The 106,374-nt window shown below is 38.2% G+C and overlaps 1 long non-coding RNA gene across 1 annotated transcript; it reads left to right on the top strand.

Annotated features, from left to right (window-relative positions):
* Positions 1 to 42,289: 42,289 nt before the first annotated feature.
* LOC121396425 lies at positions 42,290 to 102,940 on the top strand. Its single transcript, XR_005963036.1, has 3 exons — positions 42,290 to 42,621; positions 76,788 to 76,874; positions 102,057 to 102,940. It is a non-coding gene; the product is annotated as an uncharacterized LOC121396425 (long non-coding RNA).
* Positions 102,941 to 106,374: the final 3,434 nt, after the last annotated feature.

Below are 106,374 nucleotides of genomic sequence, written 5' to 3'. Positions count from 1 at the left end.
GTCTAGTTTCAAAGCAGCAGGTTCTTCTGGTTTGCAAAAGAAATATTAATGCAATCCAAAGTAATTAAATGTATCATAAAGGAGGGATAAAATATTTGTTTTCTGGTGTGGGTCCAGATTCCAATTTCTGACAAACATTTCCAATTACATAAATTGTCAGATTCCTGTCTTTCGCTCCCAAAAGAGCAATGCTGTATAGGAAAGGATAAAGAGTTTTTATTCAGGTTCAATGACAAAAAGACATAGAAATAAACTAAAGTATTTGATTTGCTGCAGCAGACAGGAGAATTCATATGCGACATTACGCGTCAATGGGAAACCTGAGCTTCACCTGTTGAATTTGATTTACCTACAAATAAAAAAAAAATCAATATCGGTAATAATCCAGGATAATTTAGTAGAGCATTGTTAAAAATGATCGTTCATGTATAAATTGAAATAAGAAACTACAAAGTCTGGGCCTTTTCGTTTATTCCAGCAGCTGCAAGGGTGCAAGTAGCTGGAAAGTTTTGCAGAGGATCATGGGAACTTGAGTCCATCCAGGGGAAAACTAAAGCTACTCTATAAATGATTTATGTTAATGAATTATTTTACTCTCCTTAGGATGGGGTAATGCCATACAGCACACAGATAGATACATTTAGCAGCTCAGCAACCTAACAAATTCCACCCTCTTTAATTTGTGCTTTAGTGAACTTTAGTGAGCTGGGGTAGAACTTGCAAATACTGGAGATGGTCAACTTTCCCATAGGAAACTGATAGCTTGTAGCTTGTAATAAAGTTGGGCTTGAATGTGGTGCATGTAGTGATGGGCAAATAAATTCATCAGACACGAATTTGCGCCGACAATTCGCAGGCGAAAAATCAGCCGCATCAAAATTATTTGGACGCCCATTCACTTTAATGCATTTGAACCAAATAATCACGCGTATATAAATTGTAGCTTAGGGTAAAATTATTTTGACGCCCATTGACTACAATGAGTTTCGCCAATTTTTCAGCACAGATTCCCCCATCCTTAGGTGCATGTACAGTCGGCGATATTGTATCCCACTCACTGCAAAATTGTAAAAATTATCAATTGTTCATCAATCCAAATTCTAATGAGAGTGATATTCGGAGACAATTTGCAACTGGGTTTCATTTTATTATTACTTGTTTTTTGAGTTTTTTTTTGCATTTTAGCTTTTTATTCAGCAGCTCTCTTGTATGCAATTTCAGCAATCTGGTTCCTAGGGTCCAAAGCAACCATGCATTGATTTGAACAAGAGACTGGAATATGAATAGGAGAGGGCCTGGATAGAAAGATAAGAAATAGAAAGTAGAAATAACAATAAAATTGTAGCCCCAAATAGAGTTTTTTGGTTGCAGGGGTCAGTGACCCCTTTTTGAAAGCTAGAAAGAGTCAGAAGGAGGAGGCAAATCATTCAAAAGCTATAAAAAAATAGAAAAAATAAATAAATGGCAATTGAAAAGTTGCTCAGAGTTAGTTAATTCATAAGATTTTTAACAGTAAACATAAAAGTGAACCACCCCATAGTGTTAATGTCATTTGAGGTAGAAATGACCTCCAAAAGTGTGTTTATCACATCATTTACCATTTCCAAGAATTGCTAAGATGAAACACCCAGAAAACGCCCAGTGTCAGATCAATATTGCCTGTGCATTTACTTTTTTCTTTGATGGGCATATCATTGAATCAGCATTTAATCCACATATATGATGTGACATGTGAATGAGTCATTTGTATAGAGATGTATGCTTACGTGTGTTTAGATGTTTTTTTTTATGAATTACATAACCAATTTATTATTTTATTTTAATATTAATTTATGAATCTGTTTAGCACCCTGAGGGTGAGCACACCCTCAGATAAAGGAAGTTACAGTTCATCACTGCAATTACAATAGAATTATTATTACTAAGCCTGTACTGTACATTTTGTCACTTTAGGGACACTCTTATCAATAAAAAAGATACAAAGTGCCTGTTTTTACTTAAGCAATCTTTTTTCCCCACTATCAAAAAAAATCACCAGTACACTGAAAAGAAGAAACATACTACATATTTCCTCCAACTACAGATTCTGAGGTCTTGCAATAAGGCACCAAGATATAATTTTTTTAAAAAAAATATAAAGCATTTTATTTATGTTTTAAATTCTGGTACCCTCAGTGAATTGCAGGTACCTGTCATTTTAAACTCCATTTGCTAAAAATACTTATTAGCAGAGAAAATAAGGACCAATAAAAACTGGTTGTTTTTAAAGGTTAACATGCTGCTTTAAAAATGATGAAATATTGCTCTTAAGTGAATCTGGGCCAATTACTTTTTCGGCCTTTATTAAATTTAATTATATCTTGGTCCCTGTTTAATACAACCCATTTTTTTTCTGTATTACATCAGGTCCCGCCCGGTAGTGCTTTTGGTGAATGATTCTATCTGACTCCTTCTGCTCTTTAATATCTATTGATGCCAGAGAGAAAATGTGTTTTTAGCAAAAACCCTTACTTACTCTATGAATTGTCTTATTTCACTGCTGGTTTAGAGTTCTCAGATGTTACAGCATCCTCAAAATGTCACTGTTTTTATATCGTTAGTAGGAATCTCACCTTCCATACAAGATTACTCCTTGATATTTGTACATATGTGTTTATATACTTATTTGTATAGTGTGACATGTCTATGCTGCACTGTATATTAAAACATGCATTAATAGAACAGACAGGGACTAATACTAAAACATTATATAAGTAAATTCAAAAATACAATTATACACAAGATTAAGGCAGATTTAAATGAAAAGAGGAAGTTTCTGACCTGTAGAGTTTACAATCTAATATAACAATATTTTATTTTAATTATTTCTGTACAGATATGGGACCTGTTATCCAGATTGCTCGGGACCTGGGGTTTTCCGGATAATTTTGTAATTTGGATCTTCATACCTTAAGTCTACTATAAGATCATGTAAACATTTAAATAAATCCAATAGGCTGGTTTTGCTTGCAATAAGGAATTAATTATATCTTAGTTTGGATCAAGTACAAGGTACTGTTTTATTATAACAGAGAAAAAAGAAATCATTTAAAAAAAATATTATTTGATTATATTGGAGTCTATGTGAGACAACCTTTCCGTAATGCAGAGCTTTCTGGATAATGGGTTTCCATTTTATTTTTAAGAAACAAGAGGTTAAAGGTAATGTTTTTATCTTCTCTTACACTGGTTTACCAACATGATTTTTTTTTAATTTTAGGGAAGCTAGATGTTTTTGCCAAAAACTTCAATGAAATGAACATAAAAAAGAGAGAAATGAGGAAGTAGGTCACTGCCCCATAGAGCTTTAATCTAAAATTACATTATTTTCAAAATGAAGTATTTTACTAGAATATATGAACATCACATTATATTTCAAAATGTATTATTATTTTATTTTGCAGTCTTTATTTTTTTTTACTTCTATATACAGAAGATATGCAGAAATGCTGTGCAATTACGTCTATAATTGGCATATCTAGTATACTTGTTCTGCATTGTCTGACAATAATACAGAAACACAGAAATTGGCATTGACAATAAACAATTACGACACCTGCTAATGGTGTGGGGTTTTTTTGTATGGATTTCAAGGGCTCTATCATAAATCTTCATTATAATACAGGAGCTGTGATTTCAGTTCAGGAGCTGTAAAGGGCATGACTGTTAGGGCTAATTACAACTCATTTAGCATGTTATACTGCTTCTCAACACTTCTCATTAACAATATTTTCTATATCATGTTTTTGTTTTTCATGTCACACATTTGATCTGTCAGTCAAGTTGTTTGGACTTTGGGAAGAGAAGAAAATGAGAACTATTGTTTGGTTTAACAACTTTAATGAAGAGGGTGAATGAACCGCCATCTGGCACTAGAACTTAATCCTGTGCTTTCTGTGGGGTCTTCCTACTTTTGTAACATCTTATCCTCAGGGGAAAACATGTGTTTAAATGTGTAAATAATCTGTTCACTGGTTCTTTACAGGACTTTCAATTAACATGTTCAAAATATAGATGTACAGGTAGCTCTTGCCAGTTGTTCTTACCATAATTAAACACTAAACCCCCAATAATAAATATGTTCTCTGTTTTAGAATAAATATAGCCACATTTCCTTAAAGTAAGGAGTAATATATCAAAATCACAGTGAGATTCATGTAATTCCCATAATTTTATTAAAAGAATACAATAAACTCCACTTCACAGCAAATACAGTGATTTTAAGTTTTCACACATTTTTTCCCACCAACTTTTTAATGCATTTCAATGGGTGCATTTCTCTGATTTTAAGTAATGTTTTAACAGATTTTACATCAATATTTTGTCCTGATGTACCCAAAACTTTTTGTGAAGCTTTAATTGTGAAATAAAGAGGTTTAAAATAGCAACCAGATATATATTTTGCTATGGTTCTGCCTGTAAATGGTCAATACCAATAAGTCTGTCCCTTATAAAGTCCTGAACAATCACGTATTGCTTTAGGTTGTGTATGTGACTGACAGAGAGGTCTTGCACATGCCCCCATAGTGTAACATTAACACTGCAATGCTTAACCCTTGTTATTAACACAGTAAATATTGATCTCAAAGTAAAACTGACTCCTGTGCTTAAATCCTTTCAGTACTTGAAGAAAAAGTTCAGTGGCGTAACTAGATATTACTGGGCCCCACAGCAAATAATTTTTCAGGCCCCCAACATTTTTAGCAGTTGACTTGTTTTACCAATATTTATTGAAACTGTATATGAATTAGGGCCTCGTGGGGCCCCTATAACTCCTGGGCCCCCCTGCAGGCGCAGGGTCTGCTTCCTCTATAGTTACACCCCTGAAAAAGTTACTTTAACACATTTCCCTGATTTTACATTTTCCCGGATTTGACATAATGTTTTCCTGGTCCCCTGAAAAATGTAAAATGGGGGTTCTACTGTATTATACTTTGTTATGTACCACAGATTGAGCAGGCATTGTCATGCCCAGTCATGGTGTTCAGAATATTTCTATAATAAATGAATGTTTTAAAGCTCATATTTGTATATAAATAAATTCTGTAAAGGGGTTTGAATCCTAATAGAATCTTTATGGACTAAATGTTGCTTAAAAGGTATATAGGGGCAAATTTACTAAAGGGCGAAGTGACTATTGCTGGCGAAAATTCGCCAGCGTGACGTCTTTTCGGTACTTCGCAGATTTACTAACGGGCTCAGGCATAACATCGCTAGTGAAGGAGACTGACTCTGGCACTTGCTCTCACTCAATCACCAGGCGAATTGCGCTCTGGCGAATGGACGTAACTGGTTGCACTCAACTCCACTCTGTAGTCCTTGCCTCTTCTGCTAAATAGTGTGCAAGTGCTCCTATTGACACTAGGGACCCTTGGATGCACCATGAAAGTAGCAGTAAATCCTGGGATCAATAGGCACAGGAACAACATGCCCAAACAAAAAAATAAAAAAACACTTATTAGACTGACCCCTCATTCTTATAGTAAATGTCAAAAAGGACTTAAAAGGTTGTGTGTGCATTTATCCATACTGAGCTCCTTAAACTGCAACACCATTTAAAAAAGAAAAAGAAATATGTAGAGCACACTTTGTCAAAAAGTAAAATCACTGCTTATTGATTCATTAAAAGAACAAGTGGCTGCTGTGCAATAACAACTAACAGGAAGCCAATAAAGGGGTGTTCCCTCAGTGTGTTAAGTTTTATTTCACAGCAGCCACTTGTGCTTTTAATGAATGAATAGTGATTTTACTTTTTGACAAGGTGTGCTCTACATAATTCTTTTTCTTTTTGAACAGGAGCAACATGCACCCAATTTGTGAACATGTGGACAGGTGATACACCAGGCACAAATTCAAAATATACAACTCCCCATGTGCCACATTTAAGCTGGAATTCTGCGAAAATCATGCAAATTGGCATCTGAATATTGTACTTTGCATACTTTGCTTAAAGGAGAAGGAAAGGCTAAAATTAAGTAAGCTTTATCAGAAAGGCCTATATAAATACACCAGTAAACCCTCAAAGTAATGCTGCTCTGAGTCCTCTTTCAAAAGAAACACAGCATGTTTTTCCTTCTATTGTGTACACATGGGTTTCTGTATCAGACTTCCTGTTTTCAGCTTAAACCTCTAGGGCAGGGCTTGAGCATGCTCAGTTTGCTCCTCTCCCCCTCCCTCCCCCCTCCCTGCTGGAATCTGATCTGATCCAGAGCTATCAGTGAGCAGGGAGAGACACATTCAGGAAGTGATGTCACACCAAGGTAAAATGGCAGCTGCTATCCTAAACAAACAGAGAGAGCTTCTAGAGCTGTTTACTCAGGTATGGTAAAGCATTCTGCAGAATAAATATAGTTTTATAGCTTGCACTGTTGTGGCTAATCTATTGACAATAAACTGCTTCAGTTGCTTTCCTTCTCCTTTAAAAAGAGTTTTGTGTATGCAAAGAAGAAGTTTAATTTTAACAGCAAATAGATGGTGGGCCATGTTCATAAGCAGTGATTCTTGTAACACTCAACAAACCAGAATCCACATTTTGAAACAATTGTTTTTTACCTTTTAAACTTTCGGTCCCAAAATGCATTGCAGTTACCTGACTTTTAAATTCCAGTGTTAATACAGTATATGTGTTAATAGTTAATAGTTTTCCATATTAAAAGATTGACATTGTCTTAAAAATCATTCAGACATAACATTGTGAGAGGGGGGACGGGGTAGTTTAATTATCACGGCATTGGTCAAGGTGCCCCAGTAGACATTAGCCTTCGTCCAAACCATGTTTTTCTATTCATCCAACCAGGAGGAGTTGTGAAGGAGGATTAAACCTTTTATTGTGTATTTTATTTAACTTATGTTTAATATGAAGGTGAGTCAATCACATTGGGGTTCTCATCAAAGGAATGTCATGATATTATGCCTATCAAACACTCCTTGTACCATTTTCCAGGCTAATGAAAGCAGTAGAAGTTCTCCTATGCCTAAAAGGAATCCCTTGCCTGGTGTATCAGAGGTCTTCGCAAATTTATGATTTCAGATACAGTTGGAAAGATCTGTTCTCAAATTCTGTAAGAGTTACTACTGTTGGTAAGCAGGCCTGGATTTGTGGAAAGGCCACCAAGGCCTGGGCCTAGGGTGGAAGCATTTTAGGGCGTGGCATACTGCCCAACCACACCCACATGGTTCAAAAACACTGGGGATGTCCTGGAATTACAATAATTTTTTTAATTTCCAGTGCACCAATCCCTATTAAGAGGAGGGACAGGGGTGACGAATGGCAGCGGGCCTAGGGGCAAATGCTATGTAAATCCAGCCCTGTTGGTAAGGTTTATTCTGACAACAATTCAACAACAATTCAGGGGCAATGTGCCAATAAGGTGAGTTGAGAAAGTCACCTCAGGCAGCAATGCCCCACAAGTTAACAGGGCAGCAAATGCTAAAAAGGTGAGAAGGTGAAAAGTGAGCGCAGGTGGCAGAGGGTACTTGGCCGCAGGAAAGCCTCCTCAGGGTGGCATTCCGCCCCAGGCAGAAAAAAGCCAACTTTCAAATCAGAAATTTGGCTCTTCTTTGCAGAGAAAGCAACTTTCACATGGATGCCCCTCTGGCACTGAAAAAGGTGGGGTGGGGGGTGGCAGCAGGAAAGGGAGACAGAGGGGTCAGAATTGCCTTTGATTCGATATAATATTAATATTTATTATTTAATATTCCATATAGGTAGATTTCAAGCAATTTCTGTTCATATCACATTCAAAGAAAATGAAATCTGGAATTTGTTTCCCTAAGAAAATTATTATTATCATAAGTTGCTTAGTAGCTCGGTCTCGGTTTTCACTCGAAGCTCTCGGGTTCTGCACATGCCCACATTTCCTTCTAACGTTACACATACAAAGAGAAAAGTTTTGGTCGGAAGCTCTGAGGCAAAACAAGACTTAAAGGAGAAGGATAGGCTAAAATTAAGTAAGCTTTATTAGAAAGGTCTATATAAATACATCAGTAAACCGTCACAGTAATGCTGCTCTGAGTCCTCTGTCAAAAGAAACACAGCATTTCTTTCCTATTATTGTGTACACATGGGCTTCTGTATCAGACTTCCTGTTTTAAGCTTAAACCTCCAGGGCAGGGCTTGAGCATGCTCAGTTTGCTCCTCTCCCCCTCCCTCCTCCCCTCCCTGCTGTAATCTGAGCCCAGAGCTATGAGGGAGCAGGGAGAGACTAAGGCAGGAAGTGATGTCACACCAAGCCAATATGGCAGTTGCTATCCTAAACAAACAGAGAGCGCTTCTAGAGCTGTTTACTCAAGTATGGTAAAGCATTCTGCAGAATAAATATAGTGTTATAGCTTGCACTATTGTGGCTAATCTATTGGCAATACACTGCTTCAGTAGCTTTCCTTCTCCTTTAACAGATTGGTTAATCATCAAACACCCCAAACCTATTTCACAGCTGACACAGACACCAGATATAATCATTACAACTGACATAAACATATTAGGTTTGGGCAGTAAAATGGTTGTGGTTATAGAAGAAAAACTAGCTTTGTTTTCAAACAATTATCCATAGTCCCATAATTAATACAAAAGGTCATTGAAATTGCTGACACTACACTGACTTCTCAGCAGGTTGGAACATGGATAGATTTAATATTAATATGTCAGGATAATGTGGATAAATTTGCTTTCAGTAATCTTTTGGCCTATTATTTGAAGGAATTTTCAATTACTTAAATGATATGAAACAAATATATCAACACTTCACATATAATTACTGCAACTTTTTCTTTTTCTGGCTTGATTGCCATATCTTGACATTGCTTGACATTTTCTGGGGGAAACACATGTATAATTACTGGAGATTTACAGGTAACTGCCACTCCCTGGTATTAAAATGTCATATTGTCAAGAAACTGCAATTTAAACATATTTCGTATTAATTTTGTCAAAAAATCTCATTCAGTACTGATTTTATGTGCTAAAAACTGGAGAATTTTTATAGGCATACAGCAAAAGACCACTTGTAGCCTAGGGCTTTCAGCTCCAAGTGCCCTTCTCTTTTTGTACTGATTACTGTGGTAAATATGCCCTTTACATGTAAGTATTTTACAACGCATCACACAGGAGTTTTGTTGGTGTCAGAGCCTTCTACTCTGTGGCACTGGGCTGTTTTGCAACAGAATAATACCTTTTTAGGTAAAACCACTAAAAAAAAGAAAATGTGTAAATTGCAAAAGTGCTCAGAGAAACTATCTGAGTAAGTTTATATCATCAAAATTGTGCTGTTGACATGCAATGGAATAATGTAGCTCTGGGCTATCAGTCAAAGAAAATACAATCTTAAACATGAACTCCAAATTGTTTATTTAATTTGATAGATTGAACCTTTGCCTTTTCTGTAGGGATGTTGAAGAGCTGCCCTAAGCGCTCATACTGTGTTCACAACTACTCTGGAAAATTCAGCATTCATCAATTCCAGTGCAAGCTATTTCCCATCAGATTCCCCTAAAAAAGGGGGTTATTTGCATATTCAATTCTTTTATCCCTTTGGTTCCAGAACTGTGTGAAATGTTACGCTCAGTAAAAGTTTCATCGTAATTTATGGGAGTAATTAATTTAGTCAGACTAAGGGCCAGGAATAAATGGAAGATATATTTTAGCCCTATTTGAAATATCTTGTGATTCCATTAGGGCTCTAGAATACTCTGATATTATGTAAATTATATTTTCACAGGCTTACTTAATTCTACATAGTAGAATACTACAATACTTATACTAAAACAAATTCTACATACTTTGCTGTTATACTTTCTGCCTTTTTACAACACCTTCAACCTTCAACAACAGCAAAATTACTAGTACACATAATTAAGTACACAAAAATGAATGAACATTATGCTGTAATGTCTGCTCTCCTGGCTAATAGAAACATAAGGAATCCACTGGAGAGCTCAGCAATGCAATAAGTCTTAAGGTTTATTTGAGATGCAAATTGCACCAGAGGAAGGACACTGTTTGAGGATCAGAAATTCTTATACTTGATGCAATTCAGTGAGACATTGAAATGCATCTCCTGGCTAATTCCTTTCTCAAACTCAAGAGTAAATGGCAAGATCCATTTTTACTGTATTTGTTTCAATTCAGCCCTAGTTTGTACAAACAGTTCAAAACCAATATAGCAGAAAACAACATCCAGCTTTGAGATCTAATATCTGAAATAATAATCAAATCCTAATTTTTTTTTAAAAAACAGTAGAATTATTATCTCATCAACTTGCATTCATTGCTTGTTTGAATAGGGCCCCATGTGACATATCCTTCCTGAATACTGGCTTTCTGGATAGTAGATTCCATACCTGTACCTGACTGCAGTTTAGTAGTTTATTTTTTAGTAGAAAAAAAACTCATAAACCTCACAAATTTGATGTTTGATAAAGAAGCCCATAAATATATCTAAATTTTTTTTGTTTTTAAGAAATATATGAAAACCACAATTTTTTTGAGATTTGTGTAAAAAAAGAAATTAGAATGTTAGTAAATACTCCCATATGTATGGCAAACATGTATGGATTAGCACATCCTGCATTTCTTTAATGCAGTGTTAATATAGATCATATAAATTAATTAAATTAACTATTCAAATACTGTATAAATTCCAGCAATGTGTACCCTGTATAAAATTGAGAATTTCAAATCTGAATTTTTGCAACAATTCAAGAATTTTTGCACAAAACCTCCCAAATTGAAATTATATTTTTAAAAACTTGAATGTCTGGTATTAAGCCAAGGTAAAAAAAAAATCATCATCAAAAAGCTGGCGATTTCCTGTAGAAGTCAATGGGAGTTGTCCTATGCAAAATTCAAAACATTTTTTTAATTAAAGTTTTTGAGTTTTAATTTAAGATTTTAAACTCACAAATTTGAGTTTTTTAAACCTATTAACTCAAAAAATTGAGGTGTTTGTGTTTATTTCACAATTGCATTTAATCGATTTTTTTACATTTAAATTTTTTTATAAATAAGCAAACATTCAAGTTTTTTTAAATTGTGAGTTTATTCGAGGTAGAAAAAAACTCAAACATTCAAATTTTAAAAAACCTCACAATTCAAATTTTACTAAATAGGCCTCTAATAGTCATGAACAACCAAACATACAGCTGGGGCTATGTTAGTTGATTACATTAATTTCAAGATGATATGGAAGGGTAAACTTAATGTATCTAAACTATATTTCTCATCTAAAAGGTTAAACACTTTTTCATTGCAAAAGTTTTTTACTTTTAAGAACTTTTCTTAGAATCCCAATGAATGATTGTACATGTAATTTAAATGCAGCCTGCTATTGTGCATTGTCTTGAAGAAGTAAATAAAGATACAAATTCATCACAAGTTGAGCACTGTCTTTGACTTTTGATCTTGACTCTCCTACATCATCAACACAGTCACACTCTGTAATCTCTGCAGCTGTTTTATTAAATATACATCAGTGTTGAAATACCCATGATATATGTGATTTACTTAATACCCTTTTTACAATGAGCACAGGGAATTTTCAGATACTTTAAGCCAACTTGTTGGGAGTTGTTTCAATGTCAGAATGCTGTCATGTAACAGCAGATTTCTAAGAATTAATTCTAAGTAAAGTTGGGTCATTTCAGGATGTTGAACACTTCTAATTAAAATAGTGCACTCCAAGTACCCTACTCTATTAAATAAGTAAAGTATGAGTCATGATCAACGCATGACTTAGAAATTTCCTGGGCCTGTGGATTTTGCCTGTATGGTAATGGTGATGATATATACCAGAGGAGAAAACAACCCATTATACTAAGACAAGAAATTGAAGCTTATTTGTTTGTTCAGTGGGCACAGCCAGACCTAAAGATATAGTTACTGTAGACTGTTTTCTGTTGCAGGATTCCCCTCCTTTTTAATAAACCACTTACATTTTTTTCATAAGTGCTGTCCTGTGACCATAACTTTTTCAGCAGCGAAATATTTTTCTAAAAAGTCTGATTTAAAAAATAGAGGGTCGCTGATACAGTATCTGCACTTTTATCTGGTAGTTTGAGTTATCCCCCAATTTTTCAGTTTTTAAGAGATTTTTTTAAAGAGCTTTTTAAACAACTCTTTTACAGAATTGTATTTAATTTTCTTTCAGTTTTACTGCGCCAACTCTGTTTTTACTTTACTTTTTCCTTTTTTCAATTGCTTTCCAGTTTTTAGGTTTTTTTTTACCCTTTTTCCAAAATTGAAGTTTAAAGTTTAAACTAGTTGTTCACCTACCAAACACTTTTTTTCAGTTCGGTTGTTTTCAGGTTGATCGCCTGAAATAAAGACTTTTTTTCAATGGCTTTCCATCTTTTATTTTTAAGCTTTTTTCCAAATTTGAAGTTTAAAATGTAATGTTCCTTTCTCTGGTATTTCAGTGTGGCAGCTTCGTGATCAAGGTGCAGATTCTGAACTGTTACATTTCTCAGCCCCTGCCTTTAATGAAATTCTATATCATTTAGAACAGAGTCAGTGACCTCCATCCCAGAGCTGCTTTAGAAAGACATACAGTAGAAGCTTAATAAGGGTTTCAATTTTATTCATTTTTGCTTATTGTTGCACCATGTTATGTAGTGTATAGTTATGTGACTACATAAGAAATATTACAGTTTGGGAAAGGAATCCACATTGAGCTTAATATTTTTATTTGCAGCCTGATGAAGAAGGGTGCATCCTGTTTCCAATGCTCAGTTTATGTAATATCTAGTGGCATACAAACAACATATCTAGTATGATTTAGCATTTTATTTCCGGGTCTCTTTATAGCCTCTCTTCAGATGTTATAAACAGACACATTACCAAGTGTTAAAACTTTCAGTCAGTTACTTGTTTAAAAGCAGCAGTAGGGACAAGGATGTTGGGGATGTAAAAAATCTAATAAACAAGATCAGGGCTTCTCAAATACAAACTTCCAAGCAATTCTGATGGTAGCAGATTTGAAAGGGTTCCACAAACATTGAGCATATTCAAGCACATTGAACATATTCATGGAGTTTTGTAGTATATAAAATGGTAGCAATGATTGTCAGCTATCTTGGTCCTTCAAATAATAATGACTTTTGCAGCTGTGTAAAAACAGGCAGTTTGTGCCAGGTCTCCAGCATTAAAACATTAATAAAACCCAAGAAGATTGTTTTCCGTCCAATAAGGATTAATTAATGATATGTTAGTTGGGATCAAGTACCAGGTACTGTTTTATTATTAGAGAGAAAAGGAAAATAATTTTTAAAATTGAAAATGATTTGATTAAAATTGAGTGTATAGGTGATGGCTTTCCTGTAATTTGGAGCTTTCTGGATACGATCCCATACCTGTACCCAGGGCCGCCATCAGAAATCGCAGGGCATATTGGTGGCTAGGACCCCACATGGGGAAAAAAAATTGGTGGCCAGGGCCCTCCCACGTTATAAGAAAATTGGTGGCCAGGGCCCCCCTTAAACGTCCATGTAAAAAAACTTGCACCCCCATAAGTTTAAAAAAAATTTGGTGCCCAGGGCCCCACCACACAACAGGGACCACAAAGGGTCACCTTTAGGGGGGCCCTGCCATGTTACACATACTTCATTAGTGTGGCCCACCTGCTGTCAGTGAGCTGCCAACTACAGAAGGGAGGAGGAGAGCACAGGTGGCTGCATCTTCTTCCAGTGACATTTTCTTTTTGGTCACAGAATTTCAAGTCCTGGTAAAGCTGCATGGTGATTGGATGAGCTGGAGGAGAAGTTCAAACCTCAGCTATCCAATCCCTGAGCAGCTCAACTGGGACTTAAACTCAGGGACCAATAAGGGGAAGTAATGGACAGAAGATACCTCCCCTTGTGCTCCCGCCCTGCCTTCCCGAAGTCAGCAGCTCTCAGAAAGCAGGGGGGCCTGGCTAATCAAGAAAGTGCGACGTGGCCGGGCCCCCCTTACCCTCGGGGCCCCCTAAAACTCTCCCCCCTGTCCCCCCCCTGATGGCTGCCCTGCCTGTACCCACTGTATCTGAATAAATGCCCTAGTTTTACAAGGGACAATAATTCAATACAAATGTCTCATTCAGATTATTTGCTTCAATAAACAAAAGTACATACAGTATGTTGATTCAGTGGCTATCTATTACTAACAATAGGCAATTTTGGCTGAACCCAATAACACATAGCTTCCAGTCAGTAATTTGCTTTCAGAATTTTACCACCAGGACACTTATCAAAGTTAACTGCTGATTGGTTGTTTGGTTGTTTCTATAGCTACCACCTCATTGATTCAGCCAAACCACAATATCTGCTGCAGAAACAGCAAACACCTTTCTTTGGTTGCCTTGTACACTTGCTTTGCGCTATTCCATAGATATGAGTGGTAGGCTGAAATTTCAAAAATAAATCTGTTTATATAGTGCATTTGGACAGATGGGGTGGATTGTAGCACTCGGGAAAAAATTTCTACCACAGGTAGTCCAGAAATACCCTTTGATACAAAAGAACCAAGATTGCTGCAGTTTACGTACAGCAATCCAGTACAAAAGTTACAGTTGGGTGTTCCCAAATTTATTGCTGTGCTCAGGAAGTGTAGTATCAAACATTGTGGGATAAAATATGCCCTTTTTCAAGTTGGGGCATATAATTCTTCTGAAATGCTTCATCCTGTTCTGTGTTCTAAACACCTCAATAAAATTAGGAACACCCTACCTCAACTTCACAGGTATTACTGACTTTTCTTTTGACTTGATATATACTGTATTGGCAGGAGGGATTGCATGGCAGCATGGACCTAAGCATTCTCTAGTGATCATCACTTGATAGTCCATTGTCTGCCAAAGTGAGCACATTTCCCATTCAAATGAATGCTGCATGAAGTTAGGGTTCTGATCACCATGGTTCTACATTAGAGTACAAAACAGGCCAAATGTAAGAATCTATAAGATAGCTGCATGCACAGTTGTAAAGCTCATAAAAAACTGTTTTTAAATTTAAAAATGATTTTCATAGTTGTTAGTCAACCAACAATACACAGACTGCTCCAGTCTGTGATGATTATCAAAATAAGTCTACAGTGTGAAGGTCACTAGGCAGACAATCGCTTTTATTTTACAAGAAAAACAAAACAATTTCTTGTTTCACACACAGGTTTACTTAGTTAGATTATCAGTATTAACCCAGAACTGATTCAGGTTAGTTCAGTTCCTTTTACTATTTCACAAGGCAATTTATTGCCAGAAATTACTTCCTTCATAAGGAACTTAAGGACACCAAAAGTATATTATACTTGAAACATATTGAGTCAGTGCCATGAGGCAAAGCATGTTATAGGACATGAAAGGATATTCATACTGGGCCAAAGTTCTTATAACAGGGAATGCTTCTACAGGTGCAAGCTCAGTGACCTTAGAACAAGCTCATACTGTAATTTGGCCTCCCTGTGCAATGAAGACTTGCCAATGATTTTGTCATTTGGCAGAATCTTGATCCCTAAGAGAGAATACAAATTATCTGATGGTACAAACAGTGTAAATCCACCCGATTATGAGAATATTTTATATTTGAGAATATAAGGACATTTGCACCTTTATATTACCAAGGAACATATCAAATGCAGTTAATGGCTTAAAGTCCAACATGAGCATAATATCACATAGACAAATGCAAGAGATCCTCTGCACTCAACCCCTTGTCAATATATTAAGGACATTGAAATATTTTGTGCCTTAAGCTACTAAAAATGCCTTGCCCTTTAAACAAAACAGGGATTGTTTGTCCATATATTGCAATATATTTAAGCTGGTCAACTATGTCAAAGTAATCCCTGATATGGCCAGTCCTACACTCAACTTTCATCTGATTCATTAAGAATTCAATTGCTTCATTATACATTTTGCAAAGGGACTAAGTTTTAACCTTGCTTGTTATAGTTTATATAGGAGCTCCTTGTTTTAGCTCCCATTCCTTCCAGCTATAGTCAGGTGATCTAGGTGGCTAATAAAAGGGCAACCAAGTTTGGGAGTTTTACTTTGAAAGTAAGTAGGTTGCAGGAAAAACCTTGTCCCTTTGTAAAATGTATAATGAAGCAATATAATTCTTAATGAATCAGATAAAATTGGCCAGATATGGGATGACTTTGATGTAGTTGGCCAGCTTAAATATATTGCAATATATGGCCAAACAATCCCTTTGTTGTTTAAAGGGGAAGGCATTTTTAGTAGCTTAAGGCACAACATGTTTCAATGTCCTTAATATATTGATAATGGGTTGAGTGCAGAGGACTCTTGTATTTGTCTATGTGAATTGTGTGGTCACAAACTCATTGCACCCCCGCTTAATGTTTTTAAAATTTAGTGGTGAGCTCAACTTTCCCTTGTTTGTTATAAGCATAATATCATGATAGTGGAGTATGGCCAACAAAACAGGGATGTAAATACTGGCACTCTCCTTAGCAAGGATAACTCCTTAGTTTATTTCACCTGTATACAGAGATACAGCAGCACTATAACAGTGTAGGTAATCACTCACACTATGCACATTTAACATCGTTCAATATAGTGGGCCATATTAGGTTTTAATCAGTAAACCATGTAACTAGAACAAATCTTAAATTAAGATCAAAGCCCAATTTCACAAGTGTACCTTTGCTGAGATAACAATTTTACAATAAATGCTTGGTGGAAATTACCAGCTCAATCAATAAAGTCAGATGTTACCCTTCTGTATATTCTGTCTGCAGCATTGCATTGGTTAACTCATGCCAGAGAAGTGTGGGAATTGAGTACTTGGCTGGTGTGTACCTTATGACATCACTTCTGGCAAAGAAGGTGGATATTATACTATGTCTCTTGACTTTGAACTTTTGAGAGAAGAAGGGCAATGCTCATCTCATCTCAGTGGAGCAGTACTTTACTACTGTATATTTACTGGAATCCTGCCAATTTAGTTTCCATATTCTGACTAGTTCTGATTTTCCCCTTTCTTTGTGCAGTTCCGGAACTCAATGTTAGCAGCTATTTAAGCGGTTTCCTGTTACACACTTAACGCATACACATTTCATGAACTTCTTACATGTATAAATCAGTTGTTGCCATGTTTATATGCCAAGTAATTCATGAATTTATGAAACTTAGTCAGTGTGACCTATTCAAAGTTTAATGTTATCAGGATGAGACAGATTGTGCTGGACACACAGGGCTGCATCTTATTAACAAGTGAAAAAGGAAGTAATTTACTTTATTTCTACTGGGGGAGAGGAACATGTCCTATCAAGCCTGTATTTTGAGAACTTCTCTGGGAATCCTCTAGTCATGGCAAACGCCTTTCATACGTGTATGAAGGGCGTTTGCCATGAGGTTGTTAGGGCTGGCATCTTTATTTAGTTCCTGAAGCACTAAAAGGTTCAGGTATGTGGGAGTAAGGTCAGTGCAGAGAGGGTGGGGCAAATCGTAGGCATAAACAAGAAGTTCTTAAAAAGTATACAAAAATTAAAGGCTCCACAAAACCTATTGATTACTTTGCTCAATCATTTGCAGGACATCTCTCCCATAAACTTTCATAGCTGTATCGAGATAAAATATCAATTACCCCAAAGATCTATGCAGCTTTAAATTCTGTCATTATAGAGAGCAAAAAAAACACAAGAAATAAAATACATTGAAAAAAAATCAAAATGTTGAACAAGCAAAGCCTAAAAGCTTGTCATGTCTAGAACAGAACAATTATCTGTTTTTTTTGCATGTAATACTCATATAAAATGTTGCTTGATATCAAACTACCCAATATGGGTAACTTAATAACACTGAAATAATAGTACTTCTTCTACTTCTTCTTCTACTACTGAGCAAATTCTTGAAACTTTTACAGTGCAGGCTCAATAAACATTTCATTCTCTGAGTCTAAGCCAATGACAAATTCAGAATCTAAGAGTCAAGTGTTATAATGAATGAGATTAGATTTAAGGTATGAAATGGATGAATTCCAGATTACAGCTGGGTAGCTGTGGGGGGCAGCCAATCAAAAAAAGGATAAAAGGCACAGGTTACACAGCTGATAACAGATAAGCACTGTAGTATACATGTGATTCTACATATCTGTTATCTACTATTTGTCTTGTGCTTGAATGGCTGCCCCCATGGCTACACAGCAGCTGGTTTACGTTAACTATAATAGTCTTTCTGAGGCAAACAGCCCAGTTATACCATTGCAGGGCAACACTACATTATTTATTCATTAAAATTTGAATCCTAAAACTACTTATGTATTCATTTTTAGAAACAGTGACTAGAGTGTGTTGGTCTTAATTCCTGCACAATTATTTAACACAAGTGTGATGAGGTGGGGTTACAGTATGTGTCAAAAGCATGTTTAGGGTGGATAAATAGGAAATGTTTTCAACTGTGTTCAGGACATTATTATAGTAGTAGACAGGAGAACAATTTAAACAATCACAGCAAAGCTCAAGCATTGATCAGATTCAACTGTGATCAAATTTTAGCCACTGTGAATGGAGATTTTCTTTTTCAACATGTTCTCTGTTTTTGCACAAATGATGCTCACACCTATTCTATCCTTTTAATCACAGTAAAATAAACAAAGATCAGCTCTTAATTGTATCTCAAACAATATGAAAATGAATGTTAGATTATACTAGTACAAACCAGTTCTTGGGAAAGGACTTAGATATGCCGTAGCGAACAAGCTTAGCATCAGGTTTGTATTTAATTATCAGAAAATAAAATTCCTTTTTTATAAGGCTCTGCCATAAATTATCTTGTGAAATGATGTCAAAGGCATGAAATTAAAATTATACTGGATTAGGATTGTTATCATTATTTGAACAGGCTTTAGAACACTTGCTGTGCATGGAGCTTCACAGAGATATACTTATAGCAGGAAGAAAAAATTGTGTGTACACACAAATGATAGGTGTATGAAGAAACTGTATATATATATATATATATATATATATATATATATATATATATATATATATATATATATATATATATATATATATACAGTATATACTAGTACCATGTATACCTAGTACTTACAAGTAGCCAAACCTGCTACATTCATTATTATGCAGGCCAATAAATTCTATTCTATTGAGTTTTTATTTGATAAGCAAAGGGATCATTTTTTCTCGCTGAATTGCATCTTCCCCATAGTGTGCAAAAGTGTATAAAGTGCAAAAAAAAGCCGCTGTCTGGTATTTCTTGCACTTTGCACAATGCCTGTTTGTGGTTGTGATTTGCCGCAGCATAGAAACATTTTCATTTTAGGTTAAACTATCATTTAAAATTACTGGCTATTCTATACTAAAAGTTAACTTAAAGGTACCATAACAACGAAAAAAAAAGTGTTTAAAGGAATGACAATATAATGTAGTATTGCCCGGTACTGGTAAAACTGGTGTATTTTCTTCAGAAACACAACTATAGATTATATAAACAAGCTGCTATGTAGCCATGGGGCAGCCATTCAAAGCTACATACATAAGCTCTACATACATAAGTTCTATAGTATACAATGGGATTCTTCAGAACTTATCCATTATCTATAGTGATGGGCGAATAAATTCACCAAACACAAAATTGCGGCGAATTTCCACAAGCAGATTAATTCGCAGCAGGCGGCAATTCGCCATCGGAAAATCCACTGTGCCAATTTTGAAGCGCAAATAAAAATTGTCACGCGTCAAAATTATTCGGACACCCATTGACTTTAATGCATTTGGAACAAATAGTCGCGCATATACAAATTGACGTTCAATGCGTTTCGCACAGATTCGCCCATCACTAGTTATCTACAATGTATCCTGCGCTTAAATGGCTGCCCCCATGGCTACACAGCAATTCGTTTGTATAAACTATAGATGTGTGTCTGAAGCAAGCACACCAGTTTTACCAGTACATTATATTGTCATTCCTTTTAAACACTTTTTGTTTTGGTCTTACTGTTCCTTCAAAGGTGAACTAACTCTTTAAAAAAAATTGATGGACTATATGGACCCACCCACCCAGAAAAGGAGTGTTGAGTAAATGCTAATAGTAGAGTTAAATTTGGCAGAATCAAGTTTATCATGTTGGCTTTCATTTTTCTAACTTAATTAGAACCCATAAATGCTACCTGTCAATTATCGTTACTGGTTATTGGGCCTGGGCAAATGTTTATTGTTTAATAGAGTTTTCCATCTAATTAAAAGACTAGACTTGAAACATACTACAGTATTAGATTTTTTTTTTTTTAGGTTTGATTTACACAAATAGATTTGGAGGGCCGTTTTAACATATAAGGGCTATGATTGGGCATTGGTGTGGACTTGCAGCCAACAGGAGGCTCTGTTTGGCAGTATACCAGTTTTTTATGCAACTAAAGCTTGCCTTTAAGCCAGGAATTCAAAAAGAAACATCATCTTGGAGGCCACTGGGTGCAACATCCAAAGCAACATGTTGCTCACAAGCTACTGGTTGGGGATCATGGCTCTATAGTATGAAAAACCCCAGATCTTGTTTCACCAATGGCTTTACTTGTGCTTAATTATAACATTACAGTACTACAGTATTTAGTAGTTGCATAGATATTCTTTTAGGACTTTTTAACATTTTGTTCATATTAGCAAGGCTTTAAGTACATTTTCCTCATATCTTCGACATGAATGTTTTGCTATAGGTTTGAATAATCCAACACATTTACCTATGGGATCATGTCCCTTTTCCCATTACTGTGTGGTTGGGGGTAAAAAGGGTAAGACGAGATTTCGCACATACATTATGGACTAAATGCTATTGACTGCATGTAATAAAAATGGGAATGGAAAAATATTCACAATGCAAACATTTTTTCCTTTGAAAATGCAAATGAATGCTTCACCCATCAGTGGAAAAAGACACCAAAGCACAGAATACTAAAAAAAATGTTTTTACAAATAACTTTAAAAGCCCTAAAAAGTTTTAATTAGTGTATATTGGAATGTTGGTTAGAATTATGTTTCCTTGTGATAGGGGTTGACTCAGAAAGGGTGGTTCAATTCTTAGAGCAGTTAAATTGCTGAATTGCTTGTTGGTTTATATGGCCCATTCAGTTATGTCAGATATTTAAAGTTGGCTGCCCATTTATTTGTTCACAAGATTACATTTTGTTCTATTGGCATAGGTTAGGCTTTTAATAGGAAAAAAATGTCTATATTCAGTATAGGACTACACAAGGCATAGCATTAGGATTGAAAAAGTGTAAGGGATTGTAGTGTGCTCATCCTAACACAAACAAAACTAGCAAAACAGACCCTACATGGAAAAAATGAATTTGACCATGCTTGTAGCACAAGTAAATAAAAAGAAAATCATGCATTCCAGTGCAAATAACCTGCAGGTTTGTGTATGCCCATCACCAAGGAAACTCTTCCAAAACAACTCTATTTGTAAAGGAAAACACACTTTTCTGAATTCCAACTCACTTCACGTATCACCTACAACTGAAAGTGTAGCTCTGCATAGTTTAAGTGAGCCTGCAATCAGGGGATTAGCCTCAGGTCTACAGGCCAGAAGTTAAATGTTGTACTGTGCCGCATACTGTATAAATATATAACGGTATTACCTGTGTACCCAAAAGACAAAATGTTCTTATCTACCCTCAAACTATCTAAGATAAATTATCTAATTACTAGTGGTCACATTTTTTTTAAGGTAATGCCTGCAGATAAACACTGGCTGAGAATCATCACCTACTCCATCACCTACCTGCTCCCAGGGCCGCCATTAGAAATCAAGGGGCCCCGTACAACAACATTTTTGGGGCCCCCAAGCCCCACCCCTGATCCCGCCCACTCCACACAACAGTTTAAAGACCACACAGACATCAGCACTAAAAAAGGTAACCCCCCGCACACACAAGTTATAAAAAGCTATTGATGGTCAGGACCCCCTTATAAGTTAAAAAAAACTGTGGTGCCATGGCCCCCCTTACAAGATAAAAAAAAGAATATTTTTTTAAAAAAACATTGGTGTCAGGCCCCCCCTTACAAGTTAAAAAAACCCATTGGTGCTTACAAGTTAAAAAAAATGGGGCCCCAAAGAATATTTTTTTAAAAAAACATTGGCGCCAGGGCCTCCCTTACAAGTTAAAAAAAAAAAAACATTGGTGACAGGGGCCTATAGAATATTAAAATAATACATTGGTGGCCAGGGGATTAAAAAAAATAAAAAAACACAAATTGGTGTTCAGTAGAACTGAACTCATGGCTTCAGGACTTCAACTTCGCCTCCTTTCGTGACTTTGGGTCTTTTCGCTGCTTCAGGACTTCAATTGCGGCTGTTTCGTGACTTCAGGTTTTTCCACTGCTTCAGGACTTCAATATCAGCTGTTTTCGTGACTTCAGGTCTTTTCACTGCTTCAGGACTTCAATTTCGGCTAATTTCGTGGCTTCGGGTCTTTTTTCGCCGCTTCCGCAATTCTGCTATTCATGACTTCGGAAATGGTCGCACGGATTCAGCACTGTCAAAGGGGCACTTGTACCCCCTGTCCCCCCCTGATGGCGGCCCTGCCTGCTCCTAACAGCTTTCTCATGTGCCTGCACCTGATGCCACTGCATTAGCCTGGGTGCAGGCACACTGAGGAGATGGCTTTTTTGCAAATGTCACTGTGTCTCACCTTGCTACAAAGTATAAGATGCATTGGCACTCCTGCATCCCCTAGAGCCGCTTTAAATTAAATTAAATGAGCTGAGGCAAGCTTAAAATTTTATCAGCCAATTAAATTAATTTAGTCATAGCAAGTATTTATAGGTTATGCTCTTATCACCTTACCTAGGTTTTTGTACTATTTTCCACACATTCTCAGATGGACCAAAGCCCAAAATCTAACTAGCGGGTCCCAACAAAATATCTTCTACCACAATGTATGCAATTTTGGGAAATGCAGGGCAGACTGCAGAGCATGTTCTTCATTCTGTAACAAACAACAAACAAAATCTCTGCCAGCAAGTGATATTAATGATACAATATTGGCATCCTATAGGTTTTACATATATCAGTTACGGTTATGGTTCCAGGCTTTCCTGGTATCTAGGCATGCACATTGAGTTACAGTGTGGCTTATCTCACTTTCTTTTAGGGCATTGGCAGAAAGGATGTTTTGTCACCCATGGGAAATCTTCAGGTGACAAAATGGGGTTTTGCAGCTTAAGGGGCAAAGTCCCTAAAGTACGAAGTGCCTAATGCTAGCGCAAATTCGCCAGCGTCACGTCATTTTGTTACTTTGCCGATTTACTAATGGGTGCTGGCGCAAATTAGCTAGCGAAGTGGACCTACTCTAGTGCTACTTTGCACCCTCATGCCAGGTGAAGTTGTGCTATGGCGATGGGACGTAACTACGCTAAATAACTAACTTGCGCATTTTACTGAACGTTACCTCTTGCGCCAGACTTGCCTTCGCCTTCCTCAGACCAGGCGAAGTGCAATAGAGTAGATAGGGATTGCTTCAAAAAAAGTTGAAAACGCTGGCGTCTTTTCCTTTTTTAAGGGTGATAGGCTGAAAAAGATCATAATTTTTTTTGGGGGTACCCTCCTTCCCCCCTACATTTCCTAACATATGGCACCTAAACTATACAGTGGGCACATGTGTAGGGCAATATATCACTTCTATTTTATTTTATGAAGCTTTCCCAGGCTTGTGTAGTGTAATGTATATGTCCATTGTACTTTAACTTGGCGCCATATGCAAATTAGGCATCGCTAGCGTAACTTCGCTTTCCTTGACTAATTAACGCTAGTGCAACTTCGCTAGCGATCGCCTCCCTGAGCACAACTTTAGATTTTAGTGAATTAGCGGCGCACGGCGAAGTGTGGTGAAGACTGCGCTAGCGCAACTCCGCAGGTTAGTGAATTTGCCCCTAAGAGTCTTTGAGTAATCTGGATCTCCATACTTTGACTATACTAAAACATTAAATAAACTCAATAACAATGTTTAGTCATCAATAAGAATGAATTACATCTTAGTTATTATCAAGTACTAGGTACTATTTTGGTATTACAGCGAAAATGGAAAAAAATTTAAAATGGAATTAATTGATTAAAATGGAGTCTATAGGACCTTCCTGTAATTCGGAGCTTTCTGGATAATGGATTTCCAGGTAACTATACCATTCCTGTATCTGTTATCTTTCTTTTCCATTTATAATATTGCACTCCGGCATCATTATGACAGCATTAGTAGGTAAAATATTAGTAAGGTGGCAACCCTATTACTAAATGAGTACGAGTACTAGTACTAGCAACAGCTAGTACTAAACAAACATGTAGATTAGCTAAAGTTCAGAAACAAGTGGAGAGTGCAAGAAAACATTTATACACTGTAGTGTTCCAGATATAAAAAAACAACATCATATTTATATATGTGAATATTGGGTTATGCATTTAACTCTTTCAGTAGGTAAATTCATTACCCATTCTTATTTTTTACATAATAATTTTTCCAGCTGAAAGTATGGAAAAGTATTGGTAAAGTAAGTATAATAAAGGACCCTTCCTAAGTCGATTGTTCTTGCCTCCATTTACAGTAAATGACTTTGTGCTACAGAATGCAGGTTTCCCTCGAGATCTGTGTATGAACTTGATTGTATTTATGTATATTAATCATAGCACCTCTAAGAATTCTTTATGACTGCTAACCTAGTTTGTCAAGCATTTCTTCATAGCTCAATGGTTCCAACCCTTAATTAGTATAAGTATCATTCTCTGAACTCTTTCAAGTTTGATAATAACTTTGAACCCATAATAAGGGTGAGGACTAATCCAAGATTTATAGTGAAGTAAAGGTTTATTCATCCTGGCTTGGAACTTCCATCAGCGGGAGGAACAGGGACACAGGGGCTAGCAAGTTATGGGAAGTCACTTATATCTAAACATAGAAGTATTAAGCAATTGTGCAATCATTTTCTGCAAAATTGGAACCGCAAATATTTCTATACTAAGGACCTCAGCTTTCACTTTACTGTTATTTTTTCGAGCACAGACATTTTTATCACATACCCCATATTTGTTTTGAGTTAAGTTTTAAAGGAGAACTAAAGCTTAACTAAAGAAGTAGGGTAGAAATTTGTACATTATGTTTGGGCTTCTGTACCAGCTCAAGGCAACCACAGTCCTTTAGCAGGGAAGATCTGTGGCTCCAAAGATTCCCCAGTAGCTCCCCATCTTCTTTTCTGCTGAAAAGGGTTTAGTTCTCCTTTAAGAGCCCTACTAGTCATACTAAAACCAACTGGTTATTAAAAGACAGTCACGCTATATTTGATTAAGGTCATATTTTAAAACAATGGAAATTGCAGGGCAAATTGCAGATCATATTTTTCTTTCACTAAGCAAATTACATCATGCCCAGAATGTTGCATTAATAATGACTTTGGTATCCTATAGGTTTTGCACAAGAAAGTTGCTGTCAGGTCGAGCCACAGGTAAGTGGCTGGCAGGTAGGAACTTATGTGTAGTGATGGGTGAATGTATTCGTCAGGCGCGGATTCTCAGCAAATTTCGCCATTGGCAAAAAAATTTGCAGCAAAAATTCACTGGATGGAATTTGCCAGCGACGATAAACTGACGCCCATTGACTTTAATTGACTTCAAAATTGACGCCGGCGCCCAAAATTGCAGTTTTGCTAATTTTTCGCCAGTTTTGTGAATTTCGTCGGAAATTCGCGAAATTCCTGGCGAAGCGAAAAGGGACAAATTCACCCATCACTACCTCTGTGCTGTGTAACGTGAGTAATATAAATCTGGAACGGTAACTGACATGTTGTAAGAATGAAGATTTATTTAAAGAAGAATACGGCAGCAATTAATTCAGACTCGGGAAAATACACCAGTCCTTTAATAGGCCAATGGTCCAAGGCAGACGGCTGACAAGGAAAGTATGATAATTGGCAGAGGATCTGGACAGGTGACTGACAAGGAGCGTCCAATAACTTGCAGAGGGTCTGGGCAAGAGACTGACATGGAGAGTCCAAAAGTCAGGACGGGGTCAATACCAGAAAATTCAACAACCAATAAGAAATAGAGTGGAGGAACACAGGCACAGAACAGGAACAGGGAACCAGGAGGGACTCAGGAACAATGGCAGGAACAAAGGAACAGAATACCGCTAGATAGGCTCTGAGGCTTCAATGATCAAGCAACCAGGAGTTGCTTCCAATGGGCATATAAAGCCCCTGAATTGAATAATTAGCAACACTTGATGTAAATGAGTTGGGCAGAGGAAGAGACCAGCAGTAAGGGAGCAACCCATGACCATCAGGATAGCTGACCCGCATCCCTACTGATAACCCCCAGTGACTGAGTAGGTTAATGCAGATATAGTTCATCCAGCAGACCAGGGTTCAAGAGCAAGTAAGTCCTAACAGTTGCAGTTATGCTTTGCAGGCTTCCCTGGCATCTATGCATGCAGATAGGATGGTTACTGATTTAAAGTGTGACAAGTCAGATCGGATTGTATAAGTATCAAATTCATTTGCATAGAACTTGCACAAATGCATAAAAACTATTCTCCTAGCAGACCTGTAGTTCACTAAACAGGCTTTCTTGCATAATGGGTTCCTACCACACCCAAAGAACATCATGTCAAATCAAATAAAAACATTAATTTAAAATTATTAAATATGGGAAACAGCCCACACAACATGTAAATGTAATGCCAGGTCGCTATGTAAATACAGTGGTGCTGCTGGCCCACCAGCTCAGATAGTAATATGTTGATGCTTAAAAAAATCATGGGAAATATAAACTGCTTTTCACACAATGGAGACTGCTCTGCATGCCGCTCAAATGTAACTGGAATGGACTGGGTGGGAGGGCAATTAAAACACAATGAAGAATTAAAGAGTAAATAAAAAGTAAATTTCTTGCAAAAATATACAAATGATTGTAAATTAAAATAAATGTTCTCCTATATGTATTCAAAGTGAGAGATGGCTTTCTGGTAAAATAACATTTGTTACATGTTTACTAAAAAAAAGAAAAAGCAGTAAAACCCACACTACCTTACTAAAATTAATTGAGATCTAAGTATATATATTTTTTTAATTGTTTGATGCCATGAACTCACTTTAAAATTATAACTACAGCACTAGCACCTTATTTAATTCATATAAGAACCATGAACTTTTAGATTATTCATCAATTGTGTGTAAATACATTTTATTGAGGTCACATAACCTGATTTATAGCACTCGAGCACTTTAATCATTTTAATTATTTATTTATAACACAATCGATTGAAATACCATTAATTGTATGTTAGTGCTAAATTGATTGAGAACTAAGCATATGATTATAATAGCACTAAGCACTTATATAATTAGATCTCAATTAATTTTGAGTGTGGGGTTTTACTGCTTTTTCTTTTTTTTAGTATCCCTATTCTGGTTGATATACCTCTACACAGCCTGAAATTGGGTAATACAAGAGAGTGAACATTAATTACAAGTGAACTATATTTTTGTTTGTGATTTGTTACATGTTTGTAAATAGCTATTGCCACAGTTTCAATATATACGCAAAGCCATATCCATGACTCAATATTCTGGGGTACTCTTTCCCCAAATCACTTTATTTGTGGGGGCCCTGGATCTGGTGGCTGCTGTCAATCCACAGGGCCTACTGAGCACTTGTAGTTGGGTTGTTGCCTTTTTTTCTCTATAGGAACACACAGTACATAAATCACCCATGATATCTAACCCTAGGGATGGCACTGATGAAACATTACAGTCATGTCAATATGCCTTTAAAAACATTTTTAAGCAAACAAAAGTAGAAAAATAAATAGTCGAATTATTGGCTCAACATGGAAGCAGCATATGACAAATAATGACAGGAGGAATAAAACAGCTCAGTGGTTTGCTAATAGTTTTTTTTAGACAAACAGGTAGAACCACATAGCTAAGGTAAGTTAGAAAATTGGTTTATTTTATTTACTTACAGGGGAGGGTGGTGCAATTGTGTGTCATTTAACATACAAGTTCATGAACCTTTTTCTAGTGGAGCGCTTAGACATTCCAAGAGTAAACACAAAAATTTGCAGTTTATATTGGGGGTTTATTGTTGCTGGTTAATCACAGTATGTTGTTTTTTCTTCCCTAAAATTCTTTTTGAAGTTTAACAATGTTCCTTTTGTTTTTAAAATTGTGTAGTATGTTTCCATTAGTAGTGAGACATTTTTTTATTGCTGTTGACTTAAGGGCTACGGCGCCCATAGCGAGAATGCCAAGGATCTTTACTAGTTGCTTTAAAACTGATGAACTGATGGAAGAGGGAAGCTTAATAAGAAGTCCCCTGCCCCAAAAATGCTGCTGTGTGTATTTTGTGTATTTTGGTTTGTGTTTGGGGTTCAGGGAATCTTTATGGAGATTCTGTTAAGAACCAGATACTCAAACATACCATAAGTTCCAATATAAATCACTGTATACCTCAAAACCAGATGTTTTGAGGGGGTTAAAAACAGAACAATACCATAGTATAGTATTCTATTTTAAGATTACCACCGAAAACATGTTCAAATAATCACTTAGATCAGTGCACCCTAATTATCATCTTTATAATAATTAGAGAATTTCAAGAAATGTGAATGGTGAAAAGTGACTTAACCACATCAAAACATATCATCATCATTATCATCATCATTTATTTATATAGCACTGTCAAGATACGCAGTGCTTTACTGCAGTTATAGCAAACAGGGAATAAATGGTGGATAACAGACAAGGATTACAGAGTACAATAGGGTTTACAAACTAAAAGGTTAGGGTACAATTGAGACATTAGGATTGTATAAACACTGTCATTTTTGAAGAAAGGAGAAAGTCTGACAGCTTGTGGCAGAGAGTTCCAGAGAAAAGCAGAAGCCCGAGAGAAGTCTTGTAGACGAGAATGGGCAGAAGTGACCAGAGGAGAAGTGAGGCGAAGATCAGAAGCAGAGCGTAGGTTTTGTGAAGGAGTGTATTTGGAGATTAGAGATGAAATATAGGGAGGGGTTTCATTATTAAGGGCCTTGAATGTGAGTGTAAGTAATTTGAATTTGATTCTAGAAGAGATTGGGAGCCAGTGAAGGGACATGCATATGGGAGCAGCTGATGTTAAGTGGCGAGCTAGATGAATGAGTCTAGTGGCCGCGTTTAGAACAGATTGGAGTTGTGAAAGGTGACTTGTTGGAATACCTGTGAGGAGTAAGTTGCAGTAATCAAGGCGGGAGATGATGAGAGATTGAATCAGTGTTTTAGTTGATTCTGAACTGAGATAGGGTCGTATTCAAGCAATGTTGCGCAGTTGAATACGGCAAGATTTTGCAAGTGTTTGAATGTGTGGTGAAAAAGACAGATGAGAGTCTAAAATGACTCCTAGGCAGCGTGCCTGTGTGGTGGAATGAAAGGTGGTGTTGTTTACGGTGAGTGAGGGACAGGGGAAGATCTTGGAGGAAATATAATGAGTTCTGTTTTAGAAAGGTTCAGTTTCAGGTGGCGATGTGACATCCAGGAGGAGACAGCAGAGAGACAGTCTGTGACTTGGGAAAAGACAGAATTAGAAAGATCAGGAGTAGACAAGTAGAGTTGGGTGTCATCAGCATAAAGGTGATAATGAAGTCCAAATGACTGAATAAGTTTTCCTAGTGAAGTTGTATAGAGCGAGAACAGCAGGGGGCCAAGAACAGAGCCTTGAGGAACTCCAACAGAGAGTGGGAAAGTAGTAGAAGTAGAGTTAGAGAAGGAAACTTTAAAGGAACGGTCAGACAGATAAGATGTAAACCATGAAAGAGCAGTGTCCCGAATGCCGGATGAGTGTAGAATGTCAAGGAGGAGTGTGTGGTCAACTGTGTCAAAGGCTGCAGAGTGATCTAGAAGGATTAGAATGGAATAATGACCTTTAGACTTTGCCAATAGAAGATCATTGGTTACTTTGGTGAGTGCAGTTTCAGTCGAGTGTGATGGGCGGAAGCCAGATTTCAAGGGGTCGAGGAGGGAGTTGTGAGTGAGATGCTGGATCAGGCGTTTGTAAACCAGCCTTTCTAGTAATTTGGATGCGAATGGAAGAAGGGAGACCGGTCGATAGTTAGTGGGAGAGCTGGGATCAAGGGAAGGTTTTTTGAGGATAGGAGTGATTAGTGCTTGTTTGTATAATGATGGAAAGGTACCAGTAGAGAGTGAAAGATTGAATAGGTGGGTAAGTGCAGGAGAGAGTGTATCAGAGATTGGGTGGAGAAGGCGAGAGGGTATGGGGTCAAGGGAGCAGGTGGTGGGTTTTGAGCTGGCTAGAAGTTTGCTAACTTCATCTAGAGTTGCAGGGGTGAAGGAGTGCAAAGTAGATGTGAGTGGACTGCACGTTGGTCTGAGATTGTTGTTGGACGGTATGCTCAGCCTAATGAGATCGATTTTTTCATTAAAGAAATGAGCAAGGTCTTGGGTGGTAACATTAATAGGTGAAGGAGGTGAAGGGGGGCATAGGAGTGAGTTAAATGTGGCAAACAGCTGCTGTGGCTTGGAGGACATAGTAGATATTAGATAAGAGAAGTATTGTTCTTTGACTAATGATAGAGCTCGGTTATAGCAGGAGAGCAGGAATTTGAAGTGGATGAAGTCAGGATCAGTTCGTGACTTTCTCCACCGTCGCTCAGCAGATCTACTACATCTTCTGAGGTACCGTGTTACACTAGTGTGCCAGGGTTGGGGTTTAGCTGGCTATTGAGTGAAAGAGATGAGAGGAATTAGGGTATAGTTAGTACCCACACAAAGGGGATTATTTATTAAAGTTTGAATACTAAAAATCCGAAAACATTGTGTTTTTTACTATAAAATCTGAATTTTTAGTGTAAAAAACCCCAAGAATGATGATGAGGACATTGCTTCTGTGCGTGGAAAACATTCCTACTCTGCATCTTGTCACTTCCTACTGTATGAAAGGTCAAAATTTGCCAAAATTGATGTTCTCACAAAAAAAGCAGGAAGATAATGATCCAGTCCTGGAAAATATAATTTTATATTCTAATTAGGTCTCTGGGAATAGAGTAATAATAATAATAATAATAATAATAGAGTAGTAGAGTAATATTTAGTTATTGTCTCTATCACTGCATCATGTCAACCCCTGTAGAATTGTCCCATTAAGTATTCAAATGAAACTCAGAAGTCTTAAAAGACCCATTAAATCCTCTATATTTTATGCAATGTAGTAAGGTTTTGAGGTATGCATGACAATACGAAGGGTTTACATTTCAAAGATCTCTTTATTATATGTTGTGCATGGCATATTTATTTGTAACCTTTTGCTTCAAAATTACTAAAATCCTTTCAAATCCAACTATTTTTATTTTTGCTTAACAAGCAGTTATTTGTGTTTAACTAATTATTTTTAACTATTATTGTTGATTATTTATGATTGTTGTGCCTTGTTTTGAAGGCAAAAGGATACAAAAATGTCAAACTGTAATAAGTTAATTGATTAAGGGCCTTCAACTTGGGCCAATCTACTAGAGATGTACACAAGTCATTATTATAGCTATACCTTTGCAAATGATTCACATAATTACACATAATAGGGGTCATTTATGACCAGGCCCCCGCCGCGCGTGTGTGCCACGCCCTGCACTGAGCACTAGATAAAAATATCCAGCAGTGCTCAGTGATGAGCACAGCATCAGGAAGAGCAGCTAGCTCTGTCCCTACTGCCGTAAAAGAACAGTTCAGTGGATAACTAAATAATTAGTTAACCAAAAATGTAATGTATAAAGTCTGGAGTTACTGGATGTCTAACATAATAGCCAGAACACTACTTCCTGCTTTTCAGCTCTCTTAGTTTCCACTGACTGTTTACCAGGCAGTCAGTGACTTGAAGGGAGACCACATGGGTCATATCTGTTGCTTTTGAATCTGAGCTGAATGCTGAGGATCAATTGCAAACTCACTGAACAGATATGTACCATGTGGCCCCCCCTTCAAGTCGCTGACTAACTCAGAGTTAGAGAGCTGAAAAGCAGGAAGTTATGTTAGACATCCAGTCACTCCAACCTCCAGTCTTTATTTTTACACTGAACTGTTCCTTTAAGGCAGGAGGTAGGTTCCAATGCGAGCTGCACCTACATGCTGGCATGCCAATGTGCCTCTGCAGCTCTCTGCATAGGCGGGACAACCCAGCCCTGCCTCACTGATTGGCGGTGTGGGAACCTCGCGCCACGCATGCGCAAGCAGGCACGGACGACCCAGTGCCACAGAAGATAACCACCAAGCAGTGAGGGGATAAGGACTGGGATGGGGGTAAGCAGCAGAAGAGATATGTGCCTGGCTCCTCCCTTGCCACTGTGCCCTAGACATGTGCCTAGTTCCAGCCCTGGGTCTTTGCACTCTGAAATGGAGCACAGAGACCTGTTGCTATTTGTAAATGCTGAAAAAGGCCAATTGTGGCCTTTGTTTTGGTGCTTAGAATGCTGTGTTTCTGTTAGTAAATGACAGATTGGACAGAATGGCTTAGTTCATGCTGTCTATCTATTCAGATAGACTGAGCAGTGTGAAGAGACCGGGTGAAATAAACTGCAAAATGGTCTTTAAGTCTTTAAAGTGGAAAAATGATTACACTGACAAAACATTTAATTATAATAATTATAATTCTGAACAGCACCTGTTCCTCTTCTGTGAATAGGAAGCAAACTGTGGCAATAGATAGCATTTTCATCATCTCTAATTAGTAGTTACACTTTTCCTTTCCATAACTATTTTTTTAATCTTTTTTTGATTTTGTGAGTTTATCCTTTTTGAATTTCCTTTTGAGACTTGATAAGGTAATGCTGAAACTCAGACAGAAAGTTCCAAACCAACCAACCCCATGAAAACCCCATGAAAAATTGAGCTGTTCAGTTCAAACTGGACAGGTGCCATTGCTACCCATGAATACAACTCCACCTTCACCTGAACAGGTCCGGACTGAGAATTAAAATAGGCCCTGGCATTTCAGGTACACAGAGGCCCAATCAGCCCACACAGAGGCCCAAAAGCCCCCACCAGCCCACTAAATACTGACTTTCTATGGGACCTTATAGCAGCCCCTTTGGAATTTGCCAGAACCCACAGATTGCCAGTCCGGCCCTGGACTGGAGTCCACAGGATGAGAAAGGATGTGAAAGAGCAGAAGAAGAGATAAGAAAATAAATGGGAGGGCAGAATTTCTCGCGTTTCGATTTGCCAATATATGCAAATTTCCCACGAAATTCACATAATGGCAAAAAATTCTTGAAACATGAATTTTGACACCGGCGACAATTCTGATGCCGGCGACAATTCTGATGCCAGCAACAATTCTGACGCACATTAAAGGTAATGGGCATCTATTAATTGTCGCCGGCGTCAGAATTGTCACTTGTGTCAAAAAAAATTGAGGCTGGCGAATTTTCGCTGCAATTTCGCACATTTTTATTCGCTGGCGGTGAAACGTGGAAATTCTCCGCAAATTCGCGCCTTGGAAATAAATTCGCCCATCACTAGTAACTAGTAATGGACAAGGAGGGGCAACAAAAAAAAGATGGTGTTAGCTAAAAAGGGAGAGGACAAAAGCTTTTGAGAAGTGGGAAGGTGATCTATATAAGAAAGGAACATTTTAAATGCAGAGAAGGATAAAACGGAAAAAGAGAAGAGCAATTTAATAAAAGAAGTTGGAGATGGAAACATACTGTATGCTAAATAGCAATAGAGACATAGAAAAAAAGGAAGTTGAATAGAGCATGTAATGACTCCATAGGAATATGCATGGATGGAGGAAAGTAAATGGCGAAGGTGGGACAGAAGAGCATTGTTGCAGATATGAAGGTGAATGATTGGTCTAGTAACTAGCAGTTGAAAGTATCTCACACCTTAACCCATGAATCCACTATCCCCTGTTAAAATTAAACCATCAGTTGAATATTTGGCATGTAATGAATATTCATTTTTACAAATTTCCATGGCAGTTTGCCTACATTGTTTTAGATGCCAAAAAAAACATGAATGCATTCATTGGGGAGGATAAGTATAGGAGACAGCTTACATGAACAACTTACTTTAACAACAACCAAGTGGAGGCTTTTTTATTTTGTTAAAGCCAATCTGCTTATTTTTTTATAACCTGTTTTCTCTTGCCATGAGTACTGTAATGCATTTTGGAAATCATCATAAAAACATCATTACCTAATTGCTTTATGCATGTATCTAAAATGACCAGAAGCATCAAGGCCAATAATGCTGTTAAAACACTTGCAAAAGGTTATAGATTTAAATCCTTGGGGCCCAACATCCATTGAGAATGACAATTTTTGAAAAAATGCCTAGGGATAATGTCAATTTCATTGACAAGTTAATGCACATCAGTAATTTTCTTAGCAAACTGTTTAAAAGATGAGGAGGCGAACAAACCTCTTAACTACAGAACATTTGTGCACTGACAGTCTTGTAAACTATTTCCCATCAAACATATGTTATGTTCAAACTGTGAGACAAACCTGTGTGTTTGTTCACCTTCAAACACTTTTTTCAATTCAGTTGGTTTCAGATAGATCACAAGAAATAAAGACTTTTTTTCAATGACTTTCTATTTGCAATTTGTGACTATTTTTCTATTATTGAAGTGTAAAGTTAAAAGTTTCACCTTTTAAAGCAGCTTGGGGGGGGGTCGCTGACTCTTTAACTCTTTTAAATAGATACATTTAGTTGATGCCTTTGTTATCTTTGTCCCTGCTGAGCAGAATCTCTGGGTTTCATTACAGGCAGCTGTTAGAATTGATACAATAGTTGCTAATACTCCACAGATATTGTTGAGAGATGTATCAACCAATTGTATCAAGTACATTTGTAACTGTTCAGATGCTCCTGGATTACTAAACTGCCAGACTGAGACACTAGAAAAAGGAACATTCAACATTAAACTTAAATTTTGGGAAAACGATAAAAAAACCAAAAAAAAAACCATGAAAAGCATTTGAAAAAAAGTCTTTGTTTATGATGAACAATCTGAAAACAATCAACAGAAAAAAATGTTTGGAAGGTGAACAACACTTTTAATAAAACCTTCCCTGGACCCAGAGATCTTGGCAAACTACAGGTTGATCTTAAACATTACCTTTCTATCAAATGTAGTACAAAAGTAGACTGTTAAAATAGTTTGGAAGGCAGACTTAAACAACAAGATCTACTGTATGGCACATTGCAGTCTGGGTTTAGAATGAAATGCAGTACAGAATCCACATTTGTTTGCATAGTAAATGCATAGTAAAAATCCAGGGCTCAGGTTCGGTAATTGGCCAGGATTCTGCAATTTTCAGCAGGATTCGGCCTGGCTGGCTGAACCAAATCCAAATCCTTAAAAATCCCTCCCCCTCACTGATTTGCAAATGCAAATTATTGTTCGGATTTGGTTCAGTATTCGGCTGAATCTTGCACAAAGGATTTGGGGGTTCGGCCAAAACCAAAATAGACTATAATATCTGAATAGAATGTTTATACATGTACTGTGGTCAAAACAGTACAGTGTTCGATGGAGTAAAATCCTTTTGAAGGTCACAAAAGGACAATAGCTGGAGTAAACACATCATCTTTATTCTAATACCTTATGTGGTTCCACAGGACTCAGTTCAATTTTACAACTAAATGTTGCCAGTTTCACACTTAGAAATGTAGTCTAACTTTAGCTACCTTTCCTATACAGATAATACTCAACTCTATCTTTGCTTTAAACTGGGCAGTAGGAATCTACTGTCCACAATCAATAGGTGCTTAGTTGATCTGCAAGTGGGAGATGAACTATCTGAAACTGAATGCAAACAAAACAGATGTATAGTTCTTATAATAGGGGAGGCTAATAACAAGATGGCAGGGAGTACAGTCAGTGCATTTAAAATGTTATGGTTGCCTTACACATGCCAATATAAGTTGGAAGGTTATTGGGTAATGTATGGAGCCCTCCAATGGGCGCCCTAGGGCCCACAATCAGATCAACCCAATATCACCCACCTCAAGGCGGGCATATCGGGGAGTGATCCACTCGTTTGGAGACCTCAACAAATGAGCAGATGGTCATTAACATGCTGAGAAAACAGTGCAAAAAGTGAGGTAAAATAAACAGTGAATTTACAAAGATATCTACAGTATTTTCTTTTATTCTGTATTAGCGTACACTAGTTAAAAAAAATATTTGAAGGAGCACAGTGCATGCTGATCCCTACCTCCCCCTCATCCATTCCTTGCCCTGGAGTCTCTGTCCCCCTGCATCCCCCTCCCCCACCCATAGGTCAGAGAGAGAAAGGCTGTGGTTGTTTTTTTCAGCTATAGGCAGGGTCGGACTGGGGGACTTAGGGCCCACCGGGGCTACTGAACCAGGGCCCTGCTCCCGCTCCGGCGTGCTGCATCGCGTATCTGCATACGCTTGCAGTGCCGGGTACCTACGCGTGCGCACATGTGCGTGGCGCCACGTTTGTGTGCATGTACAAAATTTTTAGTTCTCTGTGACCCCCGACAAAGTGGGGTCACGCCGTGCCACTGAGAAGTGGATCTGGGCCGATGGGGCCCACCGGGTTTTTTCCCTGTGTCCCGCCGGCCCAGTCCGACACTGGCTATAGGTCTTGGCCCTTCTGTTCCCTGGGCCCCCTGAAGCTCCCCACGACTCCCCAGGGTCTGCTTCCTCTATATTTACACCACTGCTTTTATGCCACCCAATCATTGTGTTTTATGAGGTTATTTATACCCAGTGGCGATCCTAGAGGGGGGCGGGCCCTGGTGCGTGACGCGCAGCCGGGCCCCGTCCCCCTCAGTACAGCCGCATATGCCGGCATTCTCAGCGGCGAACGGACTGCCGGGGGTCCCTGAGGGGGTGGGGGCCCTGGCCCGCTCACACCCCCTGCTCCCTCGGTAGTTCCGCCACTGTTTATACCGTTATAGTTATGACATAACCCATTAAAGTCAATGGGAAAAATGTAGGTGATAAGTAAATCCCCTTGGTAAAAACTGGCAATTTTTTTCACTGAATCGCTAAAGTGTCAGTCATGGAAATTTGTGTTCAGTATTCACAGTTTATGGCCTCTACATGCACAAAATGCACAGTGCATTTTAATGAAAGTATTCAGTATAGGGACTGGTTTTATTAGCAAGATTATAATTAAGACAGAAATAACAGAAAGGTAAAAAGAAAGCCAGTAAGCAGTGTGGTTATGGATGCCAAGTACATGTAGACTTGTCATAAGAAGGAAATGGTCTACTGTAAAAATGCAGATTTTTGTAAAAATTTGGTTTTGGCAACCTGAAAATCATCTGTAACTTAGGTAAAAAACCAGATTGCAAAGACTCTAACAGATTATAGGTGTGACGAAAGTTTCCAACACAAGAAAACACTATACTTTCCAGCCTCTGATATCCATGTTGACTATCTCAAACGTCAGTTACGATATGGTTTTACCTATAGTAGCATGTTTGGATGGATTTTAGCTTCAGGGTGGGGACTGAGGCTATACAGTAGATGAGCAGTAAAGACTGCACCCTCTAGGGAGGATCTGTGGCTTAAGATTTGCAGTTTATAGTAAAATGACATGGTGATTCAAACAATTTTCGACAGTCTAATGTTTAATGAAGCTTATAACTTTATTACCAGAGCAATGAATGCACTGCAGGTGAAAGTAAATGCTTTCCCAAGTAATTTTATCAGTAAAGCAGACAACATACTAATAAATAAATATAATAATCACAAACCTACATGAAATACACAAAACTGATTTAATATTGCAGAAATACAGTGCAAAATGTCTTAGAATTGTTCTTTTAAAATAGTTTTCAACTTGTGCCTTTCTTCAAAGTTCAATAACAGAATGAAGTGCTGCTGCCATCTCTTGGTAAATTGTTAAAACTACACTGGTGTTTATTTGTTCTGAGTGGCATTTTAACATTTGGTAATGTTTGATGAAATGTCCTTTGCTTACCTTTAAATTAATGTTTAGCATGACATAGACATTCTGAGACAATTTTCAATAAATTTTTCTTTTTTTTTGTGATTTTTCAGTTATTGAGATTTTTGCTCAGCAGCTTGATTTCAGCAGCTACCTGGTACCTTAGCAAACAGGCAGTGGTTTGGATGAGTGACTAGAATATGGACAGCAGAGGGCCTGTACAGAAAGATAAGGAATAAAAAGTAAGAATAATTATAAACTAAGCTCACAGAACAATAGTATTTTGGCTGCTGGGGTCAAAGCTGGAATGATTTAAAGTTCTGTCTTGCATAAAAAAGGGCATTAACTCAAGGGATGAAAACATAATTATGCCTCTTTATAGGTCCCTGGTAAGGCCTCATCTGGAGTATGCAGTGCAGTTTTGGACTTCAGTCCTTAAGAGGAGAGAGGGCAGAGACGTGCAACTAAATTGGGTTGGGGTTGGCCTTTAAGAATGGCTTGGATGATTTCTTGGATAAACATAATATCAAAGGCTATTATGATACTAAACTCTATAGTTAGTATAGATATGAGTATATACAATTTATGTGAAAGTAGGGAGGGGTGTGTGCATGGATGCTGGGTTTCATTTGGAGGGGTTGAACTTGATGGGCTTTGTCTTTTTTCAACCCGATTTAACTATGTAACTATGTAACTATGTAACTCTGTAACTATGATGTAGAAGAGGAAGGCAAATCAAATTATAATTAAAAATTTAGTAAAGTTGACCTGGCATTGTCAAACAGGTTGAAAGAGAGCTGCAGAAAATTTGTGAAGCAGTGAAGAATGCTTTAAAGGGGTTATTTACCTCCCAACACCTTCCACTATATGTTCAGAGAGTTCATTGTAACTGTAACTAAATTGATACATTTAGTTGATACATTTCTTATCTTTGTCCCTAAACAGCCGAATCCCTGAGTTTCATTAAGAGCAGCTGTTACAATAGTTACTAATTTTCCACAGATGCCAATCTATCAACTAATGTTGCAAATTTTAAAAGTTCAGAATCTGCACCTGGATTACTCAACTGCCACACTGAAAAGGGAACATTAAAGGGATTGTTCATCTTTAAATTAGCGTTTAATATGATGTATTGAGTGATATTATTTGCACTGGGTTTTACTTTTTATTTGTGGTTTTTGAGTTATTTAGCTTTGTATGCAGTAGTTCAAATTACCATAGCAACCACAAATTGACTTGAATAGGAGACTGGAATGTGAATTGGAGAGGGCCTAAATAGAAAGATGAGTAATAGCAATAACAATATGTTTGTTTTTTAGATGGGGTCCCTGACCTCCATTTGAAAGTTGGAAAGAGTCAGAAGGAGAAGGCAAATAATTAAAAAAACTATAAAAAAGAGAAAAAAAATGAAAGTCAATTGAAAAGTTGCTTAGAATTAGCCATTTTATAACATATTAAAAGTTACCAATTTAATCTTTAAATTCACAAAAACTATTTTGGAAAATCTAAAAAAAAAAATCTTTATTTCTGCTGGACAATCTGAAAACAACTAAACTGACAAATGTGTTTTGCTGGTGAACAGCCCTTTTAAACAGATAAGAAGTACAAAGAGGGAGGGCCAGAACAGGCAGTTAAAAGGACAAGGCAAGCCCCCCAAACATGACTTCACCTGTTTGTTGTTCCCCTTTTGCTATCTGAAACAAAAAGCTTTTTTGCATTAATTTTTACTTTTTTTTTTTACTTAATTTTTACTTTGTTGAAAAGTTGAATATGAAAACTTGTGAGCGATTCCTCAGTCACAGCTGCAATATCCTAAGCAATGGCGTCACACAAATAATTCAGTACATGTACAAACTTTACCTGCAGCCACCAGAGAGCGATTGGAACAATAGAGACTTCTCTTTGATGTGCTTGTGCAATTCTGGGATTGAGTTTTAGTGTGTAGGCTCACAGTCTTTGTCTTAGTGAAGAGTGTGCAATGGTGGGGAAGTGTTGCTGATTTTTTTAAGAGAATGACTATGCTTCTGGAGAATGGTGTCTTATTAAGAAGAACTTTGAGCACTTTTGGCTTCAGTAAAAGTGGGCTTCTCTTGTAAAACCCTATCTTTATTAGGGTTGTCATGTCCTTAAAATGTTTTTTTTTGCATCAAGACTGAGGACCAAGGCTTGTGAGCTTTGTTTATTTTCAATTTCAAGTCAATCTATTACCTGGCTTGCATATTTGCCACCTGACAACCCTTTATGAAGCCGACTTGGTGTTTATCATGTTGGATAGAAGCAAGTGGCTTGGCAAGAATTAGTATTCTGAATTCACCAGTGCAATTGGCCTGTATTTTGTATGTATGTGTGTATTCTTAAGCATTAAGAATGTATTAAGAGTCAGAATGTGGTATTGGGGTGCCTTTGAGTTATTAATTAAAAATAATAAAATGAGTAGAGAGTATTGGAGAATAGACTGAAATGAAAAACACTTCAAACTAACTAATGGTGCCTTCTGTATGCCCCCTGGCCCCAGGGTTCTCTCAGTTCAATACACAGATAGGGCAACATCCACGAAAATGCAACTGTATAATGGTTACACTCAGTTAAAATATCCTTCGAGCCACTTGCAATCCTGATTTTTTCACACCAGGGGTGCCAACCATCCCAACAAGGCTGGTCCTCTTACCCCAGTGAGGATAAATATCCTACTCACTGGGATTAATAAATAGTTCAATCATATTTTATTGATTAAATTGTTGACAGAACAGAAGGTGGGAACTAGAAATACTCAGTCAAGTACTGTAACTATGAGACAGATGATGAAGAGGTAGAGGAAAAAGAGATTAGAGACTCTGAGCTATATATAAAAGCATAATCTGTACAAATTTGAAAACCAAAAGCATGTATATTAGTAGCAAAACATTTCTATTGCACAATGGGATTATTGATACAGAATAGTGTATAATTGAAGTTCTTTAAGGATGGATTCTACATCTAGGTTTGCAGTTAAGAGAAAGTATCATTATCCTAGAAAAGAGAGTAATAACCTGCTGTATATCAAGCAATTTGGAATTAGATGTAGAAAAGGTTATTTCTGTATGAAGAATCTTTTCGAGCCTTTGTAATCCTTTCTTGGCCCAAAATAAAGTTTTTAGGTGTTGGGAAGTTACAGTTACATTATGACCCACTCTCTCAGCTTGGCCCTTGTGATGTTGTATGGCGGAATAGAGCTGTGTTGTGGAACTACACCTCGCATGCTGCACAGGGCTCGTACCAATATGATATCCAGTACCCTGAGACTGCTGTCACTTTGCACCATGTCATAAACAAAAACTAAGATTTTAGATGTTACATATACTCTATGTCTGTAGTTAATTTGGCCAGATCAGTAGCACTTCCATTGTATTTTAGCATTTAGCCATGGAGTGTTCCCACAACCTTTCCTTTTTGCATTTTGTATTGTAGCAGATCTATTCTGTTCCGAAGTTTAGCAGCTGTGCTGCAGGCCAGGCTTCCATGTGATTGTAGCACCCCCACACCCGTCCCTTTAAATGGTGGCCCCATGCCTTTGGAAATGGATGTTGGTCTGGGCAGTCTCTCTCTCTCTTTCTCTTAAAAGCTGGGGGAGGATTAATCTCATGGAACCAATACGGTGGTCTAGGTTATCGCTCTCCTTTGAAAGCTAATGGCAGGGGAGGACTAAAGGTGGCCATACACGGGCCGATAAAAGCTGCCGACAGACCGTGTCGGCAGCTTATTGGCCCGTGTATGGGGGCCCCCGACGGGCTTCCCCGATCGAGATCTGGCCGAAAGTCAGTCAGAAAGTCGGCCAGATCTCGATCGGATGGGATTAAAAATCCCGTCGGATCGCGGCCGCATCTGTTCGTTGATGCGGTCCCGCGATCCGACCGCCCGTTTGGTGAACGCTAGGATCCGATCATTGGGCCCTAGGGCCCACGATCGGATCAGCCCGATATTGCCCACCTCAAGGTGGGCATATCGGAGGGAGATCCGCTCGTTTGGCGACATCGCCAAACGAGCGGATCTATCCGTATATGGCCACCTTAAGCCCTATGATTTCAGTTAATGCTTTTATGCTGGGAGACTTTAGCATTTGAGTATTATGACCAGAGGTAAATAGTTATGGACCGCCATATGGGTTTTACCTTGACGTGGTATGGTGGCTTATCAATTTTATGATCATAATGTTGTAACTAAAAAACCCCTGTCTTTGTAAATACATGCATCTGCATAGGTTATTTATGTGACAGGGGACCAGGGAATTTGCATTGATCAATCTCTCTTCTTTTTCTCTATAGATGATACATATGAAAGCTGCAGCAAAACAGTTTGCTACTGATTAGGGAACGTGGATTTTTACTGTGGAAGGGAAGAAGGAAGTACTAGTTAATTGCTGCCTCTGTGACTCATTGAAATGAATAGCTCTGGCACAGGCTCCAAGCATGTACCTGTGGGCAGCTCTGCTCGTTGCTAAGCAACGACCCCAGAATCTCCAGCAGGCTCGCTTTGTTATATAGTGCCTGGATGATTGGCAGGGACACGGCTAGGTTTCAGCAATGTGAAACTGTCGCGCCACTGCAGGATCGTCTGGAGGGAAGGTGTGATTTTTGTGTCCCTATACAGCTGCAGTTTTCTGTGCTTCAATCATCTTCAAGGTGGCTGTAGGTAAGAGAATAGCCTGCTTCTCCTATTATTAGCCCTGGGTTATCTCTCCGCCTTCTCTTTTCACTTCTGACATGTACCACAGTGCTGCTGCCCTGAGACTAGTTCAATCTGAGCTTTAGATCTATCTATCTGTTGTCTAGCTAGCTGTCTAGCTCTCTATCTATATCATTTCTATATAAATCCAGCTGTAAAGCATTCCTATTAGTCCCACTGTAAAAAAAACATCTGCAGAAAAAGCTAGTTTATCGAACTGGTGTTTTCTTGTGAATGTTAATAATTGTATGACTATAATAGCAAACTGTAAAATGGTCTCGGCTGTAGAGCTGGTTACATACAACTCTGGTATGATTTCAGTAATGACTACTGTTATCAGCAGCCATCTGTCCTCAACCTGCATCATCCAAACCCCACAATTCCCTGCACACATGATTTCAATAAGGAAAGGAACATCACAGTGCAATGCATTGTGGGTTATGTAGTTCCTTCATGCTGTCTGTAAGCTGTGGAGAAGTTGTTACAATTTGTCCCTCCTTCCCTGCCAGGATTTCAAATGATGCAGAAAGAGAAAAACTGTTAACCAGCTGGATTGCAGCATAGAAAATGGCATTTATTTATACTTTAAATGTGATGGGTATATATGGGGTTTCTGTGTTATGTGGGCCTCTTTATCAAATTTTGGTTTGGAAGACAGAGATCGACCAGGCAGCTGTTATCTTGTGTTAGGGAGCTGCTATCTGGTTACCTTCCCATTGTTCTTTTGTTTGGCTGCTGGGGGGAAAAAGGGATGGGGGTGATATGACTCTAACTTGCAGTACAGCAGTAAAGAGTGATTGAAGTTTATCAGAGCACAAGTCACATGACTTGGGGCAGCTGGGAAATTGCCAATGTCTAGCCCCATGTCAGATTTCAAAATTGAATAACAAATAAAGTATGCATATCCTAGATTACATAGCTCTGGTACTTTACATCTGTCCGTGGTCAGTCTATAAATCAGAGACGCTATCCTCCTCAATCAATTCAAAAATAAAGTGTTGAAAAATGTCTAATAATAGTAGTAAAGTGAATTGGTATTGAAAGTGATATACTGCATGTGTAAATGTCTATATCTCTGCACTTCTGGTTCTGTCTTCCAAATGTAAGAGTATTTCAAAGAGTGAAACTAATGCTTACCCCAATCTGCCACTCTTGATTCATATGTATGGGATATTTGAGGGCATATTTTATTAGTCGGCAAAAGTAAAAGTTCACCTTTTGATAAATCTGCTTTTAAAACCATATAAATAAATGAAGAGTGGTGGAATTTCTCTCTGGCTGACTCTGGCTAGCTTTGGGTTTCACTCTTTGCTCCAATGTAACAGAAGCCACCTGACTTGGAGAAGAACTGGCTTCTGCTATATTGTTTCAGAAGTCAGAACCAGAGAGAATTGAGATGGACAAATACTGTTTTCAAATGCAATTGCATTAATAACCATTATAAATGTAAGAAGCACATATATGAAAGTTTTTTGAGAATTACATTTTCTTTGTTTATACAAAATGCTGTTTTTGGGTGGATAGCTACTTTTTGGATGGTCTATTCATACAGTATAGCATGAATATGTGATCTATGTGAGTTAAATAGCAAGCGTAGCAGTTTCAAGTGTTAACCCTTAAAAATGTGCTTTGCATGCGGATTAACTTTGCATGCTGATTCTCCCTTAATTTATAAAACCCCAAATGCTGTAGTGCAGTTATAAATTAGAAGTTAGCTCTGCAGTAAGTTGAATTTATAAGTATTTGGTTTTAAAGAACCTACATTTTATCTCAATGGATACACTAACTAATCTCAACAGTTGCCTGGTGCAAACCGCCCCCCCCCCCCCGACCCACTTGCGCTGCACCTCTTGTGCCTGCACCGTGCTGCAGCAGACCCTGAGGTCTGGGCCCACCTTTTGCCCAGACCCCCCCCACAGGGTCTGCTGTATAGGTAGTTATGCTAGTGAATTCCGCCTGCAAAAGTTAAATCTACAAGCTAGCCACCATAAAGTAAAAGTTTGCATGTCAGAAAAGAGACTGTTTGATATTTATAATATCAGAAATACTACAAGCATTGCCCTCTTATGGGTAACATTGAGAGGTAATAGCATTTTACCCCTTAATAGTGTGGTTGGATTTTACTGCATTGTAAGTCCTATCTGGAGAGAAGCAATTTATCACTAGCATCTTTGAAAGTGAAGAAATATATGAGCTGTAAATGGTGGCATTGTGTCCTGGTAATCATGTACGCCGCTGTGAAAACCACCTGCCACCTCCAATATTCTATTCTGTTTTATCTGGAAACTGTTTGTTAGCTGCTTCTTTGGTTTCTTAATGTCATTTCTATGGCAGCTTATTCAAGGATCCACAGTTTTATGTAGGATGACTCCTGCTGAGATGATATGAAGTTAAGGTTTTTGCCACAATCCTTCACGTTCTATTACAGACTGATTGCTGTTATTCTCCACTATAATGTGTGGTTTTCTGCATTAACTAAAATATATTCACGACTTGATACAGATCTGGATTTTAAAGAACTAAACAAAAAAATAGTGCTTTCGGAAAGAAATGCCCTCAGTTCTACCTAATTCATAGTAACATAGTAAGTAAGGTTGAAAAAAGACACATGTCCATCGAGTTCAACCTTTTTTTTTTTTTATTAACTACCTATCTGCCAGTTGATCCAGAGGAAGGCAAAAAAAAAACCCATCTGAAGTCTCTCCAATTTGCCTCAGAGGGGGAAAAATTCCTTCCTGACTCCAAAATGGCAATCGGACTAGTCCCTGGATCAACTTGGAGTATGAGCTATTTCCCATAACCCTGTATTCCCTTACTTGCTAAAAAGCCATCCAACCCCTTCTTAAAGCTATCTAATGTATCAGCCTGTACAACTGATTCAGGGAGGATTCCACATCTTCACAGCTCACTGTAAAAAACCCCTTCGGAATATTTAGGCGGAACCTCTTCTCTTCTAATCGGAATGGGTGACCTCGTGTCAGATGGAAAGACCTACTGGTAAATAAAGCATTAGAGAGATTATTATATGATCCCCTTATATATTTATACATAGTTATCATATCACACCTTAAGCGCCTCTTCTCCAGCGTGAACATCCCCAACTTGGCCAGTCTTTCCTCATAGCTAAGATTTTCAATACCTTTTACCAGCTTAGTTGCCCTTCTCTGTACCCTCTCTAATACAATAATGTCCTGTTTGAGTGATGGAGACCAAAACTATACGGCATATTCTAGATGGGGCCTTACAAGTGCTCTATACAGTGGAAGAATGACCCCCTCCTCCCTTGACTCTATGCCCCTTTTAATACAGCTCAAGACCTTATTTGCCCTTGATGCTGCCGACTGACATTGCTTGCTACCGCCAAGTTTATCATCTACAAGGACTCCAAGGTCCTTTTCCAGAATGGATTTGCCTAGTGCAAGTCCCATTAAGGGTATGGATATTTTTACATCCCAGGTGCATGACTTTACATTTATCAACATTGAATCTCATTTGCCACTTAGCTGTCCAGATTGCCAGTTTGTCAAGATCATGTTGCAAGGATGCCACATCCTGGATGGAATTAATTGGGCTGGATAATTTTGTGTCATCTGCAAACACTGATACATTACTTATAACACCCTCCCCTAAGTCATTAATGAACAAGTTAAATAAAAGTGGACCCAATACTGAGCCCTGGGGGACCCCACTAAGAACCTTACTCCAAGTAGAGAATGTACCATTAACAACCACTCTCTGTACCCGATCCTGTAGCCAGTTTCCTATCCACGTGCAAACGCCTTCATTAATCCCAACAGACCTTAGTTTAGAAAGCAGTCGTTTGTGGGGCACAGTATCAAACGCTTTGGCAAAATCCAAATAGATCACATCTACTACCCCCCCCACTGTCCAGAATCTTACTTACCACATCATAAAATGCAATCAAATTCGTCTGACATGACCTATCCTTCATAAAGCCATGCTGATTGTTGCTCATAAGGCCATTCATTAGGACAAAATTTTGAATGTGATCCCTTAACAAGCCTTCAAATAATTTGCCTACCACAGATGTCAAGTTTACTGGCCTATAATTGCCAGGCTGAGATCGTAATCCCTTTTTAAATATTGGAATAACATCATCTTTTCTCCAATCCATAGGCACCATACCAGATGACATTGAATCTGAGAAAATCAGAAATAATGGCTGGTCTAAAACTGAACTAAGCTCTCTTAGAACCCGGGGGTGTATGCCATCAGGCCCTGGAGCCTTGTTTACATTAATTTGTATTAAAGCTTTTTGAATCATATCCTGAGTCAGCCACTGACTAGATTGAGCTGAACCATTCATGAGCCTGTGAACCCAGACTCCTCTATTGTATACACTGAAGAAAAGAACTGATTTAACACATTTGCCTTATCTGTATCTGTTACAACCATACTGGTACCATTATTTAATGGAGCAACCTCAACCTGCATCTTTTTACTATTAATATATTTAAAAAACTTTTTAGGGTTAGTTTTCACCTCCACCACAATTAACTCTTCATTTCTTTTCTTAGCCTTCCGGATTGCTGATTTACAACATTTATTACAGTGTTTACAGTATATTCATTAAATGCAGCTTCTGTCCCTACAGATTTGTAGTTTTTAAATGCCTTTCTCTTCTTTCCCATTAACTTCTTTACTTCTGTATTAAGCCAGACAGGATGATTCTTAGAGCTTCTACGTTTAGTCCTTAAGGGAATAAACTGAGAACAGTAATGATTTAATATCATTTTAAAGGACAACCATTTCTGTTCTGTGTTTTTAGCTGAAAACCTAATGCCCCAATCAATGCTCTGTAGGGCAGCCCTCAAGGCACTAAAATTAGCTTTTCCAAAATTCACCGTTTTTGTTGCCCCAGTATATTTTTGTTTTTTGCACCAGACATTAAATGATATAACATTATGGTCACTATTACCCAGGGGTTCAATGACTTGCACATTTGCTATAAGTTCTGGGTCATTTGAGATCACTAAATCCAGAATAGCATTTTTTCTGGTTGGCTCCTCAACAACCTGTGCTAAAAAATTGTCGTGCAATAAGTTTATAAACTTGTTCCCATTAACTGATCTAGCAGTACCGTTGCTCCAGTCAATATCTGGGTAATTAAAATCCCTCATTATCATTACTTTGCCTAAACTAGCAGCCTTTTCTATTTGCATTAGGAGCATTGTCTCTTCCTCCTCACTTACATTAGGGGGTCTATAGCATACTCCTACGATTAATTTGCTGGATTCTTTACAATTGGTGAAGAACTCCACCCATACGACTTCTGCCCCCGTCTTCACTGAATATTGGATTTTAGCATGTTGGCAATGTTTCAGATTTGTTTTAGAGAGGGCCCATGATGCAGACCATTGTCTTCTAAGCAAGGCCATATATCGGCCCAGTGTCACCCTAGGCACCCTTTGGTGAGTGGTGCATATCTACAGGGGAACAGGTACCCCCATCATCAGCTCTGCCACTGAATTTATGCACAAATGGCCATTGGCAGGCGTAGGTTTTTCTATTTCTATTTTTATATTTAACCGAAGTTGCAGCCCTAGGGCCCTTGGGTACCTATATACAGTATATAAATACAGTTAGCTACACTGGGTTTAATTTGCACTCTGACCATCCACTGCCTTTAGTGTGTTTTTTCTTTTTAGAGCATCAAATCTAAGTAATCATATATGTAGTACATTCCTTGCCAATCTGAATAGTCATAAGCCAATGGGAAATAGTAGAGACTGACACCTGACTGACAATATTGCATTGTAATACAGGTATTTGACCTGCATATTGCTGTCCAAACTGCATGTATTCTGATACATTGGCCCTTTTGGACATTTTAGTTTTAAATCATCTTGTATGTAAAGCCAAAAGAAAGCAGTTTTGAAGTGCACTTTTTTTATCATTTGCAAAGCTAAGACAGTTAAGTCATTATACAGAATGAGTTGTGTTGCCTCAATGCGCACTTATTTTCTGAAAAGAAAAAAAATGGTTAACTGTATATGAATCATAGATATACATCAACTGTTTAAACATTATGCAGTAAAAATAAACAAGGTTTTTTAGATGTTTCATTCCTTTGGTTTGTGCCAGTTATTAATTATACAGTATAATACATTTATATTGTGTTGACGACTCAGCAGCTGCTTGGGATGTATGACTGTAATACATGGGAAATAGCTTTAATAACAAAGCATAACATGACAAATCATGGCCCCTAGCCAAGATGACTAAAGAACAGTTGAGCTTATACAACGTGGTTTTTCATACCAACCATAGTGTAAGTTATGGAATATCCCACTTACCTTTATAGATTTGCAACTCATAGAATGATGGGAATGCTGTTAAGAATGAGTGGTAGGGGGCCTACACTTACTAATAATAACTGACATTCTATATATTAAATAGTAAAAAAACCTACCTGTCAAGTGATTAAAATACAGGAAGATTCCTTGTGTGTCTATCCATTGGAACAAAACTAGGCTTAGCGTTCAATGAGGAGATGTGATTTCAATTGCTATCTATTTTCAGGATGATATCTATTTTTCAACAGTTACCCAAATTTGGCCCCCTGCCCCAAGTCTCCTGTCATCCTACATTCTGCCAAATATTTACATGTTCTCTTTAAATTAAGAGCATGTGTGTATTAAGCAGTCAGTGACATCATATGGAGAGTGCACGGTTAGTATTCAGTGGCTTCAAGAGAGCAATTGCCCACGTGTGTGATTTCACTTCCGGTGACTTCAGTAAATATTTTCTGTTTCTCACGATTCTCTCTGCTTATAGGTTGACAGCTCTGAATACAAACCTGCATAAACCCTGTGTCATGTATTAACTGTATTTTGCTTATGTCACTAGATGGTACTGTTGTGCTGTCAGTTATGTTGGAATCTCTCTCGCTCTCTCTCTCTCTCTCTCTCTCTCTGTCCCTATCTATATTTATATATAGCAAAGCGACAGCACTCCAAGGACTTTACGACAAAAAGTTATGTCAAACAAAAAGAAGGTTTATTTATAAACCTTTTTTGCACTTTTACAAGTCCTGTGAGTGCGGTTCTTGTACAGTATTGGTATATATATATATATATATATATATATATATATATATTTGCAGAAAGAAGCGACACTCACAGGTTGTTTTTCAGTGCAGATAAGTTGTGCTTTATTCCACTCAACGTTTCGATCCCTCACAGGGATCTTCGTCAGGAGATTACAAACAAATCTGTAAAAAATTTGTAATCTCCTGACGAAGATCCCTGTGAGGGATCGAAACGTTGAGTGGAATAAAGCACAACTTATCCGCACTGAAAAACAACCTGTGAGTGTCGCTTCTTTCTGCAAATACTTACCCACTTTGGCTGGCACCCAGGAATCGACTGAGTTAACGGAGTGCACCTTTGGATCTCGTATATATATATATATATATATATATATATATATATATATATATATATATATATATATATATATATATATATATATATAAAACCAAAGGAAACAGCACCAAGGGTCTTTGCAAAATAATTGTATTATGGCATTGTATGCCCAACCGACGATTCGTTTCGTTTCGACGTCGGTTGGGCATACCATGCCATAATACAAATATTTTGCTAATATTTTGCAAAGACCCTTGGTGCTGTTTCCTTTGTTTTCTATACGTACACTAGAGTCCTGCGTGGGTAAATTTTTTGGGACCTGTACCGTAACCCGCAATTTGACCCACACGGAACCACTACCCGCACCGACCCGCATACTTGCTTCCTGGACCCAGATCTATAGCCATCAATACGTAATCTTAGTGTAAGATGTCTTGCCGACATAGGAGAACCCACGAGGGAACGTAATTAAATAAATCACCTGTGTTGTTGTACATGTAGTATGATGTAGGATCGAATAGCGATGTCTAGTCCGTGGATGTGCAAAACCTTTTCCAGGAGTCATGTATCGACGAGACAGACACGAGGGGCACTTAAAGCAACACAATTTATTTGAAGGGAGCCATGATGGTTCAGGTCTTTGTGATATGTAACATTGTGTTGGATCTCCTACTACTAATAAATCTCTAAAATTTTTCCCCCTACGGTAACTAAACAATGGGGGATTTGGACTAATCTTTTCCAGTTTTCGATCAGCTTTTATAATTTTCCAATTAGAACGAACCACTTGACAAATAGAAGAAGATAGGCCATTGAATTGGGTGGACAATATTAAAGGACAACTATCTCGTTTCTTAGTGCATGGTGACAGTATTCTCTGTCTTTTCTAATGTAGCTCCGTTCTAGGAAATGTTCAGTCATATGTGTCAACTGTGTCTCACACTTAGAGGGATTTGAATTATTTCTCAATACTCTGCAATATTGTGATAATGGTAAAGATTGTTTCTGAGACGGTGCATGACAGCTCGACACATGCAAAAGAGTATTACGATCAGTTTTCTTGCTGAACAAAGTGTACTCCAACCTAGACCCCTGTAGTATCAAATATAAATCCAAAAATTCCAATTCTTTACCACATTTGGACGTAAATTTAATAGAGTCTGAGCTATGATTAAGTTCTGTCATCATATTGCTAAAGCTCTCTTCGCTCCCTCTCCAAATCAATACAATGTCATTGTTAAAACATTTATACATGACAATACTCTGTTGGAATTTAGACAAAATATGGATGCACTCGAACTGATGCATAAAAAGATTTGCATAGGCGGGGGCCATAGGTGCCCCCATTTCCGTCCCAGATATCTGTTGAAAATTTTTTGCTTCAAAACGAAAATAATTATAATTGAGACACATGGTAAGCAATTCAATAATAAACTTAATAGGTTGATTTCTCAATTTCACTCAGACGATCTTGGTGTAGTATGCTTGCATATAAGCTAACCACATCAATGGTGGCCAATAGTCTATAATGTGGGCCTTTTTGATTATTTTCTACTTTATTACTTTCTACTATGCATCAGTGCATACAATACATCATTTAATAGTGCTGCTGCAGCAGACTTCTGCACTGAAATCCATTTTTCAAAAGAACAAACTGATTTTTTTATATTCAATTTTGAAATCTGACATGGGGCTAGACATATTGTCAGTTTCCCAGGTGCCCCCAGTCATGTGACTTGTGCTCTGATAAACTTCAGTCACTCTTTAGTGCTGTACTGCAATTTGGAGTGATATCCCCTCCCCCCCAGCAGCCCATCAGCAGATCAATTGGAAGGTATGTAAGAACAGAACTCAGTAGTAAAAATCCATGTTTCACTGCAACTCATTCAGTTACATTGAGTAGGAGAAACAATAGCCTATCAGAAAGCAGTTCCATAGTGCAGCACTAACTTTTTCTGAAAGCACATGACCAAGCAGAATGACCTGAGATGGCTTCCTACACACCAATATAACAACTAAAAAAATATAGTAGTTGGGTTAGGAATGAATTTTACATGGCAGAGTGAATAATTTGCAGTGTAATTTAGAAATAAAAACGACACCATAAAAAGCATGGCAGAATCCCTTTCAGATTAAGAGGAGTGAACCCAATTATTCTCCTTTATAAGAGCTATTGGGTTTATTGATGATTTTTTTTTAGCAGCAGGAATACATATACAATTTTTACTACAGTTGCTTTCAGCATAGATACAAGAACTGTGCTTCAGTGTATTTTTCTTGTAGTCAATATGTCAGTCAAAGTTGTATGGCCTGTTGAGAAAAATATGGGCAATATGGGTAGTAATTGTGCAGCAACTGACTGTACTTCGTAATTTATGGAAAAAATAAAAGATGTTAACTAATATTTAAAGGGTTACAGTCATCCAAATGAAAAGGGTTCGATTTTGCCTGGAAACAATTGACGCCATTTTTGATTTGCAGGACAGGGTTTAAAGTGCACTCTGCTCTCTGTCCTGCAGGTAGTAGACCCCCCCTGCCACCCCAGGTGTAGAGACCTACTTGTGAATACATCACTGCTTGTGTTTCAGCAGCACTGTATACATGAGAGGCTGGCTGGTGGAGGCCCTTATATGTCCATCTTCTATTCCCCAATTTGCGCATCATTCATACCAACTCAGGGCATTCTGCACTCACACCAGTTTTTCTTAACCAGAACAAGGTGTAGATCATAGGCAGACCTCAGACACAAGTGCTTTTATGTAGAAAAAATGTTTCACTTTCTCTTAATGCAACAGTTTTTTTTTTTCTTCCATTAGCAGGTCATTTGATGCAGTAAAGTAAAAGCCAGCCTTGAGAAAGAAAAGTTCACTTTTTTGTGTAAAACATTTGCTTGCTGAAAGCAAAAGAACAAGTTTTGTATTTATCAACCGAATAAGATCAAAAGATTCATTAACTACTAAACACCAGTGTTCTCATTATGTAACCTATTGACTTCTGGGTTCATTTTTAAGTTCATTGTGTATTTAACTTTGTACAGGAGCCTAATCAGCAGTTTACATTCATGTTTGTGAAAAAAAATGCTCCTACTATAGCCAATATCCCAATGGTCTAAAAATGTAAAAGCAGAATCAGAAACTTAAAAACAACAGCTGCGTGTATACTTTTGGATGTCATGGGTTTCCAGCAGCTTCCTTTGCTCGTGCTTGCTAATGAACTAGGCATGTATAATGTGGCTGGCAACATATGGCCGTGTTTTCAGCAGTGTTGACTTGTTGCTTTTTTCGCCATCAATTACTATGGAAACCAGTAATACATTTAGAGTTATAACGCAAGTGCAAAATATGTGCAAGGTAAATAAAGGTAATGGTATTATTGTGTAGAATGCTTGGGACTTGGTTTTCTGGATACTATCTTTAAAAAAAAGATATCAAAAAACAATATTATGTTGCAATTTACATGGTTTTATGTTTAGTTACCCACAATTTCTTCTTATATTCAGAGTAAAGCCTTATGAAAACAGAAGGTATTTACTTACCTTGTGCCATATACACAGCACTGCCTTAAAACCAAAAATGAGAGTTTAAGGCATTATGGGCAGAGGAATGCAAATCACTCCTTTATGTCCCTGTGGGCAACTATGCATCCAGAGCCGCTGGTTTTATAGCACAGATACAGCCTAATAGTTCAGAGCCATATATCCAAACTTGAAGATTTCTTTTGACCAGCATATATGGCACAAGGCAAGTAAATACCTTCTGTTTTCAGAAGACTTTAAACTGAATATAAAGGGCTTTTTGGCTCCTTTAAGCCCGTCTCATTCTAACCAGGCTAGGTTCTCTACTTCTTATATTCAGTAAAATGAAGCATACAAAATGGTAGAATTACGTTTTTACAATTTAATATCTTTTTTAGGGGCATAATAAATATATTTCTATTTCCTTCCAGTCACAGCATGCCAGATGATTAAACACAAGGGGGCAGATTTACTAAAGGGCGAAGTGGCCGTCATTAGCAATAATTTTCAAGAAAATCCATCCGCAGGGACTGACAATTTACTAACAGGCATAAAAGACAATTCTCTAGCGAAAGAGACAGTCACTAGCGCAGTTTTGTGCCCTTTTGCCAAACGCATATTCTCTCAAGCCAACAATCGTTTCTCTGCAAATTCAAAAGTGTGTTACAGACAATGTTACAGAACGTTACCTCCAGAGTTTCCTACTCCAGCTTAGACCTGACAAACTCATAAGATGAAGCTACATCCTCCTCAATGCTATGTCAGTGACTTCATATCCTGAATGACGAAAAGTCATAAAAATGATAAAAATTAAAGCGGGATTGTCTTTAAAAGTTTTAACTATTAAAAAGTTTTTGTTTTAACATGTTTTTTTACCATTTGAGGGTCATGCCACCTGGGCTCATGTCTAGGACATTAGAGGATCACTTTTGTCTTTATTTTGCTTCCTTGGACATTTGTAATAATAAGTGGCCACTTCAAGCATTTGCACCAACATCACTAATAAAGATGTCTATACAACCTAGTATTTCTTACTTAAGTTATTTATGTCTGATAAATAACCCTAAAGCATGGAGATACAGTATAAAAGGCTAAAGGAGATTAAGTAGTATAAGATGCAACATCTGGTGCAGTTCTTATGACCAATAGCAACCAATCATTTATTGGTCCACCAAATCTGGTCAAATGTGGTGATTTTAATTTATGTTTTACCCAACCCATCAAAATCATTGATATAGTAGTGTAATATGGATGCATTAGCCAGCTCTTTATAATTATCCATTTCCAGATCACCTGTTTGAAATAACATTATAAACTTTACTGGTTGCTATGGGTTACTGCACCTAGGTAAACATTTTGCCTTTTATTACATATGGAGTGAAAGGTATGTTATCATTGTATGCAATACATTATTTTTTATTCATCCATTTTTATAAACATTTGATAAACATTTTAAAGGGATTGACACCCTTACTCTGAGTTTAAACTGCCCACAAAGGACCTCCTACCCCACATGAACTGGATTGATGCCTACCCAGAACAATCCTTGTATCACCCACACCAGCTCTATAACTGCATAGCTGAGCAGCTGGGTTGGCAACTGTCATCTTTGCTGTTCAGATCTAGTTTCTGGCTTGGGCCAGGAATAACCAGAGAATCAAAGTCAAGGAAGGTGCTAGATTCAGCAAGGTGACTTCACAACTGCTGCGCAGGAATAGGAACCTCAGGAACAGATTATCAGAAGCACAAAAGTATAAATGTTAATTAAAATGAATTTATCATTACATAGGCTAACTCCAGTTTTTAAAGGCCATTGATAATAGAATTGCAATCAGCTAAAATTTATTGCACTAAACCGTGCTGACAGCTATTTTTAAACAGCTGAAATAAAGAAAGATGTTTTAAAACCATATTTGAAAAGTGCAGTTGATCAATAGCTGTGGAGAATCTAAACGATCATGGAGACTGTTTGCTGAGTAAGAGTGGCTGGGAACCCTCTAGAGATTTAGGGGGAGTTGCGGTGAGCTCCTCTATCACTTCTTTGTATGTCTGCAAATGCAATCATCTAGTCTGAAGTTTGAGACTTTTACGATCGGTAACAAGGCTGTGCCTATGAAATCTCCAGTGGTACAAGCAAGAAGTCAGTAAACAGAGGTTCCTAATTTTAAAACATGGGCATTAGAGATGTTGCCTATGGTGAATGGAGCACTATTTCGTTTTGTCTGTCGGCAGGGGTGTTTCTATCATGTCAGAAGCTGTTGTCACTAATTTATTTACTACCCGACGTGCTGAGAAGGCATATTATGCAGTGAGTGGTCCACAAGCTGAAAAATGACTGTGAAGAGACAACCTTGTATCATAACTCACAGTTATTCTTCAGTGTTTGTTTCCCTTTAAATTTTGACTAATTTCTAGAACTGCCTCAAGTAGAAGCTAAGGCAACATCTCTTCTTTGAAATGTCAGCAGGCTACCCTTCAAAATCTTTCTCCTTGACATTTTGCTGCTAGTTTAACTTCAAATGTAAAATTCTAGCACCTTGCCTCTGCTGCCTACACATCATAATCCATTTCCTTGTGGTTTAAGTTCATACTTCATATGCAAGCTGCACTTCTTTACTCTCTATAGCTATGAGCAAAATATATCAGCATTAAAAATGGAATAGGATTGTATTTGGAAACTAAGGTGATAAAACAAGTGAACTTATACTTATCCTGCCATATGAAATGTATATTATGATGACCCAGTTACTTGTATAAATATTTCTATTTTCAAATACAGGATTTGCTTTATTTCCTTATGGAGCAGGGGACAGCTACTCTGGCCGACGCCTGTAAGGAAGGAGGTTACACTGCCAGAAAATGCACTTTGCTTTTTATTACATTTCAATTGCCCTTTTTGCGTTGACCAGGGCCACCTTAGCGAAACTATTGCTTTAAACTTAAATATATTTCATTTAGCTCTTGGTACTATCCCTGTGTCTGTTCATCCACAATATTGTGAGTCGTCAACATCAAATTCATGATTTGCACTGGTTTAAGTATTGGGGGTGCTGGAAATTTGATTTGATGACTATTTTAGTCAGTGCAGGAGTGGGAAAGATATTTATACTTACAGGGCCCCAGTGGAAGGCACATCCTGTCCTGTCTATATGTTTGGTACAGTCCGATAGTCTGTAGTTCATTAATACAAATGTATAAAGCTATTTGCTCATCCAGCTTTGGAGATAGTGGATACAATTTATTACTCTGTTGGTTACAAAATCCTTGTGTGGCTCTCTACCCAAGTCTCTCCTCAGCACCCTGGCCACAAATATTTTACAGTAGTTCCTGAGTTGAACTTCCTCAATGATTTAGGATTTGATAATGTCCATTTTAGGTATAGCAAATTTATGGATGAATGAAAAAAAAAATTTGTAATTGTCACCCTGCTGGTATTCATTTATGAACTGCTTAGAGGGGAAGGTCTTGAAATGCCCTTTTAGTATGATATAGACTGTGCAGTGGTAGAGTTACTATCTCACCCTTTAGAATAGAACACTTATTGAATATGCATGCTGCAAGCTGGAAATATGGATCAAGGATTTGTGTGTAGACATACATACTTTTTGCAGAATGTGTATTCAATAAGTGTCCGACTTTAAAGGGCAGAAATCGTAACACTATGCAGTGTTAAAATAAAGTGCAATTGGTCTTTGCTTTTTGTTCCTGGTGAGGGTGTGCACCTGATTGAGCTCTACAGAATACTGAAGATTCCTAATCCAGTTATCACTGAAAAATTAATTATTAAAAAACAACTAGCACATGTGTCTGATTAATATATGTGCATCAACTAATTTAACTTGGAAAACTAGTGACAGCTGTGCATAAGCCAACAAAATATCATCAGATCATTTTATAGAGCAAACTGTAGACCTTTTCAGGGATGAAAGTTAGAAAACAAGAACTTTCAAAAATATTTTTTCCTTGTCTACAATTTGGCCCTGCGTCTTTATCTGGCAGTCTTGCGGAGCTTGAGAACTAGATTTGTTCTGTAATATTCACTGGTAGAAACCCCTTATGACCTTTTAGTACTTTTTGCATTGTAAACTGGTGAAAGCATTGGCCATGGTCCACAAAGATAGTATTGATAATTAATTACATTGCACAGCTAGACATTGGGGTATATTATGTGATTGAATAATGGCCTATTGATAATAGTCAGTGTGCTCATACTAAAAATAACCTCTATTTGCATATTTGCTTTAGACACAAAGCATGGTGACCTAATTGAAAAAACTATTAGAGTTGGAGGAAAAAAGTTTGTGCTTATGAAAAAAAAAATCTCCATGTTACCCCAATCCCCCACAATTGCAATAGAAAATCCACCACATGCTTGTCTATAGATTTTTCTTAATTCTAAAAAAAAAACTGCTACGTTTTTCAAAATTCTTTTTTTCCCCAAATAAAATATCTCAGTAATTGCTTTCATAATCTTTGTTGTATTTTGTTGAGACAGTTCATATCACATTTTTCATAAGCAGTGATACATTTTTATCTTCTTGTGTATAAGGTCTTTTGGGGAAAGTGTAACTATTTGCTCAGCTTTGTGGTATCATTTCTGCTCTCTATGCTAGAGGTCATGAGATTACTCAGTTTTTGTTATATCAGGTATAGCCACAGTGTGGTGACTGATGTGAGTGTTTGAATCTGAGTGTTAAATTGCACATGACAATTAAAAAATAAATATAATTACTTTGATATTTTTGTATATTATCACTTCCAACACTTTCTAAACTTTTGCTTATAGTTAGTTACTTATAATGTGTCGGTGTTACATACTGTTTGGGAGTAATTTTGTTTCATTCTTCAAAGCAGATTTGGTATAGGTTGTTCATGTTAATTGGATTATTCATCTGCCCCTTAATTTTTTAATAATGATTCAGATTTTCACCTGGATAGAGATCAGAGGCTTGCCTAAGCTTTTGTAGGACAGTCAACTCTTTTAGTCTTGAGCCTTTCCACTGTTGGCCTTGCATTTGGAATTAATATCCTCGTCACTTATTAACTTTTGCCAAAAGTCCAGTTTTAAGCAAACAAAAATGGGTGTTCTTGTAGTATCTCCTTGTATTTTGCATCAAAAATATTTCCTTCTACAAGATATTCACTACTTATTGATGATAATGAAGGTCTCAGCATGATGCTTCTACTACCATACTTCACTGAATCATAATTTGAGGGTAGCAAAACAAGCCATTGCTCAAAAAGAACTATGCAAAGGCACAAAAGCATGAGAGCGGCCAAACGGGATATGGAAAAATGTTTTATGGTCTAAGTGAGACTAAGATTAGCATTGAAGACCAAGTGCAAAGCTGTATATCTGGTGCATTAAGCTGTGGGAATGCTTTCACCAGCAGGTTATCCGCTCAAGATATCAGGAAGTATGGATGATGCAAAGGCATGTATTAGGATCCTTGTGGGCTCTGAGACATATTTATAGTTGCATTGTAATTAATGAAAAAAGACACATGTCCAAGTTATTTTGTACTTGTAAATTCTACTTTGTCTACTGAGCCTGCTGCCTGCATGAAAAATCTTTCCCTTTAAAAAGATACCTGACTCCACCTACACTTATTCTGTATGTGGAGGTGTAAGGCTCCACAGATTATATCTTTTACTCACCCTTCTTAACATTGCCTTTGCTGTTCTCCTTGAAAACAGTAAGATGAGCTTCACTATTTTAAATCCTGACAAACATGCACCAAAGTACACCCATCCCTCAGAGTCTTGAGGTATGTTCCTCTAGCCATGTTAGCCAATTAATCAGGCCTTGCATTTAGATATATGGCCCTAAACATTATGTTAAAGGGATCCTGTCATCGGAAAACATGTTTTTTTCAAAACACATCAGTTAATAGTGCTACTCCAGCAGAATTCTGTACTGAAATCCATTTCTCAAAAGAACAAACAGATTTTTTTATATTCAATTTGACAGAGGGCTAGACATTTTGTCAATTTCCCAGTTGCCCCCAGTCATGTGACTTGTGCCTGCACTTTAGGAGAGAAATACTTTCTGGCAGGCTGCTGTTTTTCCTTCTCAATGTAACTATTGAGTGCTGTTCTTAGATCTACCAGGCAGCTGTTATTTTGTGTTAGGGAGCTGCTATCTGGTTACCTTCCAATTGTTCTTTTGTTTGGCTGCTGGGGGGGGGGAAGGGAGGGGGGTGATATCACTCTAACTTGCAATACAGCAGTAAAGAGTAATTGAAGTTTATCAGAGCACAAGTCACATGACCTGGGGCAGCTGGGAAATTGACAATATGTCTAGCCCCATGTGAGATTTCAAAATTGAATATAAAAAAATCTGTTTGCTCTTTTGAGAAATGGATTTCAGTGCAGAATTCTGCTGGAGCAGCACTATTAACCGATTCATTTTGGGAAAAAAAAAATTCCCCATGACAGTATCCCTTTAAATAAGGTTGTACAATGTTGTAGAAGTACCTGTTTTCAAGAGAATGTGTATGCATAATTTACTTGGCACTTGACTTTATTCTGCAGCTATATCTATATTTTACCGCTGCAACGTTTCTATTACAAATGGCCTGTTTAGATATGCTGGGTAGAGCAGAATTTGTAATTCTTAGGCCAGGGTCTGAACTATAACCAAACAGATATGCAGAGTGCAGTTTAACACAGGCGAATGTACTGAAACTATTATAGGAAAGTGTTCTCTCTTATTTCGTTTCCCAGAAGGCTGATCTTAATTAATTGGATATTTTTACAGGTCCACAGGCAAATCACTTATGATCAATGTCCGCATGGATAGTCTGGAAAGAGTTTCTAGGACAGAGCCCTTGGGAAGCTTTGTTTCGCAGCAAAAAAAGGCAAAGGAATTTTGGCCTTGTATAAAAGCTATTGAAATCTTCCTATAATAGAAAGAGAGGACATTCAAGAAAGACGTCATATGCTGGCAAAGGAGTGAACATTTTTTGTGTACCCCAAAGCTGGCATATTTTTGTATATAATATCCCAAAGCCTTTCATTATTTTTTGCAATTAATAATACACAATAATAAACAAGAACAGGCAAATTATTTTGGAAATACAGGTATGGGATCAGTTTTTTGGAAACCAAACATGCAAAAAGCTAAAAATTATGGAAAGGCTGTGTCCCATAAACACCACTGTATCCAGATTTTTAAATATGATTTCCTTTTTCTCTGTAATAATATAACAGTAACTTGTACTTGATCCAAACTAATGTATGATTAATCCTTATTGGAAGCAAAACCAACCTATTGGGTTTATTCAGTGATTACATGATTTTCTAGAAGACTTAAGGTATGAAGATCCAAATTATGGAGAGATCCATTATCTCGAAACACCCAGGTCCCGAGCATTCTGGATAACAGGTTTCCCATAAATGAACAATGCAGAAGTTCAGAAGTTGTTTTAATAAAGCTTTCCCACATACCTCTGTGTACTGGACTAATATGCAACAGTGAAATTTGTTGCCTGCCACCACTTAGCAGATGCAATTTATTTAAAAAAAAAAAAAGTCAATCTATAAAGAATTAGTGACACCAAAAAAATAGAAGCCATCTGAATACAATACAATTTAGTAATTTAGTAATTTTAGCAGTTTAGTAAGGTTACCTATTAAATAAGATGTATTGTTGTCTTGCATTGAATGACAATGGGATTCCTGTCTAGGTGTGATCTTCTGAAAATAACAGGCACCTTTGTCTTTGGGCCTGGCCGTCAGCAATTCGGGTGCCACCAGGACTTACCATGCAAACGTATAGTCGTGAGAAGGAGCCGGTAAGGAATGATCTGGACATAGTCAGACAGGCCGGGTCAGATCCAGGTAACAGGAGCAGAATCATGAGGCAAACTCAAAGTCAGAAACAAGCCGGGTCAGAACCAGGAAGTCACACAGGGAACATGAGTCAAAGGAACAGCAACCACAAGGATCAGAGCACCTAGGACCAATCATGCTTGACCTAGAACCGGCCATGAGTCAGTGCAGAGCAGAGGGTTATATAGCCAAATTAATGACTAACCCAGAACATCTGGAAGTAGATTAACAAGAAGTAAAACAGGCATGGCTACCTGGAAATACAAGGATAACAATAGCAGTGAACCAGGACCTTAGCTGTCTGCTCACATAGAATAGAGGCAATACTAACAACACCAGGGCACTGGTTCAGTCCCAGGAAGAATGTTGCATACTGTAAGTCTTCTTTCTGCTGAAGAAAATACTAAAACACTGCTAAATAAACTACTACTGCAATTTTAAGTTTAGAGCGTATTAGCAATATTTCCCCTAAGAAAGGCAATGCATTAAGACTGTTCTCTACCCCAGTCAGTTGCACCTTCTTTTAATATTTAATAGCTTTTATTGGTATTGAATGTATTTTTTTTTTTTTTTTAAAAATAGGTCTAGTTAGCCTGAATCCATTGAATTATAAATTACAAATAAGAGACAAAAACGAAAATAGAAAGGGTTAGATCCCTGCCCAAGGATTTGTATGTTTACAACAGTGGTGTGACTATAGAGGAAGCAGACCCCGCAGTCACAGGGGGCCCCGGGGAACAGGGGGGGGTGGTCTGCTTCCTCTATAGCTAACAAAAACAAAACCCTCCCCAGCTGCTCTCTTACCTGCAACAGGGGGGCCCGGTGCACGCTAGTTATGCCAATGGTTTACAATATGTGCACTCTAGTTCAGCCAACTTCTTTTTCTTTGCTTTATTTTGTGTTATGAATATTTTCCAATTGTTATGAGAAGTTAAATGATCCATTGTCAGGAATTTATCTCATAGGCAGCATAAATTCATTATAGGAGGTGTGCCTGGTTAATTTGTACAGAAAATTATCTGTTACATGACAACAAAAATGCAAAACTAAAAGAGATACTGGACAACACAATAGCATATAAAGTGGGGAATCAGCCTGTGGTCTTATTGCCTTCTTAGCAAAAAGTTTTGGTCAAGATGGTGTGGAAAAGCAATGATTGTATTATGCTGAAACATCAAGGTCATACAGGGTGCCTCATAACCATACTGTAATTTGCCATCACATCTGCTACCCTGTATATGCTATTTAATGATCAGGTGTGAGAAATATGAGCTTTGAGAGTTTTTTTTTTAAGTACATCAGGTGTATATTTGCATATACTGTATATTTGTAATGTGGTTAGAATAAGTTGTGCCAGAGCCCCTTAATTGGAAGATACTTGTGGTTTGGCCTCTAGAAAGAATCAGAGGAATCTATAAGAAGTAGTGGGGATGCCCTGGCACACTTCTTCCAGCAGAAGACCTAAGGGCTACTTCAGTTTCATAAGTGTCTCAGGGATGTTGCACACTTGACAAGATGTGTTGGATCAAGGGAAGAGCTGTGTTAAGCTGAATTGACAGATAGTGGATGGACCCAGCAAGCTATGTAAGACTGAGCAAATCTCTTTCTCTACAGCTATAGGAAGCAGATCCTGCATTCTGGGCCCCCCTTTCCCCCAGGTGTCAGCAGGGTCTGCTTACTCTATAGTTACACCTCTGAATCAAGAGCTCTGGCAGCGGTTTTTCAGTTACTTCTGACTTTTTGATTGTTTGAGTGTTTTTACATTCTATAAAGAAGTGTTGTAAGGTAAGATTTATTGGCAGCTGACTTGACTTATTTTGATAATAGCAGAAAATTCTGGCCTACGTAACTGATATGAGTGGCACCTACTCAAATAGGTCACATTTCAGCCTCAGTTTTGCATATACATTATATCTCCAGCATCAGACTGCATTGGGTTTCATTTTTATTCCTCAATTCCTTACTGCTCTCCCACTGGTGAAATCAGTCTCCATCTGTGCACCTTCCCTGCAGCTTCCATCAAGAATTCACTCTTATTATGTTGCAGGCCATTAATTCATTTTCTATTGATACTCCTACTTTCACACTGCATTATCATTTCATACTGTCTAATGTCTGATTCCTTTAGAGTATTGTATAGCCACAGTGCCTAAATATGTATTTTATAGAAATGTCCGTGCGCTGCTTCATGTTTGTCATCTTGGCCTCATTACAAATGTGGAGCTCTACAGTAGTGAAGCTTTCAACAAATAGAAACTCTTTACATCTCTGTTGAGACCTTTGTGATTTCCTCTTTCATTTCTATTTCTGTTGCATTGTCAGAGCCTGAGTCTTTTGGCTATGAAAAGATGTTCTGGAGTTAAAAAAATAATTATTTGATCTGGCTTGCTAAATAGATTGCTACAGTCAGATGACCCAATTTCTGCCTTTACCAAGGCTTTATTTGTCAGATATATGGGATTTTGTAAGTGTTAAACAGTTATTTTAATCATCTGAAGTAAAAGAAGCAATCAACCATGTTTTTGCGGTTTGCCCCTGCCGTAAGCACTAAATAAATTGCTCAAGCTTCTGTGCTTTGCTTCAAAGCATAAAGATATGAGCTGCCCCATGAATACAGTGCTGTCTGAGTTCATTATTGCTGTATTCATGAGGGGTTGATTGGGGGAGACACGCCATTCAGATGCGCAAATAAGAGATCACTGGACACAGGCCCTAATTGGTGCTCTGTGCTTATGGACTGCCATATGTCAGGGAGTAAGGACAAGGCTGCCTTGCATCCACCAATGATGCATTCTGCATCTTACTCTGGATTGTTTTGTCTGACATGAGGTAAATGAGAACTAATGGGTGTTTTTTTGTGTCCCTTAGTTTTCCTGAACTTAGTGCTACTTGTGTTTCTTCCTATGACCACCCTTGGTGTTCTAGGCCATTTTAATTCATATTCTTCTTCACTCTGTTCTTCCAGAATGGCAGCAATAAAATAATTTTCTTTATGCTAAAAAAAACAGTATGAAAACCCTAACAATCTGTCCCTTTCCATTTTACTTTTCCCCTACAATTTAGAAAAAAATAGACCCTTTCTAAACAGTATATTTTTATTGTTTTCTTTTTATTAGCTTAGTAATCCACAGTTTCTGTATACAAACCCCCTATGTAATGTTTGCAACTCTCAGGGTTGTAGTTCTCGAGTTTAATATGAAACGCATTTTGACCTGTATTTTGCACAGAAAGTTGAATTTATCAGCTATATTAGTAGAATATGGTTGGAACCAGAGATATGCCATTACTAAGTTTAGTAGGACACGGTTAATGACTTGAAATTCTAAGCCTGAAAGTTGAAGAGAAAATTAATATGACTGGAATGAGGAGTTTTTGTGTGTAGGATGATAAAATTGCTCTTTTTCTTTATCCTGCAACGAATTGAAGTGGCTCCATATGCATTCACTGAATTAATTCAGTAATTATAGCATCACCTTGAGATCACTGTCAGATTAGTTTCCAGGTTATTGTGATTTCCTTAGAGACCTGTTTTATCTTTTAATAATACAAGATTTTAACAAATAGGACTTAAAGTTTTGTCATATTTTACCTCTCTCTACTTTGTAGTAAAATACATTAACGGACAGGAAGGTGCACAGTACATGTATGGCACCTGTTAACTAGAATCACCTGTTAACTAGAATTCTCAAGATGTGGGGTTTTCTGGATAAGGGATCTTTCGACAAGTTGGATCTCTATGCCTTATAGGGGAATTAAACCCCCCAAACCAAAAGCCCCCCCCCTAAACTTCCAGGTATTGCCCCCTCCCTCCCTGTGATGTGCTTTAGTGTAAAAAAAAAAACCCTTTAAAAAATTCTGAACCTTAAATGCATAGAAGCACAACGGAGCTCCCTGTTCTGGCTCTTCGTATAGTCTTCGAGTCTCAAAGCTGATTTGTGCTTGCACAGTTGAAGCAGATTCCTGACTTGGCCCAACTGCGCATGCTCTGGCAGGCTTCATGACAAGAGCTGGAAAAGGGCAACCGGGAGCTCTTTATGTGTTTTTTTTCTCTCACACTAAAGCACATAGGGGCAAATTCACTAAGATTCGTAGTTGCGCCAGGCGTAACTTCGCCGCACTTCGCCGCACTTCGCCAGGCGTAGTTTCGCCAGCGCTTCGCAAATTCACTAAAATCCGAAGTTGCGCTCAGGGGTAGCGTAAGGTTGCGAAGTTGCGCTAGCGTTGATTCGCTAAGCGAAGCGAAGTTACGCTAGCGATGGTTAATTTGCATACGGCGCCAAATTCAAATTTCAATGGAGGAATACGTAGAATCACTACAAATGCCTGGGAAACCTTCAAAACATCAAATATAAATTTTATTTTGCCCTACACATGTGCCCACTGTATAGGTAAGTTGCCATGAGTCAGGAAATGTAGAGGGGAAGGAGGGGAGCCCCATAAAAATTTTCGATCTTTTTCAGCTTATCACCCATCATGTAGAAAACACGCCAGCGTTTTTTGGTCTGAGGTGGCGAAGGAAGTCTAGCGTAAAAGGTAGCGTTCAGTACACTGCGCGCATGAGTGAATTTGCGTAGTTACGTCCGTAGCGAAAATTCGCCAGGCGTAAGGGTGCGAAGTAACACTAGCGAATCTACGCCAGCGTTCGTTAGTGAATTTGCGCAGTGACGAAAATGCCAAATGCTAGCGAAGTAACGCTAGCGTTCGGCGCTTAGTGAATTTTGCCCCATAGTGGGAGGAAGAGGGGGCAATGCCTGGAAGTTTTGTTTAGGGAGGCTTCTGGTAGGAGAGTCCACAAAAAGTTCTTTTAGTATTAAATAAACCCAATAAGATTGTTTTTACTCCAATAAGGATTAATTATATCTAATATCTCAAGTACTAGGGACTGTTTTATTAACAGAGAAAAACTAAATATTTTTTTTTTTAGAAAATTAGCATATATTTGATTCAAATAGAGTCTATGGGAGATGGCCTTCCCAGAATTCACAACTCTCTTGATAACGGGTTATGAACGGCTCAAATGAATGCATTAACATAGGTGGGGCTGTTTAGACAACAGATAAAATATGCCACAAGACACCACAGCTTTTAGTAATAAAAACAGTACTCTAGGACAGACAAGGAACCACTGGTTTATTATAGCCCAAACAAATATTTGGGCATCACAGGCATTCATTGAAAAAGGGCCTGTGATTCCTGCAACATGTCATGTGGGCTACAACAAATCAACACTTAACAAATTGGTTCTTCATCTGTACTGGCTTGTTCTCTTCTTACTCCTAATGGGCTTTGGGGTACATAAGGAGGGACAACATGGGAACTAATATTTAGACACATCATTTATTGCTGCAGCATGTTGATTATGATTTTAGAGACAACTGTACTCCAGTGAACATTTATTTTGCATGTACAGGATACAAGTAGGTGGTATATTAAAATTCAAATGAATAACTGTCATTTTTGGGGTATTAGTGGTTCTTTAATGTTAGCTATTTCATTCTTTGTCTGCCTTGACATAATATTTCTGTTTGTTCAAATAATGCTTCCACGCAAATAAAGTGTAAGAGGTCATTGGCTGATTCCTCTCTTTGGAATGCCTGATTTGATTTATTTTGCTTAAAGCAGAAATATGTTTTGGATTACTGCTGCCTTTCATTTATCATTTGTGCTTCATAGCTTTTTCATGAAATATTACGGGCTCTGTATAACCCAAAGCAACAATTTGCTGCTATTTTAACACTGACAAAGAAATGGATCAGAGTGCTTTCATTTTTGCAAATCTCAGGGTAATCTGCAGAAAATTGTGTATTGTGTTCACAATTATAATATTGTGTTAATTGCTGTTGCACTGTTGAGAATGTAGTGAGATTGTAGTGGATGACATTATTTGCCATTAAAAAGGGAAAAGTACTCTGTACACATGCATTAAGGGGATATAAACCAAAAAAAAAAATGTTAACAAAAATGCTCTTTAGATTCACTTCTTCTATAAAGCAGACAATTATACATTGTATATATATTTATATATTTAAAGGGATATTGTCATGATTTTTATGGTGTAGTTTTTATTTTTAATTGACATTGTTTACATTGCAAATAATTCACTCTACCATATAAAATTTTATTCCTGAACCAACAAGTATATTTTTTTTACTTGTAATATTGGTGTGTAGGCAGTCATCTCGGATCATTTTGCCTGGTCATTTGCTTTCAGAAAGAGCCAGCACTTCAGGGTGGAACTGCTTTCATGCAGGCTATTGTTTTTCCTATTCAATGTAACTGGAGAAGTCATAGTGGGACTTTTTACTACTGAGTACTATTCTCATATCACATACGAAGAAGCTGTCCGGGAGCTGTTATCTGGTTACCTTCCCATTGTTCTATTGTCAGGCTGTTGGGGGGGGGGAGGGATTTGATATCACTCCAACTTGCAATGCAGCAGTAAAGAGTGATTGAAGTTTATCAGAGCACAAGTCACATGACTATGGACACCTGGGAAACTGACAATATGTCTATCCCGTGAAAAGAAAAGTAGGTAGCACCTTCCGTTGATTGAGATTAGTAACATACAGTGGTGTGCAGGGTCATAAGATATATATAGCTAAACAAAAAGAAAAAAGAACGACCCATAGTGTTGCACCAACCCACTTTTTTGATCTGAGGTCCCAAAAGATATAAATAAAACTTAACTTTTATTAATTAACCACATAAAATTGATATGAAACAAAAGAGTGTATAATAAATATTAAAAACGAGGTTAGGTACATGAGCTGAATCGACACTGAGTCAGCAGCTCAGGAACGGTAACTGTAGACTGAGAAAGTCTAGTGAATTAGTGTTATCAATCACACTTATTATCTTCCTATATTCTCACATACAGCAGGGTACTGGTTAACCATTGTATAAGCGGCCCTGGCGGACCGAATGAAAGTATGGGTCACTATAAAATAAATTAAGAGGCGCTTCTTAATTTATTTTAAAATCGTTAGGTCAAACGGGAATGAATGGGTACTGGTGAAAGGGCGGAAGGGTGGAAGGGAGGTTTGGGAAACCGCGTCCTTTAGAATCTAGCCCAATGTATTCCGCTAGCAGGATACACTGTCGCTAGTCGGATACACTGTTTCAAGTTCCTCTGTTCAACGCTAAGAAGGGGAGGTGTGGGAGGAACAGGGGCAGCGTGAACAGCACCGTCTGATTGATTCTCCTTTCGGCACTGACAACAGTGTCGCATCAGTCGGCTGCTTATATATACGGCGCTCTTGCTCTAACTTTAAGGAGAGGGGAGCGGGACCCAAGAATATGTGGCCATATATTAACGCACAAATAGCTTAGGATATAAGCGTGTGTTGCCACATTCTGGCCTAATTATCCATATAGGACATATAGTGACCCATACTTTCATTCGGTCCGCCAGGGCCGCTTATACAATGGTTAACCAGTACCCTGCTGTATGTGAGAATATAGGAAGATAATAAGTGTGATTGATAACACTAATTCACTAGACTTTCTCAGTCTACAGTTACCGTTCCTGAGCTGCTGACTCAGTGTCGATTCAGCTCATGTACCTAACCTCGTTTTTAATATTTATTATACACTCTTGTTTCATATCAATTTTATGTGGTTAATTAATAAAAGTTAAGTTTTATTTATATCTTTTGGGACCTCAGATCAAAAAAGTGGGTTGGTGCAACACTATGGGTCGTTCTTTTTTCTTTTTGTTTAGCAATATGTCTATCCCAATGTCAGATTTCAAAATTAAGTATAAAAAATCTGTTTGCTCTTTTGAAAAATGGATTTCAGTGCAGAATTCTGCAGGAGCAGCACTATCAACTGATGCATTTTGAAAAAAAACATGTTTTACAGTTACCGAATCCCTTTAAAGAGGAGGTGTGGCTTAGTGACTGAATAGAAGTATGTAAGACTTCCAAGGTTTTTGTGTTACAAAATAATTCTCAACATGTATTGTGCTTATCTTACCTATTCTCATGTTTATGCAGTGTCCTCAAAAAGTAATCAGCCAAAATGTAATGGAAATAAAAGAAAGGAAAGACTATAAATGACCCGTATTCAACCAGGTATTAAGGCCAGAGAAAGAAATAAGTATAGTAAATAAAAACAAAAAGTTACATCAATGGTTTACCAAACTGCAGTAAAATTAGATTTAGTTATAATTGCTATGTGTTGATCCCTGTGAGTTCCATTGTATGAAAAATAAATCTTTCTAGAGGCTTGCAGCTGTGGGAGAATGCGACTATCTAATAACCTTGAAGATGCAGGCATTGGCAGTTCCATACAGGGTAGGACTGGAGCATTGGGGCCCACCAGGGTTGCAACCCGTAGGGACCTCCTTATAGTCACAGGGCCACTCCTAACTTCCCCGACCATGAACCCCCCTCCCCATGCTGTGTGCATGCACAAGCGCTGATGCTCCATGTGCATGCACAAACACATTTAAAGAAGCGCTTTAGTGAATTTTTCTTAGTGTACATTTATTTCGCTTTAGAGCAAAGGCATAAATGGCACTTTTCAACACATCTCAAAAAAGCAGGTATTGTGAATTTCATTACATCAACAGCTGTAATGCCTTATGACAGCTGTGACAATACTCTTCTCTTACATATAGATTTAAAATTAAAAAAAAAAACGTAATTGATCTTAAAAGGGGAAGCAGAAGAATAAAATTAACAAAAGGTAACAAAATAAGATTGAATTTGTTGTTCTTCTATCGGTTATCTTGGACTTGGATCTAAGACATTAGCACTGTGAAAGCTATAGGCGCTATGCAAGTTGTCAGATTTTGTCTTTTCAAGTATAATGTCTCGTCAGCATTGCCATAGTGTTGCCAACTTATCTGAATGTAATGCCATGACAGCCCAGCATGCCATTCCCAAGGCAATTGCTTTAATATGCCTTGCCATCCAACTATAATTTAGCCTTCATGCCAGTTCATTTAGACTATTATTGTATTATTGTAATAGTGTGCCAGCCCATCTGTTTGTCTTACCCTGGAGGATTTTGTTTTTTCTCTTCAAACATATTTACAAGCCTAGGGTTATTTTATCTTATTATAACATGGCGATATTTTTAATCTTATGCTATCCTAGTATATTTGTGCCAGATTCAGGTTGGGTAGTCTTAGAGAAGAACTAAAACTTGCAGTTTTCTTGTGGTCTTCTTGCAATATGCCTCCCATTAAAAGCAAAATACTATTGACAAAACCAAACAATGCTCCATAATTTATTTTTAAATACATTAAATGACACATGCGACCCCTGTTCTTGGCTGCCATCTTGGATGCACCATTAGTATTCCCACTGTTAACATGTAAGTTCTTTAGATAGTTGTTGTTTGAGCTTATTGATGTACATTGATGCTGAGGATTTTTTTTTTGTGCATTCGCTACACACCCACAACAAACATGATTAGGTTTACTGCACTCTGCTAATGGCATTAGGTTTGGGAAGGATGGGCATGAGATTACAACATACAATAAGGTTAGAGCCTTGGTTCTTGTTTAAATGTGCAACGTTGATTTTAGTTCCCTTTTAAACCCTCTCTTGCAACCCTGTAGAGCTTGTACCATGTTAGTTACAGTATACCTCTCATACTCAACAAGGCCATCTCAACGCCCCTGGTTTTCGGTTGTATAATTTTTAAGAGCAATGCCTCTATAGTATGGAATGCTAGGATCTGAATGTAAATGCTGCCTGCAGAATATTGGATGGGGCTCAATTTCAGTTGAGTGATATTAATCTATGTAGCATACTGTATAACATTACACTACAACTCTCTCCCAGGTTTTATTTTTGTATTCAAGATGAAGCTATAGACTGTATAGATTTCACTAGAAAATTCAGTACTTCAGAATTTAGCAATTCGACTCAATGTAACAATTAGGGTTATTACCATTTCTGTGAAAATACAGCTTTCCTTTTTTTATCTTTCTTTCCAAATAATATATCATTTGTTGACTGATGCACCATAGCTGTGGTGATTGTGTAACGTACTTATAGAAGGGATCAATGTGAACTAATGTTGCTATATGTAATTACAGAGCACGAAGGCAGCAGAACAATTAGCTTTGGTGACATGCAAAATATTCCTTACTGCAGTATGTTATGCATCATCAGGTACTGAACACAAAACATAATATTGTTAAAACTAATATTGTTCAAATACTAACTGAGTGTAACTAAAGCTCTTTTAGATTTAGATTGGTCAGTGCGAAAATAAAATAGTATTTAGAGTGCACAACCATTATATGTTATACTAAGAAAATTTTCAGTTCAGCTGTTTTTGGAATATATATGATGAGTGTAGTTTTAACACAGCTGAAATAAAGCCTGGATTGCCTTGTGTAAAGTAAGGACCATTTGTAACTCATATTTGTATTTGTAACTCATACTTTCTTTTAGGGACTACCTATTTTGAATTCTTTATAACTTAATAATATGCGCTTTCCTAAGACAAAACACATAGGCAGTGTGTTCTTTTATGTAGCAGCTGAAGAGCCATCCATAGAAACAAGTATGCAATTTTTATTTTGGGCTCTATGCATTCCACATAGTTTAGGTAATCATAAGCATATTGATATTAACATGCAAGAAAAACGCAAATAAGACTGAGAATTGAATTAAGAGAAGTGAGTCAGTCTGAATGATATTTTTCTAGTATATGGGCAAGTTAATACAAAGCCTGACATCCCCCCCCCAATGTTATTTGTTATGGGGCAACTTTGGTTTGGTATCAAACTATTTAAAAGACCATAGCATGTACAGTACACTGTTTTGATGCTTTGTCTTTGTGCCCGAGAATGTGAGATAAGATATTGTAAAATGCGAGCTCAGTGTGTGTTGTGTATGCCTGTCCAGTCAATGTAGTGTGGATTAGCACACCCACCTTGTCGATAAGTGAAGATATGCCTGGTGCAAGTGGGTGGAGGCTCGTCAACCCCCCAAAGCAGTAATGTAGAAAGAACCTCACGGCACACAGGTCTGCATGAAGTTTTCAGTGATTTATTGAAGCGGAGTGCACTGCAACATTTCGGGGTCACCCCCTTTGTCAAGCATGACAATGCTTGACAAAGGGGGTGACCCTGAAACGTTGCGAACATTAGGCGGACGCGAACGGTCGAAGTTCGCGCGAACAAGTTCGCCGGCGAACAGTTCGCTACATCCCTACTTTCTTTGCAGGGATATAGCAGAGGAAACCAGACTTTAGAGGAAAAACAACTGGAGGAGAAAAAGCACATGTAAGTAGTGAAGACTAAGTGCTTACTGTTAAGTAGAGATTGGAAATCGTTGAGAAGCTGCAGTGGAGACACAGAGGCAAAAAGCACAATAGGCAATTCATTATGACTGCAGCTCACACTGGAAGCTACATTCAAAATAAAACCAAGAAAAGGAATCTGAAATCTGAGCAACATATCAGAAGAATCCAATAGATGACAAAACTAAGGAAGGATCAGAACAGTGAAAACAGAACAGGTAGTTGCTTAGGGACTCAAACTACAGCATAATACCTTTAAGAGCTCTCAGTAATCAAGATCTGTACACTCAGGCTGAGAGCAGGATATAGGAATTCAGTGTCTAACTTCCCATTTAGAGCAAAGAGTGTAGCACCTGCCCAGGCAGAATTGTAGTTCTTCAGATTATCCTGAAAAAAGTTAGTAATTTCTCATAATGTACAAGATGAAAGTGACAAATTCAGTAATTTAATCTGTCCAAGCCATCTATATAATGAGTGATGTCACAGCAGTCAGAAAATCAACATAAAAACTTAGACAATAATAGGAACAAATGTATGAGAGGCAACAGGTTCCTAAGATAATGTTTATATCAAAAACAGCAATGGCTAGCGAATAGATGTGATGCGTTGGGCTGAGGTTACACCAAGTAGGCAGGAACAGTAGCATTTGAGAACCAAAAATGCTAAATCAGATGCTGTTTATGCAGCAACTAACTGCTACATTGAGGGCCTCCTTGTCAGAAAGACAAAAAATTAGGTCACAATAGCCTAATGACTAAAGAGGTACGAAAGACAAATGAACAGTTAATTAATTTGTGAAATAGCAGTGGCGGATTTGGGCTGTAAAGCAGTTTCCATTGTGTAACACGTTTCCCATTGCAAGTCATTGGGGCGGAAGTAGCACTGTTGGACACTTCTTCTTCATCAGAAAAACATGAACAGAGAGTATATCCTGTGTGTCATAGTCCTAATATTTTTGTTTTCCTGGTTTCCGTAGCTACTCATTTTTTGTGAAATCTGTTGTGTAACATCCTACATGGTTTTTTTTTTCACATCACAGAAACCATTTGTTCTGAAACCAGCTTAGTTTAAAAATTTGTTTTGGTTTCTACAGGGAGGAAGAAAAACGTAGTCTGCCACTAAAATATGTTTTAGTTTGAAAATATAACTACTCTCAATTTTGCTGTAGAGCCAATCTGTTGTTATGAGAGAGTTTTAAAAGAAATTAAATGTGGAACCACTAAATAATATTGCAGCAGCTATGGGTATATTGGGATGTCACCAAGATGGCAAATAAACTTCTTCTTATATTTTTTTTTTTTTTTTTAAATCATTATTAACTCTACCCATGTCAACAATGTAGTCATTTTTGCTGCAGTGAAGTTACAGAGTGACATAGATTCTACATTTTTGAGTTATAATAAAATCAACAGGAAATGTGCATTGTCTAGCAATATGATGTTCTGGAACATTCCCCACAGCTGCAAGGAAAAGGGTTTGAACTGCCAGTGTTTTTTTTCTTTACAATTTTACAACTGGTGCTTGACATTTCTATTTACTAGAGTATATGATTTTATAAAAAAAAAAAAGATTCTCAACTACTTTATGAACTGTATGTATTTTAATAGTTCATATATCTTACTAAAAGAGGAATCAGGACTAAATATATTAAAATGTGTTGGAAGAAAAGATGATTTAGTATCTATATCGTTCTTCAGCATATACAGTATTTCTTTTTTTGTCTGAGTTATTATTAACATTAAAGTCATGTTCAATTTTCCAGTCTACTGCATCAACAATGAATTCATATTCAGGCCTCTCATTAAATGGATTCTGTCAGAGGAAAACATGTTTTTTTCAAAACGCATCAGTTAATAGTGATGCTCCAGCAAAATTTGGCATTGCAATCCTTTTTCAAAAGAGCAAATAATTTAATATTTAAAGGGGCAGATTTACTAAGCTCGATTGAAGAATTCAAAGTATTTTCTTGGGTACTTCGACCATCGAATGGGTCAAATTCGGTCGAATTCGATTGAATAAAATGATTCGAACGATTCGAAGTAAAAATCATTCGACTATTCGACCATTCGATAGTCGATGTACTGTCTCTTTAAAAAATACTTCGACTTCATACTTCGCCACTTTAAACCTACCGACCTGCAATGTTAGCCTATGGGGACCTTCCCCAGCACTTTTCGAAGTTTTTTTTGATCGAATAAAAATTGTTCGATCTATCAATTAAAATCGTTCGATCAAACGATTTTTATTCGATCGTTCGATCAAAGCTTTTGTGCATATTCGAATTCGAAGGATTTTTACTTCGAGGGTCGAATTCGAGGGTTTATTAACCCTTGATAAATCTGCCCCTAAAGCTCCCCATAGACGCCACAATTCTTCTTGCCGAACGACTGATTTTAGGGAAGTCTGACCAATCCTTCAAAATTATCGTGCGGTTAGTGGAATTCGAACGATCGCACATCTTACGACATCTGTCAGGAAATTGATCGGCCAGGTCAAAAAGTCTTTGTCGGTCCCAGTGCAATCTATCTATGTTTGCAGGGCCAAGCAGGCAGCTCCCCTTTGTTTTCCTGGCAAATTGGTCTTTTTAGTTGATGGTAAATTCGTTCGATCGTACGATCGTTCCGAGAAACGATCTTTTAAAAATCTCAACATCTATGGCCAGCTTTAGTTTTGAAGTCTGATATGGGGCTAGACATGTTGTTAATTTCCTGGTACCCTTAGTCATATGATTTGTGATAAACTTCAGTTACTCTTTACTGCTGCACTACAAGTTGGAGGGATATCACCCCCACCCCACCCCCAGCAGTCAAAAGACAGAAAAATTGCAAGGTAACCAAATTTTAAAAATGTCTTATTTTTGCCACAGACAACTCCCATTCACTTCTACATGAACTTTTTGAAGTTTTTTGGTTAATAAATACGACGAGTAATGGCAAAAATTTAAAATGTGAACTTTGATAAATTACCCCCTAAAATACCAAGTCCCACTGCTACACCTCCATTTACACTGAGAAGGAGAAATAATAGCTTATCTAAAGGCATTTCTTTTGTGAAGGGCTGGCTATTTCTAAAAGCACAGGATACATTTTCTTTATACCAGTTTTTAATGGACTTTAGAATTAATATCAGCAGGATCAAACAGCAGGGACTTCTCATTTTGTTTTTGTTATGCTCTTGCAGTTCATATGAATGCATTGCATTATAACATGGTATGAAATACTTATTTTCCACAGAAAATAGAATCTATTGTGCTGGCTGTTGAGTTCCTGGCTGCAATGTGCTGTGATTGCTAAGTTCCCAGGTTCCATTCTCACTTTTAGGAAACACATTTTCTAGTACTTAAAGGGTTACAAATAGTGATGGGCGAATTTATTCGCCAGGTGCGAATTTGTGCGATTCGCCGCCAGCAAATAAATTTGCGAAACGCCCATGAATAAATTCGCGGCAAAAATGGTCGCCGGCGTAAAAAAAAAAACGGGCGCCGGCGTCAAAAACGGGTGCCGGCATCAAAAACGAGATGCCGGCGCCGTTTTGCCGTTTCGCCGTTTCGCGAACGGCGCAAATTCGCCCATCACTAGTTACAAATTAGCAGTAAAATTATTAAAATAGATACAGTATGTGTGAGTGTAAATATATATATATATATATATATATATATATATATATATATATATATATGCTCCTCAATTGTATGCAAAGCAGAAGGAATTCTGGGAAGGAAGGCTAGGATCACTCCTAAAATTTCCATTTACATGGAATAACAAACTAAACTGTGGTTGGGAAGCCGATCATCATGCTGCCCTAGCTGTGCTTTAAAACCTAATGGGTGAGGTTTAGTCTCTAGGGTATTCCATGTAAACAGGAATTTTTTCAGTGAAAGTCTTTGGGTGCTCAACCTTTAGCTGCCATGGGCCAACAAGCCTGTTTCAGGATATGGAGAACAGTCACTCATTGTTAGGTAATGCAGAACAATATCAGTGATATTAAATATTATTAATATCAGCAAATGTTCCCCAAATTTGTCTCAAATGTGCCTGCAGAATTACTTCTAATTGTCATTCATAAGTCTTTATACAGTAATGCGAAAAAGTAAGCAGATCCTATCTTACGTGTTTTCTTTTTTTCATATGTAGACATATGCATTTTTGATCTTCATTCAACAGTATATAAAGATAAAGATGATATAATTGAGCAAAACACAAGGAAATACTGTGGAAAAAGTAAGTATACCCTTGGCTCTAATACCTGGAATTGTTTACTTTGGCAGAAAGAAACCTAAGTAGGCACCAGTCTCTGACACCAACTCTGCCCCAAAAGTTTGAAGAGTTTCTTTCAGACAGACAGACAGTTTCAACCCCCCCCCCCCCCCCCACACACACACACACACACAGCATCTCCATGGGATTTAGATCTGGGCTTTGCCTTGGCTTTTCCAGACCTCACCATTTCATTTTTATAGTCATTCCTTAATGGATTTACTGAAATGCTGAGGCCCATTGTCATGTTGAAAAGTCTTCTTATGGTTGAGCTTCATTCTTCTGACAGATGGTCTAACCTTCTCAAGCACCCTCTGGTACAATAAATATTCCATTGTGTCATACAGCCTGCAGTACTGCCAAGTTCTCTAAAATCCTAAGATCCAGTATACTGTGCCTATTGGCACTGGCTGCTGTGTGAATGCAGGAGGTAGGATGGATGTAGTAGCACCAACACTATGAGAAGGTGCAAGAAGAGGCCTTGGACCCAAGTACCTTTAATAAAGGGCTTTGATTTGTGAATCAATTTTGTGTAAATTGCAGTTGTTTAATAGGTGTGCAAGTGGTGTAAGTTAAGTTGCAGTTGTGGCTGTAAACAATCCCTCTCATTTTTCAGTGGTGGCTTTGGAAAATGTTTTCAGATTCAGTATATATATATATATATATATATATATATATATATATATATATATATATATATATATATATATATATATATATATATATATATATATATATATATATATATATATATATATATATATATATTCTTAATGAATAATCATTCTTTTTAGTCTTATATGGACACACATCCAAAATACTGTTAATATAAAGACACTGGGGGTCATTTATAAACTTCGCACAGGGCAGATTGGTTCGCAAAGTGAATATATTTGCCCTGCGCATGGTTATATTTATAAAGCTGAATAAGAGAGTGCAAACAGAATTGAGAAATTTTTGTTCACAATGCGAATGTCTAAAGGGGCTTTATAAATATGTCACAATTCGCAAATTGCGAATCTTTATGCGCACACTCTGCGACTCGATTATGCCACAACTTTGGTGGCGGATAAAATATTCGCAAAACAGTTTCGCAAACTGCAAATTTAAGTTACTGTCAACGATATTTTCGCGCACAACAACCTCGGACATTGGGTGCACTTGCGCAAGCTCCTGTCTCATTTGCACGCCATTTGCGAAAATATATTCACACTGCGAATTTGCAAAAACCGGAAAGACGGGCAGAGAATTGCAATATATTAGCGTTCAGGAAAAAACATTTGCAATACAACCATTTGCAAAAAAATATGCGCTGCGAGAACTTTATAAATGACCCCCACTGTGTCTCATTTATAAACACTGGGCAAATTTGCACCCGGGCAATAACCCATAGCAACTAATCAGTGATTAGCTTTTTTATGCCAGCTGCAGGTTGAAAAATGAAAGCAAGCATTTGGTTGGTCGCTATGTGTTAAGGCCCAGGGGCAGATTTGCCCAGTGTTTATAAATGAGAAATGAGTTCTCAATGGTTATTGCATTTGTATCCTATATAATAAGTTCACGCATCAATTTTTCACTATGAATTCATAGCGATGGTTTTAAGATGTGTAAGCTTTATTTGTCTCAAAACCTCAAGGTTTTATAATTCAGGTATCTCTTGGCCTTGGCCATTAGAGATGGCGCGAACTGTTCGCCGGCGAACTTGTTCGCGCGAACATCGGGTGTTCGCGCTCGCCGGAAGTTCGCGAACGTCGCGCGACGTTCGCCATTTTGGGTTCGCCATTGTTGGCGCTTTTTTTTGCCCTCTCACCCCAGACCAGCAGGTACATGGCAGCCAATCAGGAAGCTCTCCCCTGGACCACTCCCCTTCCCTATAAAAACCGAAGCCCTGCAGCGTTTTTTCACTCTGCCTGTGTGTGCTGAAGAGATAGTGTAGGGAGAGAGCTGCTGCCTGTTAGTGATTTCAGGGACAGTTGAAAGTTTGCTGGCTAGTAATCGTTTTGATACTGCTCTGTTATTGGAGGGACAGAAGTCTGCAGGGGTTTGAGGGACATTTAAGCTTAGGTAGCTTTGCTGGCTAGTAATCTACCTTCTACTGCAGTGCTCTGTATGTAGCTGCAGTGGGCAGCTGTCCTGCTTCTGATCTCATCTGCTGACTGCTGCAATAACAGTAGTCCTTGTAAGGACTGCTTTTATTTATTTTTTTGTTGTTTTACTACTACTACTACTACTACTATAAGAGCCCAGTGCTATTAGTCTAGCAGTGTTGGGGAGTGGGACTGGTGTGCTAATCTGCTGCTCCTAGTAGTTCAGCAGCACCAACTTTAATTTTTTTTTTTTAATATTCATTTTTTTTTTTTTACTTTTTTTTATTTTACTACCGCTGTAGTAGTGTATAAGTTGACCTTTTAGGCATTATTTGCCCTGTAGGCATTTTTTGCCCAGTGTGTTATTCAACCAACTGCCATCTAGCTGTGTGACCTTGTTCACATTCTGTCTAAATATCCATAATATTACCGTCTCCAGAAAAAACACCGGAGTGACTTTTTTCAAGCAGCCATAATATATTTTACGTAATCCGTATCCATCGCTGTAGTAGTGTATAAGTTGACCTTGTAGGCATTGTTTGCCCAGTTTTTTTGGCCGCAGCCACTGAAGCACAGAGGCCAGAAAAAATATGCCATATAAATGCTGAAAATAGTCATTTTTTGCCATACGTTGACTCAACGTATATGGCAAAAAATTACTATTTTCAGCATTTATATGGCATATTTTTTCTGGCAACTGTGCTTCAGTGGCTGCGACCAAAAAAACTGGGCAAACAATGCCTACAAGGTCAACGTATGGCAAAAAATGACTATTTTCAGCATTTATATGGCATATTTTTTCTGGCAACTGTGCTTCAGTGGCTGCAACCAAAAAAACTGGGCAAACAATGTCTACAAGGTCAACGTATGGCGAAAAATTACTATTTTCAGCATTTATATGGCATATTTTTTCTGGCAACTGTGCTTCAGTGGCTGCGTCCAAAAAAACTGGGCAAACAATGCCTACAAGGTCAACGTATGGCAGTTGTTTAAAGAGAACAGTAGATTACTAGCCAGCAAAGCTACCTAAGCTAAAATGTCCCTCAAATCCCTGCAGACTTCTGTCCCTCCAATACAGAGCAGTATCAAGCAGATTACTAGCCAGCAAACTTACTATCATCTGTCCCTGAAATCACTAACAGCTCTCCCCCTACACTATCTCTTCCAAGCACACACAGGCAGATTTTTCAGATACATTTTTGCCCTTGATCCCCCTCTGGCATGCCACTGTCCAGGTCGTTGCACCCTTTAAACAACTTTAAAATCATTTTTCTGGCCAGAAATGCTTTTTTAGATGTTAATGTTCGCCTTCCCATTGAAGTCTATGGGGTTCGCGAACCGTTCGCGAACCGCTCGCATTTTTGCGCAAGTTCGCGAATATGTTCGCGAACTTTTTTTCCGACGTTCGCTACATCCCTATTGGCCATGCAGCTTAAGCCCCTAACCACACCACTAATCATGCTTACCTACTCTGGAGGAAGCTGACTGTTTCTGAGGATTTTAGGGGCATTTTCATGCTTCTCAGTGATGAGGGTTAGTAAAGGCTAATATATATTTTAGTGCAAATCACAGGAAGTCTTTGACTGGGCTGTTAATGTGTGGTTGACCCCTTTCCCTGTCGAACACACATTAACAGCCCAGTCAGGGACTCCCTGTGATTTGTCAATCAGATTTGTCAAGTGTAACATAGCCTGCACTGTGCCACAAATAAGGAATAACATTGTAGGACCAAGCTGAAGTGCTTTCCTGATCTTACACCTGAAAAGAGCATGCAGCATTTTGTGTGACTTAAAATAATTTCTTCTAAAAGAATTTATCCAGGCAATAAAAAATACAACATTCTTCATTGTTTTTCAAACAGGTTGTTTTTGCCGGTACACATGTTATGTAAAGATATTTTTATCTTGTTATTGCTGGCATTCATATTTGTAATATTTATTATTGTACCCTAAGACATGTGGCAGATAAGATGCTATAATGTTTAGAATAGATTTTTTGATATTATGTAAAATTCACTAACTTCAGCAAAGATTTACAGTAAGTAAGTGTGAAGTAGAATACTTAATTTTTAATGTGGGACAAACATGGTTTTCTTGGATCAGTAAACTGTTAAGGGGCTTTTTGGCCTTCTAATCTAAAGTAAGCTTATCTGTGGAGAGGTACTTTAAAAATTCTGATGTGGGTTTTAATCTAGGATTCAAAATATATCGGACTTTCCGAAGCATAAATATAAAATATTTCTTGTCTTTAAGTATTTTAAGTTTAAAATCTCCTTGGAGAAGATAAATTATTTACTAATTATTATTTACTAAAATCCACATTTTTATTTTTATTTTATTAAAACAATTTTGACCTAACTCCCATTCACAATTCTACCTTATTTAGCAATAAATTAACTCAAAAAAATCTGGTGCGGGAAAAAACTTCATAAAATCACAAAAATAATCTGAACAATCGTTTTTTTCTGATTTGTCGTACAAAAAGTTTGACTTTTTCGGATTATCACACGAAAACCACGAATTATTCGGATTATTGTATGAAACCCAACTACATATTTACATCTTTTATATGTGCACATGCCTTTATTTTTAGAATAAACAAAGTGCTGTGTATTGGTACTTTTTACATCTGTGCTTTATTTCTGGATCATCACAACGGGAGACAGGAAGGATGCGTGTCTTGTTTGTGTATGGATTTCAGGATTGCTTGTCTTCCTCTGGTGACCTTTCAAATGGAATTTGTGGAAGCATTTGAAGTAATTAGTTAGAATTTGCTTTCTTTCTATTTAACAGGAACACATTCTGTAAAGCTATTACCCTAAAATGTAAAATGCCTATAGTAAACCATTATATCACTGAAGTAATGGCTACTGATCTGTTTTAGTATTTTTTTGTCATCTATGAGAACACAATTTATTGTGGTTTATTATGCTCACCATAGACGCAACGATTCTTCTTGCCGAACGACCAATTTTAGAGAAGTCCGACCAATCCTTCGAAATTATCGTGCGGTTAGTGGGATTCGAACGATCGCACATCTTACGATTTTTCGGCCGTCATCTGTCGGGAAATTGACCGGCCAGGTCAAAAAATCTTTGTCGGTCCCAGTGCAATCTATATATGTTTGCAGGGCCAAGCAGGCAGCTCCCCTTTGTTTTCCTGCCAAATTGGTCTTTTTTTTTTTGATGGTCAATTCGTATGATCGTACGATCTTTCAGAGAAAATCGTGGTCTCACGATGAGGATCGGATCTTTTAAAAATCTCAACATCTATGGCCAGCTTTAGTCAAATTAGCTACTTTTATCACACCAATGAGAAAGAACATAGTAACTCAGGAGTGCCCATACTTTACTAATACAGGAATCTACTTTTAGTGATGTTGTCCCATCATTGTTAGCATTCTGTTCCACGGAAAATATTACTTAAATATTATATTGATTTATGAGAGAATTTATATTGCTATATTGAAGAATCAACAATATATTATAGAACTATTTCTTATGTAACAGAATAAATATCTGAATGAAAAGAATGGACCTGGAGAATACTTTAGACAAACTGTTTGTTTGCAGTGTATTGAGATCTATAGATCACCAGCTAAAGGTCTATTGGTTGATCCTGGTCTATTGGTAGATCCTGATCTACTCTTACATGATCCCTTTGGATAAGTTTGTCCTGGCATGTAGGCAGATGTGCTTGACCTTTTTTAGTCAGGTTGCTTCATTATGCAGTACAGTAACCGCTCCAATATTAGTTATATTGTTTTAAATGCAACATTTAGTTTTTGAATATGTGTTCATCCTTTCCAGTATGTTCCCTAATTTCCTTTTGAGCCCCTGCTGCCTTGAGAGTTGAAAGTTAAAGAGGGCTTCATTGCTAGGTTCTTGCCCATGTTTAAAAGTGCAGACACTCTTATCTGAACGACTCTCGTCATCCCAAACCACAGATTCTAGGGATACCCTACAACTGGTTCCTTCCAGACACCAGACACATTTATATGCCACTCTCCCATACAGGCCAGCATTATAACAAGCTCTTAATAATGATTATTAAATCTGAAGGAATACAGGTTCATATGTGAGATTCAATTTGAGGAGAAAACTTTTCTCCTAATTGAATATTGTGGCCCAATGTACTGTATATTGCAAAATACAGGGAAATACTGCAAGAGGACCAGTTTCAGTCTATTTAAAAAAAAATAGGGGGGGGGGTAAGGTTGGATGAACAATAACAACTGAAATTCCTGATCTGAATTCAGCAGGATCTGTGGCAGATTAATTCCACAAGAAAATGTTATTTTATGGTTTATCACATGATAACGTATGGGTGAGATTCAATTTACAAAAAAATTTTTTTCTTAATTCAGTTTGACTTTTTCCAATTGGCTTCAAAAGAAAACGTATGTGAAAAACATTTTTTTCTCATGAAATTGCAACTGGCTCCATGAGAAACTCTGGAATTGAATGCACCAAATCCTCTTTTTGGCATGAATCTATATTCTATAATCTACAGTCTTCTCTATAGGTAAGACATCTACATGTTATGTCAGTAACAGAATACCTTTGTTTTTATATACAGTGTGCATAATTAATCTTGCTATGACTCATTCCTGAATAGGGATGTAGCGAACGTCGGAAAAAAAGTTCGCGAACATATTCGCGAACTTGCGCAAAAACGCGAGCGGTTCGCGAACGGTTCGCGAACCCCATAGACTTCAATGGGAAGGCGAACTTTAACATCTAGAAAAGACATTTCTGGCCAGAAAAATGATTTTAAAGTTGTTTAAAGGGTGCAACGACCTGGACAGTGGCATGCCAGAGGGGGATCAAGGGCAAAAATGTATCTGAAAAATCTGCCTGTGTGTGCTTGGAAGAGATAGTGTAGGGGGAGAGCTGTTAGTGATTTCAGGGACAGATGATAGTAAGTTTGCTGGCTAGTAATCTGCTTGATACTGCTCTGTATTGGAGGGACAGAAGTCTGCAGGGATTTGAGGGACATTTTAGCTTAGGTAGCTTTGCTGGCTAGTAATCTACTGTTCTCTTTAAACAACTGCCATACGTTGACCTTGTAGGCATTGTTTGCCCAGTTTTTTTGGACGCAGCCACTGAAGCACAGTTGCCAGAAAAAATATGCCATATAAATGCTGAAAATAGTCATTTTTCGCCATACGTTGACCTTGTAGACATTGTTTGCCCAGTTTTTTTGGACGCAGCCACTGAAGCACAGTTGCCAGAAAAATTATGCCATATAAATGCTGAAAATATAAATTTTTTTGGTTGCAGCCACTGAAGCACAGAGGCCAGAAAAATTATGCCATATAAATGCAGAAAATATGCATTTTTTTGGTCGCAGCCACTGAAGCACAGTTGACAGAAAAATTATGCCATATAAATGCTGAAAATATAAACTTTTTTGGTTGCAGCCACTGAAGCACAGAGGCCAGAAAAATTATGCCATATAAATGCAGAAAACATGCATTTTTTTGGTCGCAGCCACTGAAGCACAGTTGACAGAAAAATTATGCCATATAAATGCTGAAAATATAAATTTTTTTGGTTGCAGCCACTGAAGCACAGAGGCCAGAAAAATTATGCCATATAAATACAGAAAATATGCATTTTTTTGGTCGCAGCCACTGAAGCACAGTTGCCAGAAAAAATATGCCATATAAATGCTGAAAATAGTCATTTTTTGCCATATACGTTGAGTCAACGTATGGCAAAAAATGACTATTTTCAGCATTTATATGGCATATTTTTTCTGGCCTCTGTGCTTCAGTGGCTGCGGCCAAAAAAACTGGGCAAACAATGCCTACAAGGTCAACGTCGTTGACCTTGTAGGCATTGTTTGCCCAGTTTTTTTGGCCGCAGCCACTGAAGCACAGAGGCCAGAAAAAATATGCCATATAAATGCTGAAAATAGTCATTTTTTTGGTCGCAGCCACTGAAGCACAGTTGCCAGAAAAATTATGCCATATAAATGCTGAAAATATAAATTTTTTTGGTTGCAGCCACTGAAGCACAGAGGCCAGAAAAATTATGCCATATAAATGCAGAAAATATGCATTTTTTTGGTTGCAGCCACTGAAGCACAGAGGCCAGAAAAATTATGCCATATAAATGCAGAAAATATGCATTTTTTTGGATGCAGCCACTGAAGCACAGTTGCCAGAAAAAATATGCCATATAAATGCTGAAAATAGTCATTTTTTGCCATACGTTGACCTTGTAGACATTGTTTGCCCAGTTTTTTTGGTTGCAGACACTGAAGCACAGAGGCCAGAAAAAATTAAACCAGTAGGGTTTGCACCCTAGTTTGTAACGGTGGCGGAGGGAGGAGGAGGACGCTAAAGGACAGCTGTGTGTGGAGTCATGAGGCTTGAAGAGAAGGACAGCTGCATAGAAGTCAGAACAAGTCTTCCGGCGTGCAGTAACCCTCCGAGATCCACCCCTCATTCATTTTAATAAAGGTCAGGTAATCGACACTTTTGTGACCTAGGCGAGTTCTCTTCTCAGTTACAATCCCTCCTGCTGCACTGAAGGTCCTTTCTGAGAGCACACTTGAGGCTGGGCAAGACAAGAGGTTCATGGCAAATTGTGACAGCTCTGGCCACAGATCAAGCCTGCGCACCCAGTAGTCCAGGGGTTCATCGCTCCTCAGAGTGTCGATATCTGCAGTTAATGCCAGGTAGTCCGCTACCTGCCGGTCGAGGCGTTCTTTGAGGGTGGATCCAGAAGGGTTGTGGCGCTGCCTTGGACAGAAAAACATTTGCATGTCTGACGTTACAGACTGGCCAAAGGGCTTTGTCCTTGCAGGTGTGCTCGTGGCAGGATTACTGGCACCTCTGCCCCTGGAATGTTGATGAGTTCCTGAAGTGACATCACCCTTAAAAGCATTGTACAACATGTTTTGCAGGCTGGTTTGTAAATGCCGCATCTTTTCGGACTTGTGGTATGTTGGTAACATTTCTGACACTTTATGCTTGTACCGAGGGTCTAGTAGCGTTGCGACCCAGTACAGGTCCTTCTCCTTAAGCCTCTTGATACGGGGGTCCTTCAACAGGCATGACAGCATGAAAGACCCCATTCTCACAAGGTTGGATGCAGAGCTATCCATCTCCGCTTCCTCATTATCAAGGACTGCATCATCCACGGTCTCCTCCCCCCAGCCACGTACAAGACCAGGGGTCCCCAAAAGGTCACCACTAGCCCCCTGGGAAGCCTGCTCCTGTTGGTCCTCCTCCTCCTCCTCCACAAAGCCACCTTCCTCCTCTGACTCCACTTCTGGCACCTCTCCCTGCGTTGCAGCAGGTGCCTGGGTTCGTTCTGGTGATTCCGACCAGAAATCGTGCGCTTCCAGCTCCTCGTCACGCTGGTCTACAGCCTCATCTGTCACTCGTCGCACGGCACGCTCCAGGAAGAAAGCGAAGGGTATTAGGTCGCTGATGGTGCCTTCGGTGCGACTGACCATATTTGTCACCTCTTCAAAAGGTCGCATGAGCCTGCAGGCATCGCGCATAAGCACCCAGTAACGGGGGAAAAAAATCCCCAGCTGTGCAGATCCAGTCCTACCACCCAGTTCAAAAAGGTACTCGTTGACGGCCCTTTGTTGTTGCAGCAGACGTTCCAACATAAGGAGCGTTGAATTCCAGCGAGTCTGGCTGTCAGAAATCAAACGCCTGACTGGCATGTTGTAGCGCTGCTGAATGTCAGCAAGGCGTGCCATGGCTGTGTAGGAACGTCTGAAATGGGCCGACACCTTTCTGGACTGGGTGAGAACGTCCTGGAATCCTGGGTACTTGGAGACAAAACGTTGGACTATTAAATTTAACACATGTGCCATGCAGGGCACATGTGTTAAATTGCCTAGTCTCAACGCTGCCAACAGATTGCTTCCATTGTCACACACCACTTTTCCGATCTGCAGTTGGTGTGGGGTCAGCCACCGATCGGCCTGTGACTGCAGAGATGACAGGAGTACAGATCCGGTATGGTTTTTGCTTTCCAGGCACGTCATCCCCAAGACAGCGTGACAACGGCGTACCTGGCACGTCGAATAGCCTAGGGGGAGCTGGGGGTGCACAGGTGTGGAGGAGGAGAAGGAGGACCCAGCAGCAGAGTAAGAAGAAGAAGAAGACGAGGTAGAGAGCGATGGAGGAGTAGAGGTGGTGGCAGAACCGCGTGCAATCCGTGGCGGTGACACCAACTCCACTGTTGTTGTTGAGCTACCCATTCCCTGCTTCCCAGCCATTACCAAGTTCACCCAGTGGGCAGTGTAGGTGACATACCTGCCCTGACCATGCTTGGAGGACCATGCGTCAGTAGTCATATGGACCTTTGGCCCAACACTAAGTGACAGAGATGCGGTAACTTGGCTCTGCACATGTTGGTACAGGTGTGGTATTCCCTTTTTAGAAAAAAATTGCGGCTGGGTACCTTCCACTGCGGTGTCCCAATTGCTACAAATTTGCGGAAGGCCTCAGAGTCCACCAGCTGGTATGGTAAAAGCTGGCGGGCTAAGAGTGCAGACAAGCCAGCTGTCAGACGCCGGGCAAGGGGGTGACAGTCAGACATTGGCTTCTTACGCTCAAACATGGCCTTCACAGAAACTTGGCTGGTGGCAGATGACTGGGAATGGGAACAGGTGGTCAAGGTGGAAGGCGGAGTGGAGGGTGGTTCAGACGGGTCAAGGAGAGCAGAGGTAGAGCAGTAAGATGCTGGACCAGAAGGAGTGTGGCTTTTAGTTTGCCTGTTGCCTTTGAGGTGTTGCTCCCAAAGTGCTTTGTGCTTGCCGCTCATGTGCCTTCGCATAGAAGTTGTACCTATGTGGCTGTTGGGCTTACCAAGGCTCAGTTTCTGACTGCACTCATTGCAAATTACAATGCTTTTGTCAGAGGCACACACATTAAAAAAATCCCACACTGCTGACTTTTTGGAAGTGTGCGATCTGGCGGTAACAGTAGAAGTTGGCGGAGTTGGCGGTATTGGCGGCAATGGCGGGTGCGTTGGCCGGCTGAACACAGGTGCCGATACATGTTGTTGCCCTGCTGATCCCTGCGGGCTGTCCTCCCTGCTTCTTCTAAGTCTTATTCTCCTACTGCCTCTCTGACTCTCCGTCTCTCCATCTGAACTACCCTCCTCTTGCTCTCTTCTACTAGGCACCCACAAAACATCAATCTCCTCATCATCATTCTCCTCAGATGCATCAATTTCTTCTGACACATCACAGAAGGAAGCAGCAGCGGGGACCTCCTCCTCATCACTCATTATGTCCATCTCTATCGTGTTCTCTGCCAGAATTAAATCTGGTGTAAGGTCCTCATCTCCTTCATCTTCTTCTGGCAATAATGGTTGCGCATTACTCAGTTCAAGAAACTCATTGGAAAATAACTCCTCTGACCCCAGTGAAGAAGGGGCACCGGTGGTGGAGGAAGTGTTACGTGGGGTGGCCATAGCAGTGGAGGATGAGGAGGATGTTGTGGTAAAGTTAGAAACGGTAGAGGATGGGGTGTGCTGTGTAAGCCAGTCAACTACCTCTTCAGCATTTTGGGAGTTCAGGGTCATTGGCTTTTTAAAACTGGGCAATTTGCTAGGGCCACAGGATTGCATAGCAGCACGGCCCCTAGCACGGCCTCTGCGTGGCGGCCTGCCTTTGCCTGGCATTATTTTTAAAAAAACAACAACAACAACAAAAACTCAGTTGGTTTTTCTGGAAACGATAATACACACAGCTAGATGGCGGGTTGAAGAAAACACTGTGCAAATAATGCCTACAAAGTCAACGTATACACTACTACAGCGGTGGATACGGATTACGTAAAATATATGAATGCTGCTTGAAAAAAAGTAACTCAAGTGGTTTTTCTAGAGACGATAATATTATCAATATTTAGACAAAATGTGAACAAGGTCACACAGCTCGATGGCGGGTTGAAGAAAACAGTGTGCAAATAATGCCTACAAGGCCAACGTATACACTACTACAGCGGTGGATACGGATTACGTAAAATATATGAATGCTGCTTGAAAAAAGTGACTCCGGTGTTTTTTCTGGAGACGGTAATATTATGGATATTTAGACAGAATGGGAACAAGGTCACACAGCTCGATGGCGGGTTGAAGAAAACAGTGTGCAAATAATGCCTACAAGGTCAACGTATACACTACTACAGCGGTGGATACGGATTACGTAAAATATATGAATGCTGCTTGAAAAAAAGTAACTCAAGTGGTTTTTCTAGAGACGATAATATTATCAATATTTAGACAAAATGTGAACAAGCTCACACAGCTCGATGGCGGGTTGAAGAAAACACTGTGCAAATAATGCCTACAAGGCCAACGTATACACTACTACAGCGGTGGATACGGATTACGTAAAATATATGAATGCTGCTTGAAAAAAGTGACTCCGGTGTTTTTTCTGGAGACGGTAATATTATGGATATTTAGACAGAATGGGAACAAGGTCACACAGCTCGATGGCGGGTTGAAGAAAACAGTGTGCAAATAATGCCTACAAGGCCAACGTATACACTACTACAGCGGTGGATACGGATTACGTAAAATATATGAATGCTGCTTGAAAAAAGTGACTCCGGTGTTTTTTCTGGAGACGGTAATATTATGGATATTTAGACAGAATGGGAACAAGGTCACACAGCTCGATGGCGGGTTGAAGAAAACAGTGTGCAAATAATGCCTACAAGGCCAACGTATACACTACTACAGCGGTGGATACGGATTACGTAAAATATATGAATGCTGCTTGAAAAAAGTGACTCCGGTGTTTTTTCTGGAGACGGTAATATTATGGATATTTAGACAGAATGGGAACAAGGTCACACAGCTCGATGGCGGGTTGAAGAAAACAGTGTGCAAATAATGCCTACAAGGCCAACGTATACACTACTACAGCGGTGGATACGGATTACGTAAAATATATTATGGCTGCTTGAAAAAAGTGACTCCGGTGTTTTTTCTGGAGACGGTAATATTATGGATATTTAGACAGAATGTGAACAAGGTCACACAGCTCGATGGCGGGTTGAAGAAAACAGTGTGCAAATAATGCCTACAGGGCAAATAATGCCTAAAAGGTCAACTTATACACTACTACAGCGGTAGTAAAATAAAAAAAAGTAAAATAAAAAAAAAATGAATATTAAAAAAAAAAAATTAAAGTTGGTGCTGCTGAACTACTAGGAGCAGCAGATTAGCACACCAGTCCCACTCCCCAACACTGCTAGACTAATAGCACTGGGCTCTTATAGTAGTAGTAGTAGTAGTAGTAGTAAAACAACAAAAAAATAAATAAAAGCAGTCCTTACAAGGACTACTGTTATTGCAGCAGTCAGCAGATGAGATCAGAAGCAGGACAGCTGCCCACTGCAGCTACATACAGAGCACTGCAGTAGAAGGTAGATTACTAGCCAGCAAAGCTACCTAAGCTTAAATGTCCCTCAAACCCCTGCAGACTTCTGTCCCTCCAATAACAGAGCAGTATCAAAACGATTACTAGCCAGCAAACTTTCAACTGTCCCTGAAATCACTAACAGGCAGCAGCTCTCTCCCTACACTATCTCTTCAGCACACACAGGCAGAGTGAAAAAACGCTGCAGGGCTTCGGTTTTTATAGGGAAGGGGAGTGGTCCAGGGGAGAGCTTCCTGATTGGCTGCCATGTACCTGCTGGTCTGGGGTGAGAGGGCAAAAAAAAGCGCCAACAATGGCGAACCCAAAATGGCGAACGTCGCGCGACGTTCGCGAACTTCCGGCGAGCGCGAACACCCGATGTTCGCGCGAACAAGTTTGCCGGCGAACAGTTCGCGACATCTCTATTCCTGAATTCAAATGGAATGATTTTTATTGGCAGAAAGGAAATCACTTAAAGGACTGCCAGGAAATAATCATTCTTTTTGTAAGCAGAAAATACTGTATATATCTACCATCAGGGCCGGCCTTAGGCCTATTGGACCAATTGGGCCCAATTGGGCCCCGCACCTCTGGGGGGCCCCGCACCAGAGGGCAGCACAGATAATATTTCCCTCAGCACATGATGCTGCCTGGCCTGCCCCCAACTTTGAGAGTCCAGCCCATCCCCAAATCCATAGGTCTAGCCTGCCCCCAACTCTCATAGGCCCAGCTTTCCTCCAACCTTGATAGGCCCTGCCTGCCCCCAATCCAACCAAACCTGCTCCCAAGCGGAATCGTCCCAGCCTGCCCCAAACTAATTGGCCCAGTCCACTCTCCTATTTCCTCCCTCTCTCTCTTACCCTGTGTGCCCCTATTATGTGTCCCTATTTCATCCCTCTCACTCTCTTACCTTGTCTGCCACTTTCCTTTCTATTTTGTGCCTGTATGTCCTTATTTTCCTAAATGCTTGGTGTGTCAGTAGCCAGCAACACTTTGTCTAGGGGCCCCGCCAACATGGTCCCAATTGGGCCCCACATTTGATAGGACCAGCCCTGTCTACCATGGAGAAATGAAAATGATTCCCTTTTACAACACCGCTCAAGACAAAATCATATGGTACACTATTTTACTGTTTACATTTAAATTTAACAATTTTATATTGAAAAGCTTATTTTTAATAAATTCAGTGAAATGGACACTCATTTGTAATTCAGCTGCTAAAACTCCCAACATCCTTCAAGATTTTACAGTGCTGAAGCATGCTTGAAGAAGGCTGTGTATTTCGTAACCTCTTAGGATCATCCTTGTAAATGTTTGGTATAATGTATATTATTTTCTTTTGTCTATTGATCATTGATGTATCATGAAGTGCTTCACTTGACTAATAATAGCTGCCAAGCATCCCTGGAAACAATTGTCACAGTCACAGAAAATGTATTCATTTTTTTAAATCGGACAAACTGTACAAATTTATTGCAGTGATCTTGTTCCTGGAAATCTAGTCTTACTCTGTAACCTATAGTTATTGTTGCTTAAAATGCCATTGCCTTGTTATAACCGTGGCCATTTGACATGTCATATAAGCTAGACATGGGGTATTTTGCTCACTTTTAATAGAATTCTGGTATGGTGCAAAGGCTCTGCAACAAAATGGCTCTGAAAATAGGTTTTTACTTGGCTCTATTGTATTTGCCTGGCTGGTAAAAATTACAGTTGATGCCAGTGCAATAAAAATGAAGAAATACAAAAGGCATAAGAAGAGTATTGGTGTCAATCATAACAAGAATTCATTTTCAGACATTAGCTTTTATACAAACAGTACATTTTACTTTTTTTTTTAATCCTAGAACCATAAACCGTCATGGCAGCAAAATAAAATGTTTGTGTTTGCCTATTTTATGTGTAGTGTACAGGTAGGCTATACCAATATTTGGGATACGCCTAAAAATACTTTTTGACCCATAAACTTGCTTCACTTGCTTTTATTTACTAGGATGGCACATCTACCCTGGGTCAGTGGGAAGTTTCTCTACCTGGAAAATGGCATGTTCAATGCAGCACAAAGAGTGTACATGAAAGTGTGTTTTTTGGGAAGCTTTAGTTCCTAAATAATTCCCCTGGTCATTAACATTCATCATCTTGGAAGTAAGAAAGTCAGATGGAACAGAAGCTGCTTTTAATTTATTTTAATATAAAATAGCAGTCAGGAAGGCAAAGCTAGAAAACGAGGAACTGATTACTTTGAGGTCGAAAACGAACTCCATAAAATCCTTGTAAGTATATTAATAGTAATAAGATGCAAGTTAAGTATAAGTTGGGATTTCTAAAAAAGCATATTTGCTTAATTCTTTTCTTCAATGAATACTACAGAGGAGCTTGAAGACCAGCTGGATAGAGGCACTAATGCTCAGATAAGACAGTGGCTGACACATGATATGGTACTCAAATGTTTACTTAAAGTTAATGTGAACGAGGCACCAGGACCTGATGGAACACAGCCTCAACTACTAAGAGAACTTAGTTCAGTTTTAGCCGGACCCCTGTTTCTGATTATTTCAAACTCACTTCAGTTATGGTGCCTGTAGATTGAGGGAAAGATGATTAAAATAGGATTACAATCTCAGCCTGGGAATTATAGGCCTAAAAGGTTTGATATCTTTGGTGGGCAAGTTATTTGGAAGTTTAACCATAATCTTGAATATAGCTTGGTACAACTCAGGACAAGTAAACATTCTGGTTCTATTGCAAGACCATTCTATTGCAAGACACCTATGCACTGTAGCACTCAATATTGGCAGCAGTGTGTATATATATATATATATATATATATATATATATATATATATATATATATATATATATATATATATATATATATATATATATATATATATATATATATATATATATATATATATATATATACACACACACAGTCCAAATGGCTCAACACACCACTACTCCAAATGACTGACCCATGTGCTACCATCCAAAGCTGCATACAAAAATCCAAAAAGTGAGGTACACACTGGGAACTTTTGCTTAATTGTGCATCACATGTCCCAAGGGGTGGCACGGGGTTGGGTGAGTGCTAATTGGTTTTACTTATTTATTGGCAATATGTTTTATGGCGTGTTAATGGTCTTGATAAAGGTCTCAGAAACAGTCCGAAATGTTGACCTATTAAGATTTATTTAATAAAATTGACCTTTTAAATTAAGCAAAAGTTCCCAGTGTGCACCTCACTTTTTGGATTTTATATATATATATATATATATATATATATATATATATATATATATATATATATATATATATATATATATCCCTTGGTATAACGTATAAATCAAATTTGCAGCCTCATGTCCTTCAATATATAGATACTTTTATGTGTACAAACCAACACATTCTAAGCCTCATCTGGTATATTAGTCTTCCATAAATATGATGTCACGTTTCATTGACATGTTAGTGATTTTATCTATGAGCCGTCAAATTCTTGCCTGGGAGGGGTGTGTGTAGATTAATTCCAGACTGAAACACAGTCTTTCCCCTGTTCACTGGTGTTCAGGTGTTTTTTTATCATCTGTAGTTTTATGTTATTTTTATAGAGTTCCCTTACTGTTATTACTGTAGTTTCTTGCTCAGTTAAAATAGCTTACAGAATTGTAGGACCTTTGTATGATAGAAATGATTTATACTGATGCCATCATGTAATTAAAAAATATTTAATGGAAACTAACAGCCTCTGATGCTTATAGGAGATATGCTTTAGAAGGAAGCATGCCAAGCTATCATGGTTTACTGGATCTGATGTTGAATTGAATGTCCCTCTCTGATCCATCTAGCACTGGAGAGGTGTTCCTCATATCATAATACCGTGAGTCAGATTCCCATGCTATTAATTGGTATGGAGTGGTTTAATATATAATATCTGAAACCCCAATTGTTGAGGCTTCATTAGCTTTTAAAAGATGAATGTCTTCATGTGTGAATTGGTTTTAGTTTTAGGAAATGGATTCTTATTTTAGATTGTTGATCAAATAATTCTTTATTTTGGAATGCAGAACAAAGACTTGTACGTAGTAGTTGTTTGTCCTCCTTCCTAATATTCCTTATTGTATTTTATTTCCTAAATGCAGATAGCTCTATAACTCTGAGTGCTGCAAAGCAGGAAGTAGTGTTCTGGCTATTATGTTGGACATCCAGTCACTCCAGCCTTTATACATTACATTTTTGTCCAATTAACTATATAAACAACATTTTATTGTTAAATATCTCATTGCAAATAAATGTTTTGCGATTACATACACTGCGCATGTTGGCAAGAGCCATTTGCTCGCAATCATTGCAAGGAAATCTTTAAGGATTATAATCGTTCAAAAAGGACACAAACATGGTCACTAATGTAAGGTGTTTGCGAATGTTTTTAGCATTAACAAAACATAAAACATTCCCCCATTAGAATTAGATGTTCCCTACACTATCTATAGATCTTATAGGTTTCTGCTACACAACCTACTTGTTGAACCAATTGTAAGTGCGTTCAAAATGATAATGTAAGCAAGGTTATTTTTGAGGAGATGCATAAAACATGTGGTAAGTTAGATATAGTTATGAATGGTAGAGACAGGGGAGATATTTAAAAACTAGGAAAACTATTAAGAGCATTAAGGTATGAACATTACCTCTATATTATGCTCCCTAAATCACCCCTTCACTTGTCAACTTGATGTCAACCCTCCAGAACCAAATATGGGTGATCTTTAACCATGCCACACATATTCACCCTTTGTTATGGCCAGACTTCACACTCCTTTCTCTGCCAGATATGAAGATCTAGGATATGCAATCATTTGCATATTGCATATGCAGTGTATTGCTACAAGTGGAGCGACACCCTGAATAAAAGAAGGTTTATAGGAATACTGGATTTCTAAAGAGTTATGAAAAATCCAAGATGGTTGACAGGTCTGAAAGCATTACCTGGTGGTGTAGTTTAGGAGTAATTGGAGGACTGCAAGTAGGACTTCTAAGGGTTAGAATAATTAGGGTAGGGGACTGGAAATGTAAAGGCCAGGGATCACTACACTACTATTCTATAGGTCTGACAGTATCACAGATTACACTACTATTTTTATATTAATACTATATAGCCTCTCGTCCCTTAGGTTATTATTTACTGTCATTTTTAAATGCATTTTGAACTCTGAAGCATCAGTTTTTTTCATTTTTTTAAAAAAACTTTTAAAAAATTGTTCCTCTGGGTATTTATGTCACTGAAGACTTTCATGTTTTTGAAACACACTTTAAAAGAAAATAAGACATGACTTCAGAGGTATACACATATTATATGTTCAATACAATAAAACCACTGACCTATGGAGCACTCTCTGTACTTGCTTTAATGTTCATTCAATTATTTAAGATGTTTTCGAGTAAAGTGGAAAAGCTTTTATGAATATCTGTAATCAGTGCAAGGCATGAACAGCAGAACATGAAATCAATATTGCCTGCGGCCCATTTTCTACAGTGGTGCTTACTTGTCACATTTGCCTCTGCTGAAAGAGAAACTCTCGCCTACAACTGATATATGCCTTTAAAATAGTCATGGTGCTGCAATTTAATAGAGGATAGGTCATAAGTTTTATTGCTGATCCAGTCAACCCCAAAGCTAGGTAAAAGCATTTCTTCCAGGTTTTAGAAAAAATATATGGATTGCCAATACAAAGGCTTCCAGTCTGTGAACAAGTTGCCAGGAATTGTTTCTTGTTTTGTTCTTTTGCTTTGCAGAAAACCTTATTTTATTGTCGGTCAATAAGATAAGAGTAAGGTTTCTTTTCCGAGACAGCGATTTTAATCAAGGGACATTGTTGCATGCAATAAAGGTAATTGGTTACAGTTATACTGTAACTCCAAATCTCAAAAATAATGGCAAAAGACGAAAATATTGTAGCAAAAATAGTTATTTTAAAGTCTTTTGTAATTGCAATTGAAAAGGGTATTTGGTTGCCCAAGTTTATTCATTAAACAATGTAGTAGAAGACATGTTCATAACAAGCAGTGCAGAGAAATTCCCTTTATTGTTGTCAAAGAAACTGCATGGTTTTGGAGGTACCCTTACAGCAGTATATCAGTGGGAATCCACCACATTCATTATTTTGGGATTCAACCAAATCCTTTGTGAAAGATTTGGCCAAATCCTGAACCAAATCTGAACAGTAATTTGCATATGCAAATTAGGGCCAGGAAGGGCTCAAAAGAACCATGCTCTGTGCGAACAGTTAAAAAATGTTTTACTTTCTTGTTTGTGTGATCAAAATCACATGCTTTAAGGATTTGGATTCGGCACAGCTAGGCACTTGGATTTGGTCAAATCCAAATCCTGTTGAAAATGGCAGAATCCTGGACAAATCCCAAACCGAATCCTGGATTCGGTGAATCCCTAATATGTAGATTGGTAGCTATGATAAATCTTCCTGAGTAATATATTCAAGTCATGCAGACCCTTTTCTTGGGAGTTCTTACTGAACCCAAGTATCAGGAATGGCGTTGGTGTATAAACACAATAATCTAACTCAAAATCATCTCATACTTTACTGATCCCCAAGTTCATGCAATATTTATTGATCCCCTGGTAGCTCTGCTCATTCATCTCCTAATGGTCTGTAAAGATATTCAAAGCAACGTGATCTGCTGGTAATATTAAAGGACAGGATTGGGGACTGCTGCTATTAGGTTATAACACAGGAGATGTTTAATAGGGTTTTGTCTCATGCTGAAGGTTCTACAAAATGTATTAAGCAGTCTCCATATCCTTGTTTGAGGCAATAAACATCTCTGTTTTCCATGATCGCTCTGATACTTGTAGCATTCAACTGAGATACCTCTTGTGCTTTTACACCTAGGGGCAGATTTATGAAAAATTCATCTGAGGAATCCATCAGTTCAAAGCTGATTACAGTTACTAATTGTTCAACTGTCTTTTGACTTGATTATTTTTTACAATCACTATGGATTGTTCATATAAAAAAAATACTAGCAATAATAGCACCTTATAGTTTACGAAATTTGCCAGAAAACTATAAATAAAAATAAAAATCTATGAATGAGAAGCTTCTGGAATGTGATGTCTTCATATGTATTTAACTGAAATATAGAAATACATGGGCACCTTAAGTAAATCATAAAAGGGGAACTACTGCGAAAATGAAAATTTAAGTTTTAAGCTTCAGCATACTGAAATAACAAGTTTTTTTTAAATAGAATCAATTAAAAATTCAGGGAAATCCCTGGAGCTATAAGCGCAGGGGCTATATGACAAGGGATCTGAATGAACAGGAGCCAGATTGCATTGTTTTATGTTTAGAGATTGGCATAATCAGATGAAGCTGTGAATGGTGAGAAACAATGAGTTAGGGGAACAGTAACATAAAAAATGAGGCTTTTTTGGGGCAATGGGGATATACTGCGTTGTTGCCCTGCACTGGTGGGGCTGCTGTGTTTGCTTCAGAAACACTACTATTGTTTATATAAATAAGCTGCTGTGTAGCAATGGGGGCAGCCATTCTAAGGAGACAGGGCTCAGGTGACACAGGAGATACCGGATAGTGTAGAACATAATGGTGTTATCTGGTATCCACTATTTAACCTGTACCATATAGCTTGTTTTCAATTTTCGCCATTGCTAGCTTGTTTGTGTGAACTGTAGTGGTGTTTCTGGGGCAGGCAGATCAGTTTTGCCAGTTCAGTTCAACAGTACATGATGTTTTTGTTACTTTAAAACACATTAATTTTTTGGTGTTACTGTTCCATTAAGGCAGGTGAAATCTGGGCTGGGAGAGGAGATCGCACCCACCCTCCCCCTTTTTGCATATTTTTCAAAATGTCAGGAGTTCTCTTCTTTATGTTCTCATATCACCTATTAATAACTAAATGTGGATGTTTTATTGAATTCACTGTTATATGGTGTTGTTTTTGGTATCTTTATGCTGAAAAAGTGAGAGTCAATATTGTATTAATTTATGTTATTTCCAAATGCTATGTATAAACACCACCCAGAACTCATAAGGATGGCACACAGATTATTTCTTGCATAAATACCACCAGAACTCATATAAGGATGGCACAAAGATTATTTCATGTATAAATACCCCCAGAACTCATATAAGGATGGCACACATATTATTTCATGTATAAATACCCCCAAAACTCATATAAGGATGGCACACAGATTATTTCATGCATAAACAACCCCAGAACTCATAAGATTGGCACACAGATTATTTCATGTATAAACACCCCCAGAAGTAATCAATTCCATCTGATACCCCCCCATGGGGCTCCCAACATTTGGCAAACTATCCCTTATCTGAGCAACAAAATATACAGCATTACAGCAAACAAATTTAATATTTTACATACCAACTACCCACCCACACTGACTGAGGCAAGCAAGGCAAGGTGGGCGGCACAGCAGCGGGTGGCTTCTGCCCCAACTCAGAGTAGACTGCCAGGCCTGGCGTTGAGCACTTTGTTTGACGCGTCATGCAATACGCTCCCTCCCCCTCTGTTGCCAATTTGTAGACTGCGGCGGCGCCTACTCCTACAGACGCTTATATAAGGAGAGGATTTCCAGTGCAGGGGGATCTACCAAGTACCGATTTCTGGGGGGGGGAGATTTTGGTGAGGATGGCTGGGATGGTGGTGTTGGCGGCGGGGGTGGGATAGAGAGGCAGCAGAGGCTGCTATGTAAAAAAAAAAAAAAAAACAGCTCAGCGGTGGGCCCCCAACAGTAGTGGGCCCTGGGCAGATACCCCTTTATTAAAGCAGCCCTGGATACAGACACTACTACTCCTTGTGCTAGGTGACAGACTGCTTGTATTTCCTATCATCGACACACTGCAGATTCAGGACTAGTAGCAGGGCTGCTGAACTTCTATCATGTTGGAAGATGCAGCTCCTGCTGGTAGCAAAGTTTGTGGGCCGTCCTCTCTATAGGTAGAGGCAGCCTAATGCTCAATGGTGAATATAATGTCATAGTGCTGATCTCAAGTCTTCAGTGAGGAATGGCAGAGCATAGTGGCTTTAGAATATTGCCTTGGGTTAGGCTGGCAAGGTGCAATTTATTTGATAAAATGTGAATAAATGCTGTGGCCATTTTATAGCATCTCTTCTGGTCATTTATTAATGTATGTAACAAAGGGGTTCAGTGGGATGGGGTCAGTTGAACATTTAGCGTTTCTGAAATAATCAAGTTTATCTTTACTATTCCTCTCTCGGCATCTGTTTCTCTTCATTATCTCTTCATGCAGCAGTTGGGTGTCAGATATTCAATCAAATATGTCTTATATGGGGGCTCCTTTTGCCTAGAAGATGTATTAGAGCTCACGCTATTAAAATCACCTGACCTCATGTCTCTCTACATGCAGGATTTGTGCAAAAGACAGTTATTTTGTTTGTACTGCAATCAGTTATTTGAGTGAGCTCTTATACATCTGCTAGGAAAGGAAGCCCCCTATAAGATACAGTATATTGGATCTAACTGTCAATGAATATCTGACACCCAACTACTGCAAGAATACAGAATGAAGAGAAATAGATGCTGAGAGAGGACTTGTGAAGATAAACTTGATAATTTCAGAAACTATGCAGAATATTTAATTGATTGTATTTAGAATGTTTCTTGTTTCATTATGATGAAGCTTATACTAAATTTTCAATTTCGCGATAGTTCCTCTTTAAAGGGAATGTCAATCCAAAAAAATGTTTTTTGCCTTATAAAAGACAACATAATTCTAAGCAACTTTGCAATATACATTGATTATAATTTTCTATGGTTTTTAAGTTATTTGTAACTTATAACTTATTTGTAAATATGTATTACTATAGAAAGCAGTGTCTGTTTCTTTCTTTTATCTACCCTGAAGGCTCAGACTGTTGAAACAAGGCAGCTGATTAACAGAACTGTCTTTGCTGGGGAACCAAGACTTTTGCAACATTATTTAAAATGTAACAATCAGGATTTAAATGTTTCTTTCAACAGCTTGTTTTTTACATATAACTTTAAAAGCACTGAAAATTGTTAATAAACATATATTGCAAAGTTGTTTAGAATGAAGCTTTCTTTTATTAGGCACATTTTAGAGTTGACTTGCCCTTAAAGAGGATGATATTATGTTAAGGAGGTACTCCTTATTTTTGGAGGTGTGTTTGTTAGACATTGGGTAAAATCTACTCATAATTCCCTTGCTGTAAAAGTCACAAATACTGTAGATGTAATAGAAGGCTTGGATAAAATGAAAACACAAAAGTTAACATTGTTCCTATACATTATCTGGTCATGTGACTATTTCATGAAGCAATATAAAGGGGTTAAACCATAAAGAAAAGCTTAATGAAAGAAAACATGGAATTTTCCAGGAACTAAAAATAAACATTCATTTCAATCATTTTAGACTAATTTGTTAATGTAAATGCAATTAAAAGCAGAATCCGCTATACTCTGTTTAAAAAAATGAAATAATTGTATCAAAAACAGTTTATTACTCATCTGACTTCTGCTACATTATTTCAATGGTCTGAACCAGCAGCATACAAAATAGCAAGAGACAAACAGACACCGCTTTCAATAGCAATTACATTAAAAAATAATGTTAAATTGATGTAATGTAAAGTTGCTTAGATTTAAATTTCTTTCATAATGGAATTTTTGTATTGCCTTTTTAATATACCTGGGTAGTGAATAGGAAATTATAGAAGGCTTTTAAATGGAAAATTGCCCTCCTATTTTATTTATTTTTTGCTTATCTTTCTGTTCAGGCCCTTTCCTGTTTCTCAAAAATTCTAGTTTGATAGTGTCATTGTGCACAGAGAGTATGTTAACTTAAAATTATTTACTTACTTTAAATGGATTTGATGGGAGATGCCCTTCCTCCAATTCTGAGTTCTCTGGGTTTCTGGATAAGAGATCCCATACCTGTGATGATAATAATGATAAGAACAATGACTGGTCATTAATGATGAGCTAATTTGTCCCATCAAAAAAATTAGCGATATGGCATTGAAGTCAATAGGTATTGAAAATCATTTTCTGCGGAACAATCTTTTAACGTGCGCGACAATTTTTTTCACTCCAAATACATTAAAATCAATGCCCATTTTTTTTCTTAAGGCGACTTTTTTGTCAATGGCCATTTTTTTTGCACTACCTTTTTGTTGCATTGACTTTTTTGTCGCAGCAAATGTTTGCCGCAGATTCGCAAATAAATTTGCAGTTGGCAAAATGAGGAGTTTTGCCACAAACCTATGGCTGGCAAAAAAATTTGCCCATCACTACTGGTCATATAATAGGCAAAGTAAAATGGCACTTTATTTAATTCCTTTTAACATGTATATTGTATATGATAGGATATATTATATATTTATAATATCCTTTTGTCATCATTATAGTGAATAGTGATGTTGTGTGACAGTCAGGCCCCCATTAGGTAGCTTTCTTCTCCGGAGCATAATGTCAGCTTTGGTAAATGAGTCAGTGTATGTGCCCTAAGCACAGGGCTTCCCTGGAGAGAAACTGCAGGGAGGTTACATATACTAGCCAGCTTTCCCTGATATAATGATATGGTATTATTCTTCTATTCACCCAGGGAGTTGTAAGTGCAGAACAAGATGTCACTGAAACCATGGAGGCAGAAATGATAAACACATCCCAGATCCAGACAACAACAACAGAGCATGTCTACTGTGATTAACTCTTCAACCAATGCCTTTGTCTCGTGTTTTCTCGATTTTGCTTGGTAATAATACATATCTTGACAATGTAGAGTGCATCCCTTCAGCTTAGAAACTCATATCTTCCTGTAACGGTTTTTAAGAGACAAACACCTCCAGCAATGGGATCGTTCTGGTCTAAAAACTAGTTCACTCCTTTGTGCAGTGGAGTGTGATGGATATTAATATTTTAATGACCTTCTTTGGTCTAAAGGTGTTAACCCATTCATAGTAAGAATGATTGTCTCTCCTGCAGAGCTAGCATAAGTCTTACTCTAAAAACACTCCCCGGTGTTAGTGTGATGCCTGCTGTACAGTATGTCTGTAATGAGAATGCTCTAGGGGCCAATGTTTTACTCCGTGTCTTGCAGAGAGATGAAAGCAACAGAATGGAGCACATTATTCCAGCATCAGAGCATAGAGAGAATATATTCCATAGTTTTTGCTTTATTGTTTAATATTGGGTTGCATGTGAGTGGGAATTTATCCCCCCCTGATAAATATGATGGATGCATGCTTCTGTCATTTAAAGACACAGCTAAACTTTTTAAGGGGTACTGTATATAATATATTTGTCCATTAACCTGCCTCAACTAAACATTGATATAACCCTTTTTTGTTGAGTAATTGTGTGACTTCCACCCCAGACAATCTTTGTTTTCCATGTAATTGTCATTTGCTGCTATCTTAACTCACTTCTCCCCATGCTCATATTCCCCATCCATGTGCATATGCACAATAATTATATGAATAAAAATAAATAGATATACATCAGACTTCTCTTACTTTTGTTGAATTAATTTTATTACCTCAAGAGACCTGCTTATCTTAAAAAGTTACATTTGTATATTTGCGTATCTTAAATTGTTACAACTGTATCTAAGTGCAGGTGTTCTATGTTCTGAGATCTCTGCCAAAAAAAACTATTGTCTTAAATTTCAGACACTTTGCATCTTTTTCTGGCATCACTGCAGGTGATCAAAGAGAAACTCTGGACTTTTTAATATAAATTCAGGACTGCAGTCTGAGCAGTCAAAATACGGCAGAAAACGGGGTAGTTGGGAGGTATGATCATTTATTCAAATTTAGGATACAGTAAAATTGCCAGTATATTTTTTGCGTGTAGGAGGAAAAATGCAAACTCCTTCGAAATAGTTACTATGTTTGGACAGTTGAAATGCAAAGCAGCAGTACTGACTATTAAGTCTCCATTCTGCTTTTTTACTCATGCACATGTGGCACAGTGTGATTTTTAATTTTTTGTCTTTTAACTTTTATTTTAATTCTTTAGGCAGACAGATTTGGGGAGGCTTAGCCTCTCCAAGGGGCAAATTCACTAAAGTGCAAGGCACCTAACGCTAGCGCAAATTCGCCAGCGTGAGGTCATTTAGTTACTTTGCAGATTTACTAACGGTTGCTGGCGTAAATTCGCTAGCGAAGTGTACCTAATCTAGCCAGGCGAAGTTGCATGATGACGAAGGGACGTAACTACGGTAATTCACTAACTTGCGCATTTTACTGAACGTTACCTCTTGTGCCAGACTTGCCTTCGCCACCTCAGACCAGGCGAAGTGCAATAGAGTAGATAGGGATTGCTTCAAAAAAAGTTGAAATTTTTTCTAAGTCCCAAAAAACGCTGGCGTCTTTTCCTTTTTTAAGGGTGATAGGCTTAAAAAGATCATACATTTTTTTGGGGTACCCTCCTTCCCCCCTACATTTCCTAAAATATGGCACCTAAACTATACAGTGGGCACATGTGTAGGGCAAAATAACAACTCTGTTTTATTTTATGAAGGTTTCCCAGGCTTGTGTAGTGTAATGTATTTGCTGCTACATATACGTCTATTGTACTTTAACTTCGTGTCGTATGCAAATTAGGCATCGCTAGCGTAACTGCGCTTTCCTTGACGAATTAACGCTAGCGCAACTTTGCTACCTTTCGCCTCCCTGAGCGCAACTTCGGATTTTAGCGAATTAGCGGCTCCCTGGCGAAACTTCGCCTAGTGAAGCCTGCGCTAGCGCAACTCCGCAGGTTAGTGAATTTGCCCCCAAGCCTTAATGAAAAAACCGCCTTTGGCTGACTCCACCCTCAAACGCTTGTTTTCACCAACTGCAGCACTAAAACTTTTTAAAAGGTAACTACCAAAATAAGGAGAATAAGGAGAATAATTATACTTTGCCTAATTCTAAGCAGCTTTGCAAAGATTGCACTGGTTTTAATGTTATTTGTAAATTGCAGTTGAAAACAGCATTTCCCCCTTAAACTGCTCGTTTTAACTCTTGATACCTGTATAGTAAGAAGCCATCCCTAGCTAACGTTTCGTTTTAATAAACTGGTTTCTGTTACATTGTTTTAAGTCAGATCAAGCAGTGCAGAAAATAGAAAAAGAGGATCAGATGCTGTTTTCTACCTCAATTACATTTATATAATATATATATATATTTATGTAATAGAAAGTTGCTTAGAATTAATAATTTATGTTCATTTTACTGAGAAATGTTTGGAATAAAAACTTCCAGTTATTGCTTTTGGGTTAATAAGATTTCCCCAGCCAAAGCCTAAGCCACTCTCTTCCACTTCCTGTCCAGCCGGCATGCTCCTTAGACGGATTCCTTGTTAAGGTCATTCATTAGTCCCTGCCATCAGGGTTAAACCCTCAAATTCTGCCAGCATATTTTAGCAAATAACACATAGTGACATTATAATTACAAATATATTGGAACTTGACAGTGTCCTTGACATGTGAAAATTAGATCTGTGCTCAGAGGTTGCTGTAATATTAATATCCATGAGAAATATATTCAGCAGCATTAAAATGAATAAAAGAAACCAAGAAATTTTACAATGCAGTATACAACAGCCTTGTGTTTGCTATGTGATTAGTTTTGGAAAGCCTATGTATGTGATGCCATGTGACAGGAAGTACATCATTAAGCACCGATTATAACTGATGACCTTAGTGATTTATCTGCCAGGCGCGAATTCCCGCATTTCGCCGCATTATACTATCATATTCTTACATGGTTTGGTTTGTTTAATAGAAATAATGTGCTCGCTATTGTCAAATATAAGGACCATATAAAAAAGCAAAGCTGAAGACCAAGTGTGTTTATACAGGTCATTGATTTCTGAGGTGAATTCTAATGTCTTCATATTTTTTAAAAGTGGGTACATTATTTATTATAATACACAGGATTCAGAGAGTCATGTGAAACAAATCACTGAGCACCAATAATAACTGATGACATCAGCAATCTCCATTTATAAGGAAATCATTTACAGGATACTCTCTTTGTCACGGTCGGCAACCTAAATTCAGAACCAATGCTAAGCACCCTGTTCTCAGCTCTTGCTTCCGCCTTTAACAGCCACCTTTCACCTCGGGAGGAACCCTCGGCTAATCGGATGCCGCCAGGTCTTATTAAGAGAAGTGCCAAGAAGGTCGCGGTACAAGGTGTAGGCAGAAAGCATAGTCAAATCAGGCCGGGTCAGGGCAGGCAGAGTACAAATGGAGTCAGGCAGGCAAGGGTCAAACCAGGAGATCAATCAGAAGGGTTACGGAATAAGCGGAGTCGGTTACCAGGCAAGGGTCAGGTACAGAAGTCAGAATTGTCCAAAAACAGGCAGGGGTCTGTCAGGATCGTAAGGGTTCTGGCTCCGCCCCTCGAGTCATTCCAGGCGCAGTCACGCAGCGCGTCAGAAGCGACGCAGGCGCGGTGACGTCGACGCAAGCGCGGTGACGCCGGCGCAAGTGCGACGGCACTGACGCAAGCGCGACGGTACTGACGCCGGCGCTGTGACGCTGAGGCCATTTGGACGCTGGGCCTATTTAAACCATCTTTTTAGAGCAGGACCTTGCTCAGACATCGTCTTTGCTACTCTGAAGATTCCTGTGAATTATCCAAGCTTGATTCTTTTCGACCTGATCCACTTGACTACGCCTCTTGCCTACTCCTCCTGTTTTGACGTTCCGGTTGCTGTTTTTCTGGTTTGACCCTGCCTGACCTTGACTTCGCTGACCTCTCCGTTCCTGACCCGGCCTGCCTGACCAATCTTCTTGTTCTCCGCTGGGAGCTGTGCTTCAACATCCAACTGCTAATCGGCTCTCATACCTTCCCCTACCAGTCTCTCCTCTGTTCATATCGAGGGTATACCGTGTGGGGTACTGTAGCAGCGGCCTTCTATCAGCATAT

This window comes from Xenopus laevis, chromosome 7S, assembly GCF_017654675.1.
Source record: "Xenopus laevis strain J_2021 chromosome 7S, Xenopus_laevis_v10.1, whole genome shotgun sequence".
In the NCBI taxonomy this organism is placed as follows: domain Eukaryota; kingdom Metazoa; phylum Chordata; class Amphibia; order Anura; family Pipidae; genus Xenopus; species Xenopus laevis.
This window is presented reverse-complemented; position numbering and strand designations above follow the sequence as displayed.